This window comes from Diabrotica undecimpunctata, chromosome 6, assembly GCF_040954645.1.
Source record: "Diabrotica undecimpunctata isolate CICGRU chromosome 6, icDiaUnde3, whole genome shotgun sequence".
Taxonomy (NCBI): Eukaryota; Metazoa; Arthropoda; class Insecta; order Coleoptera; family Chrysomelidae; genus Diabrotica; species Diabrotica undecimpunctata.
In genome coordinates, this window is record NC_092808.1 from 125,996,146 (window position 1) to 126,111,903 (window position 115,758).

Genomic DNA, 115,758 nt, shown 5'->3' on the forward strand with positions numbered 1-115,758 from the left:
AATTTGTCTGAAATTGACAGATACAAAAGTTAATTGTTGTTTGTTGTGTATATAAGTACACATTTGAACTTTCTTGAGATATTTACAAGTTTTAATTTATAATTTAACATGCCTAACGAGGATCAAGACAAATGGAAAAATAATAATAATATTAATAAATATTAAATATATTTACAAAAGGAACATTTTTATTCTCGAGAGGGAAAGCGGGAGAACATATATCTTCTGTCTCTCTCTTACCTATATCATGGAAAAATATACAAAACAAGAAAAACTAAACTTAGACAACCTAAAAGTCTCTGAGGTACAAGAAAGATTTGAGAGAACAGTGGATGAAAAATTACTAGAAGAAAACAGAGCAGACTCCACAATAGAAAACCAATGGAACACAATAAGCAGTATCATACTCAACACAGCGAAAGAAGTCTTAGGAATAAAGACACAACGGAGAGAAGAAACATGGTTCGATGAAGAATGCAAACAAGCTATACAGGAAAGAAATGAAGCGCATAAGAATTACATACTCAGACGTACTAGAGAGAGAAAAACAGAACATGAGAACAAAAGACGAAGAGCAGATAAACTGTGCAGGCAGAAAAAGAGAAAGTATGAAAACCAACGGATACTAAACATAGAGAGAGAGTTTAAGGAAAACGAAACACGTAGCGCATACCAATTTATCAAACATCTAAGACAAGGATACAAACCGAGGACTAGCCTCTGCAAAAATAAGAAAGGTGAAATCATTAGCGATATGGACGAAATTAAGAGAACCTGGATGACATATTTTAAGGAATTACTAAACAAAGGGACACAACTACCATTACAACAACAGTGGCAGCAGCAGGCACGACAGGAGGTACAACAACAAGAACTGGGGAAAGATGGAGAAGAAAATGAATTAACTAGGCCCCCAACGCTAGAGGAGGTCCAAACGGCAATCCACATACAAAAAAGCCATAAAGCACCGGGAATAGATAAAATACCGGCAGAACTACTCAAGCAAGGAGGAAGGAATTTGACACAACAGATGTACCAGCTAATACGAGAGATATGGATAGAAGAAGAAATTCCCCAACAATGGAAGAAAAGTATAATCTGCCCTATTCATAAAAAAGGAGACAAACTGTTGTGTCAGAATTATAGAGGCATCTCTTTACTTTGTTCGGGATACAAAATACTCACAAACATCATTAATCAAAGACTACAACCTCTCACGGAAAAAATCATCGGGGAATATCAAGCAGGGTTTAGGCAAAATAGATCTACCATTGACCAACTATTTACAGTTAAACAAATACTAGCCAAAGCATGGGAATATGACATGGACGTTTACAATCTCTTTGTAGATTTTAAACAAGCCTATGATTCAATAGATAGAACAATTCTACCTAATATACTGAAAGAATTTGGCATACCATCAAAATTAATACGACTAGTGCAAATGACAATGACAGAAACAGAAGCACAGGTATGTATTCAGGGACAGATCACTGATGCGTTTACGATAACGCAAGGACTGAAACAAGGCGACGGACTAGCTCCAACGCTCTTTAATCTTGTTCTGGAATATGTAATTAGACGGTTGACGGTGAGCGGAAATAACATACTTACAAACAAGTCTACCCAATTAGCAGCATACGCAGATGACATAAACATAATGAGCAGAACAATGAATGCAGCGGAAGAAACCTACGTTGAGTTGAAACAGAGTGCAGAAGCAGTAGGGCTAGCAATAAATACAAATAAAACAAAACTACTCATACAAACCAGATCAAATAGACCGGTGCAACAACACTTTATTGACGATATAGAACATGTAAATAGATTCACATACCTAGGAATGGATCTGGTCGCAAGCAATGAAGAAGAACCGGAAATAAATAGAAGGCTTGTGCTGGCAAATAAAGCCTATTTCGCGATGGGCCACATATTCAAATCGCGAGACGTACACCGGAAAACAAAACTCCGGGTCTATAAAACAATAATCAGGCCCATAGTAAGTTATGGTTGCGAAACATGGGTGGTGACACAGAAATCTGCCAATGCATTAGATGTGTTTGAAAGAAAAATATTACGTAGGATCCTGGGCCCAATAAGTGAAAACAACAACTGGCGAATTAGGTACAATAGAGAAATATACGAGCAATATAGCGAACCAACTCTAGCACAACATACTAAACTGCAGAGATTACGATGGGCAGGGCACGTGGTCCGCATGCATGAGAATAGAATCCCCAGAAAATTATTAAATGCAAGAATGCAGGGAAAAAGACCTGTTGGAAGACCTAAAAAGAGATGGGAAGATGAAGTCGATGAGGATGCCAGGAACTGCCTGGGAACGCGTTCATGGAAAAGAACAGCGGTAAATAGAGATGGTTGGAGAAGCCTGTTGAAGGAGGCCAAGGCCCGATTTGGGCTGTAGCGCCATTGGATGGATGGAAATGAAGGATTGAATCAATATTTTGATGAAAATGTATATTTTTAATTTCATATATGTATGAAAGGAGTTTAATGCAAAACAATTTTTTTACACATGCTTTGCAGTGAAATTCATTGTTTATTTTGTTATTAATATAAAAACACAATACCTACAATACACTGCAACATATTCAACATAATAATACAATACAAATTAAAATGCAATATTCATAAGTATTTAAAAATGATAATATACATAACTTACTTACGCATATGTTTAATTTACCATGATAATAATATTAATAAAATAAAAATATTGTTTCGTGATACAACTGTCAATTTGTCTGAAATTGACAGATACAAAAGTTAATTGTTGTTTGTTGTGTATATAAGTACACATTTGAACTTTCTTGAGATATTTACAAGTTTTAATTTATAATTTAACATGCCTAACGAGGATCAAGACAAATGGAAAAATAATAATAATATTAATAAATATTAAATATATTTACAAAAGGAACATTTTTATTCTCGAGAGGGAAAGCGGGAGAACATATATCTTCTGTCTCTCTCTTACCTATATCTTACATATGTAATGATTTTGCCGATTCACTCCCGTACAAATTTCCAACGTCGAACGCGCGTATAGAAGTATAACTTCAAAAACGGATATCCAACGCAGAAAATAAAGGACAAAAATATAAAAAATATAACCGAAAAAGACCTTTCATAACTGTAACAAAAATATTATAACGAATTAACAAATGTAGATGTACAAGGAGGAAAAAAGTACATGTGGGGGATATTGATTAGCTTAGACAAAGCAACATACATTAACGATTTCTGCTCATAAATGATAAATTATTTATCCATCTATTTAAAAAAAGCGATGAGTTGATATAATTAATAAACGACAAATTAAAGGGCATACCTATAGGACTTGGTCTATAGGAGAAAACTTGATATGTAGATGAAAACTTAATATGTAGCTGAAAATTTAATATGTTGATAAATTCACCAATGACTTCACTTCAGGTGAAAAGAAAAAAAAATAATGCCAAACAAATAGGTATATTTAGAAATCAAATAGGTATATTCAGTTGTGTAAAAATCCCAGATGTCCGGAGTAAACTACATAGAAAATTCGGATAGTTTTAGAAAAACAACACATGCCCATGCAGATTGTTCACTTGTCCCATCTTAGACAACGGTCATCGCTAAGCGTGAATGATCTTGTCTATAAATTTATCAGTTGTGTGCGTTCTTTGTTAATAACAGGTGATGCTTGTTTCTTCTGTATTAGAAAAATAGTTCAGCATGGCGGAAACTGTTCAAAACAATACCTCTAATATTATAGATGATAGCATTTACAAAATTCGAACTATAGATCAACCACGAACGGAAAAGAAAAGTTTATGGAAGGGAAACCATAAAGCAAGCTAAAATACATGGACTTGCTCACAAAACGCATAAAGGTGATAAGGATGTTTTAGCCCGAACAACAGGAAATGACTGTAGGTAAGTTTTTCGATAAAAACAAGTTGTTTTCTCAATGCCTATGACTTCAATCTTGGTTGTAGGTTTAAACGTTACCGATTCTTCTATTTAATAACACAGGAACAACGTTCTGACTTACTGAATATGTTTAATAATGTGAAGACCAAAGATGAGCAGGATATTTATCATATTATATCATATCATATCATCATCATATTTATCAAGTCCATTAGCGTTACTTATGCCCAAAGAAGACACACTCGTATTCCACAAGCAGGTTTACCTAACCACAGTACTACCAGTGAGAGTGGAAATGAAGATACAAACAAAGCTCGACATCAACAAGGTCTACCACATGTAGCTTCTTTTGTGTATAAAATTTGGAGGAAAAGAGGCCGTCCTCTTTTCCTCATTCCTATGAGGCTCTATTCGGTTAATCTTTTTATCCATGTGCTGTCGCTAGTTCTTCTTTCATGTCCATACCACTTTAGCCTTTTTTGTTCTATATATGTTAGTATATCTGCTTCTATTGAAGTTCTTTGCTTTATTTCGTCATTACTTCTCCTATCCATTCTTGTTACTCTGCAGCATCTTCGTAGGCATTCAATCTCTGTTGCTACTATCTTACTGGTGTAAGATAGTTCTTTAATAATTCTTCAGTGGATAATGCTTTTGAACTGAGTTTTATTTTTTCTTGAACACTTTGAAGCTGCCTCCGCTTGGTATCTCTGATCAATCTTGCACATTTGAAAGATATATCTGTGAAAGGGTCGATTTTTATGCCGTACTCCGTAAAATATTTTTTGCTTGTACCATTTTTGTTGTAGTATTCCACATTTACTCTACAGATGACTCTTTATAGTCTTCGCCATTGTCTTTTTTTATTTTAAAGGCATAATCATCGAGAATTTTTGCTAGTGCTGTTATGGTAGTTCTTTCAACCGTAAAATTTCTCACTAGTAGGAACTCCGAAAATTGGGTCCAAATAGAGCTTCTGGACCTCTGCGTGTTCACTGGGACATTTTCAGAAACCAATTTTTTTATTTGTTTACCTGACTGGCATCCAAATCTTGATTTTTCGTCTGGATTCGTTATATCTGTCCAAAATTGATTACGCCTCAATGACGTTTGTCAAACTGACAACAATAGAATTACCAGACACCTTCGTAACGGATCTGTCATAATTTTGTCGTTGAGAAATCACGGACAGAAATGAGTTTTGTCGGTAGTAAACGCGGAGTTGCTATGTTTTATCAGTTAAAAATAGTCTAGTGAAATTGTAAGCAATATTTAGTTTGTTCTTCTCGTTTTTAGAGATCAAATTTCTGACGACGACACTTTTTTTACCTATGAAAGTAAATAATATTGGCAATTGGAACTAGTGGATTACCTAGGCACAGAATAAATAACAATCAGAATGCACCATCGAGTTAGAATCTATGGAGAAGCTATGAGCATATTAACGTATGTACTAAAAACGGCATAGGTAGGCGTGGCTAACTGTGATATCAATATGGCGGTGGGATCATGGCCGGACTCAATAATATTAAACTTTACTTTACTTTACTTAATCAGTAGACCCATTTGTACCTTTCGGTGTTGGGCCGTTTAAAATACAATTCATTACATTACACTATTTGACAGTCTTCTGAGGTGTCCTAGCTCTTAACGAACTTTCTCCATTCCTTCCTATTGGATGCCATCTGTGTTGCTTCCTGCCAAGTCTTACCCTTACTCTGTAGTATCTGCGAGATGTCACTGTTCCATTCTTTAATGGGTCTTCCTCTTCTGTTCTTCCCTATTGGTTTGGCGTCCCACACTCTTTTAACTTGTCTATTATTGTCCATCCGGGTTAGATGTCCGAACCCTGCCAATTTTTTCTCTTTGATTGACTCGAGTATCGGTTTGATTTTGAGTCTTTCTCTTATTTCTTCATTTCTGATTCTATCAGTTCTTTTTACTCCTATCGTTCTTCTGAGGTATTTCATCTCTGCTGCCTGAATTCTGCTCTGATGCCTTTTGTTTAATATCCAATTTTCTGCTCCATATGTCACTGTAGGTCTATATATTGTTTTGTATATTGTCATCTTGGTCTTTGTTGATATTTCTTTGTTATTAAGAAATCCTCTATTTAGTGCTTGGAATAGTTTTCCAGCGTTTTCCATTCTGTTGTTAAGATCATCCTCGATGTCTCCTTTGTTGTTGATTACTGTTCCTAAGTATTTGTATGAATTTGTCTGTATTATTTTTTGTTGGTCTATCATTACTTCTATTTGATCTTCCGTCCCTTGTTTCCTTGGTATTTTCATTATTTGAGTCTTCTCTTTGTTGACGTTTAAGTTGTATTTGCTTGCTTCTAGGTTCCATTTCTCTAAGTTGTATTTAAGTTTTTCTGCAGTTTCCGCAATTAATACTATGTCGTCTGCAAATATACACATCTCAGCATTTATCATTTGCATTCTGTTATAACCGATGCAGTATTTCTTGAATGTTTTCTTACATTCTTTCACTATCTCATCTATTACATTTATGAATAGTACTGGGCTGAGACTTCCCCCTTGTCTAACTCCTTGGGTTGTTTCAAATGGTTCTGACTGTGTATTTAACATTCTTACTGTATTTGTTGTTTTCATGTATATACTCTTTGTTGCTTCTATCAGTTCTTCACTTACTTGTTTCTTCTTTAGGCTTTCCCATATATCTTTTCTTTTGACTGAGTCGAATGCTTTTTCCGCTCAGATGTATTTCTTTATTTTTCTTTAAGGCTTTTTCTATTACTTGTTGCATGGTGCAGTGGCGCACCGAGGGGGGGTTTTGGGGGTTAAACCCCCCCCCCAGACCCTATTCCGACACTATTACTTATACATTTTAAGGACTCAAAATGGAGGTAACACCATAAAAAAAATTTTGGCGACCAACCAAAACCCCCCCCAGAGGCAAATTCTAGGTGCGCTACTGGCATGGTGAATATATGGTCTTGTGTGTTGTGTCCTTTCCTGAATCCACTTTGTACATCCTCTAATTTATGTTCTATTTCTTTTCTAATTTTCCTTTCTATTATGGTTTCGTATACTTTTGCTGCTACACATAGTAGTGATATACCTCTATAGTTCCTACAGTCTCTTGTGTTTCCTTTCTTGTATATAGGTATAATTACTGCATTTGTCCATTCTCTGGGTATTACTTTTCTCTTCCATATTAGGTTATATATGTATAACAATTTTTCTTTTGCTTTTACTCCTATATATTTCATCATTTCTGGTGCTACTTCATCGCTTCCTGGTGCTTTTCCAATCTTTATCTTTCTTATTGCTTCTTCCAGTTCTTCTTTTTCTATAGTTTCTGGATTTTCCGTGTTTCTCATGGATACTCTCCTGTTGTGGCTTTTCTTCTCCATTGTATTCGCTTGATTTCCATTCAGTATCAGCTGAAAATGTTCCCTCCATCTTTCCATTATTGTCTTATCGTCGATTATTATTGTTCCTTCCTTGTTCATTATTTGTTTCAGTTTCGTTTCTTTGTTGCTTCTTAGGTTTTTCAGTGTTCTGTAAAATAATTTTACGTTTTCTGTGCTGTTTTCTTCCATTTTTTCCCCGAATTTTTCCCAACTTTTCTTTTTCTCTTTCTTAACTATCTCTTTAACTTTTGTTCTTTGTCTCTTATAATTTTCATATTTTTGTTGTGTTTTGTCTTGGATGTATTCTTTCCATAATTTCTTCTTTTCTTTTATTTCTCTTTTCACTTCATCGTTCCACCAAGATGTTCGTTTTCCTCTGTTGTTATTTCTTGTGGTTCCACATATTGATTTAGCTGTTTTTATCATCGCATTTTTAAATTTTCCCCATTCTTCTTCTATTGTTTCTGTTATTTCATGTTCATTATCCATCTCTTTCTCTAGTCCTTCTGAGTATCTTATTCTCGTTGTTTCTTCCCTTAGTTTATAAATTTTTATTATTTCTTTGTGTTTTCTGTTTATGTTCTCTTTTCTTTTTATTTCTTTTCTTTTGCTTTTGAATGTGGTTTCTAGTAGATAGTGGTCACTACCAATTTCATAACTTCTTTTTACCCTTACGTCTCTTATCCAGTTCTTCTCTGTTTTTTGCACTATAGTATAGTCTATAATTGATTGTTCGTCTCTTGATTTGACTTCTCTTGTGATCTTGTGTATCCTTTTATGTTGGAAGTGTGTGTTCATAATCACCAGGTTATTGTCTAGACAGAATTCGAGTAGTAATTTTCCATTTTTGTTTAGTTTGTCCTCCCCATAAGGTCCGATGACATTGTTCCATTTTTCTGTTTCTTTCCCCACTCTACTGTTCATGTCTCCTGTGATCACAATTTTCTCTGTACAATCATTTATCACTTCTTGTAATTTGTCCCAGAATTCATTCTTTTCGTTTTTTGTTGCGTCTTCATCTGGTCCATAACATATGATTAGGTTTGTATTGGTTTCCTCTGTATCCATATCTATGTCTACTCTTAGTATACGTTCGTTGTAATATATCCAATTTTTTATTTTGTTGATACTCTCCTTCTTTATCATGCACGCTACTCCTGCCTGAGCTCTCTTCGTTTCTTCCACTCCACTGTATATTAGTAACATTCCGTTTTCTAATATTATTGATCCTTTTCCTTTTCTCTTTGTCTCTGTTATAGCTACTATTTCAATGTTCTTATCTCTAATTTCTTCCCCCAGTTCTATTTCCTTCCCATTTATACCTTATCCGTAACGGATCTGTCATAATTTTGTCGTTGAGAAATCACGGACAGAAATGAGTTTTGTCGGTAGTAAACGCGGAGTTGCTATGTTTTATCAGTTAAAAATAGTCTAGTGAAATTGTAAGCAATATTTAGTTTGTTCTTCTCGTTTTTAGAGATCAAATTTCTGACGACGACACTTTTTTTACCTATGAAAGTAAATAATATTGGCAATTGGAACTAGTGGATTACCTAGGCACAGAATAAATAACAATCAGAATGCACCATCGAGTTAGAATCTATGGAGAAGCTATGAGCATATTAACGTATGTACTAAAAACGGCATAGGTAGGCGTGGCTAACTGTGATATCAATATGGCGGTGGGATCATGGCCGGACTCAATAATATTAAAACTACTATAAAAATATGACTAGTTATTCAGAAGATTTAATCATAATCTAAAAAAGTGCAATACATTTTTAATAAACTATAATTTATTCATCCCGCGGTAAACACTAAAAACACGATATATTATACATAAAGATAAATTAATACAGTCAAATACTATTAATTTATTCTCTGAAGTACGGGCCATTACTTTGTTTACATATTTGTATACTAACCTGTAGAACGTTATTCCTGAAGATTTTTTATTAACATTGCTTCGGTCACTGCAACTACGTTGAGAACAAGAACCATTATTATGCACTATCACAATATATTATTACAGTTTCTACAAAAGTATTATAAAACTAAAAATATTCGAAAAACGACAAACGTAAATAAACATATACGATCTGTCAAAAGTGGCAAAACAATATGGCCGAAGTGAGGTCGTTTTTAGTCACGTGATGCCCTCTCAATAGATTCTAACTCGATGGAATGCACACTCTCAGATGCCGCCTTTGAAGTGTGTCAGCACAGGATCGCCATATTTTAAACGGGAACATAGACTCGGATTAAGAAATTTGTGACAAGCTACGACAGAAATGTAATTTAAATTTTTAAAGATTAATTATTTAGTAAATTTGAAATAATTTAATTTATTCTTCAACTAAAAGTACGAATAAAATAGTGCATATTATGTCTATGGTTGCCGTAAATCAATTAAACCGGGTTAATTTTTCTATGCACACCAGATAAAATGTCACTTAACAGCACTGGTTCAGTTTAAAACATGGCTGATTCCGTCTGCGCGTACTTATTTTGACAAGCAGAGTGGGCATTATGATTGTTTATTATTCCGTGACCTACGTATATTAAAAATAACCTCCCTTATGAATAGGTTTTGTCACAAATGATTTGAAATTTATATACACACTAGTTTTATTAAAGTATACCTTAATCCGTCCGCATCATATCCAGTGCAGAATTCAGATAACAAATTTTGCAGTTCATATGAGCTGTACTTTAAACTATGTGCAGATCCGACCCTGCCGCGGTCAATTTTTTTCGGGCATATTTCCAAGGTTCATGAGGTTTTGCACCAATTCTAACAGGTAAATTAGGTAATTAGGTAATAAAAAAACAACTACTTTAAAAATGTAACAAGTTTATTATCATAATAATTACTTATTAAACAATTTATTTTTAAACATAAAAATAAAGTTTGCAATTATATTAAATCATAAATACTGAATAAAACTAAGTAACACTATGAATTTAATTCGGACTTTACAATAACAAATTAAAGTAGATTCGTTATAAAAAACCTAACAATGATCCAGCACTACTATAGAATATTTTGAATTGATGTACTTCAGACTGAAAAGAGGGAGGATCATTTTATTTTAATGTATATGTTGAGGTAGACAGAAATTCACAACAGTTATGTAGTCTTAAATTAATAATGATGTTAAACTATTTATTTGTGAAATTTATGGAAACTATTATAAAGTTCTTGTATAAACTTAGATATAGGTTTCCTTGTTTATTTTATTAATATTTCTCCTGATCAGAATAAATATTAAATGAATATAAAAAACCAAAAATTAAAAAAATTACGCAAAACGACTATTACAAAGTTATTAATGGATACAGATCATAAAAAGTAATACTTATTCCGTAGAGAATTTATAAAGATAATGGACAGGACCAGAATTATAGCAATTATTGCCTATGAAAAAAAATTCAATTTATAATTCGTAAATTTTTACAGTAATTAGTTTCTTGATGGTATTTTTGAGTTAATTTTCTTCGTAACCAAATTACATATGCTCTTTTCACTATGGTACATATTATACTCATCAGAAGTTTTTAAGATATACAAGGGGAATTACAGGGAGAATGTATAGCCCTACAGATGACAAAACTTGTCCAAAAAATTATATTACAAGGCAAGATACCCGACGCATGTAGATCTTACGAACAACAGGGGTTCAGCATATTTATCCTTTGTGAACCTAATAAAGGCTTTCGATCGCACCCACGTCGCAATTATGGAAGTAAATAATGTAAACTTAAGTAAAGGAATAGGGAATGGGTGCGACAGAATTGAACACAACCTGCCCAATGAAGAATAACATTCTTCATTTCATAAGATAAAAGTTGGACAAATTTCACATAAAAAATGGAAAAAACTAAATTAAATGTTGAAAAAAATACCCCAAATGAAACAAACTTATAAGTTTTTGTGTTTGTGAGTGAAAAGAACATAAAGTGTGGGATGGTGTGGGGTTATATAACGATGAATACCAGTTACTTTAAAAAGGAAATATATAAAGAAATGGTGAAATCAAACTGGATTTGTGAACTTTTGGTAAAAAAAGTAAGTACAAAAAGATGAAAAATAAAGAACTTGGTAATTGAAGAAGACAATAAAGATTATCAGATCTTATTGTTATAGAGAAACATTACTAAAGGAAAAGCAGATGCTTAAGAATACTAACAGAATGCTGTATATAATAAAAAGTAAAGAAAATATAATTGATGAAGAATTAAGGATTAACTAACTATAATAATTATAAAAGAACACGTTATGTAGAAAATAAGGTACCGAAATATAGAAAAATACTAATTTCGGAATATATTATAGAGAGCTACAGAGTAAGGGCACAGTGCGGTCATGCACAGACCAACCAGTGGTACATAATAGATCGAATCTTATACTAATTAATACTAATTGTTTAGTTAGTATTAATTATTTATTTATTATTAGTGTTATTAATATAACGCTAATTAATGTTGCGATATCTAACAACATTAATCTGCGTCTTAAATACAACGAGAAGATCACCAAGTACCCAGATCTTGAGATATAAATAACGAGATAAAGGAGAATGGAAACCACCTAGGCGATATCTATTATTCTCTCTACTACTGGAGTCATCACGAAGGACCTCCTACAGAACATAAAACAGCTGAATCTTAGTGAACATCTCTATAAGACCATGCCGAAAGCGATACTGTTCTCAACATCCAGATGCGCAAGAAAATTTTTGAGACATTCCAGCCTATTAAGGCGCCTAGGGCTTCATAACACAGAAAGAGGCCCATCAAAGCTCAATACTTTTCATACCGTGGTATCTAGGAAGATCGAATTTCTTCTTAGAGGCAGTGAGTGCCGTACGGCTTAAATCTGGAATAATAATATTACTATGTACGGATGTTAGCTTAGCTACTCATTTGGTCTTGTAAAATGGTCTAAAACGGACGTGGAAAGTTAGAATACTTCTCACAAAGGCATGAAAACATTACTCTACATGTAGTGCAGCAAAGAGATTACTTCGCTGATCTAGGGGAAAGACGACTTATGGACATAGGTGAGCAATTGCAAAAACAGGTTGCATATTTAAGAACTTATTTTCGGATGCAGACTAGAGACATCTAATTTGCATAGCATCGCGATTTGCGCAATATATGTCACAACCACCTTTCTAACAACGAAAAAATGCGTACCTCGATGGGTAAACCTCTGCATGGGCGACATCCCAATGAAGTCAGTCAATACTATGTCGACAATAAAGCGTCGAACGATTGGTTGACATCAGGAAATATGTTCCTTGAAACATAAGGTTTCTTATTCGCCATTCAGTATCAAGTTATACCAACCAAAAATTACCTTAAATATATGGTCAAAGACCTTCAGGTCCAAGAGGATAAATGCCGAAATGGATTTCAAGCACAAGAAACCATCCAAGTTCTTACGGGCTGCCAGGTATTAGCTGCAACTGAATATAAGGAACGGCATGACTCAGTAGAAAAGAGCCTTCATCAAGAGATAGCTAACAAACTGGTTCTCCGAACTAACCATCTCCCTTATTATCAATACGTTCCTGACATTATACAAGCTATACTGGGACCGAACTGTGCTCACAGACCAACCAGTGGTGCATAATTAACCAGACCAAAAGAGCGCCAAGTACATAAGCCAGGAAATTCAAATACGGAGACAATTGTGAATGGAAAGTACTCAGACAATAGTTGCTATTCTCTCTACTACTGGAGTCATTTCGAAGAACCACCTAGAAAACCATGCAGAAAACTGTATTACTCTTGACGTCCAGATGTGCACGAAAATTTTTGAGAGATACTTTAGCATACCAAATCAACTAGGTCTCGATAACACGGAAAGAGTCCACCAAAGCTCAATGCTTTTGATACCGTAGGTATCTGGGATGAGTGAATTTTCCCCTTATAGGTTGTCAGAGCCGTATGGCTTAAATCTGGTAATAATAATAATAATATAGTTAATTTTGAAAGTGAAACAAAAAATCAAATTATATTTTGGATTAGAGTATATGTATATTTAACCTCGGCTACAATATGCTTTAAAGTGAAGGTGTAAGATAAGCAACAATAAACATTGTTTATGATGTTTGAATAAGATATCTCGTATTAGGTTAATGTAATTTTATGGGAAAAGCGTCAATATATTCAGAATCATTTGCTAAGCGTAGTTTACATGATATTAGCAGCAACAACGGTATAAGAGTCGCACAGTTGGCAATGGAAAATAAACTCACGAGTAGTTTTATGTTAGAGGAAAGGTATGATAATATGAGGAGCATGATTATTTAGATTATTTTGTTTAGATTAGAAAGATCAATTAAAATTAGATTGGTATTTAAGAATATAAAATATTATTTAATACTTTTGAGTAATATTTAAGGCAGTTTGAGGAATATTTAGGGCGACGGTTATGCTGATGAAGCAATTGGGTAATTTGAATAATCCACATTCAATTGAAAAATGAGAATAAACGTAGACGTCGTCCACTAAAGATGTGTTTTTATTTTCCTTTAACTACTTAACATTGAGAATAATCTTATAAATTGATTCCCGTAACTACGTAACATTAACAAGAACCTTGATATTGACAAATCAAAAATACCATAAACTCTGTAAAATGCAGAAAACTTTTGCAAAACTAATTTTTTATTATCATTTGTAACTAAGCTATAATTACGGTATTCCGCCAATTCTTTAAATTATACAACTATTAAACAAATTGTAAAATATTAAAAAAAAAATTGGTAAAAATTCTTATTTTCAAAAAAACCTTGGTAATAACATAAACCTTACGGAAAGATATAGACCTTCATAATTTCTTCTATGTGTGTTATAAATGTATAAAAAGGGGATAGCAAATTACATTTTTCAAGCTTAAAAAAAGGAATGTTCATTTTTAAAACTATAATTTAATGAAGTAAATAGTTTGATTTACAATTATTGTCCAATTGTTATAATGCGTAAAAAATGAGTTACTGTTAAATTAGAAATAATATTTTTAGATTAAAATAGCATCATAAATTAATGCGATTTGTAGAAAACAACGCACCCACAAGTTTCCCAGCTTTTGTCGCAAACCGCTGACCCGCATTCTTTGAATAAACAAAGATATTGGGAAGTCTGTGATCAAGTGTGTATCCAAGAGAACCACTGTCCACTTCAGAAATGTATGACATTCCCTGTAGGTTTTGTTCAGTGAATATTGCAACACATCCTCGATACATGGAAATCACCAGAAAATAAGGATACAGTAAAACCTCCCTTAACCGAAACATTCTTAACCGAAACATTTTTAACCGAAACCTCGTTTAACCGAAACGGCTGAGTTTTAATAATTTCGTCAATAAAAAGTAAATTTTTATCGCAAAACGTAAACAATTTCATTAATTTCACTCACCGATTGATGCCTATGTATGTTGGGAAATCAAAAAAACCAAGAGCTCTAGAAGAGATTTCGGAAAAAGCACTTTCAGATTTTTATAGAGGCCAAAGAAGCTCATGGATGTCGACTACTTTATTTTCAGAATGCTTCTAACATGAATTCGTCCCAAGTGTAAAATCCTTTTTAAAATCAAAAAACCTTCCCATCAAAGCATTGTGGCTTGTTGACAATGCGATAACTCACCCTCAAAATCTACCAAATGGTGACAATTGTCAGACTTTTGCCACCGAATGTCACGAGCTTAATTCAGCCGTTAGACCAGGGAGTAATAGAGACATTCAACAGACATTATAGAGGAGCATTCGTAAGATATCTGTTATTACAGAAGACAAATGAATCTAAAAGTGTTGATTCTCAAATATTTAACAATGAAACATGTTGTTTATTGGTGTGCTGTTTATTGGAGTCGTGGGCCAAGATCAAATCTTCAAATGCTGGAACAAACTTTTTGATTTGATTTTGATTGACGATCCTGAAGAAGAAAATGGTAAAGAAACGACAGAAAAAATTAAACCTTTAATAAAAAAGTTTGCCGGGATGTGACGAAATTAACCAAGAGATACGTGAGTGGTTAGCAGCCCATGACTCAGAAAGTGAATTCATCGACCAGAACATCATTGATATGGTTCTTCATCCAGACAACCTGAGCGTATTAGACGACGAAGATGACGACCCCATAGACAACAGGCAGCACGAGACCGCCGACTCGCGCTGCCTTCAATGATTTTCAATGCCGTAGAGGTAAGAACTTTATACAGTAGGCCTAATTAGTTAGGGACACGAATAGGTTCTTAATTTTTGTTGTCTTTGCATACAGTTTTGTCCTTTTCCGATTGCTTTACGTTTCGTCGAACAATCGAATGAGGCAAACTCATGACGTTCTGCAAATGAACGATGAAGAGATATAGCTGCAAAACATCGTTGTCAAACAAAAAAGCAAAAGAAAACAGAAGACTTCTTTAAAAAAGCATGTTAAACTTGTTCATTTTCCTTAATTTTATTACTTTATTCTGTATTTACTTATTAAAAAACATTACGAAATCACCTCATAGTATTTTTTAATACTAATACGTTCACCAAGAATACTATAAAAAAACAATTTTATTTTTAACCGAAATTCTTGTTAACCGAAACGGCCTCCCCCCAAATATTTCGGTTAACGGAGGTTTTACTGTAGTAACATAATTAGAAATCATATTGCATATGTCTTAAAACAATATAGATAACGAAACGCAATACAGACAACAAAAGCATATCCAGGTGCTGATTTATTTTCTGAACACAGTCGCCTTTTCACTAGATTACGGCTTTATTTAAAAACTTATAAATAAATCACAAAACTGAAAAACTAAATAAAACCAAGTTAAAGTCAGAAGGCATAACAACTGAAGCACGACATCAATGATCATCTAAAGTGTCACTAGATTAAAAACACCATAATATAATAATAACACATTGGAAGTGATAATGGGTTTTCATACGGTGCGGTGGTTCTTTATCCCCTTATTATGACCTGGCGTTACATATATGTAACGTTTTCTAGGCCCGTACAAAATTCTCTTGTGATGCATTAATTATTCTATTAGCAGGTAGATGATGTGATAGGTACGTTTTCAAAAGCTAGTTCTGTCGTAAGAAGTGAGCTGTGTGTAATAACTTTGAATATATTGTTAATTTTATGTGATTTATTATTCTTGGTAAACATGGCGAATTGAGCGGAAAGTGTGGGCTGATGGAAACCGAAGTACGATTTGAGTAAGTATTATAAAACCAATTTCTTTTTCAATTATGCAACATTTTATAATGTATTTGTTTAGCTAATAGTTCTATATATATATATATATATATATATATATATATATATATATATATATATATATATATATATATATATATATATATGTTATGTTAGGTATTTTCCAAAACTAATGTTCATAGACGTAGGCAAAACCGGTGTTTTGTTTGTGTTATATGTTACAGATTACAGAGATGTAACGCTAGGCTATTATGAAGCCATAAAATGTTTACAGTATAGATTGATGATTTTATTTTTATTTGTCGTTATATATGGTTAAAACAGATATATTATGAAAAAGAAAATTATAGTTGTTTATTGACAATTTTGATTTCATTTTGTTTTAATTTTAGAAGGAATTTGACCATTAAGGAAACGTTAGAAATAGCGCACATTGATTGTGCAAAGGAGATATTCATAGAACCACCGGAAAGTCATGTTTTGACAGACGAGGATACAGGAGGTTCTGTGGATCATTTATCACGCCGTCAATTGAGAGCACAAAGTAGTTCTTCCCACTCTACTTTAGATGAACCAACTTGAAGTACATTTAATGAAAATGTAATACTGGAGCAGGTAACGAATAAGTGTGAGGGAAAATCAACATTTATACTGCCAGATAAGACAAATCTCAAATATAGTAAACAAAAGGTCTTAGATGGGGATTTTATAGACAATCACGCCATACCTTTTCCATCGCCAAATTATAAAAAAATATCGTGAAATGTTTTGTGTGTGGATATGTTTGGACAATTTATTGTTAATCTACTACAAACAGAGTCAAATAAATATGCTTCTTTCAAGAATTGTCCTGATCCCTTAATTACAGCTTTAGTAGAAACTAAATGTTTCATAGGGATTTTGCTTGTCAGCGATTGTCAGATGTTAAACCTTCAGAAAGACGCTACTGGGAATCATGAAAAGAGATATGAAAAATACTCTTGTTGAGGTGAGACCGATTTATACAAATTTTAATGTTCATACACTGCTCAGACAATAATAGCATTGATGTGTCTGATAAAATGTATAAACTTAGACCTTTATGAACAAATTAAAGGAACATTTTTTGAGACAGTTTGTGCCCGTACAACACATGGATTTTGATGAAGCCATGTTAAATATTATGGACGACACAGGTGCAAGCAAGTATCAGAGGAAAACCGATTAGATTTTGCTTCAAGATGTGGAGCATGAATACGTGCGAAGAGTTTCAGACGAACTTCACTATTATGAGATAAACCATCTCCTAACTGCCATTCCTGACAAGAAGCGGAGATATTGTGCTGGAGAAGGTTGTTCTTGCACTACGAGAACTATGTACAACAGATGTGATGTTGGCATTTGTTTGAAATGTAACATAATATTTCATACAAACTCTCGTTAACGTCTATATAAGATTCTAGCGTCACATATTATGTAACATCGTTTTTTTTTGTAGTAAAAAAAGTTTTTTTTCTGCCTCATGTTTCTACCTCTAATTAATCCAAAAATGTAAAAAAATAAGGTATTACTCAAAAAAAATTCCTGTCATAATGGTTTAATATTTCAATCTAAAAAAATAGGAAACTACCATGAAGATATGAACAGTGATGTTTTTGAAGAACTCCACAGATGAGGGTTAGTCTAGGAGGGTTGTTTTGCTGCGATCTTGCTAGATATACTGTCTAACTTAGTCAACCTCTTTTTATGAGATTTACTATTTTTAATAGGAATAAACCATAATTTTAATTTAAAATTAAGTTTATTTGACGTTTCGATTTCCCCTTCAGAAATCGTTCTCAAAATAAAAAACATTAATAAATTAAATAAATGTTGTTGTTGTTGTTTTGTAAAAAAATCTTCTAATTTAATTTTCTGACTCATTTATATTGACAACTCAGACACATATTATACATTTTAAATTTTGCCGATTTGCCAATATTTTTGAGTTGCGTTTCTGTGACGACTTTATTGATTTTGTATATACAGTTAAAGTTGATTTCATGTAATCGAATGAACATACAATGAAGTTAATATTATATTTTTTATATTTTCTCAATACCCGTGGGCGCAGGTTTTAAAATTACAACATTTTTAGCGGGATTCAATCAAAATACATATTTTGCTTGAGCCGTTCGTGCTTAAATTTTCTTAAAATTTTGATTTATTACTCCATGTCGATAGCGAAAAGATTATAGGTAATAATTTACATTTTTTTTTAAATCCACTTTTTTATGTAAATTCCTCTGAAGGATAAAAATTTTTATTTCTAATTTAAAGTAGGGTTAACATTGTTTCAGATCTCACAACAAAACTCTGTACATCTACAAGGTATTATTGTTTAATTGGTCTTAATTAAAAATTTCATGGAAATAGTAAATATGTAAAATATTTCGTGGTAGGGGAGAGTAGTCCGCAGTGAGACGGTATTTAGTCATTCGAGATCTTTTTACAACTTTTTCTATATATATATATATATATATATATATATATATATATATATATATATATATATATATATATATTGAAACGAAAATATATTTGAACTTGAAAACATAAGTGTAAAAAAAATTCTTTTTGACGTTGCAAAGTGTCTCACTGTGTCAACACTGAGACACAGTGGTCCACAACGAGACATCGTTCATTGAACATGTAGTGAGCCCAAATTCACTTCGAACTGAACACAATTATTTTGCCTCTTTCTTTTTCCATGTATCACTGGTACAGGTAAACTCATCACTATGTCTTATGATAAAACACTAGCAACTTCAGGAACGCTTGAATAAATGAACTTGTTAGATTTATTTTTTCTTCTCAGGTAAATTATCGGAAAGATTAGTCAAAATTTTGCCAGCTAAATATTGTACTGACTTTTTGCTTGCGAACTTTACAAGAACATAGTGATCATGGCTGCATTTCTATCCAGTTCCACGAATCCTGTTATTGGAGCATCAAGGTCGGCATCATATTTAGATGAACTGTTCAGGGATTCTGCTTGGTCACTTAAAGAACTATTTTTGAAAAAAACATAATGACAGTATTAGATTTTTGTTTCGATACAGGACAGCGACAAGCCGCTTATACGTATTTCGACCTCTTTAGGTCTCCTCAGAACGGTATAGCCACTGCTCTGAACCAAAACAAAAATCTTTCCCGTCCTAGACAATAGTTATCAAAATAACTATATACGGATGTTACTACGCCATCTAAAAACAAAAAGAGAAATCAAACGATTTCTACCTGGCGAAACCGAATTCAAATTTTTACCACTGTGCTTTCTAAAACTTACAAAGCAAACAGCGTGATAATTTACTCAGCAAGGGAATCTAAAATAGCATTCCACATGCCGTTCATCATGGTCAAAATTCGTAGTGAATTCAGTTTCTGGTACTCCAAACGGAGTAAAGTAATAAAACATAATGACGGTATTAGATTTTTGTTTCTATTTTCGAATTCGATAAATCGTTTTTTTACTGTCTTAGCTCTAGCTTTGCGTTTTTCGGTGTTTATTGTTTGAAGTTCAAGTTTTTCTGCAGTGTCTGTTTTAATGAAACTTTTTCCGCATTTTCTGTTCTGCACTTGTTTTTGTGGAGCGGCTTTGGGGTAACCTCTAAACTCTTGCGGGCTCGAAAACGATTTTGTTGTCATGACGGTTGCTTCAGAATCATGGTCAATAGTAAGTGTTGCTATCACAGTATCAAGATTTGAAGTAGGATCCTTTTCCCCATGTTTGTCATTTGTGCAGGAGTCTGAAACTACCATTTGAAGTATTGATTTATGAAGTCTAAAAAGTACCAATTGAAGATGTTGACTGTTCAGGCCGAACTGTGACGAAACTAGGAAGAAAATCTTCTGCAAAAACATTCAATCATAAGAGAAAATACCCGATTTACGGAATCCTGATGTTATATTAATCGGAGTCATTGAATGCAGAAATGCACTCATAATACATTCTGGAATATCATATATGGTCATTGGAGTTCCGGGGTGGTGCCTTAAGTGAAAAATAAACGCCAACATCTAATAGTTGTAGTTTATTATTGCAATGGGGCAGAAAGGTTAAAATAGTCACTCCATTGGATTTGGATAAATCCATACATTCAATTGAAAGATGACTTTTGTGGTTATCAAACAACAGATTTTCGATTGAGGAATTTGTATGGTTTATGAAATAACGCATAACTTCCACAAACAACTCACTTTTCATCCAGCCCGAAGGTGTTGCAGGTTCCAAACTACCAGTTGGCGCATTACGAAGCATATACAATTTAAAATGAGCCCTAGGAAATGTAATAGCTTCTGGAATCGTGATTCCTGAAGCACTTATGAGGCAGCAAGTCGTTACTAAAGATCATCTTTCGGTACTAATTACTGGATTAACTTGTTTAACTTCTTTGCAAGCGATCACTTTTTTTGGTTTCTGCACAGTTGTCATCCCAGTTTCATCTAGATTCCATATTCTGGAGCCATCGGCAAAGATTTCGTGCCTGCTCAAGACATTGTGAAATTTATCAAAGAAAATTGATACATTATGTTTATTGAAAGATGCAGCACGCGAGAGACTACATCTCTCTGGTTGTTTGATGCTCATGTTAGGTGATCGTTTTAAAAATCCTCTCATCCATTCTATGCCGGCAGCTCTATTTTCTGCCCAATTATTCGGAATCCGAATATTATTTTTTTGAGTCATTTCGTATGCTAAACGGCGACATCCGCGAGTTAGGCCGTAGTTCACAAAAGTTCATAAAGTGTGATATTTTTTTTAAAGTCGATAAAATAAAAATAATATCGCTACGTAATTACATGCAAAAATACCTAAGCTTTACTTACCATCAATATCAAAGTACTAGCTCAATGCATAACCGAATAATATCGGTCGATGTGAGAAATAATAATAAAACGAACAAGCGAACCGAAGCTAAGATTTTCCGGTAGACTCTACATGTTGAGACAACCTTGGTGGCGATAATGCAAGGCGCTGTTGACATGTCCTCAGAAAATGCCTTGTCTCATTGTGGACCACTCTTCCCTACAGTATGTTAGGTATTTATTGAATAAATAAAACAATATAGGACATTCTAATAACTACTATCACTAAAAACATTTGTACAAAGCATTATATTAGTTGAAAACTCAATTTTTGGTCCCATAAATATTAACATAAAGTGTTTTCACATAAATCACAAACAAAAATAAAATATATTTCAGCAATGTTATGTTAAATTTTTAAAGAAACATTTAATGTTAGATACACATTCTTCAAAAATCTCTATTTTGACACAGTGTTTGAGCATTATAACAAATTAATATTAGAATAGAATAATATAATAATATAATTATATAATCGCTATTTACAATTTTAAATGCCTCAAAATGCGTACATAATACATAGGTTTCATGATGGAATAATTCAAACAGTTTCATCTTAATTTTAAATATTTTTTACGTTTCCTACATACATATCTTGTATACACATGTGTGTTTGCTGTATTATCCAATTACTATCGTCCATGCCTCTGCAAAAACCGACAAATAAAATTGTGTAAAAAAAAACAGGGGTGTTTTTATAGCTCATGGACGTATAAATAAAGATATTTATTTATACGTCCATGTTATAGCCCAATCGTGTTCTTCCTAAATCCATGTTTAAAGGAATTGTACAGATAAATGTTTGTTATATTCTTAAGCAGTCTTGAAATTATACAACACGAGTTTTTAGGTCTGCCCAATTTCATAAAATCAATTAAATTTTGAACCCAACTAAATTTTTCAAAAAAGAATGTTGAATTTTACAGGCTCAGCGACGATATAATATAAAGTAAGGCACATTATAATCATTAAGTAGTTATTACAATAAAGGAGTGAAATTTGGATATAACGCTCTAGTTTGTACTCGTACCAAATTTACTTTTTCTATCTTCATGAAAAAACAAAACCGTTTTTAGTGACATAAGCAAGGCATAATATAAGCCACTTTCGTGCATCCGTTTACTACGACTCCGCTTATAAAGACCGACCGCTTTTAACGACGGAATTTCACAAAATATTGTCCAGTTACAACTAAGACTAGCATTGATATGTTTACAAATAAATAGTTGTTATTGGTCTTACAAAATTTCATAAACATAGTAATTTGGTGACCTACGAACTATGTGACTATCAGATCTGGCATTAATGAAAACACTAATTTGTCTACAGTGCGTTCTCATAGCAAAGCTATGACAGAGCCAAACTAATTTTTCAAAAGTAAAACAGTTACAAGTATTTTTTCTCTAATAGTCGTTTTTAATACTTTATATGAAGATTCAAGAAGTTTTGAAACATCTTTAAGAAGCTATCTCCGCCCTGAATGTGACTGTTTATTATTCGGCAGTAATTTGCGGGTGATGATTGCGTACGCATACAAAAATGGCTTCTACAAGACGAAAATGTTTCTCCATTAAAGAAAAATTTTTATAACACAACGTTTAGACGCTGGCGAGTGAAATGAAACGATTGCGAAGGAATTTGGAATCATTCGACAATATCCACAATTAAGAAAAATAAACACAAGATGCCCAACTCTTTTTCAATGCCAATGTTTTAAAACCTAAACAAATAAGTGAGGGTGTCGTCTAAGAACAAGCTAACTGTGCACCTTTAGAATGGTTTAAGCTGCAAGCTAATCGGGGAATGCCCGTAAATAGGCCTATGCTTCAACAAAACGGCAATTTTTTTTGCAAAGAGCTAAATATTCTTAATTTTGATTGTTCGGCCAATTGGATTGACCCATTTGGTCAAACTGTACTCGTCCGAGTACAGCAGCAAAAATGGCCTAGTAGTGACACATCTTGCAAAAGAGTGGTACTCCATGAATATGTCCTATTCTATTAAGAAGTGTTCTACTAGGTTTTCACAAATTATACCCTAGGTGGCGCTTCTCTTCCTAACCTTTGCCGCAGTAATTAGAAGCTAACCTCCATATTTCTATTGGATCATTGAAGATCATTGAGCATTGAAGTGTTTGCTATTTTGTGATTTTGATATCATTTATCATTTTTTAAACTTTAATTGTTGGGTAGAAGGGTAAACACTGGTAATGCTTATTTATACAGTATAAGAATTTTTTATTGTTGTTTTTATGTTACAAAATACTCATGTACTCATTTGAGTACAGTGGGTTTGTATGGGGTCAAATATTTATGTTTTTTGGTTTTTTATTCTTTCAGGTTCAGTATTTGTCTTGGAATGAATTTTCAAGAATTGCCACCTATGAGTCCCATTGAATTTTATGGAGAACGTTATAAAATACCTGCTTTAGCTTAAGATGACCTTGCGAGTTCCACTCATAAAGATGTATTGGTGGTACTTATTCCCCCTGAGATTGACTATCAAACTGACAATGAAAATATAGATGAGGATGATCTTCCGACCCAAAGCTTTCTGAATGATGTTCCCAGAGAAATAGAGTTTTATTACATGAGTGATGATTCTGACAACGACGAAGAAGACAATCGTTTCCTTGTCATTAGACTAAAGAGAAAATTTAATGAAGGGTCAAAATAAAATCAATGAATCTGACTGCACGGCAGAAATTACTGATAATACTATATCTATAACAGGTTACAAGGGTCGTCTGGATGATAGCCGCTCAAAATAACAATCATCAATTTCATGTAACACAGGAAGTGATAAAGATATTTCTGTACTTTTTACTAGATACCTTAGATTGCCACGAGAACGCAATTATTGGTGTTTAGATGAGGATCTTTAGGTTCCCCTCGTGACTAATGCAATTTCAAGGAACCTTTTCTAAGAAATAATAAAATACCTATATTTGGCGGATAAATCGCAAATTGATACAAGGGACAAAATGTATTGTAAATGTAAATAAAAAATTTCAACAATTTGGCATATTCCACAAAGACTTATCAATTGATGAAGCGATGATAAAGTATTGTGAATATTACTCCTCTAAACAGTTTATAAAGGGAAAGACAGTAAGATTTGGGTGCAAGGACTGGATGCTTTGCAAATGGTTATTGCAACAATTTTGACACATATTATAGAGCATCAGTGGATAATCCGAAAGAATCGGCGTTGCCTTTAGGATCACAAGTTGTTTTAAAAATGCTTGATGTCGTTGATGTGCCTACTGACCACAAAGTATTTTTTGACAATTTTTTTACTAGTTATAATTTGATGGAAACTTTGAAAGAGAAGAGAAAATCTTATAAAAAAATGTCCCCTGCCATCCTCCACAGCAATGAAAAAAAAAAAGATTTGTGGATATTTCGAATATCGCTTTGACAAAACAATTCTACTACTTTTTGTAAAATGGAAGGACAAAAATGGCATCAAATTACGATAGTATTGAACTACTTTCAAAAGTGAAACGTTGGTATGCTGCTGCTGTACCTCAATAAAAACTTTTCTCAACATACAATGCTTCAATGAGCGGTGTTAATCTATTTGACCAATCGGTTAACTACCGAGTCAGTATACAAGGTAACAAATGGTGGCGGCACAAAAAATGTTGTACTATCGAAAAAAAAAATGTCGTGGGATCAAATGTGTTAACTGTTTGAAGAGTAGAGATAATAGTGAACATTGTCGCAGGAAAAATTACTGGATAGTCTTTGTCGGTTAAATAGAGCGATGTGACCGAATGGCAAACCAATGTTTGGTGCAGACGAAACTGGATTATTCTATAAACTAAGGCCAGATAAACCATTCAAAATTAGAGGTGAAAAATGCTCGGGAGGAAAGCTTTCAAAAGGCAGAATAACTGTAAAAATTTGTTAATTATCGCCAAATCCAAGAATCCAAGATGTTTTAAAAATGTCCGATTTTTGCCGGTAGATTATGAGAGCAATCGCAAGGCCTGGATGACGTGACATTTTTATTAAATGGGTATGCTATTGGGGTCGTGAACTGACTAAAAAGAAGAAAAAAATTCTAACTGTCCGGCTCGTCCCTCATTCAGAGAAGCAGAACTCTCATTTTCCTGCCTCCTAAGACAACTTATGTATGCAACCTTTTCAACTGGAAGGGGAGACCTATGTTCAACTTTGGACGCAGAAAGCAGGAAGATGATGATTATGCAACCTATGGATCAAAGAATAATTCGAGTTTTATCTGTCTAGGCGAGAGCTCTGAATAGAAGACTACCTATATGAAATGAAGAATTTGAACAATATTTTGGTATTGATGATGATCTCGCAACATGTGTTGAGCCTACTGACGAAAATATTCTACAAAATATTATACTCAATAGCCAAGACAGCGAGAACAAGGAAGACTGGAAGAAAATTGTACCACCCCGAGTTGAAAATGAAAGAGCCAAAAGAGATGGGAAGGATTGTTAGGACATTTCACCTAGATTGCGTGTAAGCCGAAGAAAGGATGGAGTTTTAGCTAGCGAGTTGTGATAAAAAAGGGGATTTTTATATTAAAAATTTAAATGTAAAGAACGCAGGAACAATTTTAGGGTTGAAACAATTGGAATTTAACTGGTTATCGAGTCGAATATTACAAATTTATAAAGTTTGAAACAAAACTTACAGTAAAATAAAAATTATTTTGTATTGTTAATAATAAAAATAATATAATATATATAAAGTTCGTCCCAAACCCTTCTTTCAGTGCGTCATAGTTGATCGAATTCTCTCTAACGCATTAAGCTAGAAGTGATAGAAAAAATCGTGAGTCTGTGATTATTATACATAGAACTTAGAAAATTATGTATTGTTTACGTGTATTTGTATATTAAAGCGAATTCTACTCACGGATGTATAATTGGTTGGAGTTTATAATACGTTAATAAGATATCCAATCAATGATGCGCATAAATATAATGTGACGCAGAAGGTCTCGATCTTGACAGTACTTTCACAATGTCAACTGATAAAATAATAATTGTCATTCCAGGTTACTATTTTCAGACATTTTACAGTGAAAATTTAATTTTGTATTTATTGTCATAAAAATATTTTAAATCTGCCGAGATATACCGAGAAGGAACAAAGATTAATATTAAAATTATTAAATTATTTTCAATTAGAAAGAGAGGCTTGGACTTTATTACCAGTTTCTGTCGTTCATTAACCAATAACTATAAACATGTTATTAGAACTCGTGTATACAGAATGTTTAGTGAAGGTTTGTATTAAAATATAGTTTGCCATAACCTACTGAAATATTACTAGCGTCTTTAAATTTTTTCTTGTTAATTTTAGGCCAACATGTTACCCTTCATACCAAAAATATCAAATTCAAGTTGGACTAATCACTCTTTAGTAGAATGTTTAAAAGGGAGGCATATACTTGTTTCAACAACCATGATGAAACTTGAATTATTGGAGATGGTAAATCTTAGGTAATTAAGCACTTTCCTTGAATGTATAGAATAGGAATTATGACAAACTGAAGTTCCAATATAATGCGCAATAAAAATTTATATACAGGACGAAACCTTCTATTATGTAAATTAAAAATTTTACCTTAAATATTAAAAGACAATTTTGAATTGTTAAAGTTTTTATTTTATATTAAAAAAAATAACCTTTTCACATTTAACCTATTACGATCCTGCAACTGTCAGATTTAACTAAAATGTCATGCAATAATTCTCGACATTCCTAAAATCCTATGACGTCACAATTAGTGACGCACTGAAAGAAGGGTTTGGGACAGACTGTACACATTTATTATGGGTATGATTTTACCCCTGGATGATTCTTGATAATAATTTTTTGTTCTCATCATCTTAAGAGCGTTATAGCTAAATTTCCCCACTGGTATAAAAGAAATAAAAGTAAATATAAAAAAAATATATAAATTTTAAATTAGTGGCACATAAAGCCATATAACTAAAAAATAGTCCTAGTAGGTCACAACGAAACATATTGTTGGCGCTTTATAAAATAAAAAAAGAATTCGAGTTTAACTAACCTTTGGTCCCTCCAGTTCACCGTACTAATACTTAATACAATAAATTAATAAAAAAGTATATATCAAAAATCTTTCTCACTTTCTGCGGGCACGCACATAAATAACTTAGCACAGCCAATATTAAAATCGTTAAAACAGTTCTGTAACCAAAGTGGTTTGTTTTGCCAATATATCGTAACGAAATATACTGGAATACCACACAATATAAAAGCTACACCAACTCCTACTTCTAGAGGGGTTACGTAACACGGAAATGTTACTAAAAACCCGCATATTATGAAGAATGTAATAGGAAGAATTAAGTTCACTTTGATGGGCCGTAGAGCTTTCGGATGAGTTTTGCGCATGTATAAAAGTCCCACAATACTGACGGTAATAAAAAGTGCTTCTACAAAAGATCCATAATTAATAAGAGCGTATACATCTTCTACCATTACTAATGCCAGTGTAATGATTGCCTGAAACAAAATTAAATCTTCTTTAAATCCGATAATCAGCGTTTTAATTATTAAGATAAAATTTTATTATAACAACATTATTACAGAATTACATTTTAGTTTATTATAAAAAAATATTTAAGTAAATATTAAATCAACCTCGAAAATATTTATATGGTTGCATATTTACTAGCCCACGGGGCAAAAATTATAGTATGTCTATCATAAGGTCTACATCAACGAAGCAATGTAAACGAAGGCAGACTTTGTTAAATGTACCCAAGATATATGCTTAAAATAACAGTAAAGAAGTTCCTTCTTCAGAAGAAAAAAGGACCACATGTGCAACGAACAAACCAATAATAGCTAATAAGCCACGTAGTCCTAGCAGACCCGCCATTAATTTTTAGAATGCAATATATTTCAATGTTTTGTTACTAAATATCTCAGTGCAAATGAAAACCCCTTCATACGATATACATCAATTGAGAGCCACTTCTACAAAGAGATGCCAGACTCTTCTCTAGAAAGTTCAAATGCCAAAAGTAGATTTTACCTTACTCAACTATCCCAAACATTCACACAATCCATCTGAAATAAATCAACAATTGCAGTCTACCATCTCCAGATATCTTGATTTCAAACTAACTTTTACTGATGCCTCCAAAAGCAGCAATGGTGTAACTGCTGCAGCTATTTTCGAAGACAGCATCTCTGTCACCCGCCTAGCCAAGGAGTGAAGCATATATACTGGGGAAATGCAAGCAATCTCCATCGCACTGAACCAATGTACCAGCAACGATATCAATTTTCTTATTATGAATATGATATCCTTGAATGGTGCCAAACAAATATATCCGACTCATGCTAATTTAGCACAAATGAAAGACATGCTATACAATGCATAAACATGGCACATACATAACATTCTTATGGGTACCATCCCATATTTCGATAAGGGGTAATGAAGCAGCTGATAAAGCAGCACCCAGAAGTGTCAATAACATGACAAACTCTATAATGCAAAACATACCATTTTCAGACTAGAAAACATTAATAAAATCCTACATTAACAAAACCTGGCAAGAAAAATGGAGCCAAATAGAAGCAAAACTAAAAATTATCAAAGTAGATGTTACTTCTGCTTTACTCCCGCTCCCAGCTCAAAGACATGACCCAGTAATCCTCAACAGACTGCGGCTACGTCATATAAAATTTACACATGGATACATCATCTCCAAGGACCCTCAGCCGATTTGTCACAACTGTCAAATACCAATTTCAATGCAATATAAAATAATAGACTGTCCAGTCTACTCAACAGCAAGATCGACAGCGAAAATACAACACAATCTGAAAGAAACTTTAATAAAAGACATCAGTAAATCAATAAACTTTTTCAAAAATTGTAAACTGTATAACAAACTGTAAGATTTCACAAAATGCTTGTATTTTTTAAAACTGCTTTGTAAATGTAAATATGCTTATCTTGTAGTCTGAAATGGCTGCGGTCTGTATGCAGATCTCAGAACAGAAATAACAAAGAACATGTTTCCACTAGAAAAACCTGGACTGTACAGCATATCCCGTTGAACTTGTGATTAAAAATATAGTCCGTCTAGAAAGTATCCGGAAAAGGAAAGCAGAATTATAATTTTACGGTATTTATTTCTATCACTTGAAATATAAAATGTCAACAAATAATTCTTATCATTTACTTATACAACCTCCATTTAAATCTAAACACTTAACTAAACGTCCAGGTACACCCGAAACTAGGCCATAATTTTCGGTAATGGTGTTCCAGGCCTGTAAAATTGACCGAATCAAACTTTCTTTATCTCGTGGCGCTGCTCGTTCCACTTCAATCTTCATCAGTCTCCGTATGTTTTCAATGGGGCTAAGATCTGGAGATGCTGCTGGCCACAGAATTGTTGCCAATTCGTGTTCTTACATCCAAGCTTGAGTATAAGCAGAAGTATGGCATCTTGCATTATCTTGCTGAAAACGCCACCCCTCTGGATATAAAACATGAGCCGTTTCAAGAAGAAAACCATTTAGGATGTCACAATATTTCGCACTATCATCAGTACCATTAACTATACAGAGAGGTGTAGCACCACGCTGAGATATTGCTCCCCAAACCATTATTTTAGTGGGAAATTTGGAAATTTGAACGGTAACATTTTCTCTTGATAGGAGTTTTAGATGATTTGCACCAAGCTGGAAACAACTTTCATCAGATATAAAGACATTATTAAAAATATCTTCTCGAAAACGTTGACAAAAATCTATTCTTTGTTGCCTTTGCAGAAGTGTCATTCAGTGACATGCGGACAGTTTCTGGGCACACTTTTATTCTTCGTTGATTTTGAAATCTGTTCGCTAATTTTCGAAACTCTAGGCGCGGATTTTGTCGTCCTAAAGTCACTAAAGCATTTAAATTGTTTCCGCGAATCTTATGCGGTCTACCCGAAACTGGTCTATGTCTCATATCTATGCCATTTTTTATCCTCTTTATTGTCTCATACACTGCAGTTTTTCCGAGTTCAGTCAATTGCACTAATTTTTTAACGTTTCGGACACCCTTTCTATACAAATATTCCACGACTTTTCTTTTTTCTACTTGCGACATTATTTCACAAATCTTAAGTCTGTTTACAAACAACAATATTTGACAGATGGTGTTGTCATGCGATTTTGTCCATATCCTACTATCGACACAACCTACTTGATGCATTACTTTTGTCTTAAAATGTTACAAAAAGGAAATCTATTAAAATTAGAAAAAATATAAATTTCCGGATACTTTCTAGACGGACTATATATAGGCCAAGCCAACCGACGAACATCCGACAGACTGGACGAACATAAATAGGTCTCAGGAGTACATAAATATCGTCACCATTATTCAAATAAGAACATACTACCACACACAAAATAGAGATGACAGACAACCACAAAATATTAATTGCTGAGATTCCCGACCAATTTATCTTGGGATGGACTTAAAAAAAAACTTATTATGTATTAAAAATGGGGTCGTATTAGATGTTAAAAATTATCCTTAATGTCGGTGGTGAAGAGTTTTCATGGAGCAAAGAAAAATGAGCATATTAACTAGTTGTGATGAAAATACCATCAAATAGTCTGTGAATCTCACCTGTTGTCTTGAAAAATAAGAAGGATGGTTCCACGCTTTTTTGTACTGACTACCGCCAGCTCAATGCGGTAACAAAAAAAATTGTTACCCCTTGTCCAAGGTACTTAAAGTATTCTACTTTTTCGAACTTACATTCTCTAATATTTATCTCTGTTGTATTAACTGTATTTTTCCGGGAGCATATTAGGTACTTTGTTTTATTTTGGTTGACAAACCCTTCTTTGATGCTTTCTTACAGAACTTCGAAAATTCTTCCTTTAAACTGTGTAGGTTTCTGCTAATCAGCCCTATGTCATCAGCAACAAGTTGCGACGTCGATATTATAATTGTACCTTTTGTTTGGATAGCTCTTATTGTTCCTTTTATCGTGACATTAAATAGTGAGGTTAGTAGTGAGTGGCCTTGTCTTACTCCAGTTGCTATTTCTCTAGATCTCTAGATTTTTCATGTCTTCTATTATTACTGGTCTTAGTAGGCTATCAAATGCTTGCTTGAAATTTAAAGAGAGGATGTGTAAGTCAATATGACGTTCATAACATTTATCGATTGACTATCATTATCTGTATAGCATTTATACTTGACCTTCCCTCTCTAAATCACTATTGGTAGTTTTTTATTTTAGTTTCAATGTATTTTGTGAGTCGTTGTCTCTGCAATAATGTCAATATTTTGTAGCAGCTGTTAATAACGTTATTCTTCTACAGTTGTTGCATTGTGGGGTGTCATCTTTCTTTAGAACAGGAAGTATCCACACTGTTTTCCATTCTTTGGGCGTTATATCTTTTTCTCAAATTCTTATTTCTAGGTCGTATATTTTTCGTTGCGGCTCTTCTCGACCTCGTTTTATTAGCTCGTTTGAAATCTTGTCTGTATCCGCTGCTTTTTTCGCTATAGATTTCTTATCACTAATATCATTAAAACGTCAAACCTTATGATACGATACTGACGTAGATATGTAAAAGAAAGTAAATATTTACATAAATATCAGGGCCAACAACAGGTCACTATCTAATCGTTCTTTTGGCTGCTAAGGTCATGGCAATTTTTTTTGTTTGATAGTTGGAATATTTACTTTGGATGTTTATTAAAGGCGTTTATTATCTCATATTCAATGATACTACACACCCAAATTTCATATTGTTAATAATTCGTGTGTATTTAAGCTACAAAAAAAAATGTGTTTTTCCAAAGTAAAAAAGATAAACTATAAATCGAAGGTGCCAGCATTGGACAAGACCATCCGAATATTGGCGATCAGTATGGCAATCTTTATTTTGTCTGCAGCAACGCGGAAAAGCTGCACATATGTTGTGTTAAATCAGGTTCTGAGGTTCTTTAACCAGGTTATTCTTCTTCTACTTGTACCTCGCCTTCCAAATATTTTCCTCTGCAGGATGGCTTGTAGGAGGGCATATCATTTCGTATGTGTCCGAAGTACTGTAGCTTTTGATAGTCGATGGTTTTCAGTACCTCTCGGGTTTTCTCCATTCGTCTGAGGATCTCTTCATTTGTAATTCGGTTAGTCCACGAGATCTTGATCATTCTCCGATATTGTCACATATCAAACGCTTCCAATCTGTTGCACATATCTTCCTTTAATGACCACGATTTAACGTCATAAAACATAACTGAGAACACGCAGCATTCTGTTTTATACCAAGAGAAAGATTGTGGCTTTTGAAGAACGCCCTCATCCGGTTGAAGGTGGAACTTTTCCGATACGCACTATTATGTCTTGGTTATTGGTTCATTATTAATTTATTATGGTGCCGAGGTAGTTGTAGTGCTCCACTCTTTCTACTAGGTTTTGGTTGACGTAGAGTTGACCTTCTGTTATTTTTTTTACTAATTATCATGAGCTTTGTCTTGTTTACGTTTAAATTGAGTCCATATTGTTGACTGTGGTACGTGATTTTGTTCATGAGGACTTGTCGGTCTTCTTGGTTGGCTACAAATACAGTTGTGTCATCTGAATATCTGCTGTTGTTCAAGCGGTACCCGTTTAGTAGATTGCCTTTTTTAAATTTTGCTTAAAGCTTCGCTAAATATTCTTTCAGAGTAGATATTAAATATTAGAGGAAACAAAATACAGCCTTGCCTCTACAAGGAATGATTTCTACGAAGTCGGTGTGTTTTAACCTTTAATTCTGATATTTGCGGTTTGATTCCAATAGTGGTTCAATAACCCACTATGGCGAAACCGATATATTAACATTCACATGAAATCAAGAATTTATAATGCCAGTATAAGACAGATAATGACGTACACATCAGAAACAAGACCTGATACAGCCACAACACAAAGGATAACGGCAGCAATGAGAATACTGGGAAGAATTACACGAAATACACTGAGAGACTGAAAGATGAGTTAAAACATTACAAGAAAATGTAAACAACATGATTAAATGAAGTGGATACACAACAATAAACAAGAATGTAATGTATAATAGAGCACATGTATAATAGAGACCAGAGTGGTGAAATCAGTAAGAAGTACATTTCCAAACTGTAGAAGAAATACAGGGCAAGCTCGCATAAGACAATCTTTCATAAAGGTATAAATCCGACTATGATAAAGCAGGACTGCTTATAGAATAGAAGAAGATAATATGCTGTTAACTGAAATCTTAAGTTTTAACTTAAAACTTAAATCAAGTAAGCCGCACGGAGTATCGCAGCAAACTAAACATCAAAATTCTAATTTTCTTTCATAAGACAATCATGGAGAAATGTCATTCATGCCATTTTGAATTTAGATAATGGTTATTAATGAATTGTTAGTTTTTTTTTCGTGTAAAATATTATATTCGAAAATATTAAATAAATCGGTGTAAACAATAACGTTCTAGGTAGTTTTTTTTCATTTTTGATATTGTGATGGAATATATATGAAAATGAAACTGATGAAACCAAGAGGCTTTAACGAGCAGACTAGGTCATAAAGCAACGTGACAAAAGTATCTAGAATTGTGGTAGCACACAGACACCATCCTGATAATTAACTACATCGAGCTCAAGCAGATCTGATTATTAACAAACTGGAACAAAAAGTTGATGAGGTTAGAATTAACTTCTGCAGTTCCATAAAACATCGTTTAGCGAAGGAACCCTGTGAAACTATAAAAGCCTTTGGCCTTTGGATAAACTTAAATATAGTTTATCCAAATAATATGTCCAGGCGCTCCATAGTCCTCACCCGCGCCCTCAAGAAAGATGTTGATGAAGAAACCATCAGGCCCCTTCTAAAGAGGCAAAATAAAGACATTAAGACAGAAGATTGGTTGTTGAAAAATCAAAAGATCGGGGAAGACGCGCAAACTCTAGTCTATACGATTGACAAGGTCTTGTATAAAGCATTGAGGGCTGCTCATTTTAAGGCATATTATAAACTTGGACAATTGATTTAAGACAATCAGGGGCCTGTCTGATAGTTTTCGGATCAGCATACCTCCCTTATGATGATGACGAATAACCACCATCAAGGGGGTTGGAACAGCTAGTGAGAGATTGCAGGAAAAATGGACTTCAATTAATCATTGGCTGTGATGCTAATGCGTACCATCTCACCTGGGATAGTACAAACACCAAACTGTTAAAAAATGTCTTAGATGAGGTTGTCTTGTTCAGAATATCGACACATTTTGAAATAACAGGCAATGAGCCTATGAAGGAAACTTATCGTAATTCCGATTACTTTTTTGAACAGGACAATTGTCTAATGAAATAATTTCGAAAATAATCTAAAAAGTTAAACGAAAAGTCTTGAGAAAATTGAAATTTTTGGTTGAATATATTTTGAAAGTTTTATAAAAAGTTTCGTAGTTCATTTTTTTGGACAGGAGAAAGGTATAATAAAAAGTAACGTCATGGTTTTTCGTTGTGTTCGAACTTGTGTTTAAAAATTAAAAATTTAACAGTTTAATATATTAAAAATACAGATTTTATTGTAAAAAAAATATTAATCGTGGATGCATAAGTTAACTTCGTAGCTTCCTTCGTAGTCCTTTCATACTTCTCTCTAACTCGATCTTTCACGATATAGTTTTAAGGCGACGGCCACGGTTTTAGCTTATGAAGGCGCCCTCTACAGGAGAGCTTTTAAGTATAATAACCGTAACCAAATCGTCCATTTAAAATGTCCTTCTATATGCGTCTATATTCTTTGGTATTACATTAAAAATGCATAATATAAATAGATGTTATGCACACCAAAAAATATACACTCTTGGATAAAAATATCGAATATTTTGGAATTTTCTTATTTTTGTTTTTTCAAAATAAATTCTGGTCAATCAAGTCGTTTATTGTAAAATAGAGTTTATTTAAACAATGTTTAATGAACAATTTTAAGGTTTTTATACGGAGAAAATTGTGAAAAAAATAAATGTTTAATAGGCAAATAAGGTTATTTTACTCTAAACTTAAATGATAATTTAAATTGCTTAAACAAGTCGTTTTAACTGAAAGAAGTGCATGATCAGTAACGAGTATTCCCCCCTCTAGCTCTTATTACTGCTTGCATCTTTCTCAGCATGCTTGCAAGTAAATTTTGAACATATCCTTAGGGAAATAGCATTCCATTCATCCTGTGCAGCAAGTCGAAGCTGCTCTATCATATTTGGAACGGGATTTCTTTGTCCTATGCTGCGTTTTAGGTGATCCCACATGTGCTATATTGGATTTAAATCCGGGCTAAACGGTGGCCAATCCAATCTTGGAATTTTGACCTCATCAAGATAATTACTCACTATGGCAGAGCCATGTGGTCGAGCATTAACGTGAATCTTTCATATCACTTCCACAAGTGCGGTACGTACCTCCCAACTAATACCTTCGCAAATAATTATGCCATCAACTCCAAAACTAACGGTCTGGGAGAGACTGCAGCTGGCGAATCGTTCTCCAACTCTTCTGTAGGCGTAGTTTTGACCATCTGGCTTCCATAATAGGATTCTGGTCTCATCAGTGAAAAGAACGTTTTCCAGTTGTCGATATTCCACTAAATATGTGTTCTTGCAAATTCCAAACGACGAATTTTATGATTTTGGAAAAGACGTGGAACTTTGGCGGGGCGTCTGGGCTTTAAGTTTGCTTCTTTTGATTTTCGTCTATTTGTGAACTCACATTAACTTGTCTAACATTTAATAGCTCATTTCTGAGGTGCATCGATGTCAATGAACGATTTCGTGTAAAATTAAGAACCAAAAAATGGTCATCAATTGCGGTTGTGCACCTTGGGCGTCCTTTACCAGCCCTTCGTACAAAATTTCCTGTTCCGCGGTACCTTTTCAGGGTATTCGAAACTATAGATTCAGTTCTGCTGAGACGTCGTGCGATATCTTTTTGTGCATATCCTTCCTCGTAAAAAATTACAATATGTGCTACTTGGGCTTCATCGCAGTGTCGAATTGGTGAGATACTTATTTTAAACTTAATTAAATAAAAACAATATTTAATTATAACCGAATTAGTATGATTTTTGCTTTACGTGAAGAAGGTTTTTTATGATAAAATGTACGAATGCCACTAACCACTGAATAAACGTCAAAATAAACATCAAAATATTTCAGACCAGTTGAGTACATCAGCCTACTATATGAGTATTATCAGTAATCTAAAATTATTTTGAAATAATAGTGACTACAAAAAAAAATGGAAAATTCCAAAATATTCGATATTTTTGTCCATGAGTGTATATTGATATCATAATTCTGCTATAAATAACTTTTGATATTTCATTAATAAAATAATTGTAATAAATCCTAAGTATATGTATAGAAAAACTGATAATAGCCTACTTACATAACATATCGAAAAACAAACTTAATTAGAGTAATCTGCGCAATAAAAATAATGCTGGTTGGAATTTTAGCCACTTCCACAGAATGACATAAATCTACATAACCTTTTAAACATAACTTATTGTTTATATATTTTTAATAAAACTATGAGTATGAGTACTATCCATCGAGTTGTACTATCTGTTTATAAACAACATTTATATTGATAACTACTAGGATATAAACGTTATGCACCGACATTTTGATTTGAAAAATGACTAAAATGCCAACCATCGGTATTTAAGTCTAAAATCTACCACCTACTACTTAATTACAATTTATTTCGATGGCTCATTATTAATTGATTCGCCACTGTATGTATTCAGGTTATATTACTTACCAAAAATACTAAAGACGGGACAGGTGTCAACCTTTTCACAGAAATCAAACAGATAGCTTGCGGTAAATGACCATCTCTTGCTCCTACATAAAACAACCTCGAGGAAGCAAATATCGCTCCATTTAGCGAGCCAAATGTTGAGCAAGCGACGAATAAAGGCATGATGAAAGAAAACATGCCTAAAATTTTATCACCAAAAGTCACAGCAACAGCCTCCGAAGCCAAAACGTCATCTTTGCTCAATACAATAAAGTATGCTATGTTTGTGACAACATATACGACTGTTACTACCGGCATGGATATACAGATGGCTTTGGGAAGATTCCTAAAACAAATTTGTATAAACGTCAAAATTACTTTTAAATTAACAGACGCATTGCAAGCAAACTCATTTATATTCTTAGGTACAGTGTTAGAAAAGCAAGAAATGAACATATACGAGTCCCTTCCCATATCAGTTGGCCCAACGTTAGATTAATAGGAAAATTAAATTTTAGAGGACAAAAATAAAAGCGCAGCGTCAATTTTAGAAGTTTTAATGCATCGAACAATATTTTTGAATTTCCTAATTATAGAAAATATTCTATAACTTAATGAAAACTATTGATTACACAGAATAATAATAAATTTAAAAAAAAAACAAAAAAAAATGTGAAAGTTTACCACTGAGTTACATCTCCTTTAATTATATGACATCCACAATTCTTCAAGGCATAGTTTTTACCAAGTTTTGACAAAATTCTAATGTAAACGAATCCCATATTTTTTGCAATTTTTCCTTCGATTAGTTGACGGACCTGGCAGGATGTGTTCTGAAAGCTTTTTTCATTTCGAGCCACAAGGTCTCTATCGGGGATAAGTCGGGACTGTTAGAAACCCATTCCAGAAGTGACATGCCATGGTTTTCAATCAATTTTAAACTCTTTTTTTGAGGTACGACAACCCGCGCCGTCCTGTTGGAAGACAAAACCTTCAGCTGATGTTAAACGGTGATTCATAATAGGTAAGAGATTCTTCTAAAATATTCAAATATTTGTCCGTGTTTACAATCGATAAAATGTAACTTTCCCACACCTTTAGACGACATGCTGCACCATATCATGACAGATGCAGAAAATTTGACTTTTATCTTCAGACAGTCGGGATGGAAAGCTTCATTTTTCCTGCGAATGACGCGACTTCTACTGTCTCGAACACACACTTCAAATCTCGACTCCATTGTATCATTCCATTGTATTGAATCCTATTGCAACTGAGTCCAATCTTTATGCTCTTTTGACCATCTTAGTCTATTTTTCTTTTATTGTAATGTTTAAAGTGGCTTTGCCTTAGCCTAAAATAAAATGAAATTTTTTAAAAACAATTCGTACTAATTTTTTCAACTATAAAACTTACTTTGTAAGTGCCAAATCCTAATTTGTGGGATTCTCGGTGACATGTTGATCTAGAAACGTGTCTTCCAATAACGTCACTCCATAAAACACTTAACTCCATTCGAATTTTCTCTATATTGCGTCTTAACGCCCTTCTATCTGCTTCGATTATTTTACTTTTTCGTACATTTATAAGTTTTCTGACGACCGAACCTGTAGTTTTGTGTCTTCTGACTATATTTCTTACAGTATAGCGTGGCAATTGCAACATATTCGCGATTTCCGAATCGGATTTTCCAGAATTAAAAAAATTAATAATGATTGAACAAATTTTCTCATCGATAACTTTACCTCGACCCATTGTACAATCCACAAACGGCAAAAAGCTTTACAATACTACTCATACAATATCATTTTTCTATAGCTACCTCTGGATTTAACGTAATTTTCAACGTATGTTGACGTAAGTGAATGCACAGCCAGGGTTTAGTGATTTTTTATATTGTTGAAAATAATTAAAAAAGCGTAAGGGTAATGTTTTTAATAAATATTAATAAAAATGCCATAGTAATAATATGGGAACTTATAAAAACATGCAAATGATAAGTTTATGGTAATCGACTTAAACTGCAAATTCCATAGGTGCAAATATTTTTTCAATATCGAAGAAATATATTTAAGACAAGTTGAGATTTGGACAGAATAATATTAATAGAAAAAGAAGATGCAACAGAGTACTATTATGATTAGGTTGAATTGTAGAAGTGAATATATATACAGGGTGCGGCATTAGTGCGGAGAAGTCCAATTACTCGTTACTCAGTACATCAATTATTAATGTGTTGATGCACCTCGGTGACCAACACAATCTTGGATGCGCCTGGGCTCACTTCTGATTAGATGGTCAATATAATGCTGGAGTTTCTTGTTTCATGCCATAATTAACTCCTCTCAAAGTGCCCACAAAGTCTGGGGATTTATTGGGCCAAAGCAAAGGATTGAGTCCAGCCTAGTCCAAAAAGTACATGGTGACTGTCGCAGTTTGTGGGCTTCCGTTATCCTGCTAAAAGATTGGATATTAGAGCGTCTGAAGATAGGTATGACATGAGGTTCCAGAATTTCTTATACGCCTCACTGAGTTGTTATGTTTCCTCTGACGAATAGAGGTGACCTTGAACCACAAGCGATGACAGCCCCACCATAGCCCTAACAGTGCGGAGCACGTGCCATTCGACAAAAAACTGTGGATTTCATCTTTCACCATTCCTGGTCCAAAACCAAGTGTTCCTTGCGCCGTTTAAGACGATTATCTTGATGCTCGGGGGTAAGAGATGCCATCCAGTGTGACCTGGTAATAAAGAAGCAGTCTCTTAAGGTCATCAACCTTAGGGACGATCTTGACGCTCGATGCCTGATAACATCTTAACACAGTATCTAAACTTCTGTGAACTCTATTCTCAATTTCCCGAAAAGAAAGTCCGGCTTCTCTTGGCTAACTATTCTCCCCCTTTCAAACTATTTCAGTTGGTGGAGCGAGTCTTTGTACTCTAAGCATTATAAAAAAACGACGGTTGAGTTTACCGAAAGTACAAGCTGAATATGGTCGCAAATTTCAAACATGAAATAAAATATTTCGGTTTGGCAGTGTTGGGATGTTTTTATAATGCATATGTTATATATAAATAGAGAAAGCTTTTAAAAAGTACATTTTGATTATACTATTATATGAATTCTGCAATTTTTAATTTATATGAAACATTAACTATTAAATATTTGTCTCTTTCGAAATTACCTAATTGCAAACATCTGTTGCAATCTTACAACTGCTGATTTGACGATTGGCAAATCTATCCCCTAATCTCTCAAAGCGCAATTGCCAAAAAATTTCTAATAATTAACTGCACTTAATCTCCAAATAAACAAATATTTACTCATTCTTGTTTTATATAAATCAAAAATTGCAGAATTCATAACATAATATAAATAAAATGTACTTTTCTAAAGCTTTATCTTTTTATATTTGAAGTATGCAGTATCTACATTATAAAAACATGCCCAACACTGCTAAACCGAATTTGTTTGTCCCATGTTTGACATTTGCGGCTATAATCAGCTTGTACTTTCGGTAAACTCAACCAAAAACGACTTTCAAAAAACTAAGAACCGCACACCGCTAAATGTTGATCGGTACTAAACTTAAAAGTTAAAATTTTTAGACTTTATTGTGACAATTGATTATATTTATTTCAACTTATTCAGATCTATTTTTTAGTGAGTGTGGTATTTTTAATATAAAATATAATTAACGTCAACAGCGAATCTTGAATCTTTAATATTTGCAACTAATAAAAAAATAAAATTAATACTACATTTAATATACATACTTATAAGGATCCTTAAGTTCCTCCGTAACGTAGTTTAAATAATTGTAACCGGAATATGAAAATAATCCTGAATAGAACGCGAGTGCAATATGGCCTGGGTCCCAATTCGATCCTTGCATAGGCCTTTGAAAATGTTCCACATGACCCAAGCAAGCATAGTAGATTCCAGCAATCACAATAATTCCAAGTGCGAACATTTTCGTGGCTGTGAATATTCCTTGGACTCGTGTTACCCATTTAACGTTATAGCAATTAATAGCCTGCAAAAGGAAAAAGAAATATTAAAATAATGTTTTGATGATAACCTATTAAATTAAAAAACAGAAAGTTCACAAAGAAGATATAGTAAATAGGAATCAAAGAATTCCGTTAAATTAACGTATGTGACGCATAACATGGCCAAAATATTCCAGTTTGCGAATTTTGACTGTTCTGACCTCTTCTCCCAGTCCCTCTGAACTTTTCTCATCTGCTGCAAAACAACCTCGTTACAAACTCTATCTACCCAGCTTATTCGCGGAATTCTCCGATACACCCAGATTTCAAAGACTTTAAGTTTTCTTAGAAGTGTATCTGTTAAAATCCAATCTTCGACACTATATAAAAGAATAGAGAACACATAACATCTTACTAATCTAATTTTCAGTCTCAAAGTAATATTCTTTCTATATAAGATTTTCTTCAACTTAAAAAATGCAGCTCTGGCCTTCTCTATACGTATTCTTGTACTCTATAAGTCTTTGATTGTGTCCCAGTTCTCATTTAAATAACAACCAAGATAAGTAATACTGTTGGTTCTCTCTAGTTGTTCTCCATAAGCTGTTTTAAGGCGTTTTACTGAAAGTCATTACCTTTGTTTTTGTGGTGTTTAGCTTCAGCCCATATTAATTACACGTTGTGGTAATCCTATTAATCAGTTGTTGATCTTCGTAACTATTTACAATTAAAACCGTGTCATCCGCATACCTTAAATTATCAATATCTATGCCATTAAATCAAATGCTTTATTGAAAACGAACTCCGAATAGATGATAAATATTAGTGGGAACAAAACGCAGAACTGTCTTACTCCTCATACGAGAAAATACTGATACAAATGATACTTTACGTACCTTTATACATTTCTACAAATGAAAACTAAACTAATAATAGAAAACCCCAACCAAACGTATGCAAGAAATAATTAAGAAATTATCCTTTTGATTGGTCAATGTAAATGTAATAAACCAAATATTAAAACAATTTTTTTTTTGTTTCTCATAGTACCAAAAATATACTCACCGTTAAAGTACAAATAGTAGCTGCAGCTAGCAGTCGCACAGCTTCGTACGGCGCTGGACAAGTGCCCCAAAATGGTTGTACGATGTATTGGGCGAATGTGATTGCCGTTATAGCGTTCCCTACAGGCACCAAAACAAATAGTGCTACCCAAAGGTATAAAAACGACGGAAGGGGTCCGAAAGCTTCTTTGATGTAAGCATAATCTCCTCCAGATTTTGGTATCATAGTACCTATAAAATATTGTTTGTGTTATTAAAATAAAGACATGAATTTCGTATTACAAATTACTATGATAGAAGATAATAAGTGGATAGTCTATAGTAGGTAGTAAGATAAGTCTTACTACCTAATATATGCATTATTTTATATGATGCGTTATGTTTTTAATATGTTAATTTTAATTTTATACTATTTTTTAACATGTAAGTACTTTATTGTATATTAACATAAATAAATAGCTTGTTGAGTTTATTGTAAGATAGTTCATTTGATTACATGAAATCAACCTTAACTTGGAGAGTCACCTGTCAAAAAAGATCATAGTACATGATTTGTCTAAAAAGATTCCGTAATAAATCATGAGGAAAAAACCTCACGATACTATCCCAACATGGTAAGTATTTGTATTTCTGTTATTCAAGAAAATCAATTATGTATTCTCAGTATGTTATTGACTTAATGATAGTGTTATTTTCTTTTTATTGATTTCCTCTTTTTCCTCAAGTTTTCCAGTTTAGGAAAGAGAAATATCTTTTGTCGATCTTGAATTGCATTGAGGAACAGAACAATATCGATTTGATTTAAAATACTTTAACGTAGTCACAGTATATTGCTTTATAAAGAATATTCTTTGGCAATATACTGTGACATAGTCATAATGCTGAAATTTACTAAAAAAATTTAATAATTCTATTCAAATCAACAGCTGTCTGGTTTGTTTATACCACTTTTAGTAGTTTAAATTTATTCCGCCAGAGGTCAGATACTTTTTTTTCAATCGCGAATAGAGAAGGCAAATGAGTACCAACTACCTGTATTTCTTGCATTCGTAGACTAAGAAAACGCATTTAATAGCATCGAAATGTGGGCTCTAGAACAAGCTAATAATAATTGTAGAACAGATTCGAGATATTGGCAACCAATATATAATATATATTAAAACACAACTATAATAGTTTAACTACACGAAAACATAAATCCCATCCCCATTAAAAGAGGAGTTAGACAAGGAGATAATATAATATAATTTATGGTTTTAAATTATATGTGACAGAAAAATGCAGCATATAGAATTTAAAAAGGATTATATTTGGCGTAATCTTCCTCTGTGTTTTATATTTCATTACATTACATGTTGTAGTATTGATTTATATGTGATTGATGCTTCAAATGATCTCTTTAAAATGTCCCATGGTATGTTTATAGTCTATGTAATAATAAAAATTTCAGCAAAAAGCCTTTTACGGATTAAACTATAAACGAAATTCGCAAAGAAAATGGATTATGAATTTGGGTGCTTGGAACATACAAGGAATAATGACAAAACAGGAGGAGGTCTTCCGTGAACTGAGTAAAATGAAACTAGACATCTGTGTATTAACTGAAGTAAAGAAAAAAGGAAGAAGAAATGAAAAGATAAAGGAATACCTGCATTTCTATAGTGGCGTAAAAAAGAGCGAACGAGCTAAAAGGGGAGTGTCTATAGCAATACATCAGAAACTGAAAAAATGTATTAAATCATGGCAAGAAATAGATGAAAGAATTATCCTCATGGAAATTAAGAAAAATGGCCATGAAATAGTGGTAATTGGAACATATGCACCGACGGATGACTCAAGGGTTGACAGCAAGGAAAGGTACTTTAACAAGTTAACAACTGTTCTAGCCACAATTAATAAGAAGAAAGAAATTTGGATCTTAGGTGATCTTAATGCAAGAACTGGAAAGAGCTCCAACAGTGAAATAATAGGGAGATATGGAGAAGACATTCTGAACGACAATGGTAAAAGATTAATAGATTTTTGCGAGGCACATTCTTTGAAAATATTAAATGGTTTCTTCCCCCATAAGAATATACACAAATTTACATGGACACAGCCTACCAGGAATTTAAAATCAATAATTGACTATTTCATTCAGCGTAAAGATTCTAAACTAAAAACGAAGGACGTGAAGGTGTTTAGAGGGCCAGAATGTGGAAGTTACCGCCATATGATTATTGCAAAAGTAATGGTGACATTTAAGAGAGAACAACAAAAATGATGAAGTAACAGACATAGGAACAACCATAGAAAACATAAAATATAACCTGGAAAGCTTTAAACAAGATTTGACAAAGTTCTTATATAAAATTAGAATAGCTCAGAAAATAAAAAATATAGAAACAAAGGACTTAGACCCTGAAAGTGTATGAGGTAATTAAAAAATATATTCATGAAGCGGCAAATGAAGCACTGGAAAAAGTTGAAAATCGGAAAAAAGGAAAACCTGAATGGTTGTCAACGGAACTAGAAGAGAAAGTTCTCAAGAAAAAACAAGCATATCACATATGGCTTCAATCCAAAGATCCTCAAGACAGAGAAATATACGCTAAATGGAATAGAGAAGTTAAAAAAGACGTGGATAAGGCGAAAAATATAAACTGGGAGGCTAAGTGTGATGAACTGGACATATTTATGGGTGGAACAAAAGTAGCACAAGCTTGGAAAACATTAAAGCAGTTTAGGAAAAATAAGAAAAATGAAGACAACATTTCTCTCATAAAGTTAAATGAATGGGAAGAATATTATACGAAACTGCTGAAAGAGGATAGAGTAGAGTACAGTTGGGAAAAGATAAGGGAATTAATAGACAACAGAGACGAAAGACAGGAAATCCCTTTAATAACATTATCTGAATTGACGGAAACCTTAAAAGAGGTTAAAAACGGAAAAGCCGCAGGGCCTGGAGACATTCCCATAGAGCTGGTTAAATATGGGCCGACCACTTTTAGAATTATTAATAGTAGACCTTTTCAATAAATGTATGTGTGGAGACCAGGAAATTCCTAAAGATTGGAATAAATCTTATATAAGCTCCATATATAAGAGAGGGAATAAAAGAGACTGTTCCAATTATAGAGGTATTAGTGCGACGAGCTCTGTGGGCCGGTTGTACGGCAGAATATTAAAGAAGAGGGTTGAAAGACAGATACAAGATATTGAAGAACAAAGCGGCTTTCGTACCGGGAGATCCTGCCTTGATAATATATTTATCCTACGACAAATAATTGAAAAGCGTGTCGAAAGAAGTAGAGAGACCCATTTGGTATTTATAGACCTTGAGTGAGAAAGCATATGATAGTGTCCCGTTAAAGAAAATGTTTGAGGTCCTCGAAAGGTCCGGATTGGATTCGACGTATATCCCAGCGATATATAAATTGTACGAAAATGCAGTTAGTTGTGTAAAAATTGGAACCAGAACCTCAAATGAATTTAAAGTCACTAAAGGCCTAAAGCAAGGATGCTGTTGAGATATACAGAGCAATTGAAGAACCAATTACCACATATAGTGCCGAATGTTGGACGATGACAAAGAATGAACGAGATAAAGTAGACGTTGTGGAAATGGATTATCTTAGAAGGTCACGTCGAGTATCGAGAATGGAAAGAATCAGGAATTAGGAAATACGAAACCGTACAGGAATTAGAGATACTCTTTCAGATAGAATACAAGGAAGGCAATTACAATGGTATGGTCACGTGATGAGAATGGAGGAGGAGCGGTGGCCAAAGAAAGCCTTAATGTATGTTCCGCCAAAAAGAAGGAAAAGGGGAAGACCACCAAATTCCTGGAGAAGAGAAATTACAAAAACAATGCAATCTAGAGGCTTAGAAGAGGGAGATTGGAGAGATAGGAAAAGATGGAGGCTGAAATGCGGAAAGCGGCAATCGCCGTAGGACCCCCGTTATATGATGATGAATAATAAATATCAGATTACCATGATTTTTAATGTTAAAACGCGTATAAATTAAATTTCAATTAAGAAGACAGCAAAACCAACACAATTGAAAATGAAAATTCTACTTAAGGTTGGGTACTATAAATAACGTATAATCATAAAAATTATAATTTTAAATGTAGTTTTTATCACTTGTGGTTTTAACGATAAAACAATGCATAAAATTAAAAAAACAGGGTGCGTAATAAACGCAAGACAGTTTCTTTTAACATGTTACTGCAAAATTCTCTGTAGTACGGCTGAAAAATAATTCTATTCAAGAAGGTTCAAGGGGTATAATTTATTATCCGTTACGATTTAGTTCATTACTAGACCATTATACGGGTTTTTTTGTTTAAACTATCCATTTTAATTTTCAAGATTTTTTAAAATATTTAGTTTTATTTAAAAGTGAATGTTTATTAATTAAATTATACATTAGAATTGTTAAAAACTTTCTGCAACTATTAGTTGTTACTTAATATCTGCAAAAAAAGAAAATTGTGTACAGCAACCTTACAGTGCCGTCTTTTTTTGTATTTTAGCCTTGGTTTAGAACCTTTAGCCACGTAACATAAAATATTAGTATTCATTTATTTAGGATTGTACAGGAAGGAAACTATTCACGCTCAGGGGTTCAACAGAGCGACTTAATTTATAACACAAGACATAAACCACGGTTAGACCAGTGGCGGCCGGTCAGGGTCGGCAGTACCGACCCACACATTTATAGATATTATAGAATTTTTTTAATATTTAACTTAATCAGTATTTCAATAATTAATTATCGCGGGTAATAAGTTGATGTCATTTGTTTCTTTGTAATAAAAAAATATCTGTGAGATGTTTTGATGTGTGAGATGTATGACAGACTCAATTTTATTCATGGTTTTTAAAAGAATTCAATCAATTCGAGCGTTAAGTAATCCCTGCGCATCAAGGCACTTTTTAAATTAATGATCCGAGATTCAAGTCAAGCATCCGACTGCAGAATTCTTATACAGACCCGTTTCGGCAAGCCGATCCCAAGCTTGACGATTTACATGTAAAAATCAACGAAATATTAGTCGATAGGCAACCAAATATACATTTCTCTCCGTACGTCTTTAAACGGTAGGTACGGCAGAATTGAACTTGCCGATGCTTCATTGGTATTGACCGCAAATGAAATGTTATTTCGGGAAGTACAGTGATAGTGCATTGAATAGCTTTCCTGAGAGTGTATCGATCGATTCGTTTTGTATTGATTTGTTATAGTTTTTTAAAGTAATACTGTGATAAGTTATCGTTGCCGTAAATAGTTAAAGGGTTTTTTATTTTAAGATTTTTCTTTTTTAAAATTAAAGTGTAAACAAATTCAGGTAAATTAAACTAAAAAATGCAATATATGAGAGAAAATGTAGGCACTGATAAATGTGATATTGTTAATTATATTTTGCAAAATGGGTTTTCATCTATTCCATAAAAAGAAAAAATTGATATTAAAAATAAGGGGCATCCTTTGTCTAAAATGTCCCGGCTTATAAATATTAGTGCGGGGTAAGGAAAGTAATAGATTATTTTCGAATAATTGGTACAGCAAGTACTCATGGATTACCGGGAGTGAAATAAAAAACAAACTTTTCTGTTGGCTTTGCATTTTACTTTCGACAAATAGGGCAAACATCAAAATTCGTGGTGTGAATCTGGTTACGATAATTTAAAGGAATTATTTAGGGCTTTACAGAAACATGACATTTCGAAAGATCATACATACAGCCAGATTAAATTAGATTTATTTGGAAAACAAAGTACTTCTGTTTTATTAGATAATGTCCAACGTGAAAATGCCATTAAACATAACGAAATTGTAAAAAATAATCACGCAGTTTTACGTCCTTTAATTGATATAAATTAATTAATAGAATCAATTAGTTACATTTTGAATAACGTTGAATCTAAGATTCAGGAAACCATGAGAGGTTTTTATTTTTGACAGACGTGAGTAACAGCCATAAAGCAGAACATATTTTTGATATCAAAAATAAATTGGCAGGGCAAACTTATGACGGCGCTGCCGTGTTATCCGGTGAATTGAATGGTCTTCAGGCAAAATTTAAAACTATTGCACCGCAAGCGTTATTTACTCATTGTCATGCGCATATAATAATTTAGTTTTGCAGGATGCGTGTAAAAACATTAATTTTCGTAAGGATAGTAATTTTCAACATATACGCACTGACGTTTTCGATTCCCTTGATATTTCCGAATCAGACAAAAAAAAACAAAGGCATAACAAAGACACTGATCTCGAACAACGAATACATTTTGAAATTTTGTATACTATTATTATGCAAATAGATACTCGTTCTTCGAATTTTGAAGATTTGCAAATTTTTGACCTTTTTAACGATTCAAAATTTAAAAGTTACGTCAAAGAATTTCCAAGACATCTATTAGGAAAGTTAATTAAAAATTATCTATCATTCTTTAATAAAATAAAATTAGAAAATGAATTAAAAGTTTTATATGCTGATCCAAATATTTTCGGAAGGTGGGATAAGTTACAAGATACGTATAATTTTATATACTGCAATTCATCACAACAAACTGTTATCGAAATCAATAAATTATTGTTATTAATTCTCTCATTACCATCAACTTCTGCCTCAAATGAACGGGATTTCTCTTGCCAATCAAAACGTATTGTTCAAAAACCATGAAACAAGAGGGAATGTCAAGCTTGTCTCAAATGACTACAAAAAAAAACAGAAAATCTCCTATGATGATTGAGCCTTTTTATTGGACGGGATACCTACCTGAAGAGACAAAAAACCTTGCCGACCCTGTCTCTAAAGCCACGAGCCGCCACTGGGTTAGACAGGTGGGCAACAAATAGGTACACATATAAAAAGGAAATATCCATTCAAAAGATCAAATATTTCACTCACGCCTTTCAATTCAATTTTTTGCAGAAATACCAGAATCAATTTAAAATTTTTTGTATTAATGGCGCCTTTAAACTTGCTTTCAGCAATTCTTGAAGCAGCCACATACTTGTATTGACATGTAAGAGACAGTTTAAGAATATGTGATTTAGATCAGCTATATTAGTTCCACACTCACATCTGTCTCTTGGCAGAACTCCGATTTTATATAGATGCTTCGGAAAACATCAATGATCTACTTTTAATCTTGGGATGATGGGTAATAAGGATGGTCAACACTGTGTTTCTACATAGTGCAACAACTTTGTAAAATTGGTTCGCAGCCACTGTAGGTTGTAATTTAAACAAATTATTGAATGTTGTTTCACCGAACTGAATCCAACGTCTATCCCATTTAAATTTAATATGTTGTTTTACATATGCAAGAAGATCACATGTCTTAAATTTTTCAATCAATATATGTGGGTGCTTTAGTGGATTTTTAACTAACGAATCCGCAATACTATAACCTAATATGTCTGAATGTCCCTTAACCCATACGAATTTAACATCATATTGTTACGAACATGCATTCAGCGTGGCCCGTGTAACGGTTGCATCTCGAAAGCGACTAGAAGTTTCCGGCGATATCGAGTGCGAGAGAGAACAACCCGTCACATAGGCGAATTGGAGGTGGGACTACTTTAAATTATTCTAGAATAACACTTTTGGTATATATATGTAACGATGTTATGAGTTAGTTTAGTTGATAAGAGCTAATCGTGCTGAAAAACTTAGAAATAAATATATTTATATAAATTCGAACCGCTCATTTTATTTAATCTCGCTACAATATGATAAAGCTGATAATTTTATTAACTGTTGGATCTAACAATAAAAATTCCATAGGACCGGTCAATTTTATTGATCTCATGTGAATCATAAAAAATGGCAAAAATCGCGCAACATTTATTAATTTAACATACTTATACAAACCGACTTTATTTGCGACAAAATACAAAAATTTCATACGAAAGTTGCACTCTTCTTCTTTAAATCGCATTTTGATTTTGGTCGATAGTACACTCTGATCAAAATATATCAAATTTTTATCGTCGAGTTGATACAAATTTTATTTAAATTTGATTTAGCGTGCGTAACTGATATTCAAAATCACCGGTAGCTTCAAGCGTTGTTTCTGAGAGATCGGTTCATTCTAAACAAAAACTGCTAATAAACATTTTTTTTTTAAATATACTCAGCTACATTTTTTATTTGAAACATTTTTTTCTACTGCGTATAGATTTTGAATAAATTGATTTTTTCCGTTTTTCTTCCCTACGAGGGGACGTTTTAGGGGGAAGCTGATGGATAAAAGTCGTAAACTTTTTTGCATCTTTTTTGGGATCCCAAAATTAACATTCTCAGCAAAATTTAGCTGGTTCGTATGATTTTTAGAGGTACAGTGTTATTTTCGGCTCTGACGACTTAAGTAACTGGAGAAAGTTGGTTGAGACTTAAGTCCAGGGTAGATGAATATGGACTGAAAAAAAAATAAAGAAGATCTGATAATCTACGATACGACAGTCGCCGTAATTTAGTATTATAAAATGAAAACAAACAAGTACATATGCCCGTAGAGCAGTGATTCTTAACCGGTGTTCCGCGGAACTTAAACGGTGTTCCGCGGAACACAGGTGTTCCGCGAATGTGTTGCAAGTGTTCCGCGAAAAATATACGTTAATCTCGCAGACCGACGTGAAATTGTGTCGCTTCCAAGAGATCGGGAAGGATGAAAAATTCTCTTGACAATCTCGTCGGCGTATGCTATGCGTGTATTTATTGTCGCGGTTACCCGGTTACCTGTTTTCTGGTGTACCTGGCAACACTGCTGGTCTCGGTCTTCGGTAGTGGTGCGAACTGATTGCTCATGTGTGTAACGATAAGACTACCAAAGAGAATTGAAGTACTATTGTAAAAATAATACCTCAATCAACCATGGGAGCTTATCGTCTATACCTTGCCTAGCTCAGTATCTCAAGGGTGAGTTCGTCTTGTCTTAAACTAGGGATTGAACCAGAGTTCTCAGTTGATTTCAAATAAGACAAATTTTAACCAAACATATTTATTTAAATCAATAAAAAAACAATAATTAACCCTGCCAAAGCTTAACAGTTAATAAGTGTTACTTATTGCTTCGATGGGCTGCTTGTGTGTTCTAGCTGTTGGGTCCTCCAATTAGAATTTGTGGCTTCTGGAGAGCTGCAGTCACACGTGGCTGTATGTCCTGACCAATTGTTGAACTCCAAATAAGGTGGTTGATATAAAGCCAATAAATCCAATAAACCAATAAAATGTCAAATAAACTAATAAACTGTCCAGTAAACCAATAAACCCAAGAGAATTTGTAGACCATAAAAATGAGTCTTATAATAATTTTTGCCTTCTTTTATAAATTTCAAAAAGAGGCAAAAAATAATCCCACTACAGAAAAGTTGTTTTGACAGAAAGTGGGAGACTGAATGAAGTTAGCACAGATGTCATAGGATGTTGCTATAGATATCATGAAACTAGCTTGTCTGTCAACACGGAACAGAATAGTCTGCCGAACAAAAAGAGAGAGGGCGAATATTTATTCTACGTGACAGAAAGAGAGAGAAAATAAAGACAGAGGAAGAAAAGAAAAAACATAGGGCGCCAACTATTTTTATAAATAAAAAATAGTAAAAATTAAACTGAAGATAAAGAAATTAATAAATTAATAAACAAATTAAAATGAAATAATTATTTAAATATAAATTAATAGAGATGTGTCGTTTATAACGTTACATGTGTTTTGCTTGAATACGCCCTATTTGTCACGTGCACGCAACCGTTTCTCGCGGAAAACGACGCACTATTTTTATTGAGTTTTAAATTCCAGTTGATAGGTAAGTAATTTAGGTTAGTTTATTTAAGATTTAACAGCAAGTTCAAATAAAAATAAGGTTACTTAGAGCTAACAACAACGATGAATATTGTTAATTTACTTTTGTAACTAATCACCTTTTAAAATAAAATTTGTTTCGCATTGCAGCAATGGACAAATTCCTTATTAAAAGAAAACGTAGTTCCGACGATGCACAAGATATAAACTATGAAGCAGGTACCAGTACCTCTGTGGAGGGACAGCTTCCCATTCCCCAACCAACCAAAAAACTGAATCGCCAGTATTCGGAAGCATATTTGAGTTATGGCTTTACATGGAAAGGTGATGTGAAGATTGTCCCATGCCAAATTGTCTTGTGTGTGGTGAAAATTTATCTAATTCGGCAATGGTCCCGGCTAAACTAAAACGCCATTTTTCAACGAAACATGCCAATCTTAGTTCTAAAAGCAAAGCATATTTTCAAAGATTGTTGAACGTGTAAGAAAAGCAGGTAAGAAGTTTTAAAAAAAATGTTAAAATTTCTGACAAAGCACAATTAGCTTCTTATAAAATGGCTAAATTAATAGCTATAAGGTTGAAACCGCATACTATTGCTGAATATTTGGTATTACCAGCATGTGCAGAAATGGTAAAAATTATGTTTCGTGAGGATGCAAAAAAAGAAATTATGAAAATTCCCCACTCCGACGATACAATAAGAAATAGAATTAAAAATATGTCAGACGATATTGAAAGTACAGTTTTTGGTATTATTACACGAGAAAATTTTACATTGCAAGTTGACGAATCCACTGACTTTAGTGGCAAAGCCTACTTAATAGGATTCATTCGTTTTATTTCTGAAAACAAAATAGTAAATCAGTTTTTATATTGTAAGGAACTTACTGAACATACAACGGATCAAAATATTTTTAAAGGCATTACATCATATTTTGAAGAAAATAATATATCATTGAATATGTACGTGGGTATTTGTACAGATGGGGCACCATCAATGTTAGGCTCTATTAAGGGATTTGCTACACTTGCGAAAACAAGAAACCCAAACATAATTACGCATTGTTTCTTGCACAGAGAATCCCTAGTATGCAAAACGTTGCCAAATGCTTTAAAACCTGTGTTAGATCAAGTAGTGGGAATGGTCAATTACATAAAATCAAGGCCATTAAAAACACGCCTTTTTAAATAGCTTTGTTCTGCAATGGAAGCAAACACGAAGTTTTGCTTTTGCATACTGAAGTTAGGTGGTTAAGCAGAGGAAAAGTCTTGAATCGAGTTTTATAGCTTAAATGCGAATTGTTAGCATTTTTTGAAGAAAAAGGTGCAGCAACAGATAAATTTGCAATATATTTAGAAAATGATATTTGGCTTGCCAAATTAGGATATTTGTCTGACATTTTTAAATACCTCAATAATATTAACACAAGTGTCCACGGAAAATCTGAAAATATTTTGTCTTGTACTGAAAAATTATCAGGGTTTCAAAAGAAAATATCTCTTTGAAAAAATCGCATATTAGAAAAAGGTACATTGGATATGTTTCCCAGCATTAGCGCAAATATTGAAGAGATGAAATCCGTTATCATTGTTGAACATTTGACGCTATTAGAAGAAAAAATTGATCACTACTTTCCTTCCCTATATACAGATAATAACGATTGGATTCGAAATCTTTTTATCTCGATTAATTCGTCGAAATACCAGCTATCAATACAAGAGGAAGAAGAGTTAGTAGGCTTGTCAACGGATCGCACTCTGAAACTAAAGTTTTCTGAAATGTCACTTGAAGAATTTTAGATTTCTGTGCAAGCTGAACACCCACTTCTTTTTACAAGAGCATTAAAGGTATTACTACACTTTGCAACTTCATACTTGTGTGAATTAGGTTTTCCAACCTTCACAAACATAAAAACAAAGAAACGTGAAAGACTTGGGAATATTGATGAAGAAATGAGGGTAGCGTTATCGCATATTAGACCGGACATTGCTAAAATTTGCAAAAGTCATCAGACTCAAGTGTCGCACTAAATTTGTGTAATTTTTATGTTATTATGTTAGTTATGCCCATACATCTAATTTGTTAATGTATTTACTAATCTACATATTTTTTGTTAATTTCTATTTTTAGAATATGTTTTTATTCTTATATTTTGTTTTTGCATGTATTTGCAGTTAAAGAACGTGTTTTATTTACATTTGCACCCCTTATTTAGTGTTTCCTATAAAATAACACAATAGTGTTCCGCGACTTTTTAAAGTTTGTCAAGTGTTCCCCGTTCCCCAGCTTTGAAAAGGTTAAGAACCACTGCCGTAGAGCGTGCTCATTTAACAGACGAGCAACAGGTATGTTTAAAGTAGAATCTTTACCGTATGGGGAAATATTCCATATTAAATAATTTTGTATGTAGGTATCGACGAGCATTACCATTTTTAAGTTTTTTTTTGTAAATAAAATTTATTTTTATAAATTTTCTTATCACATACTTAAATATTCAATGGAACAATGAACATTTTATTTCCGTTAATACAATAAAAATTTCATCGTTAAAGGATTAATATATTATACGATTCGTGTTTGACGAAAATGCAACAAGTATTCCAAGTACATATACAGTAATGCGATATATTGTGATATATATGCGGTTATATTGCGATATTGTTTATTGTACATTTTTTTAAACAACATATTTTAGACAGTATTATATTTTTTAGATCAAGGTCATATTGCTGATCGATACCTTATCAGCAAAGTTAATATTGAAAATATGAACATCGTCTAAGTTGTAGGTACCTATGTAATGCTGGAAATAATTCCCATTTTTTAATAAACAACTGTCATGGTAAGATACACCGAAGATATTGGGCGCGTTCAGCAGACGGAGCAGCTACCGCTCCGCTACTTCCGAATCCATCGGTTAGCGCTGGACCAAATGTCATAAGTCAAAACCTGCTGGATTCCGCTACCGCTACCTTATCTGTCAATGTCAAATAATTTGTCATTTTAAAAATTAAATATTTTTGTTCTTTGTTTACGTTTGTCAGTAGATTACCAATTTAGCTTGAGTTTTAAATATTATATAACTTTACGTCACATTCATATAATAGGAATGACATAATTAGAGTATTAGTGGAAGAACTTGCGGACGAGGAAAATAATATCCAGCTAATTGGAAATGTTGTGGATCAGTTGACACAAAATGAAGAATTAGAGCTAAATAATGTTGAGAGAGCTCAAGTGCCTTCTAATCAAAATTTTTTTATGAGGAAACCATTCACCAATAATATATGGGAGATCTTTTTGTAAAGCATTTTCGCATGAGTAGGGAATGTGATGAAGTAGGTTTTAGTAAAGATTATTAGTTCTTTGAAAACTACATATAAATATTTTAGGTAATTACTCAGCAACTAGGAAATTTAGGAGTTATACCCATTTCAATTTAATACCCTACAATTCCTTTAGATAAAAAGTGGAACATCTATTAATGTGGCGAAAAGGCAAATAGAATGATGATACTTGTATATATTTTGGTTCATTAATATTTATGTTATATTTACAAACTTTTCTTATTTGGCTTATAAACACACTTTCCTCTGTAAAATAATTAATTTTAATAAAACAAAAGCTACTAAAAATATATCATTTTATTTACAACATTTTACAAGTTTTATTTACAGTGCTATAAATGTAGTTAATACAATAAACTGATTTGGAAGAAGAATATATGAATAGTATGATTACAAAAAAAAATAACATATACAGTCACAAAATAAGATAACAAATCAATTCAGAAAAAGTCACAAGGTTTAATGGTATTAAGTTATCTAATGCATGCAGATAATGTAACACTAAACACAATACAAAAGCTGAAGTCGAAAGTATTACAAAGTTGGATCAGAATTATCACTTTTGAAGGGGAAAACTGATAGATTAAAAATTTGGAGCTTCTTTGAAGAGTTAGCTAATAGAAGAGTTCTGGGAGTAAAGCTGTTATAAGAGTAATTGAATCTATGAAAAGAATATAAAAAGTCTGCACATACCTAGTTGCAATATTGGAGAATAATAAACAAATATTTTGGAGAGAAGTTTGAAGCAGGTGCACAGGCTGTTGATAATTTTAAATAGAACTATTAAGTCTCTTTGATTTCTATATACCTCAAGAGAAGTTCAGTATACATTCTAATGCAACATATTCACAGTATACATGCATCCATACAATGGCATGACAGAAAATTGGACAGTCTTAAGTTTCAGTTTAGATGCAATGTAATAGGGGGACAAAACTGTAGACCAGTAAATGAAAAGGGATCTAACCATGGAGAAGGAGATCAAATAGCAGAGATGTAAGAAAAATCTTTGATGGTTCTCTTCACAAATCCAAGTAGCTTCATAGATTTCTGTATTGTTGTGGAAATGTGTGATTTATAGTTAGAGTCAAGGTTCACACCTAGATCCTTGGTTTCAAAAGTAGAATATATGGTTAAATTGTGTTTACTATATTCGAATATTATTGGGGGATGAGGAAGGTGCAAATGAAAACTATGACATTTTGACGCATCCAAATACCATTTTGTGTGCTTCACTTAGAGGCGATCAATATCCTTTTGCAGACTTCGGCCTGGCATTTGTTTATTTTAAAGCATTTTAAATCGTCAGTAAATATATAGTAAATTTTCACTTACTTGGAAACAACATATTAGATAGTTGACAATTAGATTAAACATTACACACAATTATCATCTAAATAAGGAAAGCTATATAGTGCCTGAAAGAAAGACTTTGATATGTAAGTAATAAAACCATCAACGAATTGAAACAATAATTACATCTATAGGCATGATAACAACAGAACTAAAAAACCAGAAACAGAGAGGAATAACACCAGCTTTCAGAACAAACAATTACTTAAGCAAATATAATAAGCACCAGAGCCAACATAAAAAACATTTATACAGTGGGGTATAACAAACTTAATCAAAAACCCAACATACAATATTACATCTGTTAAACTGGTAGAACCTTAAACAAATGTATACCAGAACACAAAAGAGCTTTCAACAACAAAAAACAGAGTCTACATGCACACTTCACCTTTTATATCATAATAATTCATTTAGTGAACAATTTCAAATCCTTATATTAAGAAATTTATGAACCCTCACACTGCACCATAGTGAAAAAAAAGGACCCTTCTGGCTGTATATCTTTTTAACTCTATATACACACAAAATTAAAATCTAAGTATATATCTACACATTTCTTTAAAAAAAAAACCTTAATTTGTGTTAGTTAGAGGTGAGAATCACTATATGATTCACGCAGCCTTGTTGACTGATATCGTATATTACAGCAGTGTGCATCAAATGCCGATTCACACAAAAACAAGTCCATATGATTCATGCGACCGTGTTTATCAATGTAATATCGTTTATTACAATTATATGTCCATTTCCACAATATAGGCCATTTTACAGAAAAATACAATTTTGCTCTAAATGAATATTATTTATTTCCAACTGTTAGCCCGTAGGTGTTTGTTGATTTCACTGTGTACCTACTCTGTGCAATTCTTTATACTGTGAAAATGAGTTAAAAAAAAACAAGAGAAACTAAATAGTGTAATGAAAACAATATTTTTTTAATATATAAAGTTTTTGTTAATTTCTTATTAAAATAACAATGTATTTAAATAATAGTTTTCGTTAAAAAATAAATATATAATAGTTGACTTAAGTAGTTTTTATCAGTAACCCACTTTTCAGGCTGTGAGAATCAAACATTGGTTCACATATTTCAGAGGCCAAATATAGTTTCTGTTGCTTACAGCCGTCTACGTTTAAACTGCATTAATGATACTTTGATATGAGAGACCACAATTGCTTCTCAGAGCTTTCATAATTTGTGATGTGTGAGCATGGACGTATAAACACAGATGGACTCAGTTATTTACATAAAAATGTGAAGCCAAAAATTATTTGACTAGGTCACATTCTCAGCACCTTCAAATGTTGTCACATTTTTTTATTACAATATCTTATTCACGTATCGCTGAAAATATTACTATATTTATTTTATACTCTGCAGGTGCTATCAAACCAAAATAATAATTTATTACTTATATTAATATATTTAATTGTAATTAAAACATCAAATGTGCACATAGTGTGCATATCATTTAATAATAGCGTATAACAGATATCAAAAAATTATTTTATATGTAGAAGCACTGAAACCTATTTATTAATGGCAACGGTGTTTACATTTCTCTGTCTTATGGCTCTACGTCAAACTTCAAATGCTGTTCCATGTCATGTCCATGTTTGTTTACTTTTTACCCAAGATGAGGAAAAGTGTTGTTTTTCGATAGTATTGTTTGTTTACATTATTTAAGATAAGGAATTGAGGAAGCCTGTGTGTTTACATTTTAAAATATGTCTTTCATAGGCGTACCATTGGGTTTATTCATACTAATTACTGTATTGAACAAGATATTAGTTCATGAAATTAGTATAGACATTTTTAAATTGTAAGTAGACATCATCTGGTTAAAAAGATATGTTTAGTAGCTTTTTAATTTAATATTTCTCATGAATTAACAATAAATTAGTGAAATGAATAAAACTCATTTATTTTTCTATGTAGGTTTCCAAATAATATTGATTAATGATGAAACTTACTCTAAACTTCAACAGAGAAAACAGTATAAAAAAACCTTTCAAAAGCATCCTTTTTGGTTATTTAAACTTGTAAGGAAGCTGAAAAATATTTCAGATTTTTTAATAAAACTATAAATATCTACAATAGACTAGTTAAAAACCTTATGAATATTTTGATTATTAAAACCATACAAAATGTCCCAAAATCAATCTATGAGCATTTTGGTGACCATATGTATGATGAAGATGCAATCGATGGTCACTCTATGAAACTTTTAAAATTGGTTCTTGAGAAATATTTTAAAATTGGAATTCATCATGAAACGAGGACTACTTTAGATGCTAAGACCGTGCGCATAAGAAGCGTTCTTACTAAGACTGTTTTATTTCGCAATCAATAAAAATTTATTTCTATATCAATGTCTTCTATTATGTCTATTTACCATTTTTACTTTAATATTTCTGTTCGGTAAATAGCTTTCCAATAATTTATACATTTTCACGCCTACTTTTTAATAAGTAGGTATATTTGCAAATAATTTTATGTCAAATGCCAGCTTTGGAATGATCAATAAATATGTTTGTAGCATAAACCCTTACTACGAGGAATCTAGTCATATTGTATTAAAACAAATTTGTCACAATTTTAAAAAATATGTTTTAATACAATTATTAATAAATATAGGTATGTACTTAAATTTGACAAATGTATATTTTTTAATTGTTTTTTTTTTATCGTAGGATTATTTGATACCTATTAAAAAATTAACTTGAGCTCAACTATATTTTATTGTATTAATTTTAAAGCAAATAAAATTGTATTTTATTTTTTCTATAAAAACGTGTTTTTATACATTATTACTACTTCCAATTATTAACGTCTGAATAATTATCCTCGCGAGTAATAATTCAAGCACGCTTATGTTCATTGAGGAAGTATCACAGTCTATCGATACCCGTTTTACTCCCCTTTACCCTCTTGCCCAGGAATATCGAAGCTTCAAAACAGTGTGTGTTTAAGGTATCTTATTGCTGGGTCCATCTATGTTTATACGTCCATGTGTGTGAGCATTACAAATGCGTGTGTATTCGATATTTGATTCTCGCGGCTGTAAAATCGTATTACCCGTGTATCACATTATGCTTCTCATGGCAGTGAGATGTATTAAAATATACAGATATAATTCTGAATGACCAATTTGAGACATACAGCTTTCCCCTCCTTTATTTGTTCAGAGACTATAAAGTGTAAAACAGACATTTGTTTGTCAATTGAGAAAGACAAAATGCTGAAATAGCTGTAGTGGGAAGAAATTATAATAAAAGTTATAGAGATGTAGAAAACAAAAGTTTTCAGAGTTTTCTTTTTAGATAACATTAACTATAAGTAATGATCAATTTCGACGTAAACATTTTTAATAGCTAATATATGAAGTGAAAAGAAAGTATGAACAAAACATGAAGGAATGGAACCAAACAGTCATTAAATTGTAAAGATAAATAATGGATCACCTTTTTGTTATTAGGAAACAGCTGGAAAGGAATTAGAAATCCAATCAAGAAATACCTCTAAACAAGTTAAATAAATTCAATGGATATGTCCATATAATAAAGTAATATATGGCTGGAAGTAAAAACGTAAAAACAAAACAAACAAACACCTAACCCTCAATTTTAGTACAGAAATGTCATGAATGACATTTCTCTCAACATGTTGGATGGAGGTAGCCATACATTTTTACGCTACCAAATTTGACAGGCCGCTCCGGAAGTAGCGGAGCGGTAGCGGTTTCATTTTGCAGACATTTACTCAACAGTTGTGGAGCAGCTCCGCCTGCTGAACGCGCCCATTGTTATTTATGCAGTAACTATTGTATGTTAAGTTGTCTACTTCCTGATATCTTTTTCTCGCGATTTAAGTAATTATGCGATTGCTGCTTGTCGTTTGGGGTTGTACGAAATATATTGGTTTCTTAATATTATTCTGAAGCTATTTTCTTGTGGCATCTTAATGCAATTTACTATTTTTGTTGGGAAAAAGCCACAATTTTACTTTCGGAACAAAGTAAATTGTTTCACAATTTCCACTTCGAAAATCGTTCTCAAAATACAGAACGTTAATAAATTAAACAAATTTTGAAAATAATGAATAAGAGGATAAGTTTAGCAACAGGATTTCGTACTGGAAGATCGTGTACATATAAGCAACATTCGTTATAAAGCAAATTACTGAAAAATCACTAGAATATAATAGAACAACATTTCTGAGAATAAAGCACTGACAGAGTAAGACTCAAAGACGTAATCCAACTTGTGTATAATAGAGAAGTTCCTCTATATACCATAAAAACTATTGAAAACATCAACCAAAACAACAAAATGGAGATCAGAATAGATGGAGAACTTACATAAGCTATAGATATAGGCAGCGAAATAAGACAGAGGCCATTAAGTTCTACGCTCTTCAATTTAATCAAGGATGAAATCATTAACACCGTTAACAAAGGAAGAGGATACAGAATGAGAAACAAAAAAATCAAAATACTCTGTTACGCAGACGACGCAATATCGATAGCCCAAGATGAAGGTAGTATGCAAAGATTTAACATAAGAGCAAACTAATTTAATATGACAACTCCGAAAACTAAAACAATAATAATCAGCAATAGACTACAAGTCCATGGGAAACTTTTAAGGGATCATTTGACCCAACAACTTTAGAAACTATGCCGTCAATTTTTATCGGTACAGGTGACTACACAGGTAAGCAAAACTTACCACTCAGAGTGGTATAACACGAAAGTGGTATAACAGGACTACCACTGAACTGTTCTGCGCTGCAATAAATAAAGTAAAGATAGCCGTGATGATCGCCAACATCCGGAACGGATAGGCACTTTAAGAGAGACCACTCAGAGGAAAGGGGGGCATTTTGGCTAAACATATTTGTAGGACATTTATAACTTAGGTATTTCATACAAAAATAATGACCTGAGACCTAATGCCGTACAAAAATACTGGTATTCGGAGCAGAAAAAATTTTTGATTTTCGGAAAACTTTGACCTCATCTTCGGCAATTTGATACAGTACGGCGTTCATAAACATAGTTTCGGATCGTTTTTAGATTACTTCTTTTGCAGTGCCGTACATATCGGCTGGAATAGGGGTGTAAAATCTAGGAAGCACTTCTCTATTTTTAAGTAGTACATGGAAGATGATTAGAACCAGTATGAAACTCACTGATTTAAATTTAGTTGCATAAAATAATAACATTTTGGGACATGCCGTACATTTTTCACGGTACATGCGCTTATGAGAGGAAAATTAATTTCCCTCTGATAAGTGGGATATTACAATCAAAAATTTCTGTACGGCATTGATATATTTTGTTAACCCTACACTGACCAATTTTTTATTTTTGTGAAAAAAAATGTTTCCCATATCTTTAGAAGATACAGAGTATGGGAAAAATGATTAAAAAATTTTTTGGTTAATATATACATAGCAATAACAAAAAAACGCTTTGTATCAGATATGCTACACTGGGCATAACACTAAAAGTTAAATTTGTAAGTTAGTTTAGTTAGATTAGTTTTGTTTAAACACAAATGTAGACCGCACTTAGAGCACTTAATGAAAGAAAATGATTTACATGATGGTAATTTATATCTCTGTCGGGCTTGCATATACATTGGCCAATGTGCAAATGAATCAGTTCTTACTTCTTTTGGCGGAATGTAAGATATAGCTGAACGATCTTTTTTAGCTTGAATAGATTTTTCTACTTTACTTGGATGTCCTCTTTTCTTCGAATCATTGAAGGCCCCAATATGGCATAAGCAGTAAGCTACTTCTGCGCGAAAATCTACTAACAGAAGGATATTAGTTTGCTTCCGGTTTTTTGCACATACTTTTTATACAGCAACCAGCTATTTATTACAGTCATATCTACTAAATGGTAAAATAAGCGCAGATGCCACTTTTTAGTTGTCGTTTGAATTTTATACCTTCCTATCATTAAATCCATCAAATCTACGCTCCCCATGTGTTTATTGTATTCTTTCACAATATATGGACAGTTGACGGTCGTCTGACACTTCTGTTGTCGGTCGTAATGATTTATTGGAGTAATAGGAAGTTCTCTGGCAAAACTAGATAAGAGTGATACGGTTTTGTTGTCTTTCCAAGAGACAGAAGACACTTCAACACCATCAATGTTGCTTACATATTCGACAGAGGTATCTATTGCTTATTTTCTCATGATTAATCTATTTCTAATGAGTGTAGAGTAATAAAATCTCATGAAGTATTCAAAAGCGCTACAGGGTAATCCGTCAATAATCCGTCAATAAATTCCGTCCGCATTGCAAAATTCTGTCGTTTCATAAAGAGCAGGTAGGTATCACCCTGTTTTAAGGGATTAGTCCATTGTTATCGACAGATAAATACTGAGCCAGAGGCGCGCTAGTGGGTTAATTGACAAAAGAATATGCATTCTTAAAAATCATATTAAAGGAAATAAAAATGTAATACAGCAGAACAGTGTTATTAAAAAAATATAAAATGTAACAATAAAATATATACGAACCGAAATCGGGAAATACTCACAAACACACACGAATGAACTTTACATATTGAAACACTTGTGGGGAGTTTAAATCAATTTATTCACAAAAACTACAAAAACTTTACTGGATACGTTATTACAATTCTACATCACTATAGTCTTCATCCGAAAAACTGTCATCATCCCCTGGTGTTATAATTATAGGGTCAACCACCTGATCGACCAAGTTGTCCAGTTCCCACATTTTATCTTCCTCTTTTAAAACATGCTGGATTGCTTTTTGCCAGTTTTCTGATGTGATTTCCATAATGGCTTGATCAAACAATACCTTGACATCTTTCATTTTAAATGTGGTATTGTGCCTTGCAACATATCCTTTAACTTGTGCCCATATAAGTTCTATGGGATTTAATTCGCATTGATATGGCGGTATGCGTAGCACAGTTACTTTATACTTTTCTGCTACATCTTCTACGGCATATTTTATGAAGCGAGATTTATGTTGTTTTACTACGGCTACTAGTTCCTTCTTTATTGAATTCGTCTCAAACTGAATACCTTTATTTGACAGCCAGTTAATAATTTCTTGCTTTCTCCAAGCTGAAGTTGGTACCTTCTCTATGCGCCTTGAATGGTAGCTTGCATTATCCATAACCACGACCGAATCAGCTGGAAGAAATTTTAACATTTCCCCGAAGTAGTCTTCGAAGGCATCCGAATTCATGTCCTCATGATAATCTCCCGTCCGACACGACTTAAAGCTTAACAAACCTTCTTTTAAAAATCCTTCTTCGCTTCCAATGTGAGCAATTATAAGCCTCTTCCCTTTTCCCGAAGGCACTTTAATACCCGTCGAAAGGCCTTCTATGAAAGCTTGGCGAGCACTTGTTACATTTTTATCTTGCCACATTTTTTGGACTATATAACCTTCGTTTATCCACGTCTCATCAAGATAAAAAATTTTCTTGTGCTCTCTGCGGTACTGTTTTATAGTTCTCAAATATTTTCGTCTCCAGCAAATGATTTCATCACTTTCCAGTAATAGTGCCTTTCGATTGTGCTTTTCCCAGGAAAAATTCATACTTTTTAAAGTTTTCCATAAAAGTTTTCTGGATATCAAAGGAATATCGTTATCTTGGCTTATCTCCATTAGTATTTTGTCAAGGGTGGGTATTTCCTTTTTAAAATAAAACGAATGAACTTTTCTTCGAATGTCACGTTTGGTGTCTTCACCTAAGATTTTTATTGGTCTTCCTGATTTTCTCTTGCATGGACTTAACTGGCCTGATATCTTTCTTTCTCGCAATAATTTAAAAATCGTGGACTGTCCAATTCCAGTCATTCGGGCACATCGCTCAACACTTTCTTGCACAGACAAACTAGGGTGATCGTGTTTTATGCAATCATATACATTTAAAATTATAACTTTTTCACTAACAGATAGCGGAGAATTTTTTACACCTCTTTTCTTTGGAGTAAATGTCGCCATTTTATAACTTTTTCACTATTTCTATATCACAATATTACTGTACGTTTAATTGGTGTAGTAACAATTACTAACTCGAATGTCGAATGTCGAATGATAATAATAAAATAAAAGAGGGATTATAATGAAAGTGTAAGTAAAACCTCATTACGCGTTATTAGTCTTCATGTTGATTTATTTTAGTTCTTAGTAATATTAGGAGGTGCGTCATACCCTTATCAGTTTCTTCTAATGCTTTTATTCGTTCAGTAAGGAAGTGAATTTGTTTTTATAAATAAAAATGTAATTAGCTTTAATGACCATATAATGGAATACGAGTTTGAAGAATAAGTTAATCGAAAAATTAAATAAAATTGGTTATCACAAAATATCCAAAATATGATATTTTGAGGTACATCAATTTTTGACGACGAAGTTGACATCCGTCCATTTGCCTACGCCCATGACGACACCGAAATTCAGGCAAATTTTATGACACTTCATGATTTATTACTCTACACTCATTTGAAACCAATTATAGGTATTCTTACTCTGCGAACGGTTCCTAGCGAAGGTATCCCTTTTTGTGCCAATTCAACTAAGAGTGGAACAGATGTGTAGAAATTCTCGGAATACACTCGATAATTTTTAAAATAAGGAACGTTTCTGCAAAGTCTAATAACAATATTTTAGAATTCGATGCATCAATTACAGGTTGCAACTTGTACAATTTATCATAATTAGCATCGTTTCTCCTGGTGCTTTACTATTGTCTGCGAAATTCATTTTTGCTCATGACATCAGATATCTGGTGATAACCAAGGGATGCTGACCAATACTTTCGCACATTCGGCATATGTACAATTGACATGTACCTATATGCATATACCTAAATATTTTTTGAGCTGAGTAGAAGTCAAATTTGCAGATTTATTTACGTCCACTTGCGTAGAATACAAATTAGATTCGGAAACAATTTTCTCTAACAGATTGTCATCAAAGAAATACGTATGACAAAAAACTTATTGGAGTTTCTAAGTCTGAAATATAATTAGGCACAGTGTCGTCAGCCAAAAATTCCAAACTATCTTCAGGCAAAACTAAATTTTTATTTTTCCATGTAATAAAGGCAAATTTTGTGCGTTTATTTCGGCGTCATTGACCTTTTCGTTAGATTTGTCAATAGTAGGTGGGGGCAGCAAAACAGTTCCATCTTCAAATTCGATATCCATCGACTCCAAATCAAATGGTTCTTCGCTAACTTCCATAGTGTCACAAATATCGACAGAATCTTCAACTTCAAGCTCTTCAACAGACTCATCAGTTTCATCAGTCGTCTTCACTTTCTGATAAATGTGGCAATATGTCTTCTAAACTCTTTTTCTGTCAAATAACCTTTATTTTTCTTATAGAACATTTTTCTGAAACAATTTTGTTTTCGTTAGGTATATAATCACTGAAAATAATGAGTGAATAATCATATATTTACAGGATTTGTAAGTTATATCTATATGCCCTATTGGTCCGATGTATTAGATCTGCTATAACTATACTTATAGCATCATATCACCTAAATATAATATTTTTGTTTCATAAAATAATAACTACTTTGTAAAACTAACCTTTATAATATTGAAATAAATGCACAGCAAAGAACAATTTCACGGTTGTTTTTGTAAATTCTTATAAATAACGGTAGCTTTAGTGTAGGATTAATATTGACATCAATTATCAACAAAAACGAAACGCTGTACAAAAATATGGTTCTAAATGGCTTAAAAGTATTATAGTCCAGGTTGTGAGGCCGCTACCTTGGGAAATTTTTTTTAAACAAATTCCAAAAATTATTGTTTTTTTCCTCGGAGAACTATTTTCTTACGTTTCTTAGATCATTTTAAACAAAAAAAGTCTCGTGTCATTTTTCTCAAAAGTTAATAGTTTTTGAGTTATAAGCAATTTAAAATTCCAAAAAAGCGAAAATACGCACTTTCAACTCTTTCGAGGCTAAAAAACTCATATGAAAATTATTATTTTTCAGATTGCTGAGTGCCTAAATTAAAGTTTAAACATTTTCAATTTAGACCATTGTTTTTTAAGTGTTAATTATGCGCGTCCACTCGATATTTAAGCCGCAGCGCACCGCGTCGCGGCCTCCGCACTGTATGGTGTGTCTCTATCGCACTTATACAATTTTTTATATACACAAGCGAAACATTCCCAGCAAATAATTGACATTAAAATTTTGTAAATTATTATTAACAGAGTTTTTTTAATAATTTATTTATGTATTAAATTATTTATTGCCAATGTGCTAATTAAATACGCCAATCAACACAATATAATTAGCGTATTACCATTTTATTTTTTTATATGTGATCGATACTCAATACTTATCTATTGAATATACATTTATTTGGTAAAAAATATCGTTTTCTTATGAATAATCAAGAAAGCGGTCAACTTCGGAGCGCTGTAAAAGCCACAAAAATTAATGAAATTATTTGTAGTGAAAATTACTCTTTAAAAAATCCTCTATATTTTTTCTCTGATGTCATTTTATCGTAAAATGATTAAAAAAATTATAAGGTTCAAAAGAAAATGTTTTCAAAAATTTTTATTAATAACTTATTTCTGTTAATAACTTTTTCATTTTCCATTTTACGATAAAAAGTAATGGAAATAAACTTGTAGATAATTTAATTTGCTACAAATTAATATCAAATATAATTTTCTGTAGGGTTGCTAGTTTACGAGATACAGCGCGAAATCCTTTGCCCCCTTTTTCCAAGATGGCGACCGGGAGACAAGGGTGGCGATCCTACAAACTTGAACTTAAGCTTCACTTACCCTCCCAACGCCTCAAAAAAATAAATTGCGTCCTCTAGAAAATGCACGCTAAGCCCTAAAAAATGTAACATTTCAATGGACTATCTCAGCTGTGCAAAATCCATCAGATAAAAATGTACGGCATTGTTTTTTACTCATTTTCTATTTTCAAATAACTAACAACAGCCACACTATTTAAAATATAACATATCATACACTACAGCGTATTTTAAAAATATGTTTAGTTTTCAAATTTTTGTTAATTTTTTTCCCAATGTTTAATTTGTACCATTTATTATTATCTGCTATGAATTAGTTTGATAGTTTTCAGTTATAATTTCCCAAATAAGGGACTACCGTACAAGAAATAATTATCTTACCGAAAAAACAACAATTTTATTCCCAAACACAGATAACTGTTTATAAACATTTGCAAGAACCATATTATATTCTAGACGGCATAGTTGCCAAAAATTCCTTTACGCATCAAGTAGTCATTTGGAATTGATGAAGTACATTTTTCAATGACCTCAACGAATGGGGGTTCAAATCAAGCCGATGTTCCAGCCGATATGTACGGCATTGCTAAAAAAGTAGTCTATATAACGATCCGAAACTATATGTATGAATGCCGTACTGAGTCAAATTACTGAAAAAGGGGACAAAATTTTCCGAAAATCAAAAATTTTCCCTGCGCTTGATACCAATATTTTTGTACGACATTAGTCGCGAGTCATTTTTGTATTACCTACCTAAGTTATAAATGCCGTACAAATATGTTTGACGCTGACGCTTGAAGCAAGCATTGACGGTGATTGAAAACAGTTTGAATGACCAGCGGATGGTCAAGCCGCTTGATAGTCTACGGCAGCGGTCGGGGAACCGGGGTAAATTACCCCAAATGGGGTAAAAATGAAATTTTTGGGGGTAAAAATGAAACTTGTGAGTAAAAAGTATATATTTTAATTTGATTTTTTATAAACCTGTTTTGCATGCACCGAAATTTTTTTGGATTATTTGTGAAAGATAAATTACATTTTCCTACTATCCTTTGTAAATTTTTTATATCCCCTGGGAGGAATTTTAAACCCTAAAACCCCCCTGGGTGCGCCACTGCACTCCCCACCAGTGTTCTCGAGTTATATCTTTGCGCAGTAAAGCACAGCCCCGAGCCCCGAGCCCCGGCTACCTGCTCAGTCCCTCACTCGGTCCGTGCCGTGCAGTCAGAATACAAATACATTGACGAGTCAGAGAGTTATAGTTAGTTACTGACAATCATTAATCATCGATATATCGATCAAGGTAAGCCGCAATTTGAAAATTTAATTTAAGTATTTTACAACTATTATTTTTTGTCTCCTTCAGATGGCAGCGAATAGAAAAAGAAAATATCAAGACGAATTCCTTAATTACGGTTTTACACAAATAGAAGACAATGGTACAATGAAACCACAGTGTGTAAACCAAATTCATCTTAAAGATGCAGTAGCAGTAAACAAACCAACACACGTTATCAACATTATGAATATTACGAGGAGCACTCCCAAATCACGATTTACAATGTATAAACGTACATAATATCCACCTCATAAACTATATAAATAGACATCGTATACGAAACTCAGCATACCATATCATTTAGTAGTCCTTGTACGCGAAAGAATTGCTATAACTTAATTGGACCACTGTTGTTCTAGTGATAATATTTTAGCCAGGGCGTGCGTCAGGGAATTACAGTGCTTGAATTTATTCATTTATATTTATAATAAATGTTAACATTTATATTTTATGATCAGAAGAATAACAAAGATAAAATTAAATTAATAAATGTTAGAATGAGGTTTTCCAACAACATAATATGCGAATTCGTTATTGTAATGCATTGAATTAATAAAATTAAATTAAATATGTAAAAATTGTTTTAAAATTAAATGTAATATCTAATGGCGGTTTCCCACCAAACGGACAAAATAAAAACAAAACAAAACACAAACTCGTATCCAATAAAACAAAATAGCAACTTTTCACAAACTTTACTAAAGACTGGCGTGTTTTGAAACAGTTCGTTTTGTTTTTCGACTCCCGAGTTTTTGAAACTCGAGTCTGTTTAGTGGAAACGGTCAGTTGTGTTTATTAATGGACTACCTCACCTCTGACGTTACAATGGGCGGGGCTTCGAAAACCTTTCTAAACATTTCTACACTAAATACAAGATAGAGCTGCAGTAAGTATAAATAAACCGTCAACAGTATGATTGTTACGAGGGGCACTCCCACATCATGATTTTAACGATGTATAAACCTATATTTTCCTGTATTATGAAATACATATGAAAATATGAAGTAGACATCGTAGCATAAGTCGTTCACAGGAATAACAGAACTGAAAATAACTGAATAAACATGTTAGAATGAGGTTTTCCAACAACATAATAACGTGAATCCGTTGTTGTAATGCACGGAATTAAAATACAATTACATTAAATGTGTAAAAATGTTTTAAACGTAATATTTAAGGTTGAAACGGAGTTGCCACTCGTGAACTGAGCTCTTAATGGCACTCCATTCGTTGGTTTAAGGAAAACGAAATTTCAAAGCAAAAACCTATGCAAAGTTCAGAAAAATCTTGTCAAAAATAAAAACATTCAACATATCTGAGTAATAAATAAAACAAAAAACTCAAAGTGTAACTTGGGTAATATTTTACTCAGAATCTACCTCGAGTGCCTGTGAATACCTTCTTTTTTCTTTACCCATTTCATCTACAATATGCTTACAATAGTGTATAGGTTATTCCACGAATATACGACTGTTTTGGATTATTGCGACAACTAATATTTTACTGTGCAAGTAGAAGTATGAAAGTAAATTGGTCTAAGATCTAGTTTTAGTATGACATATAAACTAAAATTATTTCAGTTAATAGATGTTCAGATAGACACAAATTTTATTGAAATATAATCGGAAAATAATAAAAATTTTTACGCTAACGCTCCTACAAATAAATACAATGACGTCTATGAAGCCAAATGTGTTCATCAGGCATTTGGGTTGGTTTTCGGCGAAATGTAAACACCAAAGAGGCGTGCCGGGTTTGTTTGATATTACACTATTTTATTACTTTATTAAGTACTACAACTGTAATAAAAAGAAATATATTATTTTTTATAAAAATGAAAAGAAATTGGCAGAACGATGGTTCAGAAACCAGAAAAAGAATCTAATATTTCACTTTGTTAGTTTTAAATATTTGTTTGATTTGAGTGGATGTACTCTTAAAAGTTCCGAAAGTAACGGCCCGCTATTGATAGGTAAAGTACCGAATCGTTACAGATATTAAAAAGTAACGAAAATTTACATGCGTTTCATATATCGCCGACTGATTTTTAGTTTTAAAAAATGTCCGTATAGAGGTGTCCGGTGAAGAGAGGTGTCCGTTAAGAAAGAGTTTAATGTAGTGTATTTGTTTTTTGAAGCCAAAAATGTCGAGACGTGTTTTAGATGTAGACAACTTTATATTTAATGTACTTTCTTATTTTGCTGCTGAGAAAACCAACGGGGACCCTCTGCGAGCAGTTCAGTCCGTACATAAACGTGTATGTGATACACTCTGTATTAGTGAAACAAAACTAAAGTCGGTTTTGCAAAAAGCAAAAAAAGTGGACAAAGTGAACAAAATGTCGCATAATATAAATCTCTTGCATAATATAAAGGTTGCAAATTTGAAACCCGCGAAAGACAATATATAAAATGCGCGAAAAGAAAAAAAATTAGAGAATAAGTAAGTTTTTTGGTGTTTTTAATACTAATTGAATATTCGACTAAATAAATTACACTATTTAATCACTTAAGTATTGTTACACTTACACTTTACACTTTTACATTACATTACATTACACTTAAACCAACCTGTATACAATACTAAACTCAATGATAGTAATTATATACTTCAAAATCTGAATTACAACTTCTGTTCTATAAACTATCAACTCTATGTTTATATCATGACTTCATATTTAAATCTAAGGTTTATATCTGTCATAACAGTATTTTAAAAATGGGGAGAATTTACTATTGTACAATTCAGCACATTGGACCAGTTAAATCGATACCTTAAACCGAATTTAAAACAGTCGTATATTCGTGGAATGGAGTATATTTTTTTTATGTTTATTCACAATAGTCAAAAGCTCGACTTTTAGAACTGAATTGTCAAAACTTTTATTTATTAAACGGGGAGTATATAACGAATATATTAAGATAGAAAAAAACATGGCGACTACCAAAATGGCACTACACAGGATCTTGATTATATAGAACGTATAGTTACGTACGAGATATCATAAGGCACTATGAATGAAAATAAATTTACTATAGACAAATTTTGATTTATTGACTTAAGGAAGGCCTCTGGCTGAGTTCAAAATAAACAACTGATCGAAACCTAACATGCGACATAGCAAATAAAAAGGGACGATATAACGAATCTATTAAGATATGTAATTGATTTTCTATCTTAATATATTCGTTATATCCTTCCCTTTCATTTTCTATATCGCGTGATAGGATTTGATCAGTTGTTTATTTTGTACTTCTCCAAGTGCACCTTATTTTTTTTTTAATACAAAATTTTCGTTTATGAAAACATTTTAAGTTAAGGTATATCTGTATTTAAATTTACGAAATTTATGTAAAATGAGATTTCAATTTCTGGTAACATTTGTAATCTGGATCACGTGAGTTTTATTGTTTTTCAAATAAAAACTGAAAACATAATAATAAGTTACTTCTTTTGAGGCGAACTAACACACAAGTTACTTTAAAAATAAGTGTATTTGATGTTTTGATTTCGATCGTTTAAGTGTCAAAACAACGTTGCAATTACTGCTTTATTATTTTTGTCAAACCATAAGTTTCTTTTTATTTTACAGTAGTGAAGCTAATTTTGAATTTCCTTGAAAATAATACTAACATTGTATATTTTATCTTCGTTGTTCATAGTAAACAAATCTTTAATTGTACATACTGTTTTATTAATTTGATAGGAAATATGAAAGCAAAACCGCACGCCTATGGAGTCTTACGTAGCATAGCCTGGTTTTGTTTACTTTTACTGCACGTCGAATTTGAATGAGGTGTAGTATGTATGAAGGTATTGACTTCAGAATCTTTCAAAAAAAGTCAACTGAAGAAACATTTAGATAATTTGCATTCACACCTGTCTTCCAAACCGCGAGAATACTTTGCAAATTTAGAAATATCTGTTAAAAGACAAAGATTGAATAGCAACTTGTTTGGTACATTTGATCAGCGTTCAGCATCAAGGGCTAGCTTTGAAGTAGCCTGGTTGATTGCTCGAAATAAGAAACCATACACTATTGGTGAAGATTTGGTTAAACCAGCTGCTGTAAAAATGCTGTAAATATGTGTGGTCAAAAAGAAGCGAACAAACTGAATTCAGTGCCCTTGTCTGCGAGAATTGTGAAAGAACGAATTTCTATATTAGCAGAAAATGTGAAGGAACAAGTTATTTTCTCATTAAAACAGGCTAAATATTTTGCTATTCAGCTTGATGAGACAACTGATTTTAGTAACAATTCACAGCTAATGGTATATGTTCGCTACAAAGGTGCAGATAATTTTGAAGAGGAATTGCTGTTTTGTTCTCCTCTCGAGTTAAGATCTCGTGGAATTGATGTCTACAATAAAGTAAATGAATACTTCAATGCGCAAAGTTTAAAATTGGAAAACTGTATTTCAGTATCTTTGGATGGAGCTCCAGCTATGCTGGGCCATATTAATGGTTTTTCGGCTTTCGTAAAAAAAAATAACCCAAATATTGAAGTTATTCACTGTATGATCCATCGCCAGGCCCTTATGGTCAAATATTTACAACCTACACTGGAAGCCGTTATGCATGATGTCATCAAGATTGTAAATTTTATCAAGGGACATGCACTAAACACGCGGCTATTTCGTGAATTATGTCAGGACGGTGAAGCCGAATATACGGACCTACTTTATTATACAGAAGTAAGGTGGCTCTCTCGCGGAAATGTACTAAATCGCGTATGGACTCTCAAAACTGAAATTTTTATGGTTGATCAAAAAAATATTCTCGCAGATAAGTTTAAAAACTCTTCCTGGGTTGCATATCTCGCATATTTAGCTGACATTTTTAAGAGTATAAATATATTAAACAAAGAATTGCAAGGAAAGAATATTAATATCATTTCAGCGAGAGAAATAGTGTCAGCGTTTGGATTAAAGCTGCAATATTGGAGTCAGAAACTAGAACAGAACAAGGCTTCTTTTTCAAGGTTAGCTTTGTTTTTGGAAGATTGCGAAAATATTACTTTTGCTGACATCAAGGATACAATTGTAAGACATCTTATCAAACTCAGAAAGCGGTTTTCAGATTACTTTCCAGATCTTGATATACGTACTGCCAGTTGGATTGTAGATCCTTTTAAATGTGAAATTGATATGATACCAGAAGAACCTTCAGGTTTGGCAGAAGCAATTCTTGAACTTCGATCTAATACTGAAGCACGTATTCAATTTGAGAGTAAACCAAATCTGTCGTCTTTTTGGATATCAAAAGCTGCAAAGGCTTTCAAAATTGCACATGAAGAGGGGGTTAAAAAATTGCTGCCATTTGGAACAACATATTTGGGCGAACAAGGCTTTTCCACTCTAGTGAACATAAAAACGAAGAACAGAAATCGATTAAACGCCGAAGACTGTATTCAAATCGCTCTTACATCAAAAAGTCCCAATTTTGAAGCAATTGTATCGAACATGAAACAACATCATTTCTCCAAAACGTGAAGGAAGAATGTTTTCAATTATTCTTTTTTTATAATTTTTTCAATTCTAATTTTTGTTAGTACAACCATTATTATTATTATAATTTGTTACAGTACCGCAATGGGTTTTAATTTTTTATATCTTATTATTGTTATCTATTATTATGTTATGAATTTCTAGGTATCATAGGAATTGAATAAATGATGTTTATTTTATGGTTTAGTTATTGTTTTCTGTTCAAAACTATCATGGGGGCTATAATATGAATGATGCTAAAAAGAGGCTGTTTATTGTTGTAGTGGACTGTATTCATTGAAATTAATTAATAGTCTAAAATACTGCATTTATTTATGAATTTGCACAAAAATATGAAAACAATAACAAATAGTTCTATGCTTCTCAACGGCTGGTGATGGAATGTCATTCTGTCATCTGTCGTCTGTACCGACTAGCTGGCTGGCTGGGCTGCAGTGGCGGACCGTTCAAATACAAAATGGGTTGTCGTCGACATACTCCCGGCCTTGAAAGATCCTGAATCTTTCAATTTAATGGAAGGAGAGGACATATTTTGGAGAATGACCTCGTGATGATACCTTCTTGAGTCTTTATTTTTGCAACTCTAGCGGTATTCTGCGATCCGTCATGTATGTGAGTTATTCTGCCTAGTTTCCACTTTGCTGGTGGCAGACAGTCATCTTTGATAAGGACTAAAGTTCCTTCTACTAATTCTCCCTTGGATATTTGCCACTTAGAACGTCTCTGTAGCTCGACGACGTATTCGGAAGACCATCTCTTCCAGAAACTTTGGAAAATTTGTTGGATGCGTTGAAATCTATTGAGTCGTTGTGGAATCTCTTGGAGTAGATCTGGTTCTGGAGCTAGCGTTGGCATTCTACCGATGAGGAAATGGGCGGGACAGAGTGGTGTTAAATCATTAGGATCAGGACTAATAGGACACAAAGGTCTGGAGTTGAGTACTGCTTCTATTTGTGATAGTATTGTTGCAAACTCCTCAAATGTAAGATTTGTATTTTTAAGTGAACGTTTTAAGTGAAATTTACAAGATTTTACTCCGGATTCCCAGAGTCCCCCGAAATGTGGAGAATATGGCGGAATTAAATGCCATTCAATACCCTCATGTGTACATGAATCTTGTATGTGTGCATTGTTAATTTTTAAAAATCTTTTAAGTTCAGACATGGCACCTACGAAGTTTCTACCATTATCTGAGTACAATTTGGCTGGCTTTCCTCTACGAGCGATAAAGCGGCGCAAGGCAAGCATGAATGTTTGAGTGCTCAAATCGGTTACGAGCTCAAGATGAATCGCCTTTGTAGCAAAACATATGAATAATGAAATATAGCATTTATTTAATTTGGCACCTCTGCCCTTATTTTTATACAAAAACGGACCGGCGTAGTCAATACCAGTGATGGCAAAGGGAAATGTGTACAGTAATCGGTCACGTGGTAAATCACCCATGATTGGTTGTATAGGTTTAGGATTAAATCGTAAACAAGTAGTACATTGTTTAACAGTCAACCTAGATAGGTTTCTGCCTGATATAGGCCAATATGTCTCCCGAATAGTAGATAGAAGCAGCTGAGGGCCTGCATGATATAGACGCAGGTGTTCATGACGGAAAAATAATATCGTGAAATGATGTTTTGAATCCAAGACAATGGGATGTTTTTTGTCATATAGAAAATCCGAGTTAGCCAAGCGACCACCAACACGTATTAAACCATCCTGGTCAATAAATGGGTTTAAAGAGAAGAGCTTGCTGTTGGAACTAACGCTTTTTTGTTTTGACAGCTGATCATACTCTTCGCGAAAAGAGTGTAGTTATATGATCTTCAATAAATAACGACGAGCGTCATTAATATTGGTTAATGTTAGAGAGCCACACTCTCTAAGAATTTTGGGTGTTAATAAATTATTTTTAAATCTAAGGATGTATGCAAATGCGCGCAGTAAACGCGAATATTGTGAAAAGGCCTTGAATGGAAACCATTGTTCTTGCTGAGAATAGGAAACAAAATTGAGAATAGTTTGAGATTTTATTTCGGGTAGAATGTCTACCTTTGGATTTAAAAGGGGCCAAAATTCTTCCCTTAAAGACAACCATGACGGACCGTCCCACCATAGTGAAGAATTTAGTATTTGAGAAGGAGATAATCCCCTTGATAGATGGTCTGCAGGATTATCTTGTGTGGGTACATACTTCCATGTATAGGACTTTGTTAAGACCTGAATTTCGGAGACTCTGTTAGCTACGAAGGTTTGAAGATTGTTAGGAGAAGTATTGATCCAAGCAAGGGTTATTGTGGAATCTGACCATAAATAACATTTATTGAGGTCTATATTAATGGATTCAATTACCTTAGTTAAAAGACGTGAAAGTAATACAGCTGCGCAAAGCTCTAGGCGTGGAATGCTTAGAGTTTTGATAGGGGCAACCTTTGATTTGGCACATAGAATTTTAACCGAGATATTTCCCTTGTCATCAGTACTTCTTAAATAGATACAAGCACCATAGGCTTGTTGTGATGCGTCCGAAAAACCGTGTATTTCTATATCTTTGGCATTATTGCACACTGCATGACGTGGTATACTTAATTGTTTCAGATTGGCAAGATCATTTTTCAATCTATTCCAAGTATTTAGTGATGAACCGCTTAATTTTTCATCCCAATTCAGTTTTTCAGTCCATAGCCTTTGCATTAGAATCTTCGCAAGTATGATACAAGGACCTACTAAGCCTAGTGGATCGTATATTCTTGCAATTAAAGAAAGAACATCTCTTTTGGTACAAGTTTCCTTGTAATTGTTATATTGTACATTGTATAATAGTGAATCACGTTGGGATGACCAAATAAGTCCTAAAGTTTTTGTGACTCCATCTTTAGAGAGGTTTAGAATTCCAAAGGAATCATCTTGATTATTTACCCTTTCTAAAACTCTTGGGTCATTTGAAATCCATTTTCTGAGTGGAAAACAACCTGTAAGTAAAATACGTGAGACTTCACGGCAAATGTTCGAAGCTTCAGTAATAGTATCCGCACCGGTTAACAAGTCATCTACGTAGAAATCCTGACGTAATATCTTCGCGATTTCTGGTTGCGACAATTGGCATTCGTTAGCTAACTCTAAAAGGCATCGGATAGCAAGAAAACTAGCTGATGCCTGGCCATAAGTAACCGTATTTAAAGCAAAATGTTGTAATGGATCTGAAGGACTTTCCCTCCAGACTATTTTTTGAAGACTGCGTTGGCTAGGATGAATTAACACCTGCCTGTACATTTTGGTTACGTCTGAGCTTATGATGAATTTGTGTTTTCTGAATCGGATGAGAATTGAGAATAGATCTTGTTGTATACTGGGTCCGACGCATTGAATATTGTTTAATGATAACCCGTTGCTTGTTGGTGAAGATGCGTCAAACACGACACGAAGTTTTGTTGTAAGACTGTCCTCCTTTAGGACACCATGATGTGGCATGTAGTAGTCGACAGTAGAGTTTTCAGAGATATCTGCTAACGACATGTGGTTTAGCTCCTGATATTCGCGCATGAATTGTATATATTGTTCGCGAAGAGGATTGTTTTGTGCTAATCTTTTTTCTAGATGATGAAATCTTCTTTCAGCTTGTATCCTTGAATCACCCAACACATGCGGATATTGTTTTAATGGCATCATAACTATGAATCTACCATTTGGATCACGTGTAGTAGTTTTTTGAAAATTGTCCTCGCACAATTGCTCTTCTTCAGATAGATGAGGAATATTTGGCAATTCCTCTACTTCCCAAAATTGCTGAAGAAGTTTAGTTAGTTCCAGATTTGTGCTAAGATTGCAAGATATTGTATTGTGGGGAACCGATCCCAGCGGGCCAGAAATTATCCACCCAAATATTGTTTCTGTTAAAATAGGACCTTGATCTAAAGATATGCGACCTTTACAAATCAAATGCCAAAAAATATCTGCGCCGATAAGAATGTCAATAGATCCAGCATTGCCAAAATTAGGATCTGCTAACCGAATTGTATTAGGAATGTTTATAGCGCTTACATCAATGTTTGTATGAGGAAGAATATTTGTTATTTTTGGCAATACAAAACAGTTGATTATTTTTACAAATTTATTATTAGATGTGCAAATCTCTAACTGACATTGACCTGTAATAGTTGATAGTTTGTTGCCTATGCCCAAAAGATTTAAGCTGACATCTTGTGGTTTGATTCCTAGTTTGTTACACATGTTTGTTGTGATAAATGAAGATTGAGACCCGCAATCCAATAGTGCACGAGCCCTTTGCATTTTACCATTCATATCTTTAACACTTAAGATTGCTGTTGAGAGAAAAACATAGCCTGTATCAGAACAAGAAAGCATGCTGTTACCACAAAATGTATTGTTACTTGTTACTGGATTTATTGGCTCACTTGTACTTTGTGATGGATTTGTATTAATACTGCTATTGGATATATTCGAATTTCTATTGAACGTGCCCGAATTATTTTGGCTTATAATGATGCTCCTATCATTTGTATTATTGTGTAAAAGTGAGTTGTGACGTGCTTTGCACTTGCGACATGGCCCGAGTTTGCACTGTTTATTGGAGTGACCCGATCGCAAGCAGTTTGTACACAATGATTTTGATCTAATAAAATTCCACCTTTCGTTTATTGGATAATTTAAAAATGTTTCGCAAGTGTAAATGCTATGGTCGCCTTGACAAGAGACGCATGTATAGTTTGTTTTTGTTGCTAAGAATCCCCTAGTCGTCCTGTTCTCCTTACTTTTATTTTTTGTTTCAATGTTCATTTCAATTGCCTCTAGAAAATCTGCTCTTGATTTTAAAAATCCTTTTAGATCGGATAAAGTTGGTAGTTCCGTTTGAGTAGCAATATGCTTTTCCCATTCCCTAATAGTAGTTTCGTCTAGTTTTGATGTTATAATGAATATAAGTAAGGCATCCCATTGTTCACACGGCTGATTTAATTGTTGAAGTGACTTTAAATGTTTTGAAAAATCATCTACTAATTTACGAAATTTTACAAAAGATTCTTTGTGAATAGATTCCAATGAAAATAAAGCTTTAATATGATTGTGTATTAAGAGTTTTTTATTATTGTATCGATCACATACAGAGTCCCATGCCAAATTGTACCCGTTTGCGGAAAATTCGATAGGTTTTATGACTGCGGCGGCATTTCCTTGTAATGATGCCCGAAGATAATGATACTTCTGAATATTTGTAATACTATCATTTGTATGAATGAGTGACTCAAAAGTGTCTCGAAATTCTAGCCAAAATTCGTATGTGCCGTCGAACTTTGGAATTTGTATTGTTGGCAGTTTTACACCTTGTAAACGATAAGCCCCGTCAGAAATAGAAGTGTTATTGTTTGTATGCTCGCTTGTCACCGACTTTTTATCATCAATATCTGAAATGAATTTATTTAACAATGCTTTGGCATTAGCCGATAGTGAATAAAAATTGTTTTCAAGTTCTTCCCTTATCACAAAGTGTGGTTCGGGATCGTCTGCCAATTCTTCTATTTCTGATTGGATAATTTTAATTTCTAAAAATGTATTTTCTAGTTTATTTATTCTGTCGCTTAGTTCGATTTTTTCAACATCATGTAATTCTAATTTGCATTTAATAGACTCTAGAAATTTGGAGAAAATTGTAAATGAAGCTTTATGACCAGCACGTTTTCTAATTAATCTTTTTAAGTGTTCGTCCGACATTGTTTATTAATCAAATAGATTCGAATTGAATTTAAATAGATATATAGATTGTAAATAGTTTTATGCAACTTACACAAACAAAAACAGTATAAATAGGTATAGGAATCAGATGGGAACTCACCGGTATTTTTGGCTGTATATTGTTCGGCAATCCCACGTGTTCTTTCACTTGACCGTTAACTGTGAATCACTTTTAGCACTGATTTTATCACAAATATCGGGTCGAATGGACCAATGTTTATTGTTGTAGTGGACTGTATTCATTGAAATTAATTAATAGTCTAAAATACTGCATTTATTTATGAATTTGCACAAAAATATGAAAACAATAAAAAATAGTTCTATGCTTCTCAACGGCTGGTGATGGAATGTCATTCTGTTATCTGTCGTCTGTACCGACTAGCTGGCTGGCTGGTTCAAATACAAAATGGGTTGTCGTCGACAGAGGCCTTTTTTTGCTTTTTTGTTTTTTGCCTTGGGTAATATCAACTTACAACAAAATGGTTTGGGGTAATGATTAAAAAAGTTCCCCGACCGCTGGTCTACGGCAATTTTCATCAAGCACTGTGTCAGTCACTCGGTGGAAGTCATGGCGTCAACTAGCCAAACCGTGCTTCCCGAAACCTCAGAGCGGGAGTTCATTAGTTTGTCAATTGATTTATATCGCGATTGTCCGGACTTATGGAAATTGAAGAGCAAAGATTACTTTAATAGAAACAGAAAAAATGCGGCGCTTGAAAAAACCGTGGGGGTATTGAAAAATTTAAAACTGGATTTTAGTGGGAAACAATAAAAACAAAAAATTAATGTTCTCAGAAAAAACTTCAACAGGGAGTAAAGACCATCGAGGGTAAAAAAGTGTCAGGGTCGTCTACAGATGACATCCCTGAACCTTCGTTTTGGTATTACAATGACACGTGTTTCATAAAAGACCAGTTGGAAATCGCACAGACCGAAACTTCTGAGGTAAAAATTTTATTTCAATTTTACAGTATTCTTAATTATTTTATATTACAAGTACTTAATGTTATTATATATTCATCTACGTTACACAAGGCACTTGTTTTGTCACGTAACTGACCCAGACGTGTTGAAAAATTCACAGAACTCATCCCTTATTTTTTTCGCTTCTACTGTAGAATTGCCTTTGGTTCTTTGAGCCATCTCTTGAATGTCTTTCCTCCCTGACTCAGGTTCCACAGCACCAGTCAAGATATCGTATCTGTCAATATCCTGTGGGTGCAAATACTTGGCTCTTTTTTTTGAGCACAAGTAGTTTTGCAAATGGCAACATGCCATTACGATTTTTCTAGCTTTCTGTGGTTCAAATTTGATGGTATTTTGAACAATTTGGAATCTCTTTGTTAATATACCAAATGCATTTTCAACTACTCTTCTGGCACGGGAGAGTCTATAGTTGAAAATCCTTTTCTCGTTCGTCAAAGCAGCTCTGCTGTAGGGCTTCATGAATTCAGGGGGAAGTTGAAAAGCTTCATCTCCAATGAAGACGTACGGAAATTTTTTATTATTAGGGTCTGGTAACTATCGAAGATCAGGTATGTTAAGCTGGTTCTCCGATAACTTGGGCCAAAATAATGTGTTCTTCAGAACACCACCACCTGACACTCGGCCATTTGCTTCCACATCGACCATCAGAAAATTATAATTTACGTCAACAACACCCATAAGCACAATGCTGAAAAAATGTTTGTAATTATAATAGAAGGATCCAGAATGAGAAGGTTTTTGGATCGATACGTGTTTGCCATTAGCGCTCCCCACGCAGTTGGGGAAATTCCATTGTTCTTCGAATTCCTGTGCAACCCCTTTCCATCCATCCTGCGTTTTTGGAACCTAGATGAAAACAAAAAACGAAACTAGCATTAGTATAACATTGCATAAATAGGTATTTACTTATTAAATTGCTGTTGTGCCGTTCGTTCACTGTATTTTATTTTTTGTTACAGCAACCGATTCCTGATGAAGACTCGCAATCACAACTCAACTTGGAAAGTGTTGGGTCCCCTTCTGACGTACTTACACCCCCAACTTCCAAACGAGCCATCCCTGCTAACACGGACAAAAAAAGGAAAGGTGGGCCAGACAGCACTGATCAATTAGTGGAAATGGAGACTGAATATTTCAAATGACCTGAGACTTAAGAGGATATTCTGGCTAAGGGGTGGGCTATGAAATTGAAAAAGTTAACTCCAGACCAACGACGCTTGGCACCTTCATCGTCATGTTCTTCAACAAATTGTTGGTAAAGGAACCCCAACTTAGTACAGTTACTGCACACTTCGGGTCCAAGTGAAACCCCATCATACCAAGCGCAACACAATGAAAAGTCTCAAGAAACTAATGCTGTGGGGAACTTGCGTTCCCAAAATTTTCAGTTCAGTAATAATGTATATTATGAAATATCTGTATTATTTGTAAATTTTAATTATTTCCTTTCCTTCATAAAATATAAAAAGATTTACTTGGGCAATAATTACTTACCTGAATGTTTTCCTTCAATGCCTTGATGATAGCAGAGCCGGTTTCCATTATTATGAGTTCCAGAGTCTGTGGAGCAATGGAGCATGTGAATTTTAGGTCTTCTAAATCCATGTCAGACGATAGGTACCTCAATGTGATAGACAATCTCTGACTTGCAGGAATCGCTTGACGCATTTTTGTATCTTTCTTCTCAATGTCGGGACGGAGTAAATCCAATAGATAATCGAAACTTTCTTGGCCCATTCTCAAAAAGTTCCTGTCGTCTTCTGGTTCCGAAAAACACGGAAAGTTTTGGAGATGTTCATGAGTGAACCGGTTTCTGAGTTTGTACCACTTCTTAGACCACCGTCGTTTTTTCTGTTACTTCTTTTTCTGCTTCACAGCAACTAATGTAGCAAGAAGGAAGCCTAAATCTGAATTTGACACCATTCTAAACGAAAACACGATCGCCAAACACACTGTTCTCAGCTTCGATAGATGAGAGAGTTTTGATCAAAAGATTGAAGGCTTGATTGAAGTACGCTTGAAGCGCCCAACAATCGGAGGTTCAAGCATTTGACTTGCCTACTTTAGAAGAAAATGTAACGTACGTTGTATAAACGAATGGGCACTAAACAAAAAAAAAAGAATGAAATAACCACATAAGCAGAATGGGGGAAACCCGCGTGGTCAAAATAGCAAGAGATAAATTTGCAATTGGTAGAAGGATCGGACAACCACGCAAAAGATGGAGTGACAACCTTCCATAGAGGTATCAATCCGCCAATGACCAAGCAGAATTGCTTATAAATAGGAAGAAAAAGAAGAAGAAACTCTGTCCTCTCTCCTGTTTTTCCGTGGTGATATTCTATTATACGGTGTGTCCAAAGTTTGAAAGAATATTTTTCATTCATACTGTATACACGTCTCTACCATGAGAAATGATCATTCTAATTGGAGTGGCTACAATAATTCTTAGTACTCGTCAGTTTGTTAAAACCTGCTTGATATACAAAGTAGAACATAATGTCTTCAATTAATGTTCAGAATTATTCTATTACTGTTTAAACAAAAATATATTTGACAGACACAGTATAATTGAATTTCCTTTGATTCTTTGTATTTTTCCGACAACTTACGGAGTGTTCTGTTGTCTCATTATATCTAATCGGTCAGCCGATGTGTATGACCTCGCATTTTATAATCAAATTAACGTTTGAATACCTTATTCAAAACTGTATGGAGATTAAAAAGTTTTTGAAACATGTTTTCAAGTATATATTTACATTCTACAGGGTTAAACACGGAAATTCACTACACGTTTATTTCAATGTTTTGTTCAATCGTTTAAAAAAATCTAAAACTGCGGCCTTTACAAAAATCATCTCGCCGAGGAATATTTTTATTACTAAATAAAATTATAATACATTTATTGCATGTAATAAATCATGTATCAATTGTATAAGTACCTGCGGTTGTTATAAGAATTCCCACGTGTGTTGTAAATTATTTATTTAGTATAGTTCTAATAATCTACATTTATTGCAATATTTAAACCAATGGTGTAAAAAATTATATGACTGCGGTTTTTACAAAAATCTCCACGTGCCTCAAGAATTACATATTTTTTTTTTAATTGTTTATAGCAAATACTCAGTAAATACATAGTCATTAGTAAATAAACTAGAAGGGCAAGAGTTTGTAGCAGGTATCAGCCATCGATGGTACACTGCAGATTTCGTACATCTTCTGGCCACTGTCTTCTGTAATGTTGTGATTTGGCTGTGGATTATAAAATAAAACAGACACTTATTACGAAATTGTCGATTTATTCGACACTTAGGTCAATCATGCACTTTAGAAGCTGTATGGGAACTAAATTACTATAAATTATAGAATGGCTGAGATGCGTTTTTAATATTTCAAAAGAAATAGGGGTTTTTTCCCCACAGTTTCTAATGGAAGCATTTAATCAATTTATTTTATAAATCCAATTGTTAGGTTTTAAGCGATTTTAAGTAGAAATGAAGTACTTTTTTTAGTCAATATATTGTAATTATTGTAGTTTTAGGCTGGTAAAACACTTTAAAATGTCTTCTTCTTCATGTGCCATCTCCTCTAAGAAGGTTGGCAACCATCATGGCAATTCGCACTTTCGATACCGCTGCTCTAAAGAGGCCAGCAGAAGTGCAGTTAAATCAAGCTCTCAAATTGTTTAACCAGGAGATGCGTCTTCTTCCGCGACTCTTTCTACCCTGTATTCTTCCTTGTATTATTAATTGCAGCAAGTTATAACGCTCGCCCCTCATGACATGTCCCAGATATTGCAGTTTTCTGAATTTAATTGCATTTAAAACCTCTTTATCTTTTCCCATTCTTCTCAACACCTTGACATTCGTGACTCTATCCACCCAACTTATTCTTAATATGCTTCTGTAGGCCCATAACTCGAAGGCTTCTAATCTGTCCGAAACATCTTTCTTTGATGTCCAAGCCTCCAACCCATAAAAATAATACGGAGAACACGTAGCATTTCAGAAGTCTTATCTTTAAAGAAATTGAAATGTCCCTGCTGCAGAGTACTTTTTTCAGTTTGTTGAAAGAATTTCTTGCCTGTCCTATTGCCTCTTGCCTTAATCTCTTCTGTGTACTCATTATTTTCGTTAATTATTGTACCCAGATATTTATATTTTTCAACTTTTTTAATTTGTTCTCCATGTATTGTTATGTTTTCTTGGCGCTGTTGGGCTTTTGTAATTACCATAAATTGTGTCTTTTTTGTGTTTAGGGGCAATCCGTTTTCTTCACTGACTTCTACCACTCTGTCAACCATTTGTTGTAAATCCTCAAGACATTCCGCTAATAAAATAGTGTCGTCGGCAAACCGTATATTATTGATTGGTCGGCCATTTACTTTTATTCCCATAGTTAGTTCTTCCAGTGCTTCCTGAATTATTTCCTCTGAATACAAATTGAACAAAGTAGGAGACAGGACATTTGAAAAGACGTTGATCTCTTTTACCACAGCGATTTGATTATAATAGATAGCGCTAATGATCCTGATGTCTCTCATATCTAAGTTTTTCTTTTCAAGTAATTCTATAAGACGGTTATGTCTGACCTTATCGAAGGCTTTGTTGTAATCCAAGAAACACGTATATACTGGCTGATTAACATCCATGCACCTTTGCACAACTACATTCACAGCGAACAGGACTTCCCTCGTTCCCAGTGCATTTCTAAATCCAAATTGTGTGTCACTTATGTCCTGCTCAAGTTTGTTGTGTATTCTCCGGTGAATAATTTTTAAAAATATTTTGAGCGTATGACTCATTAAACTTATTATCCGGTGGTCTTGGCATTATTTTGCATTTGGTTTTTTTTGGTAGCGTTATGAATGTTGACATCAGCCAATCTCTGGGAATGATTCCTGTACTGTATATTGTATTGAATAAGTGTCGTCGTAGCTAGAGTGAACTTATCCACTCTGCTATACGCTCTGCTCTAGGATATTTCGTAAAGTCGGTGTGCAAAACACCCTAGGCACTTATCCCTTATTCAAGTTGGGACGTTGAATTGTTCTTTTCGAAGGGTAAAATAAAACTAATTCGTAGAAAGCGAAGACAAAGCCTCAGAGTCTGAGGTAGGTGGAGCAGAGCCCCGCTAGTCGGCTCCCTAGAGTTTAGGGCTCTAGGAGAGACCGAGGTAGACTGTCCTTTGGTTTGGAAATCAATTAATATTTATACATAATATTTTACAAGATTCCAAACCAAAAGACTAATGAACAAATTGGGAAAGGAAGGAAGGCGGGGCGATGCGCGCCAAGAGTGCTCATTGGTCACTCTTGACCGAGCACTTGGTGACATCCTCCCTCCTTTCGAGACTCTGAGTCTGTGGATAATTTTATTGAAAATTTTAAAATATTACAAGTTTAACAAATGCGAAAAAAATATATAGAATAATGAATACAGTAATTTAAAAGTGTCCAAAATAAATTCAAAAAGTTCGTAACTCACATACAACACTTATCTTGAACCTAGGGGGGCCAGATGTTACTGCATCTCCCTCTGCGGCATGCTCCATCCACGGTCGGTGTACCATTCCTCCCAGCGGGTTCGTCTTCTTCTCTGCTATCCGGCTTCCATCCGCTTATCCTGAGGTCTTGTAGGCGAGTTTGTCTGGGGCTTTTCGCATCTGTCACTATACCATCTTTCCTTTGCATCTCTGACCTTTCTCCTTATTTCTGTGTGTATAATATTATACATGTTTTTGTCTTTGGTTTTATAAGATCTCCTTGCTTCCATGAGATCCAGAATCTCGTCGGTCATCCATTCATTTTTGTTCTTGATCAGCTTAGGTGTTAGTGTTGTCTCACATGTGCGTATAAGAGCATCCTTTAACATATGCCATTTCCTGTTCGCATCTTCAGTAGGAATAATTTATATTTTGGTGAACTCTTCTTTAATTATTAGTGTAACTCACATACAACACTTATCTTGAACCTAGGGGGGCCAGATGTTACTGCATCTCCCTCTGCGGCATGCTCCATCCACGGTCGGTGTACCATTCCTCCCAGCGGGTTCGTCTTCTTCTCTGCTATCCGGCTTCCATCCGCTTATCCTGAGGTCTCGTAGGCGAGTTTGTCTGGGGCTCCGTGGTGACGCGGACCACATATCTGGAGAGCAGGCAGGGACTGTGGCTACTCCAGGATTTTCGTAGCTTCCGGGGCTTCAAAACGTCGAAGAAGGCTGGCTCACTGAGACACCTGGTACACTGAAGGCATCAGGATTGCTGCAAAGCTCGATGGCGGAGTGTTAGAATATAACTTTCTAACACTCCGTGGCTCTCCCCACTGTTCACTTGACTTTAACCCATGTTAAAGTCTATGGAGTGTTGCCTTCTGTGGGTCAGAAATTGGTTCGTAGGTTCGGATTTTAATCCATTGGTTGGGCGCATTGTCGTCGTAGCTAGAGTGGACCTATGAACTTATCCACTCTGCTATACGCTCTGCTCTAGGATATTTCGTGAAGTCGGTGTGCAAAACACCCTAGGCACTTATCCCTTATTCAAGTTGGGACGTTGAATTGTTCTTTTCGAAGGGTAAAATAAAACTAATTCGTAGAAAGCGAAGACAAAGCCTCAGAGTCTAAGGTAGGTGGAGCAGAGCCCCGCTAGTCGGCTCCCTAGAGTTTAGGGCTCTAGGACAGACCGAGGTAGACTGTCCTTTGGTTTGGAAATCAATTAATATTTATACATAATATTTTACAAGATTCCAAACCAAAAGACTAATGAAAAAATTGGAAAAGGAAGGAAGGCGGGGCGATGCGCGCCAAGAGTGCTCATTGGTCACTCTTGACCGAGCACTTGGCTACATAAGTCGACCAATATTTAAATTTACTTTTCTTCTATTAACCGTCTATGTCTACATGTATTTCGTTAGGACCTGTTGCCTTGTTGTTCTTTATTCGCTTTATCGCCTCTAATACCTCATCTTGTGTTATGTCTGGGCCGTTGTCGAACTTTTCCTGCTCTAGTACTATCTCAGTCCGTTCGTCTTTAAATAGCTCTTGAATATATTCCAGCCAACTTCTAAGCCTTTCACTGACGTCTATAATTATTTTGCCGTTTTTATCCAGCAGTATGTTTGATTTTTTCTTAATATTAGTGCCTGTTATTTCCCTACTTTTTTTATGAAGGTTTAAGTTATCATGTTTCTCTACCAACTGTTCAATCTTTTCGCATCTGTCACTATACCATCTTTCCTTTGCATCTCTGACCTTTCTCCTTATTTCTGTGTGTATAATATTATACATGTTTTTGTCTTTGGTTTTATAAGATCTCCTTACTTCCATGAGATCCAGAATCTCGTCGGTCATCCATTCATTTTTATTCTTGATCAGCTTAGGTGTTAGTGTTGTCTCACGTGCGTATAAGAGCATCCTTTAACATATGCCATTTCCTGTTCGCATCTTCAGTAGGAATAATTTATATTTTGGTGAACTCTTCTTTAATTTTTAGTGTGACTTGCTCTTTTGTTGATGGATCTCTCAAACGGGATACTTGTATCCTCTCTACTTTAGTTTTAGCCACAAGCTTTTTTAGATTAATTCTAAACCTTCCTTCAACTGGGTTGTGATCTTATCTCACATCAGCTCCGGGGTATGATTTTACTGATTTTATGGAATTTCGGTATCGTTTGCAGATGAGAAGGTAGTCAATTTGGTTTCTGATGACGTTATGTTGATTGTCTGCTGGAGATTTCCATGTATAGAGTCTCTTGGGCAGCAGATCATAATAAGTACTTGCGACAATAAAATCGGTCTCTTGGCAGAATTGAGCCAATCTGGCTCCTATCTCGTTACGGGAACGCAGTCCAAAGTTTCCAGTAAAATCACCTTGAAGTTCCTCTACCGATTTTTGCATTTAGATCTCCCATGAGTATTGTAACGTCTCTAGACTTGGTTACTTCTAAAGCTTGTTGTAATTCATTATAAAACTGTTCAAGCTCTTCATCCGACTTTTCTGCTGTGGGAGCATATACTTGAATTATATTGACTCTAGATTGAGCTGTTTTTAGTGTTACCATCATAACTCTATCCGAGATGGGTAAGAAGCCATTTACAAATTTCTGGGTAGTTTTGTCAACTAATATCGCTACTCAGTTCCAGTGAGAGTCATTGTCATTATCAGAGTAGTATATCTTTGTTTGGCCTACTAATATGTCACCTGAATTAGGCCATCTGGTCTCACTTAGTCCTAATATTTTTATGTCAAGTCTTTCCATTTCCTGAATGACATTATGGACTGTACCTGCTTGGTATATTGACTTAACATTCCACGTGCCTATCTTCATACACTTTCTGTCGATTTTAGTCTTCTTTTTGGACGATGTGTTCCTAATGGGTATTTTACAGGGATTTCGTTTGATATCGACCTGAGAGGCCCTGTGGTCTATGTGTGATTTGCCTCCCCTGCCGGATTTTGGCCTCCGATATCCATGATCAGTAACATGAGTTACTTTTTTGTACAGCCATGACAATTGTATTAGATATATCTGTGTAGAATCTTTAATGTAGTGGTTTCTCCTTAGCTTCTACATTCTTATGCAATTGATAGTTTTTTTTTGTTCATCCGCCTCCAAGGCCGATTTCTCAACCCCAGGACAATGTCCTGGGGTTAAAATGTCTACGCTTAGTTAATTTATGAATAGTTGTTCCTGACTTAATTCCGAATACGTTCCGGATCAGTTTACCAACCATAATCGTGTACCTACCTGAACATGTTCACAGCCCTCTTCAAACCATACACTAACATCAGAATTGGTAGATATAGCGAAACATTTTGTTTCGTTTATGTTATTATAATAATAAAAGTTTAAAGAGAATTAAATTTTTAAGTTTATGTTTTAAAAATGCAAGTGCTCCGTTTTTCGTGCCGGTAAGTGTAGTTTTCATGTTATTCAAAGCGTATTTTACTTCTGATGTTTGAATAGGTAAATTATTTTCAATGTTTATACGTGTGTTAATATCTTCTTCCTTGTTGTCAAAATCGATTTTATATCCATTCGTCGTGTAATTCTTTAAATATGGTCAGGACCCTATCAGTCATATTTATTATCGTGCCACACTGTCTATTATTTCTATTTCTAGTTTTATTTCCTTTATTTTCTTGTGGAGAAGTTTATCATCGTGTTTTTTTTTGTAAGTCTTTTATCTCTTCAAATGTTTTTGCGGATTCCAGGTTCCTTTAAAATACTCAACACCTCCACTCTACACCGCAATAATTTCCGTTACTTTGTATTTCAACAGTTGTTTGAATTATTGTGTTGATAATATTATTTATGTAATAGATAATATTAAACCGCAGTCGCAAACATGCTTATGTAAATTCAATTTCGTACGTAAAAACGAGGACTATAAAAATCAAACTAAAGAACTGTTTTTGAATAATTACTAGATGGTGACTAATTAAATACATACGACGAATTATACAGAAAATATCCACTCTTTTATGCCAAAAACTCAAATTTGGAAATTTGAGAACACACCCGCCACCCGGAAGCATCTAATAATATTCCGTATAATATGTATTTAGCACCTAGGACTTTTCGATATTGGTTCTTTGCGGCACGTGGCCATGTTTCAACCAATAGGCGGCGAGGTGCCAAACACGTAAAGTCGGTTCGCTATATTTACGCGGGTTTCGGATTAAACATTTTATTGTAAGTACCCAGTTTCAATTACCTGCTCTTTGGGGAAATATCAACTGGTCAAATGAAATGAAAAATAATCCATAACTTTTTTTAATTAAATAATAATGGAAAATCTTTTATATAATTGACAGTATAATAAGGAGAATTACTTCATTAATGGAGTCTAATGTGACTAATATAAACCTAATAATAATTGTATATTACACTTCACACAGAAAATATGGTCTATGTATATTTGTTCCATGGAGAGAATTTCTAATGAAAAATAAAAAAATTTAACTTGCCAACAAAAATGAAAATCAGTCATTATCATCAAAAATATCATAATCGTCCTCATCATCACTGTCATCACCATTAATTGTTATTATGATTGGACTTATTTCGTTTATTTTATTTTCACGAGTCCACCAATCTTCTATTAGTTTCTCGCACTTGAATATACAGTTGCACCACACTTCTGGAGTTACAATTGATAGTGCCTTTCGCCAAGTTTCCCGAACTGCGTCGTCGCTATAACCGTTAGGCCCAATATAGTTGTCATAATATTGTTTTGCTATTCCCCATATATATTCGATGGGATTAAACTGGCAATGATACGGTGGCAGACGTAAAACTTGATGACCGTAACTTTCAATAATCTGATCCACAACAAAGGTTTTTGGTTTTGCGTGGATATTTGCCAAGCGTAATAATTCTGATTTTAAAATATGTTGTGTAAATGGTATATGTTCCTTTGTCAACCATTCTTTAATTTTATTAACAGTCCAAGAATTCGTTGGACTTTTGTTTAATACTTCAGAATGGTAAGGTGCATTGTCTAAAATAATTACGCTGGGCTCACTTAAACCTGGGAGAAGTTTTTCATGTAACCATTTTACAAACATTTCTGTGTTCATATTATCGTGATAATCGTGAAAATATTAAAGCAGCACCTTCTATAAAACTCGATTTCCCTCCTGCATGTAAAATTATGTGTCGCTTCCCTTCTCCATCAGTATGTTTGATAGACTTTACGTTATCATCTTGCCATATTCTCTTGGTTGCACCCCTAGAAAATATCCATGTTTCGTCTAAATATATAAAATTTGCCCTTTCTTCTTTTAATTTAGAATATTTTCTTAGAAAGTTAATTCTTTTATGCACAACAGAACTTCTTTCACAAAGGGCTTTTCTGTTATCCTCCTTTTGAAATTTGAAACCCAAATTATGTATCACTTGCCATAGACTTGTTCTGCCAATTTCGTCAAATTTTCTATCTTTTAATTCCGAGAGAATTGTATTTAAGGTCACATGTTCCTTGTTGGCTCGCATTCGATAAAAGGTATCACGAATTTCAAATTTTTTTCCATCTGGAATATCTTTCGTTTTCAATGATAGGCGAGTTTTTCGGTGATCTTATTTCGGCCGTTCATTATTGCGATTTTGTAATACTCCTCTCAGTTAGGTTTCACTAATTCCTAGAGCATCACATACGCGTTGTTGAACAGACATTACCGATTTTAAAGGACCACCATTTTCTTTTTCATCCGTAAAATACTTATGTACACTACAAATTAGACTATCTACATCTAACACACGTCTAGGCATTTTTAAATATTTTCACCAAACATACAATGTCAACATTGGCAAAGAATCAATTCAACTGCAATATTGTAACAAATTTATACCTACCCTAATGTTATTTTAATGTATTTTAAAATATGACCATTAATGCAGTTTTTACCTAATTTTCTGGGAAGTCGTTTACTGCAACTGGTTATCAATGAGTCATTAGCACAATTTTGTTAATCCGAAACCCGCGTAAATATAGCGAACCGACTATATATGGAATTTTACTTCGGTGCAAAATTCATACGCGGAATGTTAAATATTCGTAGACCAAAAAGATGACTATTTATTAAAATCGGTTAAAAGGACGCCTTTTTATTATTTAATGTATATAACATTCATTGACGTGCTGGATAGCCAACATTTTTGACGAAGTAAGTCTAAAACGTTATATAAACATTTTTTATCAACCATCAACTTCGAATTGTTTCGAAGTTAACTAATTTTCCCTCACTTGGAAAAACGTTTCTTGGCGTATTTCAGATGCCCCTGAAGCCTTAAGATGCTCTGAGAGCGAAAGTAGTTGGGCAAGATTTAATAAAAAACTGCTCGAATCTGTCTTTTATTTGAGTAAATAATCTTATTTTGTAGGGAGGAATTTAATTTCACGTAAAATTTTCATTACGGATGTTTGCGAAATCTCAAGTTCCCTGGATATTTATCTAGTAGATCCAAGTGAGGATCGTCTTCTAACAGGACACAAACATCTAAAGATTTGTTTTCAGTTGATGCAATTTTTCCGTGCCCTGATTTCGATAAATATTTTAGTGAACCAGTTTCGTTAAACTTTTTTACTAATTTATTGACTTCTTCTTCTTCTTCTGGTTCCTATCCGTTTCGGATGTTGGAAATCATATTGGCAATCATGACCTTGCTCGCTGCGGCTCGAAACAGCTCCGTTGAGGTTTTCTTAAACCATGTTCTTAAATTCCGCAGCCATGATATTCTCCTTCTACCGGGTCCTCGCTTACCTTTGACTTTACCTTGCAATATAGACTGCAGCAGGGAGTAACGGTGCTGATTTCTCATAACGTGTCCCAGATATTGCAATTTTATGCGTTTGATCGTAAACACTATCTCTGGCTCCTTCTTCATTTTTTCTAGAACTTCCTTGTTCGTGATCCTTGCTGTCCATGATATTCTCAGCATTCTTCTATAAAGCCACACCTCAAATGCTTCAAGTTTTTTAATAGTGGTATCTGTAAGCGTCCATGCCTCCGCCCCGTACAACAACACAGAGAAAACATAGCATCTCAAATGTCTCATTTTTGTATCTAGGGATATGTTATGACTTTTGAAGATGGCGCTCATTTTGTTAAAGACCGTTCTTGCCTTTCCTATGCGGCACTTTATTTCCTGTACATTGCTCCACTGTTCATTTATAATAGTTCCCAGGTAGCAATACTGTTTTACTCGCTCTATCTGCGTCCCATTAATGTATAGATGAGCCCCATTTATATTCTCCTTGCTGATAATCATTTGTTTCGTTTTGTGGGTATTAATGTTTAGTCCGTACTGTTGACTGTACTCGTTTATTCTGCCCATAAGTCCCTCTAAACTATCTGCTATCACCATGGTGTCGTCGGCATATCTAACATTGTTTACTCTTTCACCATTTAGAAGGATGCCTTCGTCTATTCCGTAAAGAGCCTTGTTAAAAATTTTCTCTGAGTACATATTAAATATCAACGGCGATAGGATACATCCCTGTCTAACTCCACGTAGTATTTTTATGTAATCTGTTTCTTCTCCGTTAATTTTCATGTATGCGGTCTGATTCCAGTATAGTTCTGAAATTATTCTGAGGTCTTTGTCATCCAGGTTTGCTTCTTTTAAAATGTTTATCATCTTTTGATGTTGAACTCTGTCAAATGCCTTTTCATAGTCGATCAAGCACGCGTATACGTCGCAGTTAACGTCCCTGCATCTTTGAATCAGTACTTGTACTCCGAAAAGTGCCTCTCTGGTACCCACTGCGTTAATGAAGCCGAACTGTCTGTCCGATATTTGTTCCTCGCACTTCTTATAAATTCTTCCATGGATGACTCTAAGAAACAGTTTCAACATGTGGCTCATTAGGCTGATTGTTCGATATTCTTCGCACTTTTTAGCCCCCTGTTTTTTAGGTATCGCTATGAATTCTGATTCTAGCCATTCATCAGGGATGATTCCTGTATTGTATATTTTATTGAAGACAGCCGTGATCCAATTTATTCCTTCTTCCTCCAAGAGTTTTAAAAATTCAGCTTCGATATTATCAGGCCCTACAGCTTTCCTGCTTTTCATCCGTTTTATTGCTTCTTCTACCTCGGATTTAAGTATGTGCGGGCCCGTCATCCTCTCTGAAAATGGATGCCTATAATCCGTTCTTTGATCTTGAAAAAGTGTCTCCAAATATATTCTCTATTTGTCTTTCATCTCTTGGGTGTCAATGATTAATTTTCCATTGGTGTCTATGAGTTTCATTTGTGTTCGCTTTTTAAAAGTACCCGTTATTTCTTTTACCTTTTTGTGTACATTAAAATTGTCATGCTTGGCTTGTAGTCTTTCTATTTCTTTACATTTCTCCACAGCTTCTTTTTCTTTAGCTTCTCTTATTTTTCTTCTAATGTAAGCCTGCATTTTTTTATATTCATCTTTATTTCCTTTAATGAACCTTCTGCATTCCATTAAGTGAAGGATTTCTGGAGTCATCCAAGATTTCTTCTTTGTTTCTTTGTTTGGTTTTAGCAGATCTTGTTTAGTTTTCTTAATTATTTCTTTGAATTGATTGATTTCTCGTTGGATGTTATTTTCTTCTTTTAGTTGTTTAACTTGGTTGTTAATATATTCCCCCACTTGCTTTTTAACTTCCGGATGTTGCAGGGCTGTCATGTCGTAGTTAGGTCTAGACTTTTCTTTATTGTCTTCAGTCTCACATCCATGACTCCCACTAAAGGTATGTGGTCAGATTCAATGTCCGCTCCTGGATATGTTTTGACAGATTTAAAACTGTTTCTGAATCTTCTATTTACCAATATATAATCTATCTGGTTTCTAATTACGTTATGGGGTTTATCTGCTGGTGCCTTCCATGTATACAATCTCCTCGGTGGTAGTTTATAAAATGTGTTTAGAACCACTAGCTTGTTATCTTCTGCGAATATTTCTAGTCTGTCACCTCTTTCGTTTCTTTGTCCTAACCAAAAAGGTCCCCTTAGAGACGTTTTCCGTTCGGCCTCATCTGTGGTTTAGGTATTTGTTCTAATATATCCTCTATGCTTTGGTAGAGAGTCTCTACTTCCTCGTCGTCTTTATCTGCAGTGGGAGCGTATATTTGTATTATGTTTACATTCACTGGATTGGCTCTTATTTGCAGTAGTATTACTCTGTTGGACACTGGGACAAAATTTATTTATTAAATTTATTGACAGTAGGGTAAAACGCCAGTTATTGGGCACGAGACAGTTATTAGACATTACAGTGTTAACTTACGATTATAAGATTTCTGCAAGTGCTAACAAGAGTATATTTCACTAGGTGGCACTACTCGTTTTTATATTACATACATTCTTATGGCTATGTTCTGCCTTTAACGGGTTCTGTGATTTTGGCGGTAAATATTTTTAGATTATGTGAGTGAAGTGACATTTAAGCGTTGTGTTAAGCATCTGCTCTGACTTTTTTTTTCAAAGATACGTGTTATTTTTAAGGTAAGATTGTATTTTTATTTAAAAGGGTGTAGTAAAGGCACTTATAGTCCCTAAGGTAGATCGCGTACAGTAATAGGAATTTTAATTCGGATTTAATTACGCCTGTCCAATAACTAAACTAGAAAACTTGCTGAATTCTATTATGGGACACTTGTCCAATCACTAGATAACTATACTTACCACATATTTCTACAATTTTCAACGGGTTTACGTATAACTAACTGGAGAAAGCAGTAAAATCTTATATACTAAAACGCTAAGCCCTTTTCTTGTCCACCACTTTACTCAAAAACCATATTAGATAATTAAAATATTTTTTCGGAATATTATTAGTATTACGTATTAGATTGTCAAGATATACTTTTGGTACAAAAATTCACTTCCGGTTTTGAGATGACCGGAAGTTAAAATTTACTTTAAGATTTAGACCCCACAATGTATATATGGATCGAAAGGTCTCGTCGAGACGAATCTAAATATGTACTTCCGGTTGCGATCCGACACCGGAAGTGACCCGAAACGCGCATAAAACGTCAAGATAGAGCAAATCTGACACCGGATTCGTGATCAGCATGCAAAATTAACTGCTAAATGATATCCATGTCGACATTTGATGAACTAAAAATTGCACTCCGGTTTTGAGGTCGACTTCCATAATCACTTTTTTTTTACTTGCATTATTATTGATGAATGTTATGTATATTCTTGCTTATATTGTTTGTATTGATCTCTTAATTTTTCTCGCAAAATAAAAATTTCATTTAAAAAACTCGATGTCGAGTTGGTCCGCTAGTTAATTTAGTAATCGATTTGACAGTTATTTTACAGATGTCCAATAACTAAATTTGACCGTCCAATAACTAAATGTGACTGTCCAATCACTAAATTGATTTTTTAGGATTATAAAATGCCTAAACTTAGAAAATAGGTACGATCAGATTAAACTTATAGAAGCTGTTAAGGATGTCCAAAATGGCACTGAATCGTATAGAACAGCAGAAAAAAAAAATATAGAATTCCGAAGTCCACTATAGAATTTAAATAAAACATCCGGAACATAAAGATACATTTGGACTGTCTCCTACTTGCGAGGAGGAGAATACTCTGGTTATGTACGTTCATTAAATTTATCTTATACCTGCTTAAAACTGAATTGTTAATATTTTTTGTAACAACACTACACATTTAAAATCTATCGAAATTAAAAAATTTTAATTTCTTTCTCAAAAAATTTTCTATAATGATTTTAGTAATTTTTAAAATTTGTTAAATATAATATAGAATTTATTCATCATATATATATATATTTTTATTTTTTTAACTTTTTAAGATATTTTATAATTTTTTTTATATAGGACTATTTTTATTAATTTTACTTACTAAGCAATTTTATATACTTAATTTTATTTTACTTAATTAATTTTATTTATTTTTTTTAATTTAATTTTATTTTATTTAATTTTATATAATTTTATTTTTTTTTCTTTTATTTTTTTTATTTAACTTAATTTTATTTAATTTCATTTAATTGTATATAATTTTAATATTATATAATTTTGTTTAATCTTATTTATTTCTTTTTAATTTTCTTTCTTTTATTTAATTTTACTTAATGTTATTAAATTTTTTTTAATTTCATTAAAGTGTGTTTAATTTTATTTAATTTTTTAGTTTTATTTAAGTTTATCTAATTTTGTTTTAATTTTTTAATTTTTATAATTCTTTATAATTTTATAAACAAAGTTATTAACTTATAAAAAAGTATTTTGCAACTTTCTAAGCAGCAAATAGTTATTACCCTACAATTTTTTTCAGATGCTTCATGCTTCGTGAAAATTTACCGTTTTTGACCTTAATTTGTTAATAACTAAAGTCCCAAAAATCGACTGCAAGAAGGATATAGGTTGTTGTTACAGAGGTCCATAGTCCATACTATTCAAAAGAACTGCCGTTTGCCTGGCCAGTGTCACAAACGGGGTACTTTTTCTTATTTTTCTGGCCTAGTAAGCCGTTTCAACTATTTAACCCTTTTGCAATGGTTTATTACATTTTTTTTTTTCGATAACTGCAATATGTAGTAAATATTTATTTTTGATTGTTGAAAATTAAATCTTTTCCTTTGAGTCAAATATTTATTTCAAAAGATAATATGTATTAATAATTTATTATTTTCTAATAAATGTGAATTTTTTTATAATAAATATATCACTTACGTGTATATTTTTAAATATATTCTATTATCCTTTTCAAAATATGATAACGCATGGACCAGCTGGTACACACAACACACATAACCTAATTACCTACTCATGCCGGCTTATCTTTGAATTATAAATGTGTGTTTATTTATAATATCTAAAAGGATATTTATTAGAGTTGACCTAAATTCTATTTAAGTTCCAATATTACCAATATTATAAAATAAAGAAATTGTTTTAAAATGTTCTCATACATTCAAAAATAAAAAATATGCATGATGCAATAAACAAAAAAGTTTTTAGATTTATCGGCTTCCTTAAATACACGAAGTGAGTTAGTTATGTGCGTAAATATGTATTTCATTTTAAAAAGTGGATGAAAATATGATAACCGTATCAGATAATTATTTTTAAAATACACGTATTTCCCAGTAAAACAATATGTTTGCATTTTGAAAATTCAAATTTTAAATGTTTGAATGTTTTGACTATAAACGTGAAAGTAACAAATATTTACTTACCTAACTCGGTGTAACATAATGCCCCGATCATTGACAAAGCTCCCGAAAGTATCCAAACTATTATAGCTAATCCAATAGAACCAGAAACTTTTAAAACACCCTTGGGAGAAACAAAAATTCCGGAACCAATAATAACCCCAACAATAATTGCCACCCCGTCCATAAGAGATAATTCCTTTTTCATTTGTATCCCTGATGAATCATCGTCGGGTTTTTCTTCCGTAGAAGTCATTTTCAGATCTTTTTCCATTTTAAAATAAATTAAAACACAGTCCACAAGCACTACAACTTCACCACGTGTTTTAGCGCGCTGTCAACATACCCATACCCTACCTTTACCGTTTCAAAACCGAAATAAACGAAAGGTAGGGATGATTCGATACTACTAAATACTCATATGGTATCGATACTTTCATTCGATACTGAGTACTCGGTATCGAATGAAAACGTATTCGATACCGAGTACTAGTATCGAATGAAAATACTAGTATCGAAACAACATTCTCTTAGTTTCATTTTTCATTCATTTTATCATGTATCATTGTCAATTGTCAGTCCATAGTATATACTCTGTGTCACAGTCCAAGTCAGGTCTTTTTATTTTAATTGTTGTCTTGACCGTTACCTTTTCCCGCCTTTACGTTCTTTGTTTGGTTTTGGTTTGTCTTTGTCCTTGCTTTGGTCATTTATTGTCTTTTATTTTTATTGTTAAGTATAAAAAGACTTATCGAGTAAATTGCGTGTGCAGTGCGTAGTTCATTTGAATACTTATTTATCTTATTAGTTTAGAAATAAACTTAATCATGCCGCCTCCAAAATCTAAGGTGTGGCAGTATTATGCCAAAATGGATAGCACTAAAGCCACGTGTAAGAAGTGCTTAAAATCTATTAAGTATAATGGCAACACTTCAAATTTGTATAAACAATTTAATAATGATTTCCATTTACTCCTATATTTAATCACCTGTTCTTGTAAATATCTATTTCTTATGTTAGCTAGGTTTGTTCTTATTATATATATATATATATATATATATATATATATATATATATATATATATATATATATATATATATATATATATATATATATATATATATATATATATGTTTGTATGTATTAGCACACCACCTTTCTAGAAAAGTTTTTTTTACTTAATTTACCTAATTTCATCAGTTATTTTTATTTGTGTATTTATTATTCTACTGTTTTAAGTACCAAGTATCTAGCATAGATTTACTCAATTTACATAGTGTATTTACATAGTGCAATTCTTCACATAGTGTAGTGTGGATTAAATAATATATATGTATATAGTAGCACACCATCTCTAACTAAGAGTTTTTTTACTTAATTTGTCTGAGTTATTTATATTTGTATATTTATTATTCTACTGTTTTAAGTACCTAGCATAGATTTACTCAATTTACATAGTGTAGTGTGGATTAAATAATATATATGTATATAGTAGCACACCACCTCTCACTAAGAGTTTTTTTACTTATTTTACTTAATTTGTCTGAGTTATTTTTATTTGTGTATTTATTATTCTACTGTTTTAAGTACCAAGTATCTAGCATAGATTTACTCAATTTACGTAGTGTAGTGCAGATTAAATAATATATATATGTATTATGTATATAGTAGCACACCACCTCTCACTAAGAGTTTTTTTACTTACTTTACTTAATTTTGTCTAAGTTATTTTTATTTTTGATTTTACCCTGCATTATATTCCTTAGTAGTCTGTATTTTTCACCTCTCATGATGTGCCCCAAGTATTCCAATTTCCTGATTTTTATGGAATTTAAAACTTCGCATTGTTTTCCTAGTTGTTTGAGAACTTGTTCGTTTGTTTTGCGATCCATCCATAATATTTTCAAAATATGTCGGTAACACCACATTTCGAATGCTTCTAGGTTTTTAATGTGTGATTTTTTAAGTGTCCAAGCTTAAACCCCATACAAAAGGGTAGAGAAAATATAACATTGAAGCATTCTTATTCGGAGCGATATATTGATATCACGATTACAAAAAAGTTTTCTCATTCTATTAAAAGTTGACTGCAATTTCAATGCAGCATCTTATTTCTTTTGTCTGATCAGTATCTTCTTTGATCCATGCTCCAAGGTATTTGTATGAAGATATTTGTTCAATTTCTGTATTAGCTAGTACTAGCTTAACCTTGATGTTTTGTGCTTTTGTAAATAGAATAGAAAAAAGTTTTATTCTCAGGATTCACAAATTACACACAAATATAAATTGTCAATAGAGAGAATGGTGTCAATTACAATTTATAATGGTTGCTGTAACAACCTACACTTAACATAAAAGTAATATTAAAATATAATAAAACAGTGACATTTAGATTCAGATAAGAGCCCTCAGTCTCCCTGCAGGTCAGCTTGAAGGTATTCTTCCACTTTGTATGGTTCAAGGTGTATGAGCAACTGCTGAACAGACTTTCTATATTTATTTATATCAGTTTCTATTTTGATGCTGTAAGGCAGTTTATTAAAGAATTTAATACAGGCATATTCTGTGGTTTTCTCAGATGCTGTTTATCTATCTATTAGTATTATGGTTTGTTATGTGCTTCAAGAATTTATGTCTATTTTAAAAAATGAAAAGTAAGCATTCATATATGTATGTTCCAGCCATTCTTAATATGTTTAGCTTTTTGAAATTACCTCTACATGACTCCCTGTATTTCAAGTTAAGTAGAGTTCTGATTGCTCTTTTTTGCAAAATAAAAACCTGTTCAGCATTACCATTTTCCCCCCAGAAAACTATTCCAAATCGCATTACAGAATGAAAATTTGAAAAATATACAACTCATTTACATTTTTCGTCCAAATAATTTGCTGTTATTCTGAAAGAGTAGCAGATAGATGCTAACCTGTTACAGATCTCATTTATATGCACTCCAAAATCTAAATTTTGGTCAATATGTACCCCCAGAAATTTTGTGCTTTGGTTTAGAGTAACCATTTGCCATTGAATTGAGACAGTTTCTGGTAAGGTACTATTATTTGTTTTAGTGACGAAACAGATATAATTTGTTTTTTTTTTCTATTCAGTATGAGTTTATTCATATTAAACCATCTCTGTGCTTTATCTAATCTATTATTAGCAATATTCAATAAATTATTCAAGGATGACCCTATAGTTAAAATGTTAGTATCATCTGCAAATTTCACAATAAGAGTATTCTGATTGTTATCTGTAATGTCTAAAGCTAAATCATTTACATAGAAAACAAAGAGAAGAGGACCCATAATACTTCCCTGAGGAATTCTCACCGAAATGAGACCTTCAGAAGCAATTTCTTCCCTCATACTCAAATTTTACTTTCTGTTTGATAGGTATGATTTTATCCAATTATAACCTGGCCCTCTAATGCCATATCTGTAAAGCTTTTCCATTAGTATTTTGTGATTTAAAGTATCAAATACCATGAACTTGATTTTCTTCAAATTTATTTTTAGTCCATAATCCTTGCAATATATTTTAGTTGTTCAGCAAGGTTGAACAAACTTGTTGCAGTTCTTCACATAGTGTAGTGTGGATTAAATAATATATATGTATATAGTAGCACACCACCTCTCACTAAGTTTTTTTTACTTACTTTACTTAATTTCATCTGAGTTATTTTTATTTGTGTATTTATTATTCTACTGTTTTAAGTACAAAGTACCTAGCATAGATTTACTCAATTTACATACTGTATTGTAAATTAAATAATATTTATGATTGTTTTGATATTTTGTTTTGTTAATAAAATTATGTTTCTTCATTATTGTTTTTTTAATAAAATTGTTTCCATATTATTGTTTTGTTAATAAAATTATGTTTCTTCATTTTATCCTTTATATACTGATGCTATGATCATTATGTATAATTAAAATAAAGTTGATTCTAATTCCACAAATTTTATTGTATATTGATCATTATGTATAATTAAAATAAAATTTTAATTTCACCACAAATTTCATTTATTTTTCCATTATCTGTCCTGTCACCTGTACTTGTGAGCACAGATCACCTACTTGTGAGTGCTGTTATGTCATAGAAGTTGGATTTTGTGGTTATGTTACGTTACGTCATATATGAGTAATGAGTACTCACAAGTATCGATACCGGAACCCGGTATCGAATGAGGTATCAATACTTTGATTCGATACCGACCTGAGTACTTGGTATCGAATGCCGAGTGGTATCGATTCATCCCTAACGAAAGGTCGAACATCCGAATCGCACAATCAAAGCCGATGGAGAAACATGATAATAGGCCCCCTTCTTTTCTTTCAATACCGTCTATAACTAGGGATGAATCGATACCACTCGGCATTCGATACCAAGTACTCAGGTCGGTATCGAATCAAAGTATTGATACCTCATTCGATACCGGGTTCCGGTATCGATACTTGTGAGTACTCATTACTCATATATGACGTAACGTAACATAACCACAAAATCCAACTTCTATGACATAACAGCACTCACAAGTAGGTGATCTGTGCTCACAAGTACAGGTGACAGGACAGATAATGGAAAAATAAATGAAATTTGTGGTGAAATTAAAATTTTATTTTAATTATACATAATGATCAATATACAATAAAATTTGTGGAATTAGAATCAACTTTATTTTAATTATACATAATGATCATAGCATCAGTATATAAAGGATAAAATGAAGAAACATAATTTTATTAACAAAACAATAATATGGAAACAATTTTATTAAAAAAACAATAATGAAGAAACATAATTTTATTAACAAAACAAAATATCAAAACAATCATAAATATTATTTAATTTACAATACAGTATGTAAATTGAGTAAATCTATGCTAGGTACTTTGTACTTAAAACAGTAGAATAATAAATACACAAATAAAAATAACTCAGATGAAATTAAGTAAAGTAAGTAAAAAAAACTTAGTGAGAGGTGGTGTGCTACTATATACATATATATTATTTAATCCACACTACACTATGTGAAGAACTGCAACAAGTTTGTTCAACCTTGCTGAACAACTAAAATATATTGCAAGGATTATGGACTAAAAATAAATTTGAAGAAAATCAAGTTCATGGTATTTGATACTTTAAATCACAAAATACTAATGGAAAAGCTTTACAGATATGGCATTAGAGGGCCAGGTTATAATTGGATAAAATCATACCTATCAAACAGAAAGTAAAATTTGAGTATGAGGGAAGAAATTGCTTCTGAAGGTCTCATTTCGGTGAGAATTCCTCAGGGAAGTATTATGGGTCCTCTTCTCTTTGTTTTCTATGTAAATGATTTAGCTTTAGACATTACAGATAACAATCAGAATACTCTTATTGTGAAATTTGCAGATGATACTAACATTTTAACTATAGGGTCATCCTTGAATAATTTATTGAATATTGCTAATAATAGATTAGATAAAGCACAGAGATGGTTTAATATGAATAAACTCATACTGAATAGAAAAAAAAAACAAATTATATCTGTTTCGTCACTAAAACAAATAATAGTACCTTACCAGAAACTGTCTCAATTCAATGGCAAATGGTTACTCTAAACCAAAGCACAAAATTTCTGGGGGTACATATTGACCAAAATTTAGATTTTGGAGTGCATATAAATGAGATCTGTAACAGGTTAGCATCTATCTGCTACTCTTTCAGAATAACAGCAAATTATTTGGACGAAAAATGTAAATGAGTTGTATATTTTTCAAATTTTCATTCTGTAATGCGATTTGGAATAGTTTTCTGGGGGGAAAATGGTAATGCTGAACAGGTTTTTATTTTGCAAAAAAGAGCAATCAGAACTCTACTTAACTTGAAATACAGGGAGTCATGTAGAGGTAATTTCAAAAAGCTAAACATATTAAGAATGGCTGGAACATACATATATGAATGCTTACTTTTCATTTTTTAAAATAGACATAAATTCTTGAAGCACATAACAAACCATAATACTAATAGATAGATAAACAGCATCTGAGAAAACCACAGAATATGCCTGTATTAAATTCTTTAATAAACTGCCTTACAGCATCAAAATAGAAACTGATATAAATAAATATAGAAAGTCTGTTCAGCAGTTGCTCATACACCTTGAACCATACAAAGTGGAAGAATACCTTCAAGCTGACCTGCAGGGAGACTGAGGGCTCTTATCTGAATCTAAATGTCACTGTTTTATTATATTTTAATATTACTTTTATGTTAAGTGTAGGTTGTTACAGCAACCATTATAAATTGTAATTGACACCATTCTCTCTATTGACAATTTATATTTGTGTGTAATTTGTGAATCCTGAGAATAAAACTTTTTTCTATTCTATTTACAAAAGCACAAAACATCAAGGTTAAGCTAGTACTAGCTAATACAGAAATTGAACAAATATCTTCATACAAATACCTTGGAGCATGGATCAAAGAAGATACTGATCAGACAAAAGAAATAAGATGCTGCATTGAAATTGCAGTCAACTTTTAATAGAATGAGAAAACTTTTTTGTAATCGTGATATCAATATATCGCTCCGAATAAGAATGCTTCAATGTTATATTTTCTCTACCCTTTTGTATGGGGTTTAAGCTTGGACACTTAAAAAATCACACATTAAAAACCTAGAAGCATTCGAAATGTGGTGTTACCGACATATTTTGAAAATATTATGGATGGATCGCAAAACAAACGAACAAGTTCTCAAACAACTAGGAAAACAATGCGAAGTTTTAAATTCCATAAAAATCAGGAAATTGGAATACTTGGGGCACATCATGAGAGGTGAAAAATACAGACTACTAAGGAATATAATGCAGGGTAAAATCAAAAATAAAAATAACTTAGACAAAATTAAGTAAAGTAAGTAAAAAAACTCTTAGTGAGAGGTGGTGTGCTACTATATACATAATACATATATATATTATTTAATCTGCACTACACTACGTAAATTGAGTAAATCTATGCTAGATACTTGGTACTTAAAACAGTAGAATAATAAATACACAAATAAAAATAACTCAGACAAATTAAGTAAAATAAGTAAAAAAACTCTTAGTGAGAGGTGGTGTGCTACTATATACATATATATTATTTAATCCACACTACACTATGTAAATTGAGTAAATCTATGCTAGGTACTTAAAACAGTAGAATAATAAATATACAAATATAAATAACTCAGACAAATTAAGTAAAAAAACTCTTAGTTAGAGATGGTGTGCTACTATATACATATATATTATTTAATCCACACTACACTATGTGAAGAATTGCACTATGTAAATACACTATGTAAATTGAGTAAATCTATGCTAGATACTTGGTACTTAAAACAGTAGAATAATAAATACACAAATAAAAATAACTGATGAAATTAGGTAAATTAAGTAAAAAAAACTTTTCTAGAAAGGTGGTGTGCTAATACATACAAACATATATATATATATATATATATATATATATATATATATATATATATATATATATATATATATATATATATATATATATATATATATATATATATAATAAGAACAAACCTAGCTAACATAAGAAATAGATATTTACAAGAACAGGTGATTAAATATAGGAGTAAATGGAAATCATTATTAAATTGTTTATACAAATTTGAAGTGTTGCCATTATACTTAATAGATTTTAAGCACTTCTTACACGTGGCTTTAGTGCTATCCATTTTGGCATAATACTGCCACACCTTAGATTTTGGAGGCGGCATGATTAAGTTTATTTCTAAACTAATAAGATAAATAAGTATTCAAATGAACTACGCACTGCACACGCAATTTACTCGATAAGTCTTTTTATACTTAACAATAAAAATAAAAGACAATAAATGACCAAAGCAAGGACAAAGACAAACCAAAACCAAACAAAGAACGTAAAGGCGGGAAAAGGTAACGGTCAAGACAACAATTAAAATAAAAAGACCTGACTTGGACTGTGACACAGAGTATATACTATGGACTGACAATTGACAATGATACATGATAAAATGAATGAAAAATGAAACTAAGAGAATGTTGTTTCGATACTAGTATTTTCATTCGATACTAGTACTCGGTATCGAATACGTTTTCATTCGATACCGAGTACTCAGTATCGAATGAAAGTATCGATACCATATGAGTATTTAGTAGTATCGAATCATCCCTATCTATAACACCCGTAGAAACTGCAGTCAAACAAGCAAACTAAATTTGTTGACCGGTTTTAGTGTATATTGTATACAATTGTTTTAAATCTTTTCTACTGGAACTCGCGCTTAGAACTTCCTATGGTCTATGGTTTGTTTGAGTTCGGTTGCATCCTGTGCAAAATTGCCCTAATGATTACATTACTTGAGAGTCAGCGGCGTAACTAACTGTGGGCAGAAAGTAAATTAAAACACTTAATGTACGACCCATTTTACTTATCAGTGCTTGAAGAAAAATTGAAAGCGGAAATGAAAAATGCTTAATTTGTAGAATATTGTCGATAATAATCATTATTTATAAAAGCGCACCATAGCTACTCTACATTGTATTTTTAGTAATTGATTAAATGTACAATCAGGTAACAGAAAGAAAAATATAATTTTAGTTATAAGTTTATATTTAGACGACGACAGACAAATTTACTGAATGGGAAAAATATTGAATAAGTACTATTTTTTCTTGATACAATGGTGACTAAAGAAATAATAAAAGACACTCACTATTACCAGTAGCGTACAGAAAAACAAACGGCATTGTTTATTATCCCGTTTGGAGTTAGCTATTCCTATATCGGTCAGATTTCCCGGTGGCTGATACGGGAATGACTTCCAAATATGAGTAGTACTGCACAGTTTTTTTAGTGCGAATCAAACAAATGGAAAAAAGTAGTAACCACAGAAATACGTTTGTGTAACGATAGAGGAAGCAAAGGTTTATATATCAAACTGTTAACTGTACGTGGTAAGGTCAGAGGGTAACATATGGAATGTTAGAAATTTTTTCAGTCTAAATACAAAAGAATTATACTGCATACAGATCAATATTCTCGGATTAAGCGAGATTACATGTCCAGTGTCCAGATAATGATAAATGTTCAACTAAAAAGGAGATTTTATACTAGTCATGGAATTAATGGTTATCAGACCTCTGGCACGAATTTCTGCTGTATAAAATGAACTAATATGGTTATAGTGAGGCGATGACATGTTTTCTCTCGTCATACCTAGCCGACATAAGGTTCTGAGTTCCGATAGGTCCGACCATGTCTGAAGTAAGAACCATAGAAGCAGGTGTGCCACAGAGAGGTTATCGCCATATCTATATACCATATACACAGCAGACACACCAACCGAACCCAGATCGATGCTGAGCCTATACGCAGACCATATAGCGAAAGCTGCTAGCAGTACCAACCCAGATTTAGCAACAAGACACTTACAAAGGTCACTAAATGAACTACAAGAATGATGTGTACAGTGGAAGACAGCTGTCAACCCTGACAAATCACAGGCCATCATGTACCAAAAAAGAAGAGGCACACCGAATGGAGTCCTATCTCTATTCGACACACAAATCGAATGGTTAAATCAAGCCAACTATTTAGGCGTAATGTTGGATAAAAAGCTGACTTTCGCAGAACACGTGAAACAAACAATCAACAAAGCTAAAATAATCAGTCAACTCTCATCACTAATAGGTCGGAAGAGTAAACTGAGATTCAAAACAAAGATTAGGACGGCAAATTGTACAATATTGCCAACACTCACATACGTCTCAACCGCATGGGGCACACGTGTAAATCTAACAGAAAGAAAATATGCATGATGCAATAATCTAGGACCATATATGATCATCGAGGTTTTGAATATACCTAAATACGTTCCATTAAGGTACGTATTTAGAGATTCAGAACAAAAGAGAATCCTGAGAACTATGGATGAAAAAGCACACGTGATTTGCAACGATCTCAGGAACGATCCGAGTAGACTACTAAAAGAGTTGACAGACTGTGACGAAAGTCAGAGGACAGTACATAGGCGGTCTAGATAGCAGTTGGTTGGATACAGAGAAGACCCAGAAGAACAGTGAAGAAATGAGATAGCCACGCCATAGTCGAACGTCCGCAGTATCAGAAGGCTAAAAAAACCTATATTAATATTTTATTCCTTTTATTTAGTTATTTTTATTTTACTAACCAGTTACACTATATAAAAAGAAAAAGACAAAAATCAAAATATATATATACACGGGATCTGTGAAGGCCGTATACACCTGGGAATCTACACACCACCTAATATTACTTTCTATTGTTCTCAAGCTATTTTCTTGTGGCATTTTAAATTAATTACTATTTAAATGGGAATAAGCCACAATTAAAGGTTAAAATACGTTTATTGACGTTTCAATTTCCACTTCGGAAATCGTTCTCGAATTTTTCGAATTAAAGTTAAAGAAAAACAATTTTATGAACTAAGTAAAACCACAATAACACCAAGACATGTAAACTTTTTTTATCAAATACCTATTAGTCCATTGAAAAGTAACATTGAGATTAAATTTTTGAGAGGATGCAATTTTATTTTTTATGTGGGGGGGGTGGTTAGTATAAGCTTAAGTTCAAGTTTGTGGGGTCGCCACCCTTGTCATCCAGTCACCGTCTTGGAAAAAGAGAGGACAAAAGCTTTTCGCGCTGTATCTCGAAAATTAGCAACCCCGCAGAAAATTTTAATTAACATTATTTGTAGCAAATTAAATTGTCTACAATTTTATTCCTATTACCTTTAATCATAAAATTTAAAATGAAAAAGTTATAAACAAAAATAACTAAAAACTTTTTTGAACAAATTTTCTTTTGGACCTTATAATTTTTCTGGATATTTTAACCAGATAATAATATTAGATTAGATTATATTAGATAATAATATTAGAATAAAATTATAGAGCGTTTTTCAAGAAATAATTTTCACTACAAATGTGTTTAATTTCATTAATTTCTCTGGATTTTACAACACTCCAAAGTTGACTGGGTTCTTGAATACTCATAAGAGTCATAAGAATACAATACAAGAAAAAACTAAGCATAATGGTTCATTTTTTTATTAGGTATATATTTTTTTATTCATATAATTTATTATTCTGTTAACATTCCTATGGTATTAGTTTATTATCGACCTTTTTCCCGACCACCTATGAGGTAGAGTCTAGAGGCGCGTTTTTTTAAGTGGTATCGCCATTAGGTCTAATTCACTGACAATTTCCAGGCGAGATAATATTGAGCATAATTGTATATTTAAAAAGTTGTTTTCCAGCTATTGTTTTTTCATTTTCTTTGATGGTCCAGGCTTCGAATTTTTCGATTAATTTTATTATGTCCATGATGTCACTGCAGGTTTCACCAGAACAATTGAGGCACACTGCAAGGCATTTGAGGCCTACTTGTCGGCAACCACACATACTTTTACAGCTTCCCTTGAATCTGCAGAAAATTAATTGCAGAAGTTCGGAGGTGCTGGAGTTTTGATTGGTATCCAAATTTTTTTCCAGTCCCAAGCTTCAGGATCGCAGTGTTTCCTGGTGATAAACTCTAACAATGTTGAAACGCGCTGAATCTTGTGTTGGTGAAAGCGCTGTTAAGTTAAATGTAGTTTTGGTCACTGTTTTGGGGAATCCATTGTATCTCATGCTATTAGAGAATCACCTTTATTTCCACCATATAAAGAGACGAAAAAACCTTCGCCAACGGCAGTGGGAAAAGAAGGCTCGGCTTTCTCGAGAAATAATGCTGTTCCGCTATCTATCTCAGATATTTCTGTAAAATTTTGATGAATTTAAGTTTGCCGATCTTGTAAGCTAGGGGACAGGTAGGTACAGTGAGACGGTCGGAACACTGAGACAAACTCGGTATAGCTTACTTCGTTCAGTATTATTCGGTAGAACTAAACGAACATGCTTATTACCACCTTGATGTGAAGCAAACAAGAAACCGTTGAGATTCAACAAGAAATGTTGTAGTTATCGCTGGCCATTCGAAATAAGTGCGTCGTAGTAAATATACTGTATCTACGTGGCCGGTAAAGAACTTTACAGAACACATCAACAAGATGATGAGATGAGACCAGCACGGAAATTAATAAAAAATGTTGGATCAGAAATAATGCCAAAAGTAACAATTTCAGAGGTAACTACAGCATTGGAAAACACGAAGAGAAATAAAGCTGCAGGAGAAGATAGTATTACCACAGATATGATATTAGAAGGAGGTAAGGAACTAATTGCAATTGTAACTAAGCTTGTGGACAGTTGTTTACATCAGGGCAAAGTCCCTAAGAGCTGGAACAACTCTAAAGTAATCTTATTACACAAGAAAGGTGATAGTCGAAAATTGGAAAACTACAGACCCATCAGCCTACTGTCACACCTGTTTAAAATACTCACCAAAGTCATAACTACTCGACTAACAAGGAAATTAGACGAATACCAACCATATGAACAGGCAGGTTTTAGAAAAGGCTATTCAACTTCCGATCACCTGTTAACCACAAAAATATTAATAGAAAAATGTAACGAATACAAGTTTCCAGTTTTCCTAGCATTTGTAGACTACGAAAAATCTTTCGATACGATACCATAGAACACACGGCCGTAATAAACGCAATGCAAAATTGTAGAATAGACAGCAGATATATTAACTTAATAAAAAAAACTATGAACCAAGCTACAGCTACATACTACCTAAATGAATATGAACACACGAACCCTGTACCATTAAACAGGGGGTCAAACAGGGAGATACTTTATCACCCAAACTGTTCACCTTAGTTTTGGAGGACGTTTTTAAAAACCTAAATTGGAAATATAAGGGAATAAACATCAATGGCCGCTACCTCAGTAATCTACGATTTGCAGATGACATAATCCTGATAGCTACTGACCTACAAGAAATGCAAACCATGCTTTTAGAACTACATACCGGATCCTCTAAAATAGGACTGAACATGAATTTAAACAAAACAAAAGTCATGCACTCCGAAGACACCGTGACAATAATAAACGATAAAGTTATAGAAAAAGTTGAAGAATATATATATACTTAGGACAAAAAATAATACTAAATAGGGAAATTCAAACTGAAGAAATAAAAAGAAGAAGAAAGTTAGCTTGGGCAGCATTCGGTAAACTGAACTATATACTCAGAAATCAACAAATTCAATTAGGTACATCTTAGATCTAAAGTTTTTGATGCATGCATTATTCCGATATTAACTTATGCGGCACAAACATGGACAATCACAAAAAAGAATATGAATATACTTAGAGTCACTCAACACGCGATGGAAAGAGCAATGCTAGGTATATCACTTAAGGACAAGAAAACAAACACATGGATAAGACAGAAAACCAAAGTCACCGATGTGGTGCAAAAATCATTAAAGTTGAAATGGGAATACGCTGGACATGTAGCTAGGAGCGATCTAAACAAATGGCACAGATCAATTTTAACCTGGAGACCATACCAACACAAAAGACCCAGAGGCAGACCTCCTATGAGATGGACAGATGATCTGAAAAGGACTGCCGGGAAAAATTGGCTACAAGTAGCGTACAATAAAAAACAATGGAAAGGAAGACTTGAAGAGGCTTATGTTCAGATGTGGACGTGAATGGCTAGACGAAGAAGAAGAAGAAGAGGTGGCCGGTGGTTTCAAGGAAATCGAAGTTTTTTAGACAAGGTAAGATATTTTAACTAAAATCCATTTTACAAGACAAATAAATTAAAATAAATGATTTTTTTATACATTGTATTAGTTTTTTTAATCAACTTTTATTAACGAATTTTTATGGAACAGTGAGACAACATAGCAGATGGAACAGTGAGACAACACAGCAGATGGAACAGTGAGACGCGTCTCCGTTATAGTTGTATAAGCCAGATCATTTGCAAAATAATTTCTCTTACAGAAAGAAAATGCAAGAAAAAATAAAACAAATCGCAAAATAGGAAGATTCTCTAAAGATCTGATGAGACAGGTTATTGAATTAGTACAAGGTGGTACCTCTATACGCCAAGCAGCACGAATGAAAGGGCTATCTTTCCAAATAGTCCACAGATATGTAAAAAAACATCAACAAGACGAGAACATCCGTTTATGTCTTCATTACATACAATGTAAAACAAATTTTTACTATCGAACAGGAGAACGACTTGTGCGAATATATAATTAAATGTTCTAAAATTATTTATGGTCTATCAAGAGAAGATACCAGAAAACTGTCATATGAAGCCACAGCCTACAATAATATAGTGGTTCCAGCAAACTGGCATACATCAAAAATTGCTTCACTTGCCTGGATGAAAGGATTTCAGAAACATCATTCCAAATATTTATCCCTCTGGACCCCCGAAGGTTGTAGTCTTGCAAGGGCAATCGGTTTAAAAAAAGTTAACGTTAAAATGTTTTTCAGTAAACTTGAAACTGTCTTAAAGCGTTTCCCGGGGTTTGATGATTGTAGACGCATCTATAATTTAGATGAGACAGGAACCGTTATCGTTCAAAAGTCCCAAAAACTGTTAGCAGAAAGAGGTATACGACAGGTTAGTACGACTACAAGTGGCGAAAGTGGAACGCTCGTAACAACATGCTGTAGTGTTGGAGCATCTTGAGTAGCTGTTCCTCCTGTTCTGGTATTCCCGAGAGTACACTTTAAAGATTTTATGATAAACGGGTCGCCCCCTGGAACTTTAGAACTAGCATCCGTAGGCTTATTAAAACCATTTCAAACTTTCTATAATGCTGCAGTAGATGCATGGATGATGAACTATCCCGGTCAGACATTTATAATTTATAACGTAGCAGCCTGTATGGGCACAGCATATCCACGAGCAATGACGCCAGTTAACACCACAAGCGCTCTTCGAAACACCGGAATATTTCCATTTGATCGGCATATCTTCACTGAAGAAGATTTTTGTCAAGTTTTGTGACAGACAGGCCACTTGTTGCAGTTGAAGCTGTTGCTGAAAATATAAATGAATCCCTAGATGTAGAAAATCCAGGTCCAAGTAATACTGATACCACGAAAACCTTTGTTAGCACAACAGTTTTTAAGGGTTATCCTAAAGCTCTGACAAGAAAATCTGGGGAGTGCAAAAAAAAAACACAAAGGAAAGACGATGATAGCTACGGATACCCCGGAAAAAATGGAACTGATTAAATCTAAAGAAAAAACACCAAAATAGAAAAAAGTAACTAGGCGCGTATTAAATAGTGAGTATGAATGATGAGCAAGTTGAAACTGAGATGGAATTACAAGATTCCAGCGGAAAAGAGGATTTTATTGGTGAATATCCTGAACCAATTAGTTTCGAAGATCTTGATTGCTGTCCCAATAATGGGAATTATGTGCTTGTTGAATTTAACTTTAAGCAAAAGACATACTATGTAGGCAAAGTCTTGTCTAAAGCGCTAAATGTGAACATAGGTTCTTTTTCCAGTTGTCCCAGATGTCTCACATGTATTAAAAAGAGACATTAAAATGATTTTGCTGCCCCCTACAATGCAAGGGTTAACTAAGCGCCAAAGTTCGCTTTTAAAATTTGAATTAAACTTTGATAGTCTTAACGTAAAATAATGTTAATTGTTGCGTCTCAGTGGTCCCACATTGAAAGGAGCAGTGAGACATTTAGTAATTTTTAGTTTTAATATTTTTGAGGTTTTAACTTTAGTTTTTATCAAAAAACGACATGATTTTTCAGTTCTTGTTTATATACCAAATATAGAGGTATAATACAATATATATAAATTTAAAGTAGCATTTAATAAAAAAGTTATTGTCATTGAAAGTTTTGTGTCTCAGTGTTCCTACCACTCCCCTACTAATGTTGTGTTGCATCCTGAAAAAGCATGGAGAAGCAGCAAATTCTCTGCAATGACGTCGCCATATATAAAACTTGAAGGACAATAAAATTGATACGACTTACACCCTTTTGAAGGTTTAAAAAAATTGGACACTTTGGACTGCTCCCTTTCTAATGCCGTGAGCAAGACAAGAATATCAATGTCCTTTGCTATCACAGTCACAGAATCATCAGTCAATCATTGTATTGTTCTTTTCATTACCTAGAAATTTATCTTGGAATAATATTGGTAGGTACGGTGCTCTTATTAAACTTTATTTCTGTCTATTGGTGCTTTTTCATGTGACAGAATTATTCAATTTTGGTATTTGTGCGAACAATTCTTTGGTAACTTTCTAGGCTTTACTGTTTAAAGCTGGTTTCCTCTTGACGGTGGGTAATTTAGATTAGACCCCGGATTACAGTTTGTTGTTTCTTTTGTAACCGTATTGCCTTTCTACTCTGTCATCTTCAGAGCTGCTGCTTTTCTTAGATCTTGTCATAGGAAATAGTGGAAATAGTTTCAGACTAGAATGAGAGTGTGAAATTAAATTCTAGTTGAAATATTCCGAATGAACACACAGATGTCTCCAAATATAGTGACTAGAGAACTTAATTTCATATTCTAGAGGCAAACATGGTAGAATATTAGTCCAATGACATTTAGCTGAAAGTAGAATTTAGTGTTGGAGAACAAGTTAATTAATCTGGAATTATGATCTGATTGCCTGAAAATTGTATAATAAATTGTAAAGCAAATTGTATATCAACAATATTTTTAAACATACTATAATAAACTATAGTTAACTGATGTAAGAAACTAAATAGTATTAATTTTGTTTTTACATTTTTCTACTACCTTGAACATTTACTTAAGTGACCTTTTTTGGCCAAATTGTTTAATCTCGATGTACAATCTTTGGTCGGTCT

The 115,758-nt window shown here is 33.3% G+C and overlaps 1 protein-coding gene across 2 annotated transcripts; it reads right to left on the reverse strand.

Moving 5' to 3' along the window:
* Nucleotides 1–10,161: 10,161 nt before the first annotated feature.
* Nucleotides 10,162–99,282, reverse strand: mnd (L-type amino acid transporter minidiscs). 2 transcript variants are annotated; one of them, XR_011951272.1, is made up of 6 exons: nucleotides 98,922–99,282; nucleotides 42,317–42,546; nucleotides 41,036–41,295; nucleotides 37,279–37,603; nucleotides 27,496–27,953; nucleotides 10,162–22,079 (listed from the first exon to the last, which is right to left on the reverse strand). XR_011951272.1 is itself a non-coding variant. In XM_072535325.1 (5 exons), exons 1-5 carry the CDS (start codon nucleotides 99,169–99,171, stop codon nucleotides 27,558–27,560), a joined length of 1,461 nt encoding a protein of 486 aa, XP_072391426.1. In that variant the 5' UTR covers nucleotides 99,172–99,282; the 3' UTR covers nucleotides 24,249–27,557. The 2 variants fall into 2 exon arrangements, 1 of the variants encoding a protein (XP_072391426.1); XM_072535325.1 differs by lacking the exon at nucleotides 10,162–22,079 and having other exon boundaries at nucleotides 24,249–27,953.
* Between the last annotated feature and the right edge of the window lie 16,476 nt (nucleotides 99,283–115,758).

What these genes read in the sequence shown, in the direction of transcription:
- mnd (XM_072535325.1), bottom strand. Translation starts at nt 99,171, where the DNA reads ATGGAAAAAGATCTGAAAATGACTTCTACGGAAGAAAAACCCGACGAT. An exon ending in CTACTATTTGTACTTTAACG is followed by an intron (nt 41,296 to 42,316) that starts GTGAGTATATTT and finishes TTCCTTTTGCAG; the next exon opens with GCTATTAATTGCTATAACGT. An exon ending in GAACTTAAGGATCCTTATAA is followed by an intron (nt 37,604 to 41,035) that starts GTATGTATATTA and finishes AATTTGTTTTAG; the next exon opens with GAATCTTCCCAAAGCCATCT.